We start from the raw sequence: 144,179 nt of genomic DNA on the forward strand, positions 1-144,179 counted from the left end.
ACTCTGTGACCCAGGCTGGAGTGCAGTGGCAGTGATCCTGGGTCACTGTAACCTCCTCCTCCCGAGTTCAAGCAATTCTTGTCCCTCAGCCTTCCCAGTAGCTGGGATTACAGGCACCTGCCACCAAGCCCAGCTAATTTTGTATTTTTAGTAGGGACAAGGTTTTACTATGTTGGCCAGGCTGCTCTTGAACTCCTAACCTCGAATGATCTGCCCACCTTGGCCTCCCACAGTTCTGGGGTTTCAGGCATGAGCCACTGTGGCCAGCTGATAAATTTTTTGAAAAGAAAGTTGTACTTATATAGAAGATTTTTATAAAATATGAATTCATATTTACATTATTTCTATTATCCAATATGATAGAAATGTCACTACTACATACTATACTGTACCTAATTCTTTTTATTATGATGATTTTATAAATTTTGCCATATTTTTAATTCTGCATATTTTTACTTGAGGGACACCAGTTATTATAAACGAGTTGGTATAATTATCATCTTGCTATTTCTATGGAGAATTGAATGCTACTCAAAAATTTTTGTCTATGTTGACTCATATTTTAGGTAGGGACTTTTGGTAAACCCTTTTCTCTTGTTTGTTTTAATTTTCTCAACTCAGAGAAAAGGATGTCATTTGTTCAGGTCTATAAAATTAAAGTCTCAAGACCATTTGATGTAGACTATTCATTGCGTGGGAGTCAGGGTTATCTAGTCGTATGACTTTGGATACTTGATCTTAGCCATATGGCCTCAATTTTTTCCAGCATAAAATTTGCTCTTTGGAGATTTCGTTCAGTTTTCAAGGTTTGAAATTCTACTTAAATATGAATAACAAGACCTTAAATGTGTGTTTGGTACTTATGCATCTATGAGACATCTACAAATTATTCATCATCTGTCCAAGCAGCCATTTACTATTTAATCAACAAATATTATTGAGCATCTGCTTTATACTTGACTATGTACAATACAGTATTATTAAAAAAATAGTAATCAATTTTTTCCTTTAGGGGATTCAGTTCAATTAATGATCAATAGTTAATTATTTACAAATATTTTAAGTATCTATTACATAATAACTGTTACGTGTTAGGCACTGGAAAAAACATTAAAAATTAAAGAATAAGACAATTCCTTGAACTGGAACAGATAAAGACTGTATTCTAATAGGATAAATACTATGAATTTACAATGTACTGTGGGGGCACAATAGGGAGTGTAACTAACTCTGAAAATGTCCTGGAAGTTTTGGAAAAAGTGACATTTGAGATGAGCATTACAAGTACCCTAGCTGGAATTTTCAGTATTCGTGTACTTGCAGGGCAATGAGAGCTATTAAAGGCTTTTCGTCTGTGGGCTGTTGTAATCATACGTGCCCTCCAAGAACAGAGGTCCTAGAGCACTCTCTCTCCCTTCCTTACACTTCAAGGGACTTTGGGAATCAATTTTGATTTTTCTGTTTAAAACTATGATTTCCCTGGGTATTCTTCTTTGATTCCCATAACCAGTAGTGTCCTCTGAGAGTAAATGAAAGCAAAATAAAAAATGAGGCATTGTCTTGTGTGGGTAATTTGAATTTCAACACATCGAATTTCAACCACACCAAGAGATATGGAAGTCCATAGATCTCTGCTCCAAAAAATTTCTCTGTGGTATGTAATCATTTCTTCATATCAGAAGCTTTGTCCAAGTGAATGGAACTTAAAACATTGTGGTTAGATGAGATTCATTCAAGATAATTTTTTAGCTAATGGAGCTTGTGTGAATTTACATTTGGGGCAGACTTTGAGTTTCTTCATTGATGCTATATTTCACATCTTGATTTACTCAGCTTTCCTCTCCTGTCTGTTAATCATTTACTAGAAAGAATGTGACAGTTGGTTTCTTTCAGATCATACTTGCACTGCATATTTGGGCTGTTTTCTTAATTTACAAGGCATCTGTCTTTATCTTATTTCCTGGGTGATTATTCTAGTATGTTCAAGTTGCTGGTCTGCTCTGTCTTCATACATCTGTGTTTCTTTATTTTAATTAATGTGATTTTTTTCCTGGTTGTGGACTTACAACTTTTGTATTGTCTTTTATTTCTGATGTCAAAAGTTTCTATATATATATATAGTAATATAAGGAGAACATTAAAACGTGTCCCCCTCTTTATGTGTCTATTCTGTGAGAGTTCAAAGCTTGCTTGCTCTCACTTTAACAGACTACAAATTTGATTATATAACATTTATTAAGAAGTTACCATGCTAAAGGCTACTAAGGACTATAAAAAAGGAAACCGTGTAAAGTCATTGCATTTGTTTTTTAAGGGTTAGCATACCCAGGAAACAAAACTTTATTTGAATATAAAATGAGAACATGTATAATTCTAAGCATATCAAGAGCTACTTAACCTTATATAACAATAAAAGATAATGTTTGGAGATATACATTGTTATAAAAGACATAAGTATTTTGGTTTTAATTGACACAGAAATAAGAGTTGAAATAATTTTGTAAAGTTAGGGTAGTAAGGTATTTTTTTCAACAAGGGTTATCTCTTATCTACTCTTCTGAAATGTATTTTAAAAATCTAATATTAAGTGGAGTTTAAAGATAGCTTCATAGATTTTTGATCCAATTGATTATATACTGATATGTTCAATTCTTTTTTCAGTCATGAGAACTTTCCACTAAGACTAACATTATTGGAAGGACAATAAAAATGAAAATACATATTGTAATAAAATTGTCAGCAATAATGTAATATAGAAAACTTACACCAATTGCATGATTAAGTACAAAAATGGCCAGATCAATAACATCATTTCTGTTTTTATTTCTCTGGGATGCCTAGAAATTGGAAGATGATTCTCATTGTGGACATTTGCTAATAAGTCTTTGTGAAGAATCCATAGGTTAAATTCTTTGTGATGAAGATTTTCATTCTTTTAATACAGACTAAGGCAGCCCTGTCTAAATTATTATTGTAATGCATGCAGGTGTAGACACTCAGGTTTGATTTCCTGAAGTAGAGCTTTTGTGTATGTGTCGGATTTAAAAAATCTGGTGGCATGCAGTCTCCCAAGTCTCCATGTTCATCTGTTTGTGATGTCATATGCAAAAGCAACAAATCAGTGGATGCATCTACTAAAGCAGACTTTTTTTTAAAAAATCACCCAAGCTTCTCCTGAACTATAATTCTTGCCTAGTAAACCATAAATATATGAAAAATGCATAAAAATCAAATCAAAAATTAAGATACTAATAAACACTTCAGACAGATTTCACACACCTAAGTCAAATGGTAGTTCTAACACAGGCGTTTATATGGGCCAATTATATAAAGTCATTTTGAAAGGCTGTTTTTCACCATGTTTCTTCAATTCTTCAGAGTCTGTGGTGATGACCAACATCAGATACTATTAAGGAGTCTTCAAGCGTGTAAAATAATATGATTTCACAATGATTACATATTCATTCTACAGCTGGCTGAGTTTTTACATCTCCATTTGTCATTGACGATTGTGTCCAATTAAATGATTAGCTTTTAAAAACTGCTGCACATTATGAGTGTGAACTTGTGTTCCATTGCACTGAGTGATGCAGAAACAAACTCATTACAGCATGTAATTCACCCATATTAAATAACAAACAGATGGCTGCTGTAAATGAGAGCTCCTTTTTCTCTTCAAAAGTGCCAGGAAAAAGGTGTTTTTATTTATCTTTGTTTCCAGCTTCTTTCTGTTTTCTTGACAAGTGGGCAGCTGGTTGCTGAGGTTTTCAATTGGTGCAGAAGAATGAAAAGCCTGTTTCCATTAATTTCCCCATAAAATAAGTCTTTGAATCATTTCTGTTATAAATGCAAGTGCAGTAGCAAGCTGCTGCTTGATTAATTCACTTATTATGAAGATTTCATCTTTTATAAGAGGGCCTGCAGGTAATTTATCTTGTTTAGTAAGATTAGAAAAATGTAATTATCTTGATACCTTTGGACCCCTCTCATTTTAATTGTGTTCCCATAAATTTCAAACATAAAGATGGGAATTTTTTGTGCACAAATGTTCCAACATGTGGTCGAAAAATGTGCTGTAAGCCCTGCATAAAAATTTATCAAGTAAAATACATTAGGACTGTACTAATACAGGAATGCATACAAATAAAGCTAGCACAGAATTATAGCCGTGTGTACAAACAAATATCTGCATTTCTGGTTCCCTAGTCACCTAACAGCTGGAGTGAGGTAAAGGGATTTGGGATTTGTTAGAATTTTTTGTATGTTACTGGGGAAATGAAATCTGTCTTATGTATACTAATAAAATTAAAATTGTGTTTGTCTTCAAATGTTCCAAACTCAAGTCAATTTCTATTGAGTATATAGTTCATGGACTCTCCCCATCACTTCCATTATGTCTTTTAGCATCTGTGGATAATTGGATACATCTCTAATTTTACAATGATAATACCATTTATTTAAAAAAACACTAAGTGTATGAAGAAAGTGAAGAACCCCAATCTTCTATGTAACTTCAGATATTCTGTCTTGCAGGGATCATGCTGTCAGGCTGGGTAGAAATACCTCCTTTTCTCCAGTCTTTCCTTCAGTTCTGCTGAAATTGGCGTTTTAATATCTTTAATTTCATTTGATTTATAGTATTTAATTTTCCTTTACTAGATTTGTAAAATATGTCAGGATTTTCTACTTAATTACTTCTTATTAATCAAAGTGTATATTTCTTTCAGCCTATACTCATTGTCCAGGAAGAAGGAAATCACTAATACTGTATTATACAACTATATTATTTCAGAGTTGTCTAGTCTTTTTCTATGGCTCCATACAAGAAAGCATTTCATTCTTTGTGTTCACTTGAATGGCATTAAATGGTCTAGTTATTGTTTTTGATAAATTCTATAGATCTGTGCTTAGGCACATCACAGAATGCAATCAGGGTACACTGAGATTTGCTACATAAAGACGAGCCTCTGTAATTAAAACAATGTGTAGTTAGATCTCTAAATATAATGGTTTCTACTTATAAAACACTTTTCTATATACCTCAATAAAATTGTAGAGCTTATAAAATTGAATTAATATAATATGATAGAAACACAGATGTTATTGAAATAAAATGATTGTATGTTTGTGTATTCTTGTTTTACCTCTGTGATTTACTCACTTTATTGGATAGTTACAGTTGCTGCCTTTAAATGTGTCTGTCCTTAGGTCTCTGTGTACAAAAATACAAATTGAGGATATTTTTATAGCATTATTGGATCAATTTTATAAACATATGCCAAATCTGGTTTATGTGTAAGACTCAGTGTCAGGAATAGGAAGTTCCTCAATGTATTAAGCTGTGCTGTAGCCCCACTTTATTCTCTGGGGGTCTCTGTTACCTTAGCTGTAGTGCTGCATGCTGTACACTGAATCACGTTCCCTAAAATTCACAGATTAAAGCCCTAACCACCAATTATTGGAAGTGGGATGTTGGGAGGTAACTAGGTTGAGACGAGGTTAGGAAGTTCGGGTCCCCTTAGTGGGATGAGTGTTCTTACAAGAAGAGGAAGAAGGTCTAAGAGACTGGAGCACTCTTTCTCCCTCTACCATGTCAGGACATGGTGAGAGGGCAGTCATCTCTAAACTAGGAAGAGGCTCCTCATTAGGCACTGAATTAGCCAGCACCTTGCTCTGGAACGTCCAGTCTTAAGGGTGCTAAGAAAATTGAATTCTGTGGTTTAAGCCACCTAGTGTATGACATTTTGCTGTGGCAGCCTGAACTTGAGCAAGACACTGTTGCTGCCCTGCCTCCACAGCAGACTGTTTGCGAGGATTAAATAAATCACTTTGAAGAATGAATTGGTTTCATTAGTTATCTTTTTTTATGCTTAAGTCTCTCAAAACTCTCTATCAAATATTTAGTGTTAAATAAAATTGTAAAATGTTTATCATTGTTATTCCATTCATTATTATTCACAAAATTGATAACAAGACAAAGGAACCAGGCATTTTCTAAAGGGTACATATGTCAGGGTAAATATACATCTGCTATAATTCATTAGTCTGTTGCAATATTAATGGAAGAAATTACAATTTTAATAAGTATTTTATCTCACTTTTTGATCATTGGCAAAGATGAAGTGGTAGCTTAGCATTTTCCTCTAATTTCTTCCTCTAGTACTGGGGCCTAGCTATGTCTCCCTTCATCTGTCTGTCTTCTTATATTATTACCTAATGCTGGTTAATATCTTCTTTATGTCTTAATTTAGAAATTTCTGTGGGGGCAGATGAAATATTTGTCCTCAAGACTTTCAGAGCTTCTTTTTGATTAAGATAGAAATAAGTAAAAGAACACTTCTGAGATTAAATCTTAGAGCAGGCAAATCTGAGGGAAAAAAAATGCCAAAATGATTCGTTATCTAAAATGCAAATTTGATCATGACCCTCCTCTATCCTTAGGCTGTTGCATAAAATGAAATCTGATATTGAGGAGAGTGGAGGAGAAAGTTACAGCATTGAGGAAAGGAACTGAAAAAGGCTGTCCACTGGCTCAGGGACTGCTTCAGGGATATTTCTCATATCTTGTTGAAACAAAATTTCAAATTGTCAGTATAAAAACTGGTTCTGAATTTGAGCCAATGGGTTTGAGATAAGTTTCTGCCAGATTTAAAAAAAAAAAAAAAAAAAAAAAAGTAAGTACAGGAGAAAAGCAAAACAAACAACCACAAAACAAGTCTGCTAAAATGAATCCAGAATGCTTAATGTACCTTATTCCTAAGAAGGCTGTCTGTTGACAGACGTTCATTTCCAGTTGGAACATGGTATCATAAAGACAGTGTTTCGTTGTGCTCATGAAAAACATCTACAAGCAACAAAGAAAACAGTATATAAAAACACAACTTCATTTCTTTAGAATCCCAGGCTATGAAGTAGGTGTAAGGGCTGCTAAAATTAACAGAGAAACAATGGGGATAGAAAGATGCCATGCAGGGAGAAATGACAAGAAAATGCCACGAAAAGAGAAACAAACAATGAAAGGAGCTAGCAGTTGCAGCTATCAGATGTAAAAAATTGTACTGCTTAAGGGTAAATTTCAACACCAAGATCCAAATCTATACTTACAGCTTCTAATAGCAGGAATAGAAGTGACAATAGTAGTGTCCCTCCAGTTAAGTGGTCATTTCAATTTTCCATTACAATGCAACAAGCCACCCTAAAAGCTAGGGGCTTAAATCAACAACACTTTATTATTGCTCATGATTACAGGATGAGGGCAGATAGGCATCTCTTCTTTACAAGTGGTGTCAACTGAACTGCTGAATGACAGAGAGGGAAAAAATGGCCTCATCACATGGCTGTCAATTGTTGCTCCCAGGGCCTTGATTCCATTGATCCTCTTCCCATGGGCATTTGAGATTCCTCATAGAATGATGGCCTCAACATAGAGAGGCCTCTGACATGGGGGCTAGATGCTACTGAAAGGTGGAAGCTGCCAGGCTTTCTTGAGTCTTAAGCCTACAATTTTCACATTGTCATGAGCATGAATAATGGGATGTATGATACATTGGGGCCCCCAAGTAAAATCTATCACACAAAGCTGTTCAAAGAATTTCATTGACAAGCCATACTCACAGGAAGCAGTCTGACTATGACGCAATGGATAAAAAGAGACTCTCTTAATAAAAAAATAATAATAATCAGGGAAATGAAAATCAAAACCACTATAAGACATTACCTACGTCAGTTAAAATAGCTAGTATAATGGAGCCAAGATAAAACCAGTGTTGATGAGTTTGTGGAGAAAAGGAAACCCTTGTACACTGTCATTGAGAATGTAAATTAGGGTAGCCGTTATGGAAAAAAACATGGAGATTCCTAAAAAAATTAAAAGTGTAATTACCATATGATGCAGCAATCTGTCTCCTGGGTATATATCCATAGGAAATGAAATCTCCACCTCATAAATACATCTGTGCCCCTGTGTTTATCACAGGAGTATTAGCAATAACCAAGATAAAGAAACAACCTAAGGGTCCACCAATAGATGAATAAATAATGTGTGATATCTATATCTATATCTATATCTGTGTGTGTGTGTGTTTATATAACACATACAGGAATATTATTCAGCCTTAAAAAGGAGATTCTGCCATTTTCAACAACATGGATGAATCTAGAGGACATTATTCTAAGTGAAATAAGCCAAACACAGAAGAAAATTATTGCATAATCTCATTTATATGTGAAACCTAAACAAGAAAAAAAAAAGCCGAGAAAAACGTGAATATATAGAAACAGATACTACACTGTTGGTTATCATAGGTAGAGTGTGGGAGTCAATGGGAAAATGAAAATCTAAGAGTACAAAGGTTGAGTTACGGAGGATAAATAAATCTGGAGAGTTAATGAACAGCACGAGAACAATTGTTATTGTATACTGGAAATTTGTTAAGAGTAGATTTTAGTTACTTTTACCACCACAACAAAAAGGGAACTATGTTAGATGATGGATGTTCATTTGTTTGACAGTAGTAATCATCTTACTATGTATATGTACATCAAAACATCATGTTGTATACCTTAAACGTGAACTATTAAGAAACAATAAAAAAGCATCTTCTCTGTATCCATTGGCTAAGGAAGAACAAAGACTTTAAAAAGACACACTAAATCACTTATCATAAGGAAAGTTTCAAGAACTTTGGAGTAAAGCCCTGTTCAACTCCACCACCATCAATAAACCACACTGAATACAAACTACAGCAAATGGTTAGAGAATTCTACTTCTTTTAATGGTGAATATGATTTTTAAAGCAAATGCAGTATCTCTACAAAGATGTTACATGTAAAAGAGGGAAAGGATTAAGATAAAAAATAATAATAATAAAGGATCCTTACCAGAAAGAAAAATAGCATGGAGTGAGTAAAATCTGTGAGCAAATTTAAATCATGAATCATTACAACAAAATAAAACACATAAATATTCCTAATAATGCAATCATTTCTATACAGCAAGTTCACAAAAATAAATATAAGATCTGAGAGAACCGATGGTGAATTAATAAGAGGAATGCAACATGAAATGCACATGAAAGTATTCAAAGCATCCATCTGAAAAATAAAGGAAAAAAGAAAAAGAAACAGAGAATAGACATTGTAACATTCTTAATAAAGGATATAGAAGATAGAGGTGACAGAAATGTGCAAATAAAAAATAAAATAATAAAAGTAGATCAGATGAAAAACGACAGCCTAAGGAAACAAAGCATGACTACTTAGAGGATGCAAAAAAGAAAACTGAAACAAGGGGAAAACCTTAAGAGTAAAATTCAATTTATTTGTCAAAGTGCTACACAAGGAAAATATGGAGGCTCACATTGTATACTAGGATGAATCAGATGAGCATGATAAATATTCATTCATATTCTAGGAGTTTCTGTAATTCAAATGAGAAGAAATTATTTTGGCATTAAGACAAAAATATTGTCATTTCTATGGTCAAAACTTTTATTCTGTGCTCAGACTAATACATATAGAATTCTCAAAAAAAGAAAATATAACCAATATTTGTTCCTGACAAACTGTCACTCAAATTCAATGGCAACAGTTTCAAACATGCAAGAACATAGAGAATTGCTACAAACAATTATTGAGAAAGTTGCTAAACAACAAACTTCAAACAATAGTAGTGATTGTAAAAACTACAGCAAAAGGACTGAGCGTAAGAATGAATGCATTAACAAAGCCACTAGACTGAAACTAAAGTTCTCCATAAATTTACAGAAAACAATGTAAACTTTATAAGCCCTGACAGTACAAAATAATAAACATGTTTTCCCTAATCCCACACATATATATGCAGTCCTTTCATTAAATTTTTAAAGGTAAATTAAACATTTTATTAGGGAATCACAGAATTGCAATTTGTGGAATACAAACAGATCAGAGTGGTCTTTGGTTTGTCCAAAGAACAAAGAGAAGTGTGGGATTTTGTTAGAAAGAAATTTTATATGTTATTTTGAAAGAAATTGCACTGTCACTAGAGAAGCTTTGGGGAGTGGTCAAGCTCTGATTGGTGAGTGATGGTAACAAGTAAAACTAGTTTTAGAGCCCAGGCAGGTTTTTTCAGCTGCTACTAGGTAAAAATGGTCTTATGGTTATAGCATGCTATTTCAGCACTTGAGTTTGCAAATAGTTCAATTTTTGGAGCTGGTATTATGTGTCTGGAGTGCTTTTTCCTCCAGGTCCATTCACTCTGATTCCATTGAGTATAATAAGAATGACCAAATTTGTATAATCACCTTTCACAATGCCAAACATATGTTGTATTCCTGACTGTATTTTTATCACAATTCAGAGAAATATACAGTTCTTATGGTTATACAAATATGAATTGTAAATTAAAAACAAACAGAATAACAATCCAAAAAAAGAAAAAATATATAAATCTAAGGAAATAAGGAAGAAGTGATACAGATACAAAGGATAAAATTAGCACATAGGAGAATACACTAAAACGTATACATCATTTCTGAAGGTTATTTTTGCAGAAAAACTAATAAAACAGTTAAGCCAATATATATATAAATATTTTAAACTTACATGCAAAGTGTGGAAAAGTTAAGAAAATTTTAGGAAAATATAATTTACCAAAAGTGACTGCTGAAGTTAGCAAACTTAAACAAATTTCCCAAGAAAAATTAGAAAAATATATGAGGACTATAAAGTCCTGTTTTTTCCTTTTCCTTACCTCCTCGCCTCCTCCCAAAAGCACTAAACTCAGATATTTTCACTGGAAAATTCTACCAAAAATTTAAAGTTGAGACAAATTCAATAATTTGTTCAAATGATATAAATCTTCACATACTGCATGTCATATATAAAAACGAAAATAAAAACCTTCCAAGTTCTTATTAAGCAAAAATAATCAATATTAAAACCTTACAAGTTTCAATGGAAAAAAATAGCTGCAACCCAAACCTCCAATTCCTATTATATTTACATAGAAATTCTTAGTAAAATAAGTGTAGTAAAAAAAAAAATGTAGTAAACCATGACCAAATAGGGTTTATTTAATAAATGCAATGATGTTTCCACATTAGAATATGTCTTATATTACCCATCATTATTTTCTTAGGAGAAAAAATATTATCCTCATACACCCTGGTCAGGTATTTGGGAAAGTTGAAAATCCATTCTTGATAGATAAAATCATGTTAGATAAATATCTTTTTTAAAAAAGAAGAATGTAAATGCACCTCAGTACAAGAATGAGCAACATACACAAAATACGGCATCTCTCCATTACATGTCATCCCCTCTAGAAGTCAGCACAGAGAAACAACCTCCTTCTGTGATCCTGCAATTCCATCCACAACTCACAGCATAACATGGACTGTCATAATTGACAGGTCAAGCTTCTCAAAATCAGTTATGATACCTTAGTCATCCTTTTATTACATTATCTGTCTGAGTTTCTGGCCCGTATGCCTCAAGAACTGCAAAGGGATTGGTATATCCCCCTATTTACAAGCTATCGAGTTAGCCTTCCACAGTCTCTAGGATACTGATAGAAGGCACCAGGATCCTGGGTGGAGGAGACTCCCGGCAGAGAAGGCAACATGAGATCAGGTCCTTGGTATTAGTTACCCTTGCCTCCATGTTGCTCAGCAGCAACATCAATGAGACAAGCTGGATGTCTACATACACAGTGGGTTGCATTTCAGGAAAGGAAATTTGATTTTGGGAAATGCAGACCTTTATAGTGGTATTCATCATGCCTGTTTTTTGTCCCAAAAGGAGGCGTTCTACCTCTGTCATCCAAAGCTGTTTACCGTAAAAGAAAAAATCTTTAGAAGTATATTCTGTAACAAAGAGCAGTCAATATGTTGCTTTAAGAGATGAGCAGAAATACGTGGGACCGGTGAAGATGTGTCAGATATTGTATTTAAGTTTGTCTAAAAAGGCAGAAATTCTATCAAAATGCATTCATTTAACTTAATTAAACAAGTATTTTGTTTCAGCTTCTATCATTTATTCTTATAACACAAATTGACTTTGTCTCTGTTGTCCCATTAGTGGAAATGTTACAAAAGGACTGAGGTCTGTTACTAACCCCTTGAATTTAATATATTACAAATTAGTTTTGCTGTTTTATGGAAGTTTCATAAATACAGGTGATATTTGATACAATATTATTCTAAACAAAGATTTACTGAGTGTGTCTTACTATGTAGCCCATGTTTTATAAGACATATCTTCAATATGAAATAGTATGTGGGTTAAATTGTTTATATTTATTTTTTTCCACATTTTATTTCATTGGTCAAGGGAAAATGTAACTAAAGAAAATAAGGCTTAATTTCAATGACTTGTTAATAAATATTTACTAATTTGTGTTTTAAAACTGTTATTCCAGAAAAGGCTAACCATAAATGGAAAACTTGCTTCACTAGCAGGTGTTTTCTAATTGAAAATAAATGAAAACTGTAAAATAACTGACAGTGTTTGTCAAAATAATTAGGTTATTTGAAAATATTTGTGTAGCACACAGTAGGTTTTTAAAACTGATTGAATAAATACATGAATGAATGAGTTGGTGATATATAAATCTGTACGTTGCCCCTGGTATCTTAGCTGGTAAAATAAATAGGGACTAGAGGCTCAATCATCTTCTCCCTTATATCAAAACTACACATTGTATAGGTTGAAAACACAAAGGTAAGAAAGTTGATAGCTTCAGAAGTCCTTCGAGAATAATGTGTAAATGGGGATTTGGCCCAACTACCCCACCCCAATTTAATAAAAATTTTACTGTTCAAGCTGTGAATCAGCATACCCTATAAACTGTAAGCTTCTCTTCCACGCCTTTGATTCTTGACAGCCATAATTGACATATATAAACTCTTTCAAAGTGACTTCTGGAAATTTTCTCTGGGGTAAAGATTTTAGATAATGAGGCAGAAGGCTGAGTACACACATTAGGATATTTTGCTTTTGGCCTGCTTTTTCTGAGTTTGTTATATTTTGCATTGTTTGGGGGTTGCCAGTACAATTAATACAACAATTAATAGGCCATCGCATTCTTCGTTATTTTATGTGGGACACGATGTCATTCAAGTCTGACATATATAATACATATAATCTCAGAAATAAGTTACTTTTGAGTTGTACGGGCTTTACTGTCTCCACAGAAAGAAAAAAAAAATCTAAATATCTTATAGATATTAATTGAAATCTTTCAAAATATTCAATAGAAGCAAATCATTTTTCTCAAACTTGAATGGAAATATTAACATTTGAGATCTGATATATTGAGTGTTTTACACAATTTTTATTTAATGGTGGGAATAAATTATGGCATTATTTTCCAACCATATCAGAGCTGAATCTTAATACCTATGGAATTTCTAAAGGAGATAATTTACCCTCTTATCGTCAGTGTATGACAGTACCCATTTCTCAAAGATGTGAGTAATGATTTTAAAATGGAAACATGAGCGTCTTTTTTTCCTCTAGTTTTTTGATTTTTCTGTTTTCCTTTTTTTCCCCTAATGTTTGTGTGTGTTTAATAGTGGAAATTTTCATTTCTATTTTATTTTATTTTTGAGATGGAGTCTCACTCGGTCATCCAGGCTGGAGTGCAGTGGCGCGATCTCAGCTCACTGCAAGTTCCGCCTCCCGGGTTCACACCATTCTCTTGCCTCAGCCTCCAGAGTGGCTGGGACTACAGGCGCGCACCACCACGCCTGGCTAATTTTATTGTATTTTTTTAAGTAGAAATGGGGTTTCACCGTGTTAGCCAGGATGATCTCGATCCCCTGACCTTGTTATCTGCCCGCCTCGGCCTCCCAAAGTACTGGGATTACAGGCGTGAGCCACCGCGCCCGGCCAAGAGTGGACATTTTATATTCTATGTTGTTTCAAAAGTATATTTCAAATTTTATTTTAACTTTTCATTGGATTTTAATGTTTTGTGTTGTCATTTATGTTTCCAACTTCGAATTTACATTAATCATGGTTGAGCAATTTGAAGTAACCTCTGAACGAAAACAACAAAAAACATTACTAACTCCCCTGAGACCATATGACCATAGAAATTTCTCAGTAATCTTTTTGCCACCTGCTAGTATTTTAAGGCACATCTTTGAAATTCAAGAGGTGTATTTTATCTTAAGTTCCAGGTTAATGTAATGATGGCCTGCCCCTTTACAATACCTTTTTAGTTTAAATTATGTGTTTGTTAGAAAATTCAGTTTATTTAGAATGGAATTGAACAATGTCAATTTTACTATTTTCTTAAAAATATAAATTATTACAGTTTGGATATCTCTTTCCTATTTTTTTGTAATTAAATGTAATAGGCAGTAAAAGACCTTAATTCATTTAGTACTGAATACATTTATATGACTGAATATTACCGTCCATCATTGGGTGAGAATGTTATCATACTCTCCCAGCCTGTTTTTAAAAGTTGTATTCTGAGAGGAGTGGGATTAGAGAATATAAAGTTATTATTATAGTAACATATGATGTATGTAACTCTTTCCCATCAATGCTGTCAGTACCTGCTTTCTTAGTTGAAGTGTTTCACAATTTTTATAATTTTACAATAATTTTACCAAAAAAGTGCATATATCTATCATCTGTTTACAGAAGGAAAATATATATGCATAAATGTCTCTCTCTCTCTTTCCCTTTTCTTCATTGGCATAAATACTTGAATGTTTCTGACTATTTCACTGCAAAAAGACAAATATATTGGCATTTGTACTCAGAATGCCTACGTTAGCTAACCTAGATGACCTTTTATGTATATCACCACCAGAGGGACTTGGACTTTTCATAGTGATAGTATTTTGCCCCATACAAATTACTGTATTCACTTTGTAATACAGCTATACCAGCAGGCTTTAGTAGTTATACTGTTTCTTATCCTCCTACTGAAAAAAAAATGTTTTAATACTTATTCTTAATGCTCTTATTGCTATTTATGTCTCATCTGGCCACCAGATGCACACAGAACTGCACTTCCTATGCAAGAGGTTGTTTAGGCATTTGGTATGTTGGCTATTAGGTTTGTTCATATAACTACTCAGCATGGTTCACCTTTATAATGCGGTGCTTTGTGACGTTTGAAATTCACAAACATGAATTAATTGTCTCTTTTGATCATCTCCATAACTCTGTGAGTTGGAAAAACTGATACCAGGATCCACGTATTTTTTCAGATGCTAAAACTGTGATCCAGAATGATTAAGTAATTTATTAAAGAGGCAACACTTATGCAGTTGAGCTGAGATTAAGAACTTATGTGTCATGAGTCTTAGTCTAATGCTCTTTTGACTAAAATCATTCTTGAGAACTCATTGCAGCTACCTTCTCTCATTCCGTAGTCACTTGAATTCAAGGCCCTAATAAAATTATAAAAGCCATCCTTTTTACTTAAGCTTGATTCTAACTCTGGACACAGTAACTGAATGCAGGTGTATAACTAAAAACCATACAACCGACCAAATGAATGAATGAATGAAAATAAATAAATAAATATTATCATCAGGTCACAGTGTATACGATCCTAATATCTACAGGTCACCAACCATTTATTATGCACCTTGCACTGTACTAAGTATTTAAAACATTGCATTATTCATTCTATATAAAATTAGTTAGATGTCATGATTCTTAATTTACAGATGATACCAGTATGTTCAAAGTTTAAGCAACTTGTCCAAGGGTATGCAATGAAATGGTAAAGTCTGGATTTTAATCCACTTTTACCAGCTTCCTAGGTTATAATTCTTACTAAATTTATGTTTATTAGTGTGATAAGTAATTATATGTGTACAACACTGTTCTAAAAAAAGTTATCAATATCACTAATTTAATACTCATAATACTCCTTTGACTGCAGTATTCCAAGTGCTAGCATTTTTTATTGTATGTAGGAAGTTTGGACTCCATTCCAGTTCATTTCTTTTCTTGTTTTTTTTTGAGACAGAATCTTGCTTTGTCACCAGGTTGGAGTGCAATGGGGCGATCTTGGCTCACTGTAATCTCCACCTCCCAGGTTCCAGCGATTTTCCTGCCTTGGCCTCCTGAGTAACTAGGACTATAGGTGCATGCGAACACGCCCAGCTAAGTTTCTGTTTTTTTAAAATTATATGTTTTGTTTTGTTTTAATTAAGTACAGACACGGTTTCACCATGTTGGTCAGGCTGATCTCGAACTCCTGACCTCAGGTGCTCCACCCACCTCAGTCTCCCAAAGTGTTGGGATTACAGGCATGAGCCACTGCACCTGGCCCATCCCATGCTTGTTTTGTTCTCAGGCACATACAAAATGCAGTTAAAAAAACACAATACCGTAGGCCGGGCGCGGTGGCTCAAGCCTGTAATCCCAGCACTTTGGGAGGCCGAGACGGGCGGATCACGAGCTCAGGAGATCAAGACCATCTTGCCTAACACGGTGAAACCCCGTCTCTACTAAAAAAATACAAAAACTAGCCGGGCGAGGTGGCGGGCGCCTGTAGTCCCAGCTACTCGGGAGGCTGAGGCAGGAGAATAGCGTGAACCCGGGAGGCGGAGCTTGCAGTGAGCTGAGATGGGGCCACTGCACTCCAGCCTGGGCGACAGAGCGGACTCCGTCTCAAACAAACAAACAAACAAACAAAAAAACACAATACCAGTCTGGCCAACACGGTAAAACCCCATCTCTAATAAAAGTACAAAAAAATTAGCAAGGTTTGGTAGCATATGCCTGTAATTTCCAGCTACTTGAGAGGCTGAGGCAGGAGAATCGCTTGAACCTGGCAGACAGTGGTAGCAGTGAGTCAAGATTGCGCCACTGCACCCCAGCCTGAGTGATACAGCGAGACTCTGTCTCAAAAATAAATTTAAAAATTAAAAAAAGACCTTAAAATAGCCTTTTCCTACAGAATTTTAAACATTGTATTTCTCTTTATAATATGTTATTGCTAACTTTTAAAGTTTCAACATGAAGTGAATAAATAACATAATTGTCTTTACTGGTCTACTCACATCTCTGTGATTCTAGTGGAGTTTTTCCATGCTACCTCACTTCATAGTTCAAAACTGGACATTCCATAAAATTCTTTTGTGTGAGTGATTTTTGTTGATTACTTACTGAGATAACTGTAGCTAATACAATTATCCTCCTGTTGTGCTATAAATAACAAAATGTGATAACTCAGGTAAAATATGCCCATTTGATACTATCAACAGCAGAATGTGATAAGCATAGCAGACAAAACAGTGCCTGTATTATAACAGTACATGAAGAAAATTTGAGTTTAAAGATCTCATTTGAGGTTTTTATGAATTCATTAGCTTTTAGCACAGTTGCAGTACTTTGTAAAATTTCTTTATTATTAAAATCGGAGTTGTTCCATATACATATTAGAATAAGCTTGTCTACATTGGCAATAAATGTTGCTAGCATTCTGATAGGAATTGCTTTAAACTTACAGCTCAATTTGAGGAGAACTGACATATTTTCTATTTTGTAACTTCCAATCCATAAACACATTTTTAGGTATTCCTTAATTTCTTTCATCTTCATTTTGTTTTATATATATATATATATATATATATATATATATATATTTGAGACACAGTCCTGCCCTATCGCCTAGGTTGGAGTGAAGTGGAGTGATCTCTGCATTTTGTAGTTTTTCACAAATAGATCCTATACATGTGTTTCTACTTGTATACTTTGGCATTCAATTTTCTTCGAAGTGAATCTAAATGGTCTTTTATTTATTAATTTGTTTTCCATACTGTTAGTATATAAAAACGTGACTTTTTGTGTGTTACAATACTGTACTGTGCAGCTTTGCTGAACTCATTTATTAGTTGTAGGACATTTTTGTAGATAATTCCTTAGGATATTCTATGTAGACCATAAAATAGGAATGGCTTTAGTTCTTCCTGTGCAATTTGTATGACTTTTATTTGTTCTTCATGCCTGATTTCACTGACTAGAACTTCTATTACTAAGATGAAAAAGGGTGGTGAGAACAGGCATCCTGGCCTTGTCCCAGTCTTAAGATGAAATGATTGAGTTTTTCATCATGAGTATGCTGTTAGCTATAGGTTTTTTAAAAACATGCTTTATGAAGTTAATGTAATTCTCCTTTATTTTTAACTTGTCAAAAAATTTTATAATGAACTAGTGTTACCAGAGATTGAAAATAATTGAGAATGGGGAGGAAAAAAGAATGGGGAGGGAAAAAGGAAGGGAAAAAAAAAAAGGGCAAAATAAGGAATTATTTTATTGGACTGTTTTAGTTTTTGACTATGGTATTGGATACACAAATATATACTGGTTATAAAATTTTGAGGAAATTAACACACACACACACATAAATGGGTACAGGTAAAATGTCATTAATATGGAAAAGGTGGGTGTATCATGTCACTGTCAATGTCATGGTTGTGGTCTTATAGTTTTGCAAAATGTTACTTTTGGGAGGAAATTGGCAAACTATACAAAGATATCTCTGTATTATTTCTTATAACTATCTGTAAATTTACAGTTATCTGAATACAGCTTTCAGTTTAAAAATTGGAATTTAAACTACTGTTTGATAGAACTTTGATCCTTTGCAACAGAATTACCAAGGCAATTAAATTCGGATACAGACATTTTATATGTGTTTTGTTTAGATTCAGTTGCTTCATTAATTAAAAGTTAAAATTGGGCTGGGCGTGGGAGCTCACCCCTCCCGGCACTTTGGGAGGCGCGACAGGTGGATTACTTGAGGTCAGGAGTTCAAAACCAGCCTGACAAACATGGTGAAATCCTGTCTCTACTAAAAATACAAAAATTAGCCTGGCATGGTGGCAGGCACCTGTAATCCCAGCTACTCCAGAGGCTGAGGCAGGAGAATTGCTTGAACCTGGGAGGCAGAGGTTTCAGTGAGCCAAGATCATGCCATTGCACTCCTACCTGGGCTATGGAGTGAAATGCCATCTCAAAAAAAAAAAAGTTAAAATTTCCAGAATGCAAATTATTTCAAACATATACAAAAATTCATCAATTAAAATTTTGAGTCTATTTATAATGTTTAAAATGATTAACCTTTAAACATAAATTTGATGTGGATAATACAGCCTTACCGGCCGGGCGCGGTGGCTCACGCCTGTAATCCCAGCACTTTGGGAGGCTGAGGCGGGCGGATCACGAGGTCAGGAGATCGAGACCATCCTGGCGAACACGATGAAACCCCGTCTCTACTAAAAATACAAAAAAAAAAAAAAAAAAAAAATTAGCCGGGCGTGGTGGCGGGCACCTGTAGTCCCAGCTTCTAGGGAGGCTGAGGCAGGAGAATGGCGTGAACCTGGGAGGCAGCGGAGCTTGCAGTGAGCGGAGATCGCGCTACTGCCCTCCAACCTGGGCGACAGAGCGAGATTCCGTCTCAAAAAAAAAAAAAAAAAATACAGCCTTACCTAGCAACTTCAGTAAGGTGCCTTCGTGGATAATAAAACCAACTTAAAAATAAACTCATTAGCAACTAAAATATTCATATGTATATGTATTTTGTGAATTTATATGTCTACTAGGTGACTGCAATATAGTTTGAGAATGAAGTTATTTCATTCTTTTTTGGTATATCAATTGCAAGACACACATCAACCAGTTTATAAAACCAATTTCAATTTAGAAAAGAACTTCAAGCTATCATCTTCACCCCTTTCTGGGAAAAAGTCAAACATAATGCCAATCTTCTCAAAAGAACATCTCCCAGCAAAAAAATGTCATACTTAGGCACACCCCTCAGATAAGATACTCACTAATGACCAATGACTGGAGGAAACACTGAACTTTTTTCTGGAGAAATAGAATTACGCCATTGCTGATTTTTTAGCTCTGCCTAGTTAATCTAGAGAAACTAAATAACGCAGTTCCCTCTAATGACTCAATTAACAGGTAGTTTACTATGACCGACTTAATTTAAAGCTGATAGTTCATATTTCTATACAAATCTTTAGTCTGACCGAGTAATAGGCACAAATCAGATGGAATCTAGAATTTATTGAACAATGTCTTCCAATCATAACACTAATTATTGTGAATATGAGCTATATACAAATAAATCATTTATAGTAAGAAAAAATAGAGAATAAAATAATAAATTTAACTGATACATGCTTCCTCTTTCACAGCTACATAGTAAAACAAGGGGCTAAAATTTAACTGATAACATTAAGTGAAAGCTAGACTTGTATAGCTTGTATCACTTCAGCATGAGAAAATATGTGGGGACGCTAATTTGAAGAACACTATTAATGTAGTACCCATGGAAATGGACAAGGAAGGAAGAAGGAGAGAAATAAGAAAAATGAATTTGGCCTTTAAAAAAGTCACTTATAAAATTACATACCTTTACTAATACATTTAAAAAGTTTCAAATAATTGAGAGTGATGGAAAAGAAAAATATATATGTTAAGAAAATATGACCAAACACAGTGGTTCATGCCTGTAAACACAGCCCTTTGGCAGGCCAAGTTGGGAGGATCACTTGATCTCAGGAGTTTGAGACCAGTCCGGGCAACATTGGGAGACCCCCATCTCTACAAAAAAAAAAATATATATATATATATATATATATATATATATATATATATATAGTTAAAAATAAAGCAATAGCTGGGCTTAGTGGTGCACACCTGTGATCCCAGCCACTAGAGAGGCTGAGGTGGAAGGACTGCTTGAGCCTAGGAGGTCAAGTCTGAAGTGAACCATGAGCATGCTGCACTCCAGTCTGGGCTACAGAGCAAAACACAGTCTCAAAACAAAAACCAAACCAAACCAAACAAAATATGAATATATTTGTGCATAGATATGGTCACATTGAGGATTTTTTTAAAGGGAATCCCTACTTCTCAATGGGTGGTGCAAATATTTGGAGTCCTTGGGGTATCACTAGTTTTATATTTTCATATAAAATAGGGAAGGAAATATACTACATATGAAATTAAAGCCATTTAACCCATATAACATTTGACCTAATGACAATTCTCAGATATACAATGAGAATGTCAATAAAAAAAAGAATGTCAACTAAACATTGTAAAAACAAATAGATTTGATTTATACAAAATGCATGATACAGTACATGTAAGGAAAGCAAGAGAAATTCTTGAAGTAAACAGTAAGTAAATTGTAGTCTTTGACATAAATGAAATTCATTTTGACCCTTTACTATCTAATTATGTGGTTATGAACAGCTGCTTGTTATTAATAGTATTAGACAATTTTACAAACCACTCAATAAGTCTAACTTTGCTATTTCACTTTCAAAAATGTATTTTTGAGATAATGGATTTTTAAGTCAAAGAAATAATATGTGAAATATGGAACAAAAATGTCATTCCAATAAAAAAATAAGAAAAGAATACGGAAGCAAAAATATTTGTTTTACTTCAAAGGAGACATACTCTTCAAAGTTATCTCAGTGTATTCTAGCACTTGCCATTATAGAGATTTCAATAAATTGAGCAATATTTGATTACTCAGAGATTGGTCAGAGATTTCAACAAATTGACCAATATTTGATTAATTTTGGTTTTGTTTATAATATCCCACATAGCATTGAAAAATTTGAAAAAGTACACATTTAACATATTTTATAGATCTAGATATTGTTTTAAATAAGTGTAAAAATAATGATAAAATATATCACGATCATATAATAATAGTAAAGTGTTCAGTAATTTTTGATTGATTATCTTCAGCTACCTAATTACAATGTTTAAACATAATATGTCAAACTCACAGTTCATTTCTCAATATAAATATTGTTTTAAGAAATGATATTGACAATTTAATTGCTACTGCTTCAGCAGAATGAAATCTCTCCAAATTCAACAAATCAGAATAGTTTATCTAAATTGGCATTTCTGTCAATAGGACACAAAATACATGAAGATCTTGATTAAAATAACATAATTAGTGATTTTGCTGAAAAGAAGGCAAAATTTTATGAAATAATATGTAATAATGGGAGAATTATGTGTCTTTATTTGATTACTCACCTAAAAATCACACCCCAACCCATAAGTAAATATCCACACATCCAATCATCTCTGAGGTTTTACCAAATTTCCATTATGAGAAAAGACATAGCTTTATACACAAAGTCATAATACAGTAATATTTATCAACTTAGGAAGCTGAAACACATTCTCAAACATTTTGATTTGTAACTGGTGTGATGCCACACTGAAAGCCTAGGAAAGTAATCTGTATTTCGAAACTGCCTCAAAGTTGAAGGTGTGAAAGTTGGTTCTACTTCCTATGCTGTACCTCCTTGTTCACTATAAAGCCCTTCTGTTTTCTTAATTATCAAAAATATCTTGTATATATTCACAGTACTAATTCAGTAGGTTAGTCCTGTATTGGCTGGTGTGATTTTTCAGACCAAGAAGCGACCGCACTTCCAAATCTCATGTGCATTTTTTGACCCAGGAAGAGAAAACAGCCAAGGGAGTTAAGCTTTTCTCACTTTTTATACCAGTACAAAAATTTACCAATTACCATGAGCAGCAATTAGATAGAAGAAGGGCCCAAGATTCACAATACCCTAGATAAGGTAGTAATGTTCAGCAGGGTTAAACTTATTAAACTTTTTGACTGCTACATAAGTTACCAAAGATTACCTTTGAAGATTTCAATAACTAATTGAAACAATTAGATAATAGCGTATTGAATTAAAGGATAAGTATCAAAATAGAAATACTATAAATGTTAGTTGAATATTAGGAACTAGATGCATACCTAAGAGGTTATCAGGGCTTTTCTGAACAAAACCTTTATGACTGCAAAAATTATTTTCTGTAAGTTAAACAAATCTCTATAGTGCAGAGAAGTCAGATGACAGGCACAATTTGTGAGATGGTATTAGATCTATACTCTTGACCTCATTTCTCCAACTGATTTATTCATATAAGTCTCTTCGTACTTTGGCAGAACCTGAAGCAATGCAACTTGGCCAAAAACAAATGTTTATTTTACCTAAATAATACTGCTTATTGGTTAATTAATTATTACATCAATGTTACTAATTTATTAGTGCAAGTTATTATAAAATTCCTTGATTATAGTCTTTTTTTAAAAATTTAAGTTCTAGGGTACATGTGCACAACGTGCAGGTTTCCTACATATGTATACATGTGCCATGTTGGTGCGCTGCACCCATTAACTTGTCATTTATATATTAGGTATATCTCCTAATGCTATCCCTCCCCCTTCCCCCTCCCTACAATAGGCCCCAGTGTGTGATGTTCTCCTTCCTGTGTCCAAGTGATTTCATTATTCAATTCCCACCTATGAGTGAGAACATGCAGTGTTTGGTTTTCTGTTCTTGTGATAGTTTGCTGAGAATGATGGTTTCTGGCTGCATCCATGTCCCTACAAAGGACACAAACTCATCCTTTTTTATGGCTGCATAGTATTCCATGGTGTATATGTGCCACATTTTCTTAATCCAGTCTGTCACTGATGGACATTTGGGTTGATTCCAAGTCTTTGCTATTGTGAATAGTGCCACGATAAACATACGTGTGCATGTCTCTTTAGAGCAGCATGACTTATAATCCTTTGGGTATATTCCCAGGAATGGGATGGCTGGGTCAAATGGTATTTCTAGTTCTAGATCCTCGAGGAATCGCCACACTGTTTTCCACAATGGTTGAACTACAGTCCCACCAACAGTGTAAAAGTGTTCCTATTTCTCCACATCCTCTCCAGCACTTGTTGTTTCCAATTTTTTAATGATTGCCATTCTAACTGGTGTGAGATGGTATCTCATTGTGGTTTTGATTTGCATTTCTCTGATGGCCAGTGATGATGAGCATTTTTTCATGTGTCTATTGGCTGTATGCATGTCTTCTTTTGAGAAGTATCTATTCATATGCTTTGCCCACTTTTGATGGTGTTGTTTGTTCTTTTCTCATAAATTTGTTTGAGTTCTTTGTAGGTTCTGGATATTAGCCCTTTGTCAGATGAGTAGACTGCAAACATTTTCTCCCATTCTGTAGGTTGCCTGTTCACTCTGATAGTAGTTCCTTTTGCTATGCAGAAGCTCTTTCGTTTAATTAGATCCCATTTGTCAATTTTGGCTTTTGTTGTCGTTGCTTTTGGTGTTTTAGACATGAAGTCCTTGCCCATGCCTTGTCCTGAATGGTATTACCTAGGTTTTCTTCTAGGGTTTTTATGGTTTTAGGTCTAACATTTAAGTCTCTAATCCATCTTGAATTAATTTTCATATAAGGAGTAAGGAAAGGATCCAGTTTCAGCTTTCTACTTACGGCTAGCCAATTTTCCCAGCACCAAAAACTGCTATCATAGCTCCTTATACATTCTTAATATTTATAATTTGAGTCACTATTTTGTTTAGTTAGCATTTCTTGTGGTTTATCAATGTTACCAATGGTTTCAGGTTCTTACTATTTAATCTGTTTCTTTCCCTTATATGTTTTCACTCATTAATTTTCTTTTTTTTTTTTTTTTTCTTTTTTGAGACGGAATCTTGCTCTGTTGCCCCAGCTGGAGTGCAGTGGCATAATCTCAGCTCACTGCAAGCTCCACCTCCTGGGTTCACACCATTCTCCTGCCTCAGCCTCCCAAGTAGCTGGGACTACAGGTGCCTGCCACCGTGCCTGGCTAATTTTTTGTATTTTTAGTAGAGACGGGGTTTCACTGTGTTAGCCAGGATGGTCTCGATCTCCTGACCTCGTGATCCACCCGCCTCAGCCTCCCAAAGTGCTGGGATTACAGGCGTGAGCCACTGCGCTTGGCTTCACTCATTAATTTTCAGTTTTACTTTTATTATTGCCTTCATTTAAGTAATATTATATTCCATTTATGTTCCTTTTACTAGTTTCTTAAGATGGATGTTCAGGTCATTGGTTTTCAGTTTTTCTTCTCTCAATATTAGAATGTAGATTTATTAATTGCTTTAACAGCTGTCCAAAAATTTTGTTATTTTTGTTTTCCTTATTATCCAGTTGAAAATATTTATTTGGTCTTGGTATTTCCTACCTAAAGGATTATTTGGAAGTGTGTTAGCTAATTTCCAAGAATATGGAGGTGTAAAAGGGAAACAGCATAAAAGTTCTGAAAATTTGCAGCCTGACAATGCAAGAGAAATGAAAATCCCATTTTCTGAGGAGGAATTCAAGCTGGCTGCAGAAATTTGCATATGTAACAAGGAGCCATAAGTTAATCCCCATGACAATGGGGAAAATGTCTGCCGGACATATCAGAGGTCTTCATGGCAGCCATTCCCATCACAGGCTGGGAAGCCTAACAAGCAATGATGGTTTCATGTGTAGGCCCAGGATCCCCTGTTCTGTGCAGCCTAGAGACTTTGTACCCTGTGTTTCAACTGCCCCAGCCATGGCTAAAAGAGACCAAGGTAAAGCTCGGGCTGTTGCTTCAGAGGGTGGAAGCCCCAAGCCTTGGCAGCTTTAACATGGTGTTGAGCCTGTGGGTACACAGAAGTCAAGAATTGAGGTTTGGGAACCTCTGCCTAGATTTCATATAATATATGGAAATGCCTGGATTCACAAGCAGACGTTTGCTGCATGGGAGGGGCCCTCATGGAGAACCTCTGCTATGGCAGTGCAGAAAGGAAATGTGGGATCAGAGCCCCCACACAGAGTCCCTACTGGGGCACCACTTAGTGGAGTTGCAAGAAGAGGGACACCATCTTCCAGACCCCAGAATGGTAGATCCACCAACAGCTTGCACCATGCACCTAGAAAAGCCACAGATACTCAATACCAGCCCGTGAAAGTAGACAAGAGTGGGGCTATATCCTGCAAAGCCACAGAGGCAGAACTGCCCACGGCCATTGGACTCCACCTCGTACATCAATATGACCTGGATGTGAAACATGGTGTCAAAGGAGGTCATTTTGGAGCTTTAAGATTTGACTGCCCTGCTGGATTTCAGATTTGCATGGGACCTGTAGCCCCTTTGTTTTGGTCAATTTCTGTCATTTGGAATTGTTGTATTTGTCCAATGGCTATACCTTCATTGCACCTAGTAAGTTATTTGTTTTTGATTTTATAGGCTCATAGGTAAAAGGGACTTGCCTGTCTCAGATGAGACTTTGGACCATGGACTTAATGCTGAAATGAGTTGGGACTCTTGGGGACTGTTGGGAAGGCATGGCTGGTTTTGAAGTGTGAGGACCTGAGACTTGGGAGGGGCCAGGAGCAGAATGATATGGTTTGGCTGTGTTCCCACCCAACTCTCATCTTGAATTTCCACTTCTTGTGAAAGGGACCTGGTAGGAGGTAATTGAATCATGAGGGCAGGTCTTTCCCATGCTCTTCTTGTGCTAATGAGTAAGTCTCAAAAGATCTGATGGTTTAAAAAGTGGAGCTTCCCTGCATGAGCTCTCTTCTCTTGTTTGCTCCACGTGAGACATGACTTTCACCTTCCACCATGATTGTGAGGCCTCTTCAGCCATGTGGAACTATAAATCCAAAAAGCCTCTTTCTTTTATCAATTGCCCAGTCTGGAGTATGTCTTTATCAGCAGCATGAAAATGGACTAACACATAAAATATAAATTATTCATCCATTCCTCTACCTGAGCATTTCCATAAATTTGATGTTTATTCTTGCTTCAATTTTAGCAGAATTCATGTTGTTCTCACAGGGACTCTTTTTCAAGCTGATGTTTTAGTCTTATCAGTGTCACAAACTTGATCTTGTTTGGGCATGTTATAACAAGTTAGTACAAGTTTATTTAGTGCAAAAAACTTTGAAATTCACGCATAGTTTTTTTGTAATATGTATTTTCCATGAACCCATTGTACATCTGCACCCAGATATGGAAGATGCCATGTCTATATGCTCACCTATGAAATGTCCTTTCTCTCTGGATTTTAATAAATAACATCTTTATGGCAGCCACCCTTTTTTGCTGGCCTCAGGGAAAAGTATGATTTTATTAATTCCATGTTTATCTTGTTTTTCCATAGAAGAGTAGGACTTAACTTCAATATATTTCTAAATTTTAGTAGGAAAAAAGAATTTCCTCAATAGTTTTTTCACTTACATGTTTTCTTCAATACTTGCCACTCAAACTATTTTGTGACAAAGTTATATCTTAAAATATGAATTTTATTATCTTTATTAATCCTCTGCTCTTTGATATTTGCCTTGAAATTCAGAGAAAAGATCTTCAGGGAGTGGTTCTCAATCATAGGACCAATGCCATACACAGATCAGACAAGGAGAAGACTGGCAAAAGTTAGAATAATCTGTCCACAGGTCATGTTTGTTGACCTCCAAAAAAAAAGTTGAAAGGTGAGGATGGATATTAGGTTGCAGAGGCTTTAAGAATTAGTAGAAGGTAAAATCTTTATAAAGAGTGTTTGCAATGGCTTATATTAGACAAATCAATAATAAAATCTACCCCTTCTGCAGGAAACAGCTTTGCTCTTAGCTCTCATGAATCACTCAGCTTTTAGAAAGCCTTGTTATATGACTAACCAGATTTAAGGTTAGCCTATTCATATGGTTTTGCTCTGTGTCCCCACCCAACTCTCATGTTGAACTGTAATTCCTAACATTATGGAGGGACCTGGTGGGAGGTCATTGAATCATGGGGGTGGATTTTCCTCTTGCTGTTCTCATGATAGTGAGTGAGTTCTCACAAGATCTGGTTGTTTTAAAGTGTGTGGCACTTTCCCCTTTATCCTCTTCCTTATGCTCTGGCCGTGTGAATACACGTCTTTCTTCCCATTCACCTTCTGCCATGGTTGTAAGATTCCTGAGGCCTCCCCAACCAGGCAGAAGTGTGAGTCAATTACACCACCTTTCTTTATAGATTATCCAGTCTCAAGTATGTCTTTATAGCAGTGCAAGAACAAATTAATACAGAAAACTAGTACCAGATAAGTGGGCTATTGCTGTAAAAATACCTGAAAATGTAGAAGTGTCTTTGGAACTGGGTGATGGGCAGAGTTGAAACAGTTTCAGAAGTTTCAGAGGGCTCAGAAGAAGACAGAAACATGAGAGGAAGTTTGGAACTTCCTAGACTTCCTCAAGGGTATCTGGCAGAAGAAACTTCTAAGCAGCAAATTGTTCAAGAGGTGACCTGGCTGCTTCTAACTGTATATGCTAATATGCATTCACAAAAAAGATAGTCTGAAACTGAAACATATTTAAAAGGGAAGTGGAGCATAAAGGTTTGAAAAATTTATAACCTTGTCATGTGGTAGAAAAGAAAAACCCATTTTCTGGGAGAAATTCAAGCTGACTGCAGAAATTTGCTTAAGTAAAGAGGGGCCAAATGCTAACATCAGAGACAATGGGAAAAATGTCTCCAGGACAAAATGCCTCCAGGACATTTCAGAGACCTTCATGGCAGCCCCTCCATCAGAGGCTTGGAGCCCTAGGAGGGAAAAATGATTTCATGGGACAGGTCCAGGATCTCACAGGTCTGTACAGCTTCAGGACATGGTGTCCTGTATCCCAGCTGCTCCAGCTCCAGCCATGAATAAAAGGGGTCAAGGCACAGCACAGGACACTGTGTCAGAGAGCATATGCCCCAATACTTGATGGCTTCTGCATGGTGTTGGGTCTGTGGATGCAAAGAAGCCTCTGCCTAGATTTCAGCAGATGTATAGAAATACCTGCAGGTCCAAGCAGAAGTCTGCTGCTGGGGTAGAGTCCTTGTGGAGAACCTCTACTGGAGGGCAAATGTGGGGTTAGAGTCTTGTAGTAGTCTGTTTTCATGCTGCTGATAAAGCATGAGACATACCTGAGACTAGGTAATTTATAAAGAAAAAGAGGTTTAATGGATTAACAGTTCCATGTGGCTGGGGTGGCCTCTCTGTTATGCTGGAAGATGAAAGGCACATCTTACATGACAGCTGGCAAGAGAGAATGAGAGCCAAGTGAAGGGAGTTTTCCATTATAAAACCATCAGCTCTCATGAGACTTATTCACTACCATGAGAACAATATGGAGGAAATCCTCCCCCATGATTTATTTAACTCCCACCAGGCCTCTCCCACAACACGTGGGAATTATGGAAGCTACAATTCAAGATGAGATTTGGGTTGGGACACAGCCGAATCATACCAAGTCCCCACACAGAGTCCCTACTGTGGCCTCAGTTACTCAATGCCAGTCTGTGAAAGAAGCTTCAGGGGCTATTCACTGCACTACCATAGGGGCAGAGTTGCCCAAGGCCTTGGGAGCCCACTTCTTGCATCAGCATGCTCTGGATGGGAGTAATAGAGTCAAAGGAGATAATTTTGGAGCTTTAAGATTTAATGAGTGCCCTGTTGGGTTTCAGACTTGCATGATGCCTGTGTTCCCTTTGTTTTGATAAATTTTTCCCACTTGGCATTTGCCTAATGCCTGTACATTTATTGTATCTTGGAAATAACTAAACTGTTTTCTATTTTACAGGCTGACAGGCAGAAAGGACTTTCCTTGTCTCAGATAAGACTTTGGACTTGAACTTTTGAGTTAATTCTGGAATGACTTAAGACTTTGGGGGACTGTTGATGAGGCAAAATTGTGTTTTGAAATTTGAGAAGGATATGAGATTCTGGAAGGGCCAGGGGTAGAGTGATATGGTTTGGCTGTTTCCCACCAATCTCATGTCAAATTGTAATTCCCGATGTTGGGGGAGGGACCTGTTATGAGGTGATTAGATCATGGGGGTGGATTTCCCCATTGTTGTTCTTCTAGTGAACTCATGCTCATGAAAACTGGTTGTTTAAAAGCGTGCAGCACTTCCTCCTTTGCTGTCTTCCTCCTGCTCTGGCTATGTGAAGACATATCTTGCTTCCCCTTCACCTTCCGCTATGATTGTAAACTTCCTGAGGCCTCTCCAGCCATGTGGAACTGTGAGTCGATTACACCTCTTCTCTTTATATATTATCCAGTCTCAGGTATGTCTTTATAGCAGTGTGAGAATTAACTAATACATCTATATACCAGTTATCCTTTGTTCTGTGAGTTGGCTTTTCATGATGGATATGGTCAAGGGAGAAGATGATACCAAAATGGAACAAATTTGACTTTCCCCATCCCCAGATTTTGTGTTTTAAAGAAATTCACAGTAAGTGCCGGGAAGAGAAGCTGAAAAGACATGCAAGTAGAGACCAAGAAACCATGGGTAATTTGAAGTCTTCAATGTGAGCCAAAGATGTGAACAGTTTGAAGCTAAGATTTTAGCAGGGCCTATGATAATTCAAAGCAAAAAAGAAAAAGGATTTACAGAGCAGTCAGGAGTACTGTGGTAACCAACAGCAGAAACTCAAATCAAATCAGTGCAATGAAAGAGGAAGGAAATGTATTAATTCATTTAACAAAACATTAAATTTGTCATTAAAGTGGAAAAAGTAGAACAGGTAATTTAAAGGACAGATTATTTCCAATGGGGGAATCATCAAGTCTGCAAAATGAGAAAGAAGGGTATTTTCTGTATACCATGGCATAGTAGAGTCATCAAAGTTATGACGTTGAGGTACTTCTAACAAAGTCATTTTGGTTATTAATAGAATACTATTTAACTGATTAAAAAAAAAGAAGTAGATATCAAGGAGCAAATGTTTACCATGAGACCAGCATTTATTTTTGATAAATAAGAAGTACCCAAGCAGCAAGTCCCAAGCGCCTATTTGTCTAGTTGGGTCTTACAGTAGAAGGTCAGTACTGTGTTCCAAAAGTTGCAATAAGTGCTGCCTTTAAATGGAACTGTAATAGTCCATCCTGACAAAGGTATCAGTTATGAAGTTCATTTGATTTTCATTGTGTTCCTATCTCTTCTTATTTAGTAACAGCTAAATAAATCAATTATTATAAAATGTTAATAAAACAGGGTGAGAAAAAGATTTAGTTTCTCCTACATACAAGTAAAAAAAAAAAAAAACTGTGTGTGTATACATATACATAATCTACCTCCGTAATATGGTTTGAAATATTTCTCATTTTTAACATTTATTAAATATTTCTTTTTATTTTTGTGAATTTCATTAATCTGCATGTTATATTTTGATTTTATAGCTAAATATTATAATGTTAAGCATACTCAAGAAGAAAAATAAATATTAATACTTATTTTTACTTATATATTTTTTGTTTTTAATTACTCTTCTAGATTTTTCATTTTTAATAGTCTATTCAGTAATTGTCCAATTGTTTCTTCCTTGTTATATCTAAACAGAATTACCTAATATTAGTCTTATAAATGCAGTTACTTTTACTAAGGATTTATGCATTTAATTAGTCACAGGATTCATTACAGAGATGTTTGAAATCAACTGTGACAGAAAGATTGTCAATTAGTTTAACTGGTTACTATACATGAATAATTGAGGTTATTTTACGAACAACTGTTAAAATAACTTCTCCAATTAGGAAAAGTTACCAGAGAGTAACTTAAAATAAATATGTTATAAACAAAGAAAAACACATTTACTGCCCAAGTGAATCACAGACAGCAGAATTTCAAATTATAGTAAAATGTTTTAATGTGGAATATAAACTGAAACACTTAAAGAAACAGCATGTACTATTAAAAATAAGCTTATTATATTGTGATCCTGTTTGGCTAGTAAAATCGCTGTCAATGACTCCCTTTTCTTACAGTGCTTCTGCATAACTAGTTTGTTCTTCTCTGTCTACATTATACCAAGTCTTCATTTCTTGACCAGTTTTTTAATAGTATAGGGCTATTTTTTAATAGTTTAGGGCTATTTTTAGCAACACCCATGGAAATAGAGATAAAATATTTATTTTATTTCTGAGATAACTGCCCTCTATAAATGCTGCAGTTTACAAATAAGCAAATAAAGAAAGCAGCAGAATGAATTTTTTAAGGTATGGCCATCCTTTTTCCAGGAGGTACCTTCATTCCCTGGCTTAGCAATAACTAATTCACACACTCGTTACTACCAACACTCCTCTCAAAACTGCCATGTTTATAAAGGATGAATCATAACTTATCATTTACTTTTCCAAGTTCTTCTGCACAGTGGTTAAGAACAAGAATTCCAGAGTCGGATGGCTGGAGTTTGAATTCTGGCTCCATCACTTGCTGAAATTTAACAAGAACAAGTGTTTCATCTCCTGTGCCATACTTTCCTTCTTTGAGAGAATATTTGATGTGGCTTATTGCTAAGGTTAAATAAGTTAGCTCTAAAATAGTACTTGACACATAGTAATCATTTCACAAGTGTGAGCAAAGTGTGTCATGCGTTCTATTTGTGTAGTAGTGCTTTTATGTTTTATTGTAAGCGGTTTGTTTTTTCCGGATTATTCTCACTCTTTCTAAAATCATTCACAACCTCATCGATGTTTGCTGATTCCATGTAAACAAAAAGACCTTTCTCATTTATTTTTGTCTGTGGGCATGTGCATATATACCTATTCTTAGTTCTATGGGACTTTTTCTCTGACATGCAAACCAGATTACTTATAAGTAATTGAATAAAAGTATACTATATACATTACTTTTCAGATTTATGGTAACCTTTTCTAAACATACCTGATATCTGAAAATAATCCATTTCCCTGTATGCAATTCTGAGTTAGCTGAGGCTTTCTGGTCACATGGAGACTACTACAAATTTGACTTAATCCTTAAATTCATAATTTGAGAGACCAAATCCCACTGTTTAACTTCTGTGGTTTCATGACAGCTATTTCCTCATAGCCTACTAGTTTCTTGTTTCACATTCTCATTGGATGGGTCAGTTCTGTCCCACATTGACCTGGATTTAGAGCTCATCCCCTTTAGGGGTTTCTAAAAAAATATCTACTCACATTAAATGTCCAGTGGGTTTTGGAATTTATTGGAGACTTAGATGTTGTGAGAAAAGATTTGACATTGTTTTCAGTCTTCCACTATCCTGTAGCTTTAAGTGTTGTTTTTCCCCTTCTCTTTTCTCTAATGAAAGAAACAAAAAAATCCTCCCTGGGCTCATGCACAGCAGTTCCAGACCCTCTTAAGATCTGATATTCTATCTTATTAGATTTGCAAGAAAGATTTTCAACTAAGATAGGACTTCCCCTTGTGAGATTCTCATAACCTCTGCTATGAGAAAAAAAACAAAAAACAAAACTTTTTTTTTAAACAAAACTTTCTTTTTTTCTTTTTCTGACCTCTTCAATAAGCGAACACTATACTTTGGTTTCAGAATTATTATTTGTCTTTTACAACTACATAATATCTTTGGAAGTGGCCAGCCTCACGGGGTACACTGCATGACTTTGTATCTTAGCTAAGGAAGTACAGGGATTTTAAGGTTTGACAGACTTCAGTAGAGGGATTTGAAGATTTTTCAGAATCAATTAGAATGTCTTGCCAACTCTATGCTTGAAGAAAACTCAGTCCTATGGCAGGAAATTTCATACAAAGAGCAGAGAGGCAGGTAGTATAGGCCAAGGGGCAGTGGATTCTACAAGGCAAAAGATAATCTTAACAAGTAGCTGAGAAAAACGATTTGCACCTTTTTGTCAGGGAATACTTGAGGGTAGTGCACTAACAATGTTAAATTTCAAAATGTTATATTAAACTTTCTCATATGTGCTCTGTCCTAAACTAGGTGTAATCCTAGAAACTGAGAGAGTTTTGAGAGCTCTAAGCCATAAGTTCATAGTCAAGATCACGGTTCTAAAATTAAGTAGACAGGAAGAGGCATCCTAGCTTTACCAGGCACTAACTGCAAGGTCTTGAGTGAGGTCATTTATCTGACTAAAAGCTCAATTTTCTCATTGGAAAAACTGGAAAAATAATATAGATATGACGGGGTTTTGTGAAGATTAAAAGATGTAGTATATGTAAATCACCCAGGAGAGCATTTGGGAAGTAGAAAGCAGCTTCTGTGTTGTGTTTTTAGTATCGCTGGGCACATGGGGGCTGAGAGAAAGGTCAACAGGTAATGTTGCTTCACCTCTAAGGATAATAAAGATTCCTATGTTAAAATTAAATAATTTTAATGCTTTTTTAGCTAGGAAAATGTGGCATGTGCCTGTAGTCCTAGCTACTTGAAAGGCTGAGGCAGGAGGATAGCTTGAGCCCAGGAGTTCAAGGCTGTAGTGAGCAATGGCCATGCCACTGTATTCCAGCCTGGGAGGCAGAGCAACACCCTATCTCAGAAACAACAACAACAACAACAAAAAAGTAAATGCTTCATAATTGAAATATAAAACTGAGTATATGACTTGGTGTCTGATTATGTATTTGATTCTTAGGCTTTAAACTTTATTTAGATTTGAATAAAATTAATCTGGTCATATGGAACTATGATAGATACCTAAATGTTCATTGTTCAGTGAACTGATATTTCTTCTGACAAATGACAAAATTATACGAAAGCATTAGCAGAAAATTGCTTCAATATATAACTTTAAGTGCAGATTTTCTATACTCATTATCAGAAATTTGGGAATGCTAGTGTATTCTGTTTATGAAGGTTTGTATATAATTTTATATTCCTTAACAACCATCTATTCAATTTTACACATTCTTGATATATTGTAATTTTTACACATTCTAAATATATTTTTCACAATTTTATACATTCTAAACATATTAAAAGAATGAGTAGATCCCTAAGTATTGGTCTAAATAAATAATACTAAATACTTGAAACATTAGTAAGAATTATTGATAAAAATGTTTAAACGTCCAAAATTTTAAGAACTGGAGTAATTTTCTGAAGTGCTAGTTTAATCCTTATTGCCCATGTGAATGATCAGATTGAATACTACAATCTATTTTATTAAATAATTTGAATACAAAATTATAATTATATTTATATCTTTTTGGAAAAAATTTTTCTTCAGCTATTAAAATAATGATTAAGGATGGGCATATGAGATTATTAATTGTACCACTGGAAAAATATCCTTTTATTGACATTATCTCTCTAAGTGACCTCCAATGACATCTTCTTCCAGTCATAAACATATTGGATTAAGGTGGATTGAAACAGACTGAGAATATGTAGAGAACTTATTATAAAAATTGGAAGCATTGAAAATCATGAGATGAGGAAAATGACAGTTGAAAGGGCATACATTCAATGCATACCAATGTAACAAAAAGATGCCCTAGTATTGCCATACTTCAACCTTGTCGTCATCTATCATTTGCTTTTTGAAACCAACTTTAATTCTTACAAAAGACATAACCAATACAAGTTTCATGGCATGGAAATTTTAAGAGAAGTTATGAATGTTATTCATGTAATGACTGTTTCATATATTTTTAATAGTTCTTTATTTATGTGACAGTGAGAATTCTCCCTAATAAACAAGAAATTATAAGCTCAAACTAAAACAAGGAGAGCAAAGCTTGAAGTGCAAAATTTTTGGCATCAATAGAAAAAATTAAAATCTGAAACAAAAATTCATGGATACTATCCTGCTCCCAAAGATTCCATGTATTTCTTTTGTTTTTAAAAAACATGCATTTTAATCCACAAATACTGATATCAATGGAGAACCACAGCATCTACATGCATATGGTTTTAAAAATGGAAAATGATACATCATAACTCTGAATTAGAGAGGTAACCCATTTAATAATGCAACTTGTTATATCTCATAAAAGCTTAAGAAAGGCAACTCCAAAACTGTGATTTGGAGGATAACACTGATATCTGATAAAATAAACACAAATTTTACTTTGTCTCCCACAGCAAGAGTATTTGACTTTTACAAACTGAGCTTGATTATAGTCTAAGCAAAGAAATAATATAATTATATTTTTGAAATGAAAAGTAAAAGGATATAGGGAATCAAGGAAGAAACGTTTACACTGGGTATTTGGAATTGTCTAAAGTAGGTGGTGTCTTAGCTCATGGGACTTACTTTTCAAGTCTCCAGGGCAAGACTATGCTTGCTGCAAACATGGACATAGAAAGTTTTTTTTTTAACTGTCAATGGGATTAGAGGTATGCATATTGTCAGGTAACTTTCTACATCTTATAAATACTTTGTATTAATTATATACTGCCTATGTACAAATTACCACAAATCTATGGTTTTAAAACAGCAGAAGTCGACTAGCAGATGTCTAACCTCAAGAAATTGGCAGGGCTTCAATCTTTCTAAAGGTTTTAGGGGAAAATCCACTTCCATACACCTTTCCCACTACAAAGGCTGCCTGCAGTCTTCGCCTCATGGTTCCCCAGTGTTCAAAGTGTATCACTCCTCACTCCAATCTCTGGTTCTGTGGTCACATCTCTTTCTTCTTTGATTGCATTATCTTCCCCTTATAAGGGCTCTTGTGATTATATTGGGCCCAATTTTAATAATTGAAAATGATCTCCTCATCTCAAGGTCCTTAACATAATCATATCTGCTAAGTCTCTTTTTAAGGTAACATATCCATAGGTTGTGATGACTAGTATGTAACCATATTGTGGGAGCCTTTATTATCACACTTTTCTTACCAAAATCATTTAATTTGGCCCTGAAAGCTTGTCTATAGGAAATGGACATGCTGATGCACATATAATTTTTTTTTTCTTTTTTTGAGATAGAGTTTCACTCTTACTGCCCAGGCTGGAGTGCAATGGCATGATATTGGTTCACTGCAACCTCCGCCTCCCGGGTTCAAGCGATTCTCCTGCCACAGCCTCCATACTAATTTTTATTTTTTTATTAATTCAACTAACACTTTAAAAATACCTATTATGCTAGGTACTGGTGAAATCAAGATTCATATGAAATGGTAACCTAAGGGGCAACAAGGAAGACCAAATAGATACATCAATAATAGAAATAAATGAGTAAGCCTATGAAAATAATTAAAGTTTTTTGTTTTTTTGTTGTTTGTAATATAGATGGCAGGCACCAAAAGGGCAAAAATCACATTTTGACTTAAGTTTTCAATGGTATGTGCAAATTATCCACAAGTAGGGAAGAAATTGCATTCAGTCCCTTAAGTCTATGTGCTAAAATAGTAAAGAATAGGAGATTCTCTCACTTTTAGCACATGCAAACAGTTACATAGACACCTACACCTATATGAAGGGTATCACTGGAGGAATTAGCACGACTCCATGCCAGAAAAATAACTCATACTTAGATTATTAATAATCTCGTAGACTAAGCCAGGAAGTTTAAATTTTATCATAAATACGCCAGAAAAATAACTCATACTTAGATTATTAATAATCTCGTAGACTAAGCCAGGAAGTTTAAATTTTATCATAAATACCACTGTGATCAATTGGGCACTTCAAAACAAATAAATGATATAATTACAGTTTTATTGGAAAGCAGTCAGAAAGGGGGGTTGATAGGAGAGTGTAATAGAAGGAAACACATGGAAAATGTGAGAAATAAAAAAATTTAGCAACCAGTGAGCTTGGAAGAGACCCCTAAGTCTCATTTGGGAGCCACAGTCCTGCCTAAAGTTTAATTTTAGTCTGATGAGAATCTGAGCAGAGAAACCAGTCACACCATTTTAGACTTCTGACCTACAGAAACCATAAGAAAATATTTAAGTGTTGTTTAAAGCACTATATTTGTAGTAATTTGTTATGACAGCAATAGAAATCTAATATAGTAATTATGTGGGTGCTCATTACTCCGGTTTCCAAAGAATATAATTTCCAATTTGATAAAGAAGAAAAAATGCCACATGTTGTTTATTCAACATCACTGAAATATTACATGACAGGTGACTTCCCATGAAGAGGACACATTTGTTTTTTCAATCTGCATTCACTTGTGACTACACTTTTTCTCTTATTTTTTGTATATTCTCTTCAGTAAAGAGAGCCACAGGGAACAGTATATGGTCCAGGCCTGGCTAATCAACAATCCAGCAGTGATAACTATTTTTTAGGCACAGTGATTGTGCCAATCAGAATTATCTCTAATATTTGTCCCTTAATGGTAATGATAGTTTTGTGAACTTGCTTTTACATGACTTTATTATTTTCTTCTTCAATATAAGTTAGCCTGAGAAGGATTCCTATATTTTGTAACTCAGAGAGTTCTAATTTACCCCTCTATTGAAGCTAATAAAAGTCTATGCTTATGGTGTGATAAAATTATAGAGTATATTAGTGGTCACTCATATTTTTAGATACATTTTCACCATAAGTTAAATAAGTATTATCACAGTCTATTTGTATGAGCCAGTGTATTTAAAAGTGTTAAGTGTGGGTCTATTACTATATACAGATTCAACTAATGAACATTATACTATGTCTCTTACTTAAAAAGTTTTCTTTGTAAGGCCTAATGGCAAATGAAGTTAAGTAAATGTTACTTTCAAGAGCATATTTTATCAGTGAGTTTGAAGAGAAACGCTAACATATATAAATACAGATATATAGAGATAAATATATTATATATACATTTATGAGTAGCTGAATGGCATTTAAAGCACAGAACCCAACAAGTTAACATTGAAAAACACATCCTGATACAAGATGAGAAGCGTCAAGAGTAGCAAGTCAAGAGCTCCACTCTAAAGGTTAAGTGAGCATTCAGAAAATACAGAGCAGCAGTCCTCTAACAGATTCGGAATCAACTAGTTTTCACTGACAGTTTGATGCAGTAAGTCATTCTACACAACAAAAAGGTGTGGTGCCTGTTATCAACCAAATTTTACAGATGAGATATTATAAAAATGTTGAAGATTTAAAATACAACCAAAGTTATCCAGGTGGTAGTAAAGAGCCCTAGAATATAAACCTGACACTTTCACCCCAAGTTTGTATTAATTTCACTGCAACATGTCACTGCCATATTATACTCTGTTTAACTGACTGGAATAGGCTGAAGAAAGTTCCAAAGTGTATATATACTTTCAATATAACTAAATAAAACTCTTAAGTATTGTATATATTAATGCCTAATATATTTTAATAATTATAAGTATACTTTAATAAGTATAATCCCATTATTATACTCAGGAATTCAAAAGTATTTTTGATAGAATTTCTTCATTTTGAATTCAAATAGTTTATATTCAAATATCTTGTTTCTTACATCATATATTTGTGTGTACATCAATTCATATACTTACATATATTTTTATAACTTTTTTTTCTGTGGAGTTCTTTATTTTCAAATTATCTTTGTTTCTTTAAAACACTGAAATAATAAGGAAGACTTTTTAGTGCAAGACAATGTTCAAACGCTCAAGCTAAATTGACACAATAAAGCTGAGATTATTACCTATCAGGTCAATAATTTGTGAACTAAGAAGGATTAATAGGATTTACAACTCTTTTCAGCTACATGTAGCATAAGTAATACTAATTATATTTTCATTAACTTTTGAAGCTAGATCATGTTATCATAATTTAGTCCTATTATGGACTAATCCATGGTTTTATTGTTAAATAAAGTATAAACAAAAATAACACCAAGCTGTATAAATACATATTCTAAAAAATCAAACCATTGTTATGATTTCAAAAACTCATAATAATACACCAAATTTGATACTTATTTTGAGTTTATCAAACTCCTTTTGAATCTAATATAAACGTCATTTCTAACTTATTATTTTCTTCAGAATGTGCAGATTTGAGCACTCCAAACCCACTGAGATAATCCTTCACTGCACAATATTCATGCTTGAAATTTATGTTATTTGTTGAACATTTTGTTCTAAAGAAAAGTGAGGTAAATACATGAGGAAGTTGTTACCTAGATAGGATCCTCTCCTTTCTCTTGTCTCCTATGTGTTCAGCATATACCCCATAGTGCTTATAACAGAAACTACTAGATTCCCTCTTCGTCACTGGTAATAGTTATAGCTAGGTGTAAGGATAATAAGAACGAGATTATATATTCTAAGCTCTCTTGCAGCTAGATTTGGTCATATAAATGTGTTCTGTGCAATGGGACAGAAGTGATTATTTCAAATTTTGGATTGGACCAGTTTTGGATTTGGAAAGGATTAGATGTTCTATTTGCTTTTTTCCCCTTTCCTTATGGCTAGAAGGTAGATGTGATGGTGGCAGCTGGCATACCTCTTAGACTTTAGAAACTGATGTTGAGGCTGGCCAAATAAAGATCTAGAAAACTTTCATCCACACCACTAAAAAACTTGTGATACCAACTGTGGACTGATTTTATTTGACACTTTCACAAAAAATTCTGTCTTATTTAACCCACTAACAGTTTGTCCATTTTTATTTTCCAGCAGTGAAAGTGGCGTGCTAATACAGATCTTTATTTGAATCACTCCTTTCACATACAGCTTTAGCTCACTTGTTTTTCTCCCCTCATTACATATCTGCCAGGAATACTATGATCTTGATGGAAGCCAAAAGATCCTCTTCTCTGTCTGATAAAATCAGAAAATTGGGAATTTTGGAAGTTTTGTACATTCATGATCATCATCCTCAAATGGACATTCAATGTTTTCCTAAAATATTAATAAAATTGTCTTGTAAGTTTCTTCTCTCATTCACTACAATATTTTATTCCCTACTTTTTAACTTCTCAGCCAAGTTCATTCTCCCTCCTTTTTCCACAATATCTCTGGTACCTTCATACTCTGCTAAGGAAAAACAAAAACAAAAACAAAAAACAGAAAACATAGACATAGAATTCAAATTTCTCATCTTCTATTAGGATTTAAGCCATTTTGGTAACTTTCCCATCATATTTTTTCTTCTAATTACAGAGAATGAACTCTTTTCAAATGTCCACATCACAACAAATCTCATCCACATTGCCCATTTCTATTCTTTTCCGCGGTTTTAAAAACTGATTTTCTCTACTGGAAAATATTAACTAATATCTAAACTGGCTACAATACCTTTCATTTTGAAAAAGAACACACACTTATCTTCCAACTTCATTTCATTTTCTTTCTTCTCTGTATATTATTTTGTTTTTACCACAGCTTCTTAAGAAAGCATTCCACGTAGTCTCTATTTCGTCTATCACTCAATTCACCAATCAACCCAATCTATACTGATTTTAGCAATTAATTGTTAGTTATTAATAACCAAGTTATATTCACACTAAACATGGAATATAATTTATGTATATCACAACTTATAATTCATAGTAATGATTAACATATTAAAGATTAATTTATTCTTCAAATAACGTCAATTCTCTTTAGTTTTCTGTAAGCATGCATTACATTTTTTGCAAAATCTACTTTTCCAACATTTTTCTTATTTCTCCCTTATGTTTCTTTTCCTTCCTAGACTCCTGTGCTAGCTACTTCTTTTACCATCTTTTAAAGTTTTCTCTGGTTTGCTCCTGAACTCTCTTTATTTCGCACTCTCTACTGACTCACTAGAAAATCTTGGCTATCCTCACGCGTGTAGACATCATTTTATACCAGTGGTGCTGAAGTTGTACTGCTAGGTCATATCTTACTTCTAAGTTTTGAGCAATATATTCAAATGCTTTTTTAACATTTCTACATTTATGTTACATTTGCATATTAGCTTACCCAAACTTAAAGTCTCTATATAATCTGCCCTTCTCCTCTGCTTTACATTCTACATTCTGTGCTTTCAATTTCCAAATAGATCTAAAGCTTTTCATGTCTCTTCCTCTGCTCTAATATAACCCTACTCTAACTTGCATAGGCTCTTTTTCCTTCTATTACTGGTCTCTTCACTTTCATTTTTGCCCCTGCACAGTTTATACTCTATCAAACATTTATATTATTTTTGTTGTCTTTTTGTTGTTTTTTGTTTTGTTGTTGTTTTGTTTTAATACAAGGAAAGGAATATTTTCCTTAGGAGCCTTCTTTCAGTGACTTGAAAACCAAGTTCTTCCCTACCTTGGTGTCTGCACATAAGCAGTTTTTTCTTTCAAATGTGCTTCTTCTAAACTTTTCACCCAATGAACTATTTTCAGATCTTAGCTTGAACATCATCTTCTCAGGACATGCTTACTTTTTGTCTCCAATCTATGTTATGTCCCCATGTTCTATGCTCTCCAAAACCTGTAAGCCTCTTTGTACTAGTAATATGACATTCATTTATCCATCTATCTCCTTGTTTATTGTTATTTGTAAAATATCTGTACTTTCCACTAGAATATAAGTTTCTTAACGGCAGCAATCATGCCTATCTTTGTTAATGTATCCCTTTCACCTGGGAAAGTATCTGGCACAAGGTGGAATTTCAATAAATAACATTTTTAATTCTTAAGTGAATTGATGTTAACTGTATGATATTCTGATAATGTGGCTTTTAATGTGTTTTGTCTATGGGGAGAAATATATGATAGCTAAACTAATTCCAAGATTTTGTGTTTCCATTTATTCCTTTACTTATTGTAAATTATAATGTTTATATTCTGTTTTATCTTTTCAGATTGAAGCATTATCCAATGTGGGGTCAACTTTGGGTCAATAACAAAATAATTTTCTCAACTTCAAGGCTCAAACAATGGACAGTGGTGAATCTCCTATGTTAAGTACAACCATATATGGACTATTCTTAGTGTCCTGCTGACCTTCTCATGGAACACTAATTCTTCTCAATGAGCATTTGTTCTAAACTACTTATGGTATATTTAGATTAGATAGAATTTTCTTTGCTAGCTTGAGCACATAAATATTACCTAAAGGACCATTTGTAAGGTAATACATATTCACAATTCAACATGGAAACTTTTAAAGTTGTTATAAAGTAAACTTTTGTAACTCCTGAAATCTAAGTATAAAGAGAATTTCTTACAGCTTCTTAAGCAGAAATAAAAACTTACTAACAAAGGAAATCGCATTAAACTTTAATGTTCTCTTCTCTTACATTAGAAGCTAAATAAGAATAAGAGTAGCATCTATCAACTAATGAGAGAAAGGGTCAGAAATGTAAAACCCTGTAACAGTCAAAGTAAAATTCACCTGCCATTGTAAAAGAAACTCATTGGAGTACGTGCAATAACTCAGACCATATTTCATTCATCCCTCTTGTCTACGGATAATGCTTGGAGAAAGATCCTGACCTGATACAAATAAATTCTTCCTAAAACTACAAATGGAGAAAAATATTATAAACAGTAAAACTTTACCTCATGGGGGGTGTGTGTGTGTGTGTGTCTATATATATATATATATATATATGTATATGTATATGTATATATGTGTCTGTGTGTATATATCCTACACATTTATGGGATGTACAAAAAATTATACTGCTATTAAAATATTCTAAAAAGAGCAGATATTTCCAGAGGTCTTGACAATGATTACACAAGTAAATTCCTTTTGGTGCTTTAATAAATGATAGCTGTCCCACTTTTAGTTTTTTGTTTTTTTGTTTTTTTTTGTTTTTTGAGACGGAGTCTCGCTCTGTCGTCCGGGCTGGAGTGCAGTGGCCGGATCTCAGCTCACTGCAAGCTCCGCCTCCCGGGTTCACGCCATTCTCCTGCCTCAGCCTCCAGAGCAGCTGGGACTACAGGTGCCTACCACCTCGCCCGGCTAGTTTTTTGTATTTTTTAGTAGAGACGGGGTTTCACCATGTTAGCCAGGATGGTCTCGATCTCCTGACCTCGTGATCTGCCTGTCTCGGCCTCCCAAAGTGCTGGGATTACAGGCTTGAGCCACCGCGCCCGGCCCTACTTTTAGTTTTGTGAGGAGCTTCAATACCACTTTTCATAATGGCCAACCAATTTACATTCCCACTGATGGTGTGCGGCCAACGTTTCTTTTTTTCCACATCCTTGCCAACATGTGCTATCTTTTAGGTTTTCATACTAGTTTTTCTAAAATTCTGAGGTGATATCTCAATGTGGTTTTGATTTGCATTTCCCTGAAAATTAGTGATGAGCACCATTTCATATATAGTGAAACTCATAACACAAGTTACCCAGAGTTGGAAAGGAAGAAATGGGGGAAATGTTAATCAAAGGGCACAATGTCTCATGTATACAAAATGAATACATGGAGATCTAAGGTATAGCAATGTGATTATAGTTAACAATACTGTATTATATATTTATATTTGCCAACACTTATCTAAGTGTTCCTAACACAAAAAAAGAAAAAAAAAATGGGGCTGGGTGCGTTGGCTCACTCCTGTAATTCCAGCACTTCGGGAGGCTGAGGTCGATGGATCACCTGAAGTCAGGAGTTCAAGACCAGTGTGGATAGCATGGCGAAACCTCATCTCTACTAAAAATACAAAAGTTAGCTGGGCATGGTGGTGGGCACCTGTAATCCCAGCTACTCAGGAGGCTGAGGCAGGAGAATTGCTTGCACTGGGAGACGGAGGTTGCAGTGAGCGGAGATAGCGCCATTGCACTCCACCCTGGGCAACAAGAGCAAAACTCCGTCTCAAAATAAAATAAAATAATAAACAAAGAAAAAAGTGGCAACCTGGTACAGTGGCTCATACTTGTAATTTCAACATTTTGGGAGGCTAAGGCAAGCGTATGACTTTAGTCCAGTATTTCAAGACTAGCCTTGGCAATATAGTGAGACCTCGTCTGTACAAAAAGTACAAAAATTAGCTGGGAGTGATGGTGCATGCTTGTGGTCCCGGATGCTTAGGAGGCTGAGGCAGGAGAATTGATTGAGTCCAGGAAGCCAAGGCTGCAGTGAGCCGTATTCTGGCCACTACACTCCAGCCTGGCCAACAGAGTGAGATGCCATCTCCAAAATAATAATGATAATAATAATAATAAAGTAAAATAAAATAAAATAAATGGAACTATGTGAGGTGATAAATGTGTTAACTAGTTTGTGGTAATTATTTCAAAATGCATATGTGTACCAAAACAACTTTGGATAACTTAAATGTATATATTTTTTTAAAAAATTGTCAAATATACTTCAAAAAGCTGAAAAAAAAATAACATTGTCCTAGATACACTAAAATAGTATATCCTGTGGTGTGGCCAGGCAAGTGTAATTTTAACTCCTCCACTATAGCATCGATCTGCTTTTTAAAAATAGACTTTCTCACCTCTTTAAATGAACATAAAATCACACTTACAAACCACAGCTCTTGGTGGTTTTCTTTATTCTTACTGATGTTAACTGGTTGGATTTTCTTTTTCGAAGTTGCTCTCTAGTGATGACCTGTGTCTTGACTGTTCTACAACTGTATGCTATGGGTCTGGTGGTCCTTGCCTTTCATTCTTATACCAAAGGTATAACTTCACAGTCCACGTGCTCAACTAAAGCTCAGCATGTCTCTGGCTGAGATCAAGTATTTTTGACATTGGCCAGGGCTATTACTCTCTGTATGATTCCTGTTTTAATTTAAGTGAATGCCATAAAAGTTATTGCTTTAGAGTTCAAATGTCTGATTTTAAGATTCAAGTTTTAAGACTAAAGTGACTTTTGAGTATACTCTCAATTACATATGCTAACATGGAAATAGAGTGGCAAGGATAGTCCAACTATCTTGGCAAACTAGAAAGCACTTACACAGCAGCTTTAACTCCACTCACGCTTTTCCACCTTGAAAAGTGAAGCCATTAATATTTATTCTGTGCTCTTTCTGTGCCAAATTAGGGTTACCAGATGCTCAGTTAAATTTGCATATGAAAAAATACCTATTTTTTGTATTAGTGTGTCCCTAATATTTCCTGGGACATAACTAAAATGTTATTTGCTGTTTTTCTGAGATGCAATTTTAACTGAGTGTTCCGTATATTTATATGCTAAATCTGGCAATCCTATGTCAAGCTCTACTCGAAGTAATGGAAGGAAGCAGAGAGAAAACAGTACCAAGTACTGGTCTAAAAGATTTATGATCATCAAACTCAATCTGCATGTCTATTGTGATTGTAATGATGGTGGGATTTTCAGAAATGTCTCTTTTATTAATGGGAGTCACACAGCTATTGTTAAAATTATTATTATTGTTATTATTAGTTATTTTATTTTTTTTTTTGAGACGCAGTCGCACCCTGTCACCCAAGCTGGAGTGCAATGGCACAGTCTCAGTTCACTGCAACCCCCGCCTCCCAGGTTCAGGCGGTTCTCCTGCTTCAGCCTCCCTAGTAGCTGGGATTACTGGCACGTACCACCATGCCTGGCTAATTTTTGTATCTTTAGTAGAGAAGGGGTTTCAAAAAGTTGGCCAGGCTGGTCTCAAACTCCTGACTTTGTGATCCACCCACCTCGGCATCCCAAAGTGCTGGAATTACAGGCATGAGCCACTGTGCCCAGCCTAAAATTATTTTAATATAAGTATTTGAAAAGTTAAAATATAGAAAGAAATTAAATGGTAAAGAAAGAATTTTTTATCATTTGGCTCTTGATAGTCAAAATTAAACCAAAATGTACTTAAGACTTTAAAGATGTTCTTGCATATATCAGAATAAGTCCATTTTGGAATCTGTATGAGGCCTGCTCCAGATGATTGGCTATGCATTTGAAGGTTTAACACTAAGACTAAAATTCTCTATATTGGGAAACGGTTTCGTGAAATGATTTCTGAGTTCGTATGGGTCAAGACATCTAACAAATATTTTGCAAAATTTTTCCATTTTTAATTATCCAACTTCTTCTTTTCAAGGGAAATGATGGTATTAAAGACTGAGACTACTCCAGTCTAATATCTTGAAGTAGGAGGCATTAGGTATCATGCTTTCATGTCCCCTATTGTGTTATTTGCATGTCAATATGTAATACTTAAAGGATTTCTTTTAAAAATATTACCCATTGGTTTATAAAAAATTGATTTACAGAGGACAAGGAGAGTCTTAAGAACTACCAGAGTACATGATAATTAGGTTCAAATTTTAAAACACATAAGCAAATATCAATTCAGCAGAATTTCTTGTATACATCCCAGTAAAGTAGTCAAAAAACAGTATAGGTTCAAAAATACCTTTATTTGTCCCAGCATAAAAATACAGGAGATAGGAAGTTCAATTTTTTTTTCCCTGATGCTAAAACTCTAAAGCTTCAGGAAATTTCTTTATTACTTAGTACTGTATGTTCTAATCAAGCATAAAGAAGGAAAGTGACTACTATCAAAGGACGCATAAAAAGAGTTTATGATGTTTCAGAATCAGACAACATAAAAAAGGACATATTCAAATTAGAAACACTATTATAAAGTGTGATTCTATAAGGAATCTCCATAACAGTCTTAATAATGTGATTAAAGAGACAAAGTAATAGCAATATACACAAGTACTAATTAGAACATTGAAACTATTACGCCTCATGTGGGAGACAAGTCATAAAATTCAAAGAATATTTGTAAGAAACACCATCAGACTGACTTTTAAGTTTTTTAGTGCCTGAGGCTAATTTTGTGAACTTGTGGTAGGAGTTGAAAATGTTTAAGACAATTCAATTGCCCTAATAACGCATACTTGTTACAGAATCTTATTATGATATAAAAATTTAGAAAAAAAAACTTTTTCTCCACTCGGCTCAATGCTACAGTTTATGTGAAGTCTAAAAGTTAAAACAATTTCCACAATATTCCAGATAATCAAACTCCACTTATAAAACCCCAAAACTACGTAACAATTATTGTGCTGTTGTGAGCTCCAGGTGGCTACAAGTAGTAATAAATAATATTAAAATATAATATTAGAATATAAAATAATAAAAAATATACATTCCGTAATTAAAGCAACATTATCAGTTCAGCATTTATTAAATTATCATTCATTTATTTTTTTATTTAGAAAAATGAATTTAAGGTGTTGAAGTACGTCATATAAAGTAAAAATAAATTGCAGTTGGGAATAATTATTTGAGAAATTCAGAGCAAAGCAACAAGAAAAATAGGAAGCCATGATTACTATGTAGCCATACACATGTTCTAATATTTGACCTAAATTATAGTCTAATATTTGAAATATTTTAGTCTGATATTTTAAAAATTATAGTCTAATATTTGACTATAATTTAGGTCAAATATTAGAACATGTGTAAGGCTACATAGTAATCATGTAGCAGTTAGGTTAAAAAATATTTTAACCTTTCTATCAAGAAAAATATGGTCAATAAAGTCAGTTTCAAAGATATTCACTGAAGCTCTAAGAAGAAAAATACTTGGGACAGGCCAACTTTTATTTTCAACACACATACTCTACTTTAGGAGATTCAAGTTTATATATAACAAAGGCTTGACAAATCTGGAGAAAAAATAACCTATATTAACTTGACTTCTTTGTTAAACCAACACATTTATTAGCAAGAAGGATAACTTGTTTTGTTTTAATCCCGAGGCACCTATTAACAGTATCTAGAACAGATTTTTTCCTTAAAAGTGTGTAGAAAGCCTGAATTGCATTATTTACAATTAGCAGAAGGAGAAATAAACTAGTTACTCAGAAAAGGGCAAACTATGATTGGAAGCAGAAATTTCTCTCATATGCTTATGAAAAGATGATAAAACAACATATAAGCAATAGTCTTAACAGCACTCATAATTATAGCAAAGAGTTTCACAGAGTTCTTTAATAAGAGATTTCAAAAAAAGTCAATAATATAAAGGCCAAGTGCAATTCATAAAAAGCAATAGTAAGAAAAGAAAAAGTAATGTAGTATAAGTCGTAAGGTTTCTGCTGGTCTTCAGCGAGATGTGAAAAAATAACTATAGCGTGCACATGGATTTAAAGAACTGAAAGAACAGTCTGCCTATCAGACAGGCCTCTATGTAACATGTTTTTCTAAACCACGAATATAAAACATAAGTTTTTTCTTCCCCCATTAGCTAGTTGGTGTGGATAGTTAATTACAGGGTTATATGCTTTTAAGGCAGTTAATCCAGAGGTAGAACTAATGCCTCATCAAAGTTGAGGAATCTCAAAAGAATATTTTTTTTTTCTGAAAAGAAAGACTGTATATTGGCATTCATACACCATGACTTAATCTCTTTTATGTGTCAGTCTTCTCACCTATAGTTTGAGAGTTTTAAAAATACCAACCACATAGGTCTGTTGTAATAATGAAATGGCATTGATAATTGTATCTGGAAGGTAGTGAATGCTATAAACGTTTATGTGATGGTGGTGGTGGTGGTGATGTATTTAGTAGTGGTTGTGGCAGTGGAGCAGAGATAAAATAACCTAAAACACAGATAAGATTTCAACCAAAAATAATCTTCTAAAGATATTGTTAATTTCATATAAAAAACAAAAAATTATTCATAGACATGTAAGCGAATATCTGCCATGGCATGGTGCCAACCTATTTGCCTCCATATAAGCCATAGAAGCAAAGCTCTACTGCACCCTCACCTAATTCTTGGTAGATGCTTTTGATTCTGCCTGAAACATGTCAAGGTAGGCAATCTTGTGAAGAACTATCATAGGAACATGTCTCAGCTACCTATTTAGTGGGAGACTGCCTCTTACAGAAGACTCCCATGAGACAATTTCTCATCCACCTCTCTGGTGCTAGTGAGGCATAGAAATTTTACTCTTGACTCACTAAGGTAGAAGAGAAGGTATGAAACCACTTCAGTGTAGTCTAGAATTGGCTCTTTAGTGATGGAACAACCCGCAGCTCATGGTGTCAATCATCTGGTCCCTCTAGGTTAGTGTCATCCTCTGTTGACACAACTGACTGACATCATGCTGATCAGGCTTATGCTGTCTGTGAATGTAATTAACTAACTAAAGACCATTGGTCATGTTATTTTTTGGTAGGCTGAATATATGCAATTTTGGCAAAGCCACTGCGAAGCTGCAGTAGTCACTGCTACTTAGGAACTGTTGATCTTATGAAAAACTAAAGATTCACTCTAACCTAGGACAAATGTCTAACAAGTTTTTGTGATAAATGACCACAAATATTTGACAGAACTACTTGAAGAGAGTAGAATAGTGGTTACCATGGACTGGATAGGGATGGAGGAGTTGGGGAGATGTTGGTCAAAGGATACTACATTTCAGTTAGACAAGAGGAATAAGTTTGAGAGAGTTAATGTACAACACAATAATTGTAATTAATAACAATATATTGCTTGCTTACAAATTGTTAATTAAGAGAGTAAACTTTATGAGTTCTTCCCATAAAACGTTATGAAGCTATGCATATGTTAATTAGTTCAATTTAATCATTCCACAATATATAACTATTTCAAAATAACATGTTGTACATGATAAATATATATAATTTTTATCAATAAATAGAACCAAAAAACTACTTGAAATACAACTGATGTCCTTGTGTGATAGAATATTAATAGTAACTATAATGATAATATAATAATAGTTAATTAATATTGGTCAAAATGTACTCTGCTATATCCTTAACATGCATTATTTTATTTAATCACCAACATATTACCAAGAGTTATTGTAAAGTGGCATTTTAAAGAATAACACAGGGTCAACAAAGATTTGGTGGGTGGAGCATATGAACCCAAGCTTTCTGATTTTGCTGTCCTCAAGATGAAACACTCTGTTGTATTGTCTACCAGAATGTGGAGAGCAGCTTTATTGAAAAATAACTGAAGAAAACAGTTACTAAAATAACTTCATAATTATGAAACAACCAAAAAAATGAGGACTAGAATACACTGCTAAGTTTAGGATTAATTGAAGCATTTACACACAATTATTAAACACTTGGACTTCATTAAAAGTGGACAGATGTATACCATATGTCCTTATTTATCATTCACTTTATCACATATTCTCATCTTCCATCAGAAGAAACATATGCCACAGAAAACAGAATAGGATCAAACTAGGATTTTCAAACAAAGTCTTTATTTAAATTATAACTTTGGTGTACTGCCAAAAGACCATCTGCCTTATATACTAATTAGACCCATACCACTTAAAATATACAACTTAAAAACATTATTTGAAACATGGATTTACAGTTTGAAATTTCAAGATCACATTAGATTTCCTAAGAAAATAATTTATCACACTGGTTTTTATTTCAAATCTTCACTATAGAAAATATTAGAATGGAAAAGAAATGATGATTTGCCAAAAGAATAATTGTATTAAAGGTAGTTTTATTTTTCAAGTGCGAATTGTAGATCAAAATAAACTAAATAGACAGATATATCTGTGGATGGGGGTTATGTGGGAATCTTTCCACTGCAAAGGGGATCTATTATTTCCAGTTTACTATGAGCACACAGGGGTCAATTATTAGAAGAGCATACTCTGGTGGAATTTGAAGAAGGCAGTAGTATCATCTAAATAATAGAGCTATTTAAATTATCTATTTCTTCATGAGTAAGCTTTGGTAGTTTGTGTCTTTCAAGGCATTTAAATATTTAATTCAATATGTTCAATGTATTGATATAAAATCATAATATTCCCTTACTATTTTTAAACATCAGTAAGATATTTATGGTAGCTCTCTTCCTTCTCTCTCTCTCTCTCCTCCTCCTCCTCTCTCCATCTCTTTTTTCTTCTCCCTCTCCCAAACTTTTTTGTTCACATCCATCCATATGCCCGTAGATTTATTGGTTGCATTGAGTTTCTTTGAAATATCAACTTTAACATCATTGATTCTTCTCTGCTGTTTTTCTATTTTCTATTTTATAAATTTTGGTCATACATTATATATTTCATTCTATTTGCCTTGGGGTTAATATCTTTTTTTTTAGGTTCTAGTTTTTAAGGTAGCTATTTATTCAACTGAGTTAAATAGTTATTTTATAATATAAACACTGAAATCTATAAATTTCACTCTGAAACACTACTTTACAACTTTAATTGCATCCCACAAAATTTGCTATGTTGTGTATTTATTTTTATTTTTATTTGATAGTAAATATTTCCTCATTTTCTTTATAATTTCTTCAGTCATGTATGGTTTACTTAAAAGTGCCTTCTTTGACTTCTACATAATTTGGGATTTTTTTCAAATATATTTTCATTATGTATTCCAATTATTTCACTTTTATTAGAGAATATACTTTAAATAATATATTCATCGGTATTGAAATTTTTACATATCCCTGAATATGTAATAAATGTTTTTAAAAATTCTTTGTGCACCTAAAAAAATGCATGTTCTGCTTTTGGAGTTCTGTTTATGGAATATTCCATAAACATCCGATAGGTAAAGCTGATTGACAATGCTCCTTGAATCTTACATATCCTTAATAATTTTCCGTCTACTTGCCCTATCACTAAGAGTGTTGAAATAGAAACTATAATTGTAGATTTATCTCTTTTTCTTTTAAGCTCTATCAACTTTTGCTTCATGTATTTTGAACTTCTTTTATTAGGTTAATATATATTTAGGATTATACTTCCTTGATGAATTGACTTTCTTATCATCATGAAACTTTGTACTTTATTTCAGATATTTCTTAATTGTGGTTTATTCTGGCTGACATTAACATAGGTACTCAAATTGTTGAAGTTATTATTTGCATGGTAGTTTTTTATCCTTCTATTTATAATGTGTCTTTATATTTTAAATGAGTTTCTTGTAAGTAGCATAGAGTTAAATCTTATACATCTACCTAATATGGTAGCACCTTTGCCTCTTAATTGGAATATTTATGGCATTTGCATTTACTGGAATTGCTGATACGGTTGGGTTTCAATACATCTTGTTCCTCGTTTTCTATTTGTCCAAATTCTTTAATGGCTTCTTTTCCCCTTTTTTTCCTGCCTTCTTGTTGATTATTTATATGATTTAATGTTGTTTTTAAAACTTCCTTTTGGCTATATACCTTGTTTTATGTTGTTACTGGTTATTACATGATTTGTGAATACATCTTTAATTTATCACTGCCTATCTTCAAATAATGTGTCACATAATCTATTCGCTAATAATCTTAAAACAGTACTCTTGCATTTTTTCTTCTTGCCACTTTTCATGTGCTTTTGTTGCCACGTTTTCCTTCTACATATGTGATAAACACCACAGCACATTATTATTGCTTTAAACAGCCAATTATCTTTAAAAGATATTTAAAAATTAGGAAAATGCATTTTCTGCTTTTCACATACTTACCATATCAGACACTCTTTAATCCTTTGCATACACTGTATTCAGATTTACATTTTCCCTCATGAAGAACTTATTTTAAATTTCCCTGTAGTACAGTTCTGCTAGTGATTAATTCTCTCAGCCTTTGCTTGTTTGGAAAGGGCTTGTTTTATCATCATTTCTATAATATATTTTTAGTTTTTTATTTTAAATTGTCAAGCTTTTGGTTTTTTTTGTTTTGTTTTTCACTACCATGAAAAATATCCTTGGACATACATAATTTCTGAAAATATATCTGCTGTAATTATTTTTCTTGTTTCTCCATATATAATGATTTCTCTTACTCTGGTTTCTTTTAAGATTTGTCTCTTTATCAGTGGGTTATCAGAAATTTGCTGTGTGCTTGAAGTGTTTTTAATTAATTAATTAGTTAATCCTACTTCAAATTTGGTGAGCTTCTTGGATGTGTAAATTTATCATTGAAAGCAAAATTGGCTATTGATATGGTTTGGCTCTGTGTCCCCATCCAAATCTCATCTTGAATTGTAGTCCCATCATTCCTGTATCTTGTAGGAGGAACCTGGTGGGAGATAATTGAATCATGGGGCCATTTTCCTCATACTGTTCTCGTGGTAATGAATAACTCTCACAAGATCTGATAGTTTTATAAGGGGTTTCCACTATTGCTTCTCTCTCTTTGCCTGCTGCGATTCATGTAAGATGTGACTTGCTCCTCCTTGCCTTCCACCATGATTGTGAGGCCTCCCCAGCCATGTGGAACTGCATGTCCATTAAACCTCTTTCTTTTGTAAACTGGTCATTCTGAGGTATGACTTTATCAGCAGTGTGAGAACAGACGAATATAGCTTTGTTTAGCCATTATTATTTCAAATATTTATTCTCCCCTTTCTTGAACTTTAATTACATTTCTATGATAACACTTAATATTGCCCCACTGGTTATTGAGGTTATTATGTTTTTCTCTGTATTTACTATAGTTTGGATAGTTTGTAATGCAATGTCTATGATTTCTCTGGCCCTTCGTTTGATAATGACTAAGCTGCTGTTAACCATCCTCAAATCAAGTGGCATTAACCAGTGATAATCATTTATTAATTTTATGTTTCATGGTTCGGTGGGTTTGCAGGTTAAATAGACTCAAGTAGCCAGTTCTCACTCAAATTTCCTAATGCAGTTGCAGTCAGACAGCAGCTGGAGCTTAAGTCATATCAAAGGTTTCCTGATTCATATTTTTTTTTTCAGTTTAAACTGGGTGCCATCTGAGACCTCGGCAGAACCCTTAATGGGACCTCACCTTATGACCTAGCTGTCTCACAGCATGGTGGCTAGGCTAAAGGGTAAATATCCCAAGATAGCCAGGACCCAGAGACATTGCTTTTTCTATCCTAGATTTGGAAGTCATGAATCATTGGTTTTGCTACTCACCAACTAGTAAGAGAAAAAGTTGTTACATAAATCCAGTTTTATCTTACATGTAAAGTTTATTAATATAAGACATCAAGATATAGTTAAAAGAAAATTTAAATATTAACATTGTTTATTTAATAATGAGATATAGTCTCTTTTAAACATAATGCATTTATCTTTGAAAATGTGTGCAATTTTGCTCCACAGAGATCAGGAAGAAATTATATGTTAAAACCATATACCAAGTTATTGTTTGCTTAATATACATCTTCAATTCCTTCCCATTATCTCATCACATGATTGATAGTATTTCTGTAATATTATAAATATGTTGTAAGATACAAGTTGTAAATATAAATTATTTAGATTATGCTAGCCATAACAATTGTTTATTTAGGATTCTTCTATTCAACAAATATCAAGAAGAGTCCCGATACAGATGTTGGACATAAAATGAAGAGCAAACCAATCATGTCTTCTTGTCTTCGTGGAGATTAAAGTTGGAAGCATATATTAATCAAATAACTCTTTAAGTATTAACTGGCTAAGAACTTTTAAAAAAATCATAAGGACATATATCAGGGGGATATGACTAAGACTGGGTAATCAGAAAAGTTTCCCTAAGAAAATGATACCTCAGCCAAAAGGCAATGGGCAAGTAAGAGACAATTGGCAAAGTGAGGAAAGAGAAACAACCTTCATGGAATCTCTGAAGTAAAATATAGGAGGGCTAAAGTAAGGTCAATGTGAGTGATCAGTCAAGAGGGAAAGAAAAACTGATTAGCAAGGAGTCTGTAGAAACAGACAGAAAGCAGATCAAGTAAAGTCTTATGAAAGAAGTAAAATATTAATATTTTGGTTTTTACATAAGCATAGTGAAGGGTAGGATAAAGAGAAACAACTTTATCCTACCCATCTTTATCCTATCCTTCTTTATCCTACCCAAGAGAAACAACTTGAACAGATTTGCATTGAATAGGTTCCAGTTCATGATGGCTGACTAGAAGCAGCTAGAGGGTGCCTGTCTCACAGAGAGGAGTTAAAATAGCAAATAAATGCTAACACTTCAAGGGAATCCTTGACAAAAGCACTCTGAAATTCACCAGAGAAGCAACAGGAACCATGAGGAGCGGAAGAGAGTGAAACTGGGCAGACTGCACAGCTGGGAGCTACATGAAGCCAGGAGAGCCTTCCTAATAAGGGGAAAGGATGAGTGAGTGAGAGATTCCCATGTCAGAGGCGTTTGAACCAGAGCAACTCCACCGTAAATACACGCTGAGAAGAATAAGACTGAGACCTGCTGGCCTGCATTCCCAGATGGGTTAGGCATTCTAAGTCACAGGATGAGATAGGAGGTCGGCACAAGATACAGGTCATGAAATCCTTGCTAACAAAGTAGTTTGCAATAAAGAGGCCAGCCAAGACCCACCAAAACCAACAAGGCACAGAGAATGACTTCTGGTCGTTCTCACTTCTACACTACCATTAGTGCCATGGCAGCTTACAAATGCCATGGCAACGTCAGGAAGTTACCCTATACGGTCTAAAAAGGGGAGGCATGAATAATCCACTACTTGTTTAGCATGTAATCAATAAATAAACACAAAAATGGGCAACCAGCAGCCCTCAGGCTGCTTTGTCTATAAAGTAGCCATTTTGTTATTCCTTTACTTTCTAAATAAACTTACTTTAACTTCAGGGATTTTCCCTGAGTTCTTTGTTACATGAGATCCAAGAACCGTCTCTTGGGGTTTGGATCTCGACCCCTTTCCGGTAACACCAGGGGTTCTGCAACTCCAACATGGACCTTTACAATCCTAGTCACAGGACAGCGTCCCCGATTCCCCAGTTTCTCCGAACTGAAAGAGGGAGGTCCATCAGACTGAGGAGAGGTACTGCTCCAGCCCACGTGGAATCCAGCAGGCTTTTGATCCCCTGGCAACCTGGCACCAGCTGCTGCTTGGGGATCAAAAAGAATGAAAGCTGGACACCTTCGTCCACCTGGCCATGGTATAAAGGAGCAGGCAAACAACGCAAGGCAGAATCCCCTGCCCCCACTGTGTCCAGCCAAATGGGTACCCACCCCCACAACACAGGTCCCCCACCGCAGCAGCCCTTCACTACCTGAACATGGCAGCTTCAGATCAACATCCAGAGGCCACAGATAGCCCTTCTGTTGCTTCTACCACTGCTGCCTCTGCCTCCACCACCTGCAGGCCAGGGAAGGAACAGGGAGGTGGGCCACTTCCAGGCACCCCCGAAGGCCGACACGGCAATCCTGGCATGGAGGAGCGGGAAGGCAAGGCTTCTGCTGTGCTCTCTCAGGCAGGATTTGACTGCTTCAGCGACAGGCCCCCCGGTGCAGCGCAGTCACTCTGCCCCCACCTGAAAATGCAGCCATGCTTGGCATTGCTCTGAGAGCACAACTCCCAGAGGTTGCTTTTAGGCCCTTCCCAGTAGCTGTCACCATGGCTTCTGCCCCTGCCTTTGCGCTTGCTACCTGTTGGGCAGGAATCTAGACCCAACATGGCGGCGTTACCCCACCTAGCAGGCCTTTTGTTACAGACTCCTTTCACCCTTGCACACACTGGCAGACTTACATGCATCAGAGTTCTGGCTGGGCAACCACACTTCCCCATGACCTGCAGCTCACCTGCATTCCACAAGTTCCTAAACAGCAGTTTCCATTGACAGTTTCCAAAGACCCCTTCCTCATGACCCTCACTCAACTCCTGCCCTAGTAGTTTCAAGACCCCCCCAGGCCCTGTTTGCACAACCAGCTTCCCTACCTCTCAGGCTATAAAAAGCCCCTACCCTCAGGGCCACTGCCTCGGCCCACGCATTTGGACCGAGGAACCTCACCCGCAAGCCCTAATAAAAGGCTATTCTCACTGCCATTTGCCTTGTGTCTTCGTTCCCGGTTCGGCCGCAGCCTCAGTTTACCTTTACACTACCCAAAAGCCAGGAGGACATGAGGAGCCAGGACACTTTCATGCTGCCTAACACAGAACCTGCAGCCGTGGTGCAATGCACAGGGAGCAGACTGACTACACAGCACTGGATCCAGATTCCTGCCCCTATGGGGCTTGCCTGCTTTGGCCATGAGTCCGCAAGTGCACCCACAGTGCACTTGCCCTGCCCTTGCCTAAGCACTGCAGCTGCAGTTTAACTTCCAGAGGCTGCCAATACGCCCTGGGCAGCATCTGACACTGCTGCCTCTGCCCCTGCTGCCCGTGGGCCAAGAAGGGCATAGGGACACCAGGCAACTTTGTGCACCCTCAACAGTGAAGGCCAGTACCACTTCTGTGGGAGGGAAGTGTGAGTGAGCCACGGGCCCCACAGCTGCCACTCTCCACTGCCCCAGACGAGGCCCATCACCTGAGCCTCTGCCCATCCCTCCCTGAGAATTCTGCTGGTGACTTGGGAACCAGCCCAGCCGTCCCTACCACAGTCAGTGCCCCAAATCTAGGCTGCCACGATCCTGGTCCAGCCCATTTCAGACTTGTACACACCATCCAGTGAGCCACCTAGTGGCATGGGAATTGGGAAAGTATCTCAGCCCAGCCCGCCACTGCTGGCACCTGACCACCACCAACAGGGGCCAGAGGTTGGGCAGCCCACCATCACAACTCACATCAGCCTAAAAGTGGAGCCCCTCCCTTTCCCAAAGCAGCAGCATTCCCCCTTGGCAGAATAGGTGAGCCATAAAGCTGTCTGTATTAGGAGGATTGAAGAGGTTCCATCTGGAAACCACTCACTCCAATAGAGAGCCATGAAACAGACATTTTCCTTGGTGCTCAGCTACACAGTGGCCTGGAGAGAGACAAGAGTGTGCATCTAAACACTGCAATGGGCACCGCAATAGGGATGTGATAGAGAAACAGATCTCATTCCTGCTTAACTAGGACATACAGCTGGTGTAGCCCTTCAATCCCCTGCAGAGACCTTGGTGCATCTCACCAGGGTTCCCTTAGCCGGACCAGTTCAGAGTTGGTTCTGTACTAGTCATTGAGGTATCCGTGGGCAAGCCGGGAATCCAGCTCTGCTCATTTGTGTCCCCCTCAACTGTTGACAAGGAAGTTCAGGGCACTGGGCACTCCAATGACCAGCCCATCACCTGAAACAAAGACAGCATCTCACAGTAAACAAAAATCGAATACATATCTAGCTGCTTGTGCCTCAACTGGTTTTACCCATATAGCCACCTACTGGCGTGCGGGTCAAACTGCACAGGCCAATATAAAACATGCTGATGGAAGTGCATGGGGCTGTAGAAGCAAAGCCAAAAGACTCTACCCAACATACTCTATCCTCACACCTCCTGGAGGAGGAGATATATATGAGAGAGAGAAAAAAAATTACCTGAAGAAAAAAAAGACATCTTCCTAGATGAGAAGGAACCAGCATAAGAATTCTGACATCATGAAAAATATAAATCCAAGAGAAGGTTGAAAATCAACACAAAGAAATCATGAAAGGACCCCAAGAAAGGAAGGAAAAAATAAATATTTTTAAGCAAAAAAAGAGAAAGAGCTTCTGAAAATGAAAAGCTCACTGAAGGAATTTCCAAATACAGATGAAAGCCTTAGCACTCATCTAGACCGAATGGAAGAAAGAATTTCAAAACCTGAAAGTTGGTATTTAAAATTAACCCAATCAAACAAAAATAAAGAAAAAAAAATCTTTCAAAATGAACGAAGCCTTCAAGAAATGTGGGATTATAAAAAACAAGACAAAACAAAGCAAACAAAACAAAACAAAACAAAAAAATGACAATATATAGGCGTTCCTGATAGAGAAGAAAACAAAGTAAGCCACCTGGAAAACATATTTAAGAAAATAATTGAAGAAAACTTCTCTAATATCTCTAGAGAGGTAGACATCCATATACAAGGAGTTCAGAGAACAACTGCTAGATACTATACAAGACAAACATTCCCAAGGTATATAGTCATCAGATTATCCAAAGTCAACACTAAATAAAAAATCTTCAATGCATCTGGAGAAAAGGGTCAAATTACCTATAAATAAATTACCTACTTATGTAAAATCCATTTCCCTATAAAGTAAATGTGTGTATTTTTATATGCATCTAATTTGTCATAAGAAGCTTTAATTAACTGTGTAGCTACCCAATAATCCAAACGACAGCCAAAGGAAATAAGAAAACTCTTAAACGGTCCAAAGCCATTCCTAACATTTCTGCAAATTTTTAGAAAACTTGCATTATCTCAATAACCTCTGTCTTCATTCAGTACCATGGTGATCCATATAAATGAAACTGCTTTTTATGTCTTCCTATCCCAAATAAATCCATGTACATAATTAATGAGTGCAACAGAATGATTTTCAATTTTTAAAAATTTGTTTTAATTGACAAATAATAATGTCACAGCATCCTTAGGGTGTCACTTTACCAGCCAGAAACTTCTGTGGCTGGAGGCACCTCTGCTTGAGTTTTGCTCGGGCCACTGGGCTAATTCACCCACTCAGCCGAGCAGGCTGAGCTGGACTTGCACTACTGGCCCAGATCCCATGCTTGCCAAGGGTGAGCTAGGCACAGAGTGGCAAAGGGCGTGTGAGTGAGTGAGCTCTGGTTTCAGCCACTACACACAGCCAGGCACAACGGCTGCTGCAGCAGTGCGGGAAGGTCCAGGCACAAGCACAGGTACCAGCTCTGTGCAAGGCTGCAGCTGGTTCAGACATACCACAAGTGTCTTCCACTGTGGGCACCAGTGTCTGGATAAGGGGAACGTGTTGGTTCCCAAAAGCTCAGAGACACCAAGAACCACAGATACCCAAAGAGGGTGTTACAGCATGTCAGAGCCCTGGCTCAGGAATCCCCAAAGTATCGGTTCCCAGAAGGGCCACAGCTCTTCTCTCTTTCTCCTCACCTGCTGCCTTCATCTCTTGGGCTGGCCTAGCCCTGCCTCTGCTTTGCCTCGTGTGTAGTAGTCACGTGGCACCAGCACAGATGGAGGGCTTTGGTGTTATAACCCCTTTGGCTCCTGCCAGCACGGAGAGCTGGCCATGGATGCGTTACAGCTCCTCGTCTGGGGGAGTCTCAAGTTCTTACCTCACGTCCAGGGAAAATGAGGTTATGCGGACAACTGGAGGGTGAGCAAAGCAGAAATGAGCTTTACTGACTGACCAAACAGTTCTCAGCCTAGAAGAAACCTGAAGTAGATAGCTCCCACTGGCAGGCAGGTCGTCCGGACAAGTGTCTGAATTTGGGGTTTTTAACAGGGTCAGAGGAAGTGCATGCCGATTGGTCCATGAGCAGGAGGAAGTGTGTGCTGATTGGTTCATGGGAGGACCCGGAAGAAGCCCCACTTGATTGTCCGAAAGGCATCAAGGAAATTCTCACTATCGGTGCTGGACTTCACCTGGAAGGGGCAGCCCAGTCTCCCAGCTTCAGGCTGTCCCTGGCTTGAAGGTGGTGTTTCACTGGGGACACACACCTTTCTGCCTAGGCACCTGTCTGGCTCCCATTGCCATCAATAATTTTGATGCAATGTTTTGCTATAACATTGTGAGATGATTAAATCAAGCTAATTAACAAATCCAGGCCCTTACAAATCATTTTTTTTATGGAGAAAATATTTAAGGTCTACTATTTAATAATTTTGAAATAGAAAAGGCATTTTTATTTATTATAGTTACCATTCTGTGCAATAGATCACTACAGCTGGATTTCTCCTGTCTAACCGACATTTTGTACACTTTAATCGACATCTCTCTTTCTCTATCCATCTCCCCTCCACCCAGCCTTTGATAACCATGCAATAGAATTTTTAAAAGACTTCTGGAAGAAAGAAAAGACAAGCTTAAATCTCAAAAAAGTAAAAGAATCCTAAACTGAATATTAAGCATTAGACAATTTCATTGTTAGAACATATTCAGCCACTCCATTTGTAAGCATTCCCATTGGACGTTTTCTCAACATTTCCTAAGTCTTTTGCTTTCTCCTTTATTTCTTCTCTGCATCTTTCACATTTGGAGTCACCGTTCATTCATTCTTTGAACAAGTTCTTACTGGGGCCTCACCATGTTTAAGACCCCACAATAATACGTGAAGATTCTGCAAGAATAAAACTTAGTGCTTTAGTTCAAGAATTTCCTAAGACCAGTCCATAGGAGGACAGTGAATAAATAACTGTGGATAATAACATCCGTCCAAAAGTGTTTGTGTGTTTGTGTGTATGTATGTGTGTGTGTGTGAGAGAGAAACTAGTTAATTGACATGTATTTTATAACTTGGAAAGACTACTAAATATGAAATAATTAAATGTTTTAAATGTATGCCTTGTGCAAGAATAGTCTAGTTATGTACTATATAACATAAAGATTCCATGGAAGTATTTATTTTTAAGGCAATAAATTATAAAGTCTCCTCAGAATTGTACCCTGGATCAGAATTCCTGGATCAGGAATCAGGAAGATATGTTTCTATATTAGATACTGTTACTATGTAACTATCCTATAAAAATCAAATTCATTCACTTATTTTAAAAATTAAAAAAAAGGCAATGCCTTAATTGAGTTATAATTGACATACAATAAATAACATGTACTTAAAATGCATGCTTTGATAACTTTTTAACCGGGGTATATTCACTGCTAAACCCTCACTGCCCTTGAGATAATAAAAATATTCATTATCTCCAAAAATTTTCGTATCCTCTGTTGTAATCCCTCCCTCTGGCTTCTCTCTGTCCCCATCCCAAACAACCATTGATCTTTTCCTGCCACAGATTTGTTTGTATTTTTTAGAATTTGACATAAATGAAAATACAGAGTATGTACTCTTTTTTGTCTGGCTCCATATTTGGGGATTCATCCATATAGCATTTATCAACTGTTCATTCTTTTTGATTGCTGAGTAATATTTCATTCAATACATGGGCCTCAATTTCTTTATCCTGTCAGTTGTTAATGGAAGTGAGGATTGTTTCCCTTTCTTGGTTGTTATAAAGTGATGTACTGTAAATAATAAGCACAAGTCTTGTGTGTACATATGACTTCATTTCTCCTGGGTAAATACCTCAAAGTGGAAGAGCTGGATCATATGTCAGAATTTTCTTCCCTTTTAAGACTGAATAACTTGCTGTTTATATATATATATGCCACATTTTGATTATCCACTTATCTATCAATGGACACTTGGTTTGCTTCCATGTTTCAGCTATGTTGAATAATGCTGCTATGAACTTGGGTGTACAAATATCACTTCAAGACCCTAATATAATCCCACTCTCACTTTGATTTTGGTACTTTGAGTCTTCTCTCACTTTTTCTAAGTCCATTTAGCTACAGGTTTGTCATGTTGGCAAAGAAGCCACTTTTCATTTCACTGATTTTCTCTAATGTTTTCTGTTTTCTTATTCATTTACCTTTGCTCTCTAATATTTATTATTTCATCCCTTCTGCTAGCTTTGCACTTACTTTATTTTTCTAGGCTTATGCTATGATTTGAATGTATGTATTCTTCTAAAATTTATGTATTGGAACTTAGCTCCCAAGGAAATGTTATTAACAGGTGAGGCTATTGGGAGCTTATTAGGCCATGTGGGCTCCACCGTCATGAATGGAATAAGTTCCCTTATAAAAAAGGCTTATGCGAGTCCAGAGCTCTTTTATTCCTACTCACCATGTAAGGAAGCAGCATTCATCTCCTCTGAAGGATTCAGCAACAAGGCATAATTTTGAAGCAGAAAGCTGTTCTCACCAAATACTAACCTTACTGGTAATTTGATTTGGAACTTCACAGCCCCCAGAACTGTGTGAAATAAATTTTGGTTATTTATAAAATACCAAGTTTGGGGTATTTTATTATAGCAATACAAATAGACCAAAATAGTTTTTTAAGTTGTAAAGTTATGTTGATTGGGATCTCTGTTTTTTAATGTCCATTTATAGCCATAAATTTCCCTCTCAGCAGTGCTGTGTCTCATAAGTTCTGTTATGTGATATTGAAGTCTTCGACTATTATTGGAGAACTATCTATCTCCCCTCCATCCTACCAATTTTTAATTTATACATTTTGATGGTCTGCTATTAAGCACATACATGTTTATAATTGTTATGTCTTCTTGATGCATTGAACCTTTTAGTAATATATAATGTCCTTCTTGGCTCATAAATTTTAGTTTAAAGTCTATTTTGTCTGATATTAGTGTAACCTCCTCTGCTTTCTTTTGCATGGAATTACTCTGTTGCATGGAAAGCTCCTTGCATGTAATATCATCTTCCATCTTTTCACTTTTGATTTGTTGGGGACTTTGGATAACAATGGAGGGAAGTACAACAACTATGTCCACCTGTCTCTTTGCAGCTCTGTGACCTAAAAGCAGCAATTGGCGATTAAAGTACAGACCCCTAATATTTAGAGGGCAAGGTACTTTTTTATCCACCTTGGCTTCTAGAAGCTGTGTACAGGCTGCTCTAGGAACATGTGCACAGTCCCTTCCACAGATTTATCAATGGGAAATGGGTAGCTGCTACTTTGCAAAGAGCAGAAATTAATTGAATTTCACCCCTTTTACCATCCCAAAGGTGTGAAAGTTGCAAGCCTCTGACAGACTCCAGGGTTCCAAAACAGTTACATCAGGCAGATTCTGAAAGTGCAACTGTTTTCTAGTTAGGGAGACAGATTTCTTGTGTTCCAGGAATTTATTATCTTCCTAGAGTTTTGATTTCAAGCTAATTCACTGTTCAGAATCACCGGTTCTTTTTTCTTCTGCAGTCAGGATTAATAATGCTCTATTTAACTTATGCCACTGTTAGAGATCAAATGAGACAAAATAAGTTATATAAAAAGAATGGAATGTATTGTTAAATAAATTTATAGGAGGTCATTGATTTGGACTGATCTCCTGCACTATGATCCAATAGAGCAAACCAAACTGGAGTAATTTATGCTAAACTTCCATGTATCCAGACAGAGACTAAGCTATTTATCTGACCTTCTAAGAAATAAGGACAGAGATAGCCAAATTCTGAAACAGGCCAGTTTTTAGCTGGCACAATTAAAAAGTGCTATCTGCTTTAACCTTTACAAGGAAGGTAACCTGATGTAAACTGATACTGAGCAGTCTCCTTTTTGCTCTTTCCTTGTGCCTGATTAAGCTACCTTATAAAATCGGACAGTGTGCCATGCCCAGCATAGCCCCTCTGTTTTTTGGAATGAGATGCCCCCCAATTAGTGAATTGCAAATAAAGACCAATTAGATTGTTTAACTAAGTTTGTTGACATTTTGTCTTTTGATGTTACAATTTCTTTCCTCATATAAAGTGTTATTATTTATTTGTATTATCCAGTTGCTTATTATTTGTGAACATTGGATATTTCTGTAATTTAAAATATATTTATAAAACAAAATTTTATGTTTTTTTCATCTTGTTCTTGTTAGTTGTATTAAAAATGTTTCTTGTCCTTTCGATTGATAAGAGTTTTTAAATCAAGTTTTGTCTCTCTCACAGGAATAAAATTTATGAGATAAAACCAGGATGAGCAGAAAATGATGTCTATTAATTCAAAAGTTAAATACAAAGGTAAAAAGAAAGTAAGGGAATGGAGAAAGGGAGAAAAAGAGAAAAGGAAGGAGGAAGGAATGAAGGAAGGAAGGAAGGAAGGAAGGAAGGAAATGAAGAGAAACCACCCCTTAAATTATTTTATTGCCTCCCATCAATTTCTTCTTCTTCCTCCCTTGCCAAAACCAAAGTCTGTTTTGACCCAGTGTCTCAAAAGGATCACAAGTTTTTTGGTGTTTACTATTGTTTAATTTTCTTCCCCTACTTCTGCTTTAAACAACGAAGTTGACATTCTTAGAAATTTTAGCAGTTCTGAATTCATCAGAGAGTCTTCCTGTGTATAAAGGATCCAAGAGCTGTCATAAAGTCTATTCTGTTATGATGTGTCAGTGTGTCACTTACATGATTCACATAGGGCTGGGTGGTTGTTATTGAGGGTTTCACACTGGCAGCCTAGAGTAGGGAATCTCATTTTAGGTGAGTTACTGCTAACATGTCTAACATGTACATTTTTTATTAATGTTGGCAAAGAATAACCTGGAGGACGTGTAAGCACAAAACGAATTAGGTTATACAAAAACTCAGGGGAAAAAATGACTAATTGTCAATGTCATTGATACGCTATGATATTTCTCCCTTGGCATGGGTCTTCAGAAATTAATATAAACTAGTTTGTTTAAGAGATTAATATATTACAAATCTCAGTATTTTAGAATATTTGAATGGTTCTTATTCTCTATTGGCAAGGGAAGACTTCAATAAAGCAAGATGCAAACTCTGCTGTTGCTGAGTCAAGTACAATAACATTAGCACAGCCCAGTCTTTTTTTAGACACTTGCTGGTTTTTGAGGGAACAGGGTGAATTTGTCTAGTTCTAACCATTGCCTTTCATCATGCTTCCCCCACATTTTTCCTGATGCGTGTTTCAGAACTAGTTTTCACTGTTTGTCTCCAGATATATTATGTTAATAGCAAGTATCTGTAACTCTAAGTAATCAAATTCCATTCTTCATGTATAAAGATCATCAAAGACATTTCTCTCTCCCCTTGAGAAATATACAATGCATTTTTCCTCCATTTTGGGAAACATAGTACAAATACGTGTTAGAATCAATAATGAATTTGATGAGAAATAATAAAATGATTACAATGATGAGTTAGTTTTCACCATCTGTTGCAGACATGCCTGAGTTCATTTTCTGCTTTACCAGTCAATTTATGATGTTAATTTTTTTCTCAATTGTTAAAACTTTTTAAATTAAGTGAAGAAGCTCCATAATGACAAATATAGTCATTAGATTGTTTTAATAATATTAAAATAAAATCATAAGCCGGGATGTCATAAACTATTCTATCAGTTTTAAAATTTATGACAATATTTTCTCATTTGATTTTAGGGGATTTTATTGAACAGGATGGTGAGCCAGTCAATTGATAACTATTTACTAGGTGTCAGGCACTGTTCTATATATTGGGAGTGGGAAGTTGAAAAATGTGTGCTTTATGAGTTAATTTTAAATGTGGACAGAGACAACGCCAAATTTATGGGTTGTGGATCCATTGCTCATCTATTTCCTTCTAGAATCACAACTTCTTTCTGTGTTCCTTTCCAGCTGGTGTGTAGACAGGGGGAAATTAAACACAGGTGTCCTCTAGTTAAAGGAAATCTAGGTATAGCCTACCCTACCACTCTCAGTAAAGCCAGGGTAGCCATGTGACTTGAAGACAGCCAGCGGGATCCTTTCCCTTAATCTTGAAAATGGAAGACATAAGGCAGCTGTGATTCATTCTCCTAGTAGCTGCACCTTGACTGGCTAAACTGTTCTTTACTTCTTTGTTCTTAGCCCTCTGAAGGCTCTCTGGACACTTGTCTTACCCAAGCCTGCTGTATTCCACCTCTCCATCTATTTCTTCTGTTCCTAATTTCTTTTCAATAAGTTCATTTTGGATTTGGTATTCTTATTGCTTGCAATTAAAACAGCAAAATTCATATAAAATTTCTACATTGTTTTTCTACTGAAGAACACAAAATACATAGACATATGAGAAATTAGAATGTTCTAAACTCCCTCATCACTAATGGGCGAAGATTTTACAACTTCTCCCTCTCTAGTTCCTAATCACTCTTGCACTAGAAGCATTATCTTTCTGACCATGTTCCCATACACTTTCATGCAAAACATTTCTCAGTTCCTGGTTATATCAGGGTGCTTTGAGTTTTCATGGTGTAGAATGGAAAAATATCATTGCTTCAAAGTAGTATGCCTTGAACAGGCTTTAGCAATTCAGAAGAAAATAAAGAGCTTGTTACTATACAACATGTTTAACTTTTTCAGAAACAGCCAAACTGTTTTCCAAAGTGGCTTCACTTATTTACATTCCCACCTGTTTCTCCACACTATTGCTAACACCTGGTACCATCAGTCTTCTTGACTATAGCCATTCTATAAGGAGAATAATGATAGCTCACTGTGGTTGTAATTTGCATTTCCCTAATGACTAATGATGTTGAGATTTTCCACGTGCTTACTAGCTACTCATGTATATATAGATAAAATGTCTATGTATTAGCAACAAATAATATGAACATAAAATCAATACAACATTCCATTTATAATAGCCTCAAAAATAGAATTCTTGGGAATGAATTTAATGAATGAAGTGCAAGATGTACCTTGAAAACAAGAAAAGATTGCTGAGAGAGAGTAAATAATATCTGAAGAAATAGAGAGACATGCGACATTCATGGAAATAATCTGTGTTATTAAGATGACGATTGTCTCCTAAATTGATGTGTAAATTCAACATAACACATATCAAATTACAGCAGAATTTTTGTAGAATTTGACAAACTTATCCTAAAATTTTATGGAGTGCAAAGAAGGAAGAATAGCCAGTACAATTTTTTCCAGTCCTTGGAAACTATAAATTAAATGCCCATCAACTGCTTAATAGATAAGCAAAATGTGGCACATAATTATAAATGCAAGTCAGAGAAGTTACAGTACTTGATTCAAAATTCATTATCAATCTACAGTAGTGAAGACATTGTAGTATTAGTATAACAACAGAGATATATTATGGATTCAAATCATTTATCAGACATTTGATTTGCAAATTATTTTATTTGATGGTTTATTTTGTATTTTCATTTTGATAGATATATAGATATAATTAATGTGTACTAAGTTTATATTGAATATCTATGAAGAGAACACACATTGTTGAATTGTTCCAGATCACAGGAGTAAATTATTTATTTCCACAATTAAGTATAATTTACCATAAGTTTTCCATACATATTATTGATCAGAAAGAGGAAGTTTTCTTCTATTCCTAATTTATTGAAATTCTTGTCATGAATGGATATTTGATGTTATCAAAACAATTTTTTGTGCATCAGTCGAGATGATCAGATGTTTTTTCCCTCTTTATACTACTTATATGAATAATGACATTAATTGATATTTAGATGCTAAAACACATTTAAATTTTTAGGGTATTTGCTAATTTTGATTAGAATTTGATAATGTTTTAAAAGTTTTTTGTTTTTGTTTTTGTTTTTTTTGAGACGGAGTCTCGCTCTGTCGCCCAGGCTGGAGTGCAGTGGCCGGATCTCAGCTCACTGCAAGCTCCGTCTCCCGGGTTTACTCCATTCTCCTGCCTCAACCTCCCGAGTAGCTGGGATCACAGGCGCCTGCCACCACGCCTGGCTAATTTTTTGTATTTTTTACTAGAGACGGGGGTTTCACCGTGTTAGACAGGATGGTTTCAATCTCCTGGCCTTATGATCTGCCCGCCTTGGCCTCCCAAAGTGCTAGGATTACAGGCATGAGCCACCGTGCCCGGCTGGCTCTTGAGAGTTTTTATCTTCCATCTTCTTTCTACCTATTCAGCTGTCTTAATGTCCTCCAAGCCTCAGGTCAAATATTAATTTCTTAAGAAGCACTCCTTTACCCCAAATAACAGTACATTTACTTCCAATTAAATAATTGTATGTGTATTTCTCTGCTTAATGTTATTTACCCTTCTATATTGTATATACAAACTAGCAGGTCAAGAAGTGTTTGTGTATTGTCCCCTGCTTCACTGAACATGCTTTCCTTTTTAAAGTTCTTTGCACAGTGGAGGCCTCTAACGAGGTGTTAATATATTGACCTATCATCGGTTGAATGTAATGAAATTTGGAAGATAAGAAAATTATGTCAACCATATTTAAAGAAAAGACTGATAGAATAGTGATGGTTAGAAAGATTTCATGTATATATATTTTACGTATATATATGTTTTATATATGTTATATTATATATATTTTTGTTGTTGTTGAGACGGAATTTCACTCCTGTTGCTCAGGATGGAGTGCAAAGGTGCTATCTCAGCTCATTACAACCTCTACCTCCCAGGTTCAAATGATTCTCCTGCCTCATCCTCCCAAGTAGCTGGGTTTACAGGCGCCTGCCATCACACCCGGCTAAGTTTTGAATTTTTAGTAGAGGCGGGGTTTCACCACGTTGGCCAGGCTGGTCTTGAACTCCCGACCTCAGGTGATGCGCCCTCCTTGGCCTCTCAAAGTGCTTGGATTACAGGCGTGAGTCACCGCGCCCAGCCTAGAATATATTTTATGACCAAAATAAAAAGTTCCATGTCAATCCAGTCTGTCCAAATGGTTATCACTTGCTGGTCTCGATATTATGTTTTCACTTTGACACCAAAACTCAACCTCAGGGATGAATTTATGACTCTGGACCCAACCAAAGTCCTTCGATTAAGACTCGCAAAACTAGTATAAGACAGAGTCATAATAGAACAGTGATCTGTTAAATGGCATCTCATTATACACCAAGATTTGTGGGACTTGGCATTTAAATCTTAATTACACAGTAATATCAGCACTTTGGGAGGCCGAGATGGGCAGATCACTTGAGGCCAGAAGGTTGAGACCAGGCTGGCCAACATGGTGAAACCCTGTCTCTACTACAAATGCAAAAATTAACCAGTCGTGGTGGCATGCTACTGTAATCCCAGCTACTCAGTAGGGTGAGGTGGAAGAATAGCTTGAGACTGAGAGGTGAACATTGCAGTGAGCCGAGATCACCCCTCTGCACTATATCTAGCCTGGGCAACAGAGTGAGACACAGGCTCAAAAAAACAAAAACAAAAACAAAAACAAAAACAAAACCAAAAAACCAAAAAAACAAAAAAAAACCACCTTAATTACACACACACAAAAAATGTAAGATATTAAATCTCTACAGGAAAACTGCATGAATCACAAAAGATAGAATCTCAGTACTAGAGATGCATTTCACATAAATTTAATTGGCTGATGTAGTATACAAAATCCAGATATATTACAAAAGACATATCTGTAGGAGATTTCTGCCATTCATCTGAAAGAAAAGGACTCTTCTCCTAAAAAAGGGAATTATATTATAGATTATGCCAAATGTTCAGTGAATAATAGATCACCTTGACTAAGAAGCTAAATTTGCCAAAGCACTAGTTGTTTAGAACTTCTTCAGTGCTGTGAATGTTTAAGGCCTAAGACCAACTCTGTTTCTCCATGAAATATTATTTCAAATTTGCAAGTCATACATGTTTTGTAAAAGAAAACAAATAGGATGTGGGAGAAATACTCAGCTAAGGAAGTTGCAGAGGATTATTACCAAATGAGGAGTTGGTGATAATTTTCCTTTCAGGAGTGTATCCACCTATCTGTCAGTGACAGACATTATGGTTGCAGTGAGTAGAAACGTCAAGGAGAAGCCAATTTATAGGAAAGCATCTCCTAGTTAAATAGAGACCAGTTGCAGATTTGGGGGAACAACAAAATAGTTCTGTCACACATGACTTAGGACATTACAAGTAGTGACAGTTTTCCTTTGATACTTGCAAAGTGTCCTAGCTGTACAGTGCATGACAGATTTACTCTAGATAGAGAATATCAGTGAAAGTGGTCAGAGACAAAAGAAGAAAAGAGAAATATTTTGAAGCCCCTGAGGAAAGTACCTGTATCTATTGCAGACTCATATGACCATTGGGAAGAATAATACATTATTCTAGAACATGTGTTTGTGGGGATATATCCACCCACCTCCTTCCACTCAAGACCCAAGAAGAAAAATAATCTGTTTTGCTTTATTTATCCCAAAGTTAGCTGCTTCCTTAAGAGACAAGGATTAACAATTAGAGTGTTCTTGTTTGATTTGTCAACATAGACTTGCAATGCTAATAAACCTAAATCAATAAAATGTGTCAAAAGGTTTTGTACAATGTACACGTATGAAAGCAGAGAGTATGCTACTTGAATATCACAAAGCCTTTTTTCCTGCTTCCTGGTATCACCTTTCCATTCAATAGGTAATTTAGATGACTCAAATGCTTATCTATAGGAGAGTGATGCCTTTCTCCATAATCCCTCTATTACCTTGTCGGTGGTCACCTGTGGTACTGAGTAGTGGTTGGTAAATGCTTCCTCCTTTTCTCTGCAGCTCATTCAATCACTTTGCAGAACCCCTAATCACAGCACCAGCTCTGCTCCATGCCTGTGCTCTCTGGACCTGGAACACCAGGATATTTGTCCTTTGTTCTTCATTTATCAAAAGACTAGGCACACGGAGTTAATGTGCAGTAGACTTTTACTGCTGTTTTAATGTGTAAAAAGGGGAACTTATCAAACAAGAAATAATTTTGAATGTAATCCAATATGATATTGTTCCAAGAAATATATTAACCTTCCTCTCCATATAGAATTCCTCACTATTTTGAACTGCTGTACCAAGCTTCCTACCTTTTTGTCTGCTTCTTAGAGAATCTGTTTTCTAAAATAAATCAAGCAAGCAAACCACACAAAACAAAACCAAACAAAACCCCTGTTAAGCCATCAAAATTGCAAATACGTGTTACTTTATTAGGTAGCAATTTAAACCTATCCTTAAAATAGCTCCAATTTATGTTATACACGGCGGGCCTTATCTTTTATTAAAATTTACAATTGATCAAACTTTTCTCCCTAAAACAAAATACAACTTTTTCAAATGGGAATTCAGTCATTTCTTTCTAGGCCAGCCAGTTCATATAGCAGGCAGATTTTAATATATAATTTCTCCCAAAATAGATGTAAAATAGAAAATGAAAATTTTGGAATAAAAAACTTAGACTACATTAATAAAATATATTAATGCTAAGGCTATAAAACTGAAATCATAATTCAGAAAAAATTGTGTTTGACAGTTATAATAATTTAATATTTATCAAACAAGTGTCTTGGGATATTCAGATAATTCCCTATGGAGGAAATATTATAAACAAGGTACAAAGAAGTAATTTGGAATCATTCTTGATTTTTTTTTAGCAATATCAACTAACTTCTTAAGAAATACCTTGAAATATGTTGGTCTTCATAGATCAGGCATAGCTCTTCTTTTCTTGAAAGAAAATCATAGTTAGAATAATTAATATTCTTATAAGCAATCTTGAAGAATCAAAGAAATTCATAAGTAAATATGCATGTATAATAAATCACAGAATTTTTCTCAATGTTTGACTGAAATACATGAAATACATTGATATATATATATATTCTAATTATAGATATTTTCCAATTACATATACGTATATAATCAGTGTGTTTTCAATATTTTTATTCTGTTATATAAATTCATTTATCACTTATACTCAGCAGAATAGCATTTTTAAGGAGATAAAGAGGAATAAAGATTTTACTACTAGCTCTTATTTTGTGATATTGTGTAATTTCTACATTCCATAATAAGGTTGAATGCATTTTCTTCTATTTCTTATAATTTGTACACATTGCCAGTTTCAATACATTCCTGTAAATCTATGTATACAGTAGATACAATAGACTTTCACACCTGGAAGTGTTCTGCAACAGCTGGATAGCTGGATTTCAGCCTATCTACACACAAGCATGCTCAAGGGCCAGAGAATTATCACCACCATACCCTTCCCAGCACATGCCAGAACAGCATTCATCTGTTGGATGAGTGGCTAGTGGGACTTGCTCTATCAAAACACAGCTACTTTTTTATTAACTATAGTCATCAAATTGTTTTCTTGAAACGGGTGAAAAAATAGATTTTAAGCATTCTTACCACAAAAATGATTTGTGAGATAATACACATCATAGTTAGCTCAACTTAGCCATTTCACTATATTACAAAACATGTTGTACAACAAATATATGTATATTTGTCATTTAAATATAATTAAATACAGAGCTACCTTGCCCTTTAGGCAGTATAACTCCAAGAAACATATTCTACACTTATGCCCAGATATTCCCAATATTATCCTAGTTAACCACAGTGGTCACTGCCTTGACAATGCACAATGTTCTAAGCTCTGATGCTCCACTATGATTCCCCTTCAGAACTGAAGAACTTGTTCCTCCACTTGCTAGGAACGTTGTCACTTAAAGCCCTGAGCAGTCAGCCATCTGAATAAATTGTCCTTAGGTGGAAACAATGATTCTTCAATGTCACACCCCTTCTCTGGGGCCACCTGCATCCACTGATAGAAAATACAGATAAATATAGACTTAGCTCCCTTCCTCTAGCTCAGAACAAACCTAAAGGATGCTTACATTACTCTATAATTTCCCATAAATTAATCTCCATCCTAAGTTCTCCTTTCCAGGAAGATCAATCAGTAAGCTTGAGCAAAGAGTAATCTCAGAGAGGAGATGCCAAAATGGGATTCTACAGCTAATTAACTGTCAGCCACCTGGCAATGAGGACTTCATTGCTTGTAGTAGGAGGGACATGTATGGGAATGTAAATGTGCCCTAGAACTTTCACTGGTGGTGAATGAGAGTAGTATACCAGTGGAAAGAGGTGTGCTAGTTAGAGCAAAGTACCAGGACTCTGACACAAGGGAGGGATAATAAATATAAGGGCAATAAAATTGGATAGTTACTGCCATTTATGCTTTGGTAGAAGATAGCAAAAGACTAGAAGTGATTAATTGACAGCCCAAAGGTGAGTGACAGAAGGCCTCCTTGGCAGCATATAAAAAGATACTCATTGTCAGCAGACAAGGAAAGAGGAAGCTGAAGCTCATGCCCTGGACATAATCATAGGTCTGAAACTCCAAAGGAAACTTAAATCTCAATAGAGACAGATCTATATTCCAAATAACTTAAATCTCAGTATAGACAGATCTGTATACACAACTCAGGTCTCGTTGCAGGAAGAATGAGACCATGGAATCGGATGAGGATATCTAGGTATATATGCCCCAAAATCTTAAATTCCCAGATTCTCTTGAATTATTTGAGCCTATAGAAGTGGTCCACCCATCCCTAATAATATGACACATACTGCTTGCTTGAATATGATACAGATGTCTCTTTTGTGTAAAACAACATGTGACTCACAGAGTCTGGCTACATCTTCCCTTTTTGTCACAAGGTTAATAACTGGAACTAAGTCACAATTGAATCCACCTGGGGCAGTGCTGGATCTGCTAAGGAAGGAAACGGACTATGTCCAGAAGAAGCTTCAGGTCATAGCCAATAAGTACCAGCGAAAGCTAGGAGAGTATTCATGAGGCTGGCTTCTGGGGATGCTGGATTAAGGGAAGTTACATTAGGGAGCATTTACTAGTCTGGGAACATAGAGATATCAACACCCAACCAAATCTTCAAAGCTCCAAAATCACCTCCTTTGAATCCATTTCTCACATCCAGGTCATGCTGATGCAAGTTCCCATGGTCTTGGGCCGTTCCACCCCTGTGACTTTGCAGGGTACGTCCTCCCTCCTGGCTGCTTTCACAGGCTGGCATAGAGTGTCTGTGTCTTTTCCAGGCGCACAATGCATGCTGTTGGTGGATCTACCAGTCTGCGGGCTGGAGGACGGTGGCCCTCTTCTCACAACTTCACTTGGCAGTGTTCCAGTGGGGACTCTGTGTTGGGGCTCTAACCCCACATTTTCCTTCTGCAGTTCCCTAACAGAGGTTCTTCATGAGGGTTCTGCCCCTGCAGCAGTCTTCTGCCTGGACATCCAGGCATTGCCTTACATCCTCTCAAATCTAGGCAGAGGTTCCCAAACCTCAATTCTTGCTTTCTGTGCACCTGCAGGCTCAACACTACATGGAAGTTGCCAAGGCTTGGGGCTTGCATCCTCTGAAGTTATGGCCTCAGCTTTACTTTGGCCCCTATAGCAATGGGTGGAGCAGCTAGGATACAGGGCACCAAGTCTCTAGACAGCACAGAGCTGGGAGACCATAGTCACAGTTCACAAAACGATTTTTCCCTACTAGGCCTCTAGACCTGCGTGATGGGAAGGGCTGCTGTGAAGGTCTCTGATGTATCCTGGAGACATTTTCCCCATTTTCTTGGTGATTAACATTTGGCTCCTAGTGACTTATGCAAATTTCTGCAGTGAGCTTGAATTTTTCCTCAGAAAGTGGGTTTTGCTTTTCTATCGCATCATCAGGCTGCAAATTTTGTGAACTTTTATGCTCTCTTTTTTAAATTTTTTGAAATAAGATCCAATTTCAAACCATATCTTTGTGAATACATAAAACTGAATGCTTTTAACAGCATCCAATTCACATCTTGAATACTTTATTGCTCAGAAATTCCTTCTGCCAGATGCCATAAATCATCTATCTTAAGTTTAAAGTTTCACAGAACTGTAGGGTAGGGGCAAAATGCCACTAGTCTCATTGCTAAAACATAAAAAGAATCACCTTTGCTCCAGTACCAAACAGGTTCCTCATCTCCATCTGAGACCACCCCAACCTGGACTTCACTGTCCATATCACTATCAGCATTTTGGTCAACCATTCAGCAGTTATCTACAAAGTTCCAAACTTTCTCACATTTTCCTGTCTTCTTCTGAGCCCTCCAATGTGTTCCAACCTCTGACTGTTAATCAGTTCCAAAGTTGGTTCCACATTTTTGGATATCTTTACATCAGCAACCCAGTCTACTGGCACCAATTTACTGTATTAGTCCATTCTGATGTTGTTACTAAAGACATATCCGAGTCTGGGTAATTTACAAGGAAGGAGGTTTAATGGACTCATATTCCACATGACTGTGGAGGCCACACAATCATGGTGGAAGGCAAAGGAAGAGCAAAGGCACACCTTACATGGCAGCAGGCAAGAAGGCACGTGCTGAGGAACTCCCCTTTGTAAAACCATCAGATCTCCTGAGACTTATCCACTGTCAAAGGAACAGCATGGGTAAAACCCCCATAATACAATTACCTCCCACAAGGTTCCTCCCACAACACATGGGGATTATTACAATTCAAGGTGAGATTTGGGTGGGGACACAGAGAAAAACCATATCATATCTGTCTCTTTTTTGTTATCTTTATATTTTTTATATTTATGGTATTTTCTAAATTATAATTCTAGTAATAAGCTCATATAGATACTGATTTTAAAATTCCCTATGTCCTTCCTATGGGAAATAATGAAACTTACTATTCACTCATATTATTTACACATTTATTTTAAATTAATATTTTAATACCAAGTTAATACCTATGACGTAATCAGTAATCTTCTCCTTTCACCATATTTTTAAAAATTGTATTTTACATTTATATTGTTAAAACATTTAAGTCATTTTATCCGTGTAATTTAGTCTTAATTACATATGTTTCAAAAATTTCACGAGATATTTTTCTGAAGTTTGTGCTAGTTTTTTTTTTTTCTGAAGTTCTGAATCTGAAGGTCATCTTCTAGATTATTTAAAAATAAATCAAGGAAACAATTCTTTAGATCTGACATGTTGATAATTTAGCTGATGGTATCTAGGCTTCATATTTAACGTCAGTTTAGCCAAAATTAAAATCTTAATGTTTTCATTCTTGACTACCTTAAATTTGTTACTCTCTTGTGTTTTGGATAGTCGATCATATATAAAGTGTCATACAGGGCTTTTCCTTTATAAGACACTAATATTTTGCTTTTATATTTATATATTTAATATATAATAAATATATATATGTATGCACACACACACACATATATATATATATATAAAAAACATAAAGTCTCAGTTGCTTAGGTAGAATAGGGGTTTGGACCATTCTAGAATTATTTCCCCATAAACACTGTGCACTATCAATATGATGTTTCTATTATTGTTATTTCTACTACTAACACTACTACTGTTCTTTTAGGAAACATATATCAATATACACAGACAGACACACACAAACATATGTATATATACAGTATATGTGTTTGTATATGTATGTTTATTTTGAATTGCTTTGCTTTTTCCTCCATTATACACACTCTATATGTTTTCATTCTAAGTACTTTTCTTAATTTATCTATTTCTTTTGTTGAATTTTTAATTTTTTGTTTTGCCTGTGTTATCTTTTCTTTGCTATACCTGCCATGGTGTCTATTTACTTTTATCTTTCTTCTAGTATAATATTGATTTATTAGTGTTATTTTCCTTTCATTGTACACTTGCCCTTTGCTCATTATCTTGTTTTTGAGCTTTATACTTTCTGATTCATCAATTTTCTTGTACTTCCATATTTTCTTAATTTTTAAGCTCATTTTGAGTTTATCTGATTTATACTCACATTTTCTCTCATGCGTTTATTATTTAGACAGAATTCAGCTCATTTACATATTTTCCTTAAAATATTTTTGCATCAATTTAATCATAGTATTTTTAGTTGTTCATCTTGAAATTAGATAGATTTTTCTGTGCTTTTAACTTTTTTTTTTTTTTTGAGACGAAGTCTCGCTCTGTCGCCCAGGCTGGGTGCAGTGGCCGGATCTCAGCTCACTGCAAGCTCCGCCTCCCGGGTTTACGCCATTCTCCTGCCTCAGCCTCCGAAGTAGCTGGGACTGCAGGAGCCCACCACCACACTCGGCTATTTTTTTTTTTTTTTTTTTAGTAGAGATGGGGTTTCACCGTGTTAGCCAGGATGGTCTCGATCTCCTGACCTCGTGATCCGCCCATCTCGGGCTCCAAAGTGCTGGGATTACAGGCTTGAGCCACCGCGCCCGGCCTTTTCTGTGCTTTTAAAAGATGAGTTCTGCCTAATTTTGAATTGGGTCAGTGTAGTATTCCAAGCTATCTTCTAGAGAGCTCACTCTTATCTAACTTACTGCTAATTATTTACAATTCATATAATATGGTTCTCAGATTTACCTCCTATGGACACTCCTTCAATATCTGAGTATCTTCATAGTTTAGATCCAATATTGCTGTCTTGCTATTTTTGAATTCTATGTTCAGCAATTTTTGCTTAAGCTTAGTCTCTCTCCTTCTGTAAGGAAGTTTTTGTTGGGAATTACAGTGAACCTTAAAGTCTTAGGCCTGCTCTTCATATGAATTATAGTAAGTGCCAATGGTCTCTTATATTCACCCGCAATTTTTAAACTGTGGTATCTTAGAAGTGATAAAGTCGATTTTTATTTCCTAATTTTATGAGAACGAAAAGTGAACAAATCAACTTCATGACAAATGAACAATATTTTATAAACTTTGTAACTTTTGGTGTACAATTTTATGTTTTCTAGCTCTATGTGGATGTGTATTTCTGTGACTTAGCCTGCAATCCACATCAGGCTAGACTTGGGTCAACATGTCTTGTGGCTTCATCCAGGTCTGTGACAGTGATATGAAGAGTTATTTTTAATGAAATGTTACCAGTGTATTCTCAGAATCACTCTCAGGGTAAACTGTAACAGATATATGTTAGTATACACAGAACTCGGCTCCAGTTCATCCAACAACCCATCCATCTAGTGGACTAAAAAAAGTCCTCTTTTCTCCACTTTTGATAGTAAGATACTCTAAGGTTATTATATTCATTTGCTGTAAACAGCAATTACAGAGTAATGCAATCATTTAGGCATGATGCTTTAAATATTAGTGGTATAAAAGTTGTCTTCAAAGAGAGATGTAAAGTGTGTATATTTAAGTATCCTTTTTTTTTTTTTTTTTTTTTTTTTTGAGACGCAGTCTCGCTCTGTCGCCCAGGCTGGAGTGCAGTGGCCGGATCTCAGCTCACTGCAAGCTCCGCCTCCCAGGTTTACGCCATTTTCCTGCCTCAGCCTCCCGAGTAGCTGGGACTACAGGCGCCCGCCACCTCGCCTGGCTGGTTTTTTTGTATTTTTTTAGTAGAGACGGGGTTTCACCATGTTCGCCAGGATGGTCTCGATCTCCTAACCTCGTGATCCACCCGTCTCGGCCTCCCAAAGTGCTGGGATTACAGGCTTGAGCCACCACGCCCAGCCATACAAAATATTTTAATACAAATGTATGTATCAAAAAGCCACATTTTAAAGGGGCATAGTAAACACTTAACAACAAAAACCAAAAAGCATGCAATTCCTCAGAGTTAATTTCCAACATACTATGCATTCATAAAAATGTGACATACTATAGAAAAAGAAAACCTTTAATATTGAAACCAATCAACCATATGAAACCAAGGAAGTTTATATTTAGTGAAGTTCTTTTAATACTTCAGAGTTTTAAAAAGTTAGAGTAATGAAAATTATATTTTCATATGAATTAAAATATTTGATACGAATTAGGATTAGGCTATCTTTTGTTGTTCGATTTTTTTCCCTAAAATTGCTAACTTACAACTAATTTTCAATTGGGTTCTGGCCAAATTGTCAAGAAAATTCATTAAAAATAAAAGCTTTACTGTTCATAATACCATATCAAGAAGATTGATTTGTACAACATTTATTATAGGCCAAACAAATGTTAAAGGTGCATAGTCCATATAACTGCCTCAGGTAAAACACTGCAAGAATCATTCATCCAACCAGCAATAAATTTAGTCAGCATATGTGAAAAAATTATATTGTTAATTTCCCATGATTCTGTAAGTGAATCTGAGTCATTGATTTTAACTAAGAAATAGAACAATGTATTTGGGACATTAACTTGCATGCAGTTTTAATGTGCAACCTTTTTGTTTTAGAAAAAAAATAAAATAGTACATATTTTTAAATTCCAGTTGTGGTAAACTACACATCATGTGCAATTTACCTTTGTAGCCATGTTTAAGTGCGTAATTTGCAGGCGTTAAGTATATTCATAATGTTGTGCAACCATCACCATTATCCATCTCCAGAAATGTTTCATAATCCCAAACTGAAACTCTGAACCAATTGAAAAATAATTCCCCATTATCACCTCCCCCTGGCTCTGGTAACCACTATATTGCATCATGTCTCTATAAAATTACCTATTTTAGAAACCTTATATAAATGAACTCTTATTTGCCCTTTTGTGTACGTCATATTTTACTTAGAATAACGTTTTCAAGGCTCAAGCATGTTGTAGCATTTGTCTGTATTTTTTTTTTCTTTTTAAAGCTCAATACCATTCTATTGTATGTGCACCCACATTTTATCAGTTAATCTATTAACGAACATTTGGGTTGTTTCCACCTTTTGGCTATTGTGATTAATGCTCCTATGAACATTGGTGTACAAGTATCTGTCCCTATCACTGCCTTCAATTACTTTGAGTACATGCCTAGATGTCAAATTACTGAATCATATGAAATTCCATGCTGAACATTTTGAGCAACTATTATGCCGCTTTTTATATATTGTATTTTAAGTAAAGTGACAGCATTTTAAAACTTACTGGTTAGAATATATCATCAGTAAGCTGATAAAATAAAAATAATTTTGGATAAAAGTTGTTCTTTGTAGAAAAACAGACACATTGAGTATTTTAATGTTGAAAATTATATTGTTTTTCCTAATTTGGTGTGGCCAAGTTACTTCTAAAGTCTGAAAGCAGGCATGCTTTCATATATAAATCATTATAAACAAAGCAAAAGAAAATCTGTTATTTCATTCAAAATATACAATTACTATTCTATTAAAGACTGTTTTCCAGACTGTTTTCTATGTATGCACCAAAAAACAGAAAAAAGATACTATTATGTACATATTGATGTATGTATTTTATTTACTTAACAGGAAAACTTTGTATCTTTCCATATAAACATGGTAGCTGTATTGTTCATCATTATGTGGACAGATCATAATTTATATTACAAAATTTCTCAAGGTGACCTACGGTGTTTTCTAGATTTTGCTATTACAAATAACACTGCATTTTACAAACATAAAGACATATATTTGTCAAGTTGTGTGATTATTTTTCTGAATAAAAAAAGGATTAAAAGAATTCATAGGTAATGAGTTTATACATTCCAAGTATTACTAGTTTCATAAAGAGGTATTTTACCACTAAAAAATATTTTTCTATATAGCATCACACTAAGAAAAGTATTTAACAATCTAAGATTATAAACACATCTCACAATATTTAAGTTATATTTTAATATACATAATGTGTTATTTTCATGTTGATAAGTAGAAATCAATCTTAATTTATATTTTCCAAGAACTTCAAATATATTTTATGAATAATTTAGACTATATTATAAAAGAAATATTTCTTTACTAGCTTCAATTAGTCCAAATGTACATGTAGCAAGGCTTATTGGAAATCTGCTTTATGTGAGTTTTAATTTCTTATTCTGGATACACTTGAAATCTGTGGTTGTTTCTTAATACCCGAGTATGGTAAAGTAAACTGAACTTAAATATAGCTTAAGAGAAGCATGATAAAGGTTAATGTGTTTGGAATTATTGAAAGTCATAGAATCACAACATAAATTTCGTGCAAAAATGCAAAATGAATGGAATTCATTTGGAAAAATTTTAAAGTCTAACTAGCAATGCCAACTACTTTCATGGACCAGAAGAGAATATTATTAATTTCTGCCTTCAAAGATGTTAAAATATAATTTGAAGTCATAGTTCCCTAAACTCCCCCCCAAAAATGGTTAATATATATTTGTGAAATTAATCTACACTAACATTTGTTGATATCTACAAAAATTAACAAAGGAAATGTAACTTAATCCAATAATACTATTTTAATGTTTATGGTAGAAGTTTAAATGACAAGACTGACTATTGAAGTTGCTTACTGTTCTTCCATAGTATAGGCTAGAACAGGGTTTAAACCCATGTATTTTTTCATTCTTTTTTTCATTTCATAAAAACTTTTTAATACATACATCTATATAAGACAAATGACATTTAAGAGGATAAAAAGCTGAATATTAATCAATATACTACTTTAAGTGGATTGGAATTTATTTTAAATAGCTTAACATATTTCCATAGTTTAATAATCAAATAACAGCTATTAAATTTATATGAAAGAAAAAGATCATACTCCCCAAAGTATAGTATACTTACTTACATTATGAATAATTGGGGAAATAGAATTATAAATTTTTATTTTCATTTTTTTCTTCGAGAATAATTTTCTCATACTTATAAAATTAATTTCTGCATTGTAGAGCCTATGATCTAGGATGTTTCCCCAAATTTGTCTCCTACTGATGGAACTTTATTTCCTGGATGATTAATTACTTTAGAATGAAAGCACATTTACAAGACTATCATTCTTCATATGCACAAATAAAAGCAGGCCTTGGATTTCCATTAACAAAAGGAAGTTTTCTCTTTTCTTTGTCTTATCCCTTTTTTAGTGTAGAAAAAAATGATGGTATAATGGAGTTTATCATCAGCCTGAATCAACTTACGGATGGATATTAATGATGGAAAAGTAATGTATCACAGAGTTCTTTGTGTTATATTACTTTAATGCACAAAATAAATTGCATTTTAGGTTTCAGTTTCAATGGTGTTTGTTATGATTTCTGCAAGTAAGCATAACTTTGTTTAGTAACCTGAATTCACAGCAGAAGCCAGGCAATCGCTGTCAACTTAAAGCAGCCACTGAATCTTTCTATTTGCTACTAATATCATAGCCATCCTTATGTTGATTCTTACATCTCAGCTTTCAGAAAATGAGTGATTACATTTTCACACCCTTTCTCTTTGTCTTTATAGAATGAACTGAATTACTTAATAGGTCTTATTCTGCCCTTTAGATTCCAGGTCTGAATTCTCTGCGGAACTGTCTTAAAGTCTCAAAAATAAATTTTCATTGAAGTCATAGCATACATTCCTCTTTCACCATTTATACAAATGTCACAATGTCCTATTATATAAAGTTAATTCAGAGCATTATATTACATATTCTGTTACCCTTTAGTTAGCTTTCAACTTCAGTGATTCCTCCTCATCTTTACTATGAATTTCAGAGACATGGGCAAATGAATACAAGGGAATTAACTAATAGAAAAACAATATTTAACTTTATATAGTTTGAATCATGAGAAATATACCATTTTGAAAAAAAGAACAGGTTTTGATTATGGTTTTATCCTTCCAATGGTATTATTTCAAAGATAATTAGTCCAGCTTCGTGATAGAAAGCATATAATCAAGTAATAAAGCAAAATCTGACACCAAGTAATGGAGTTCTGGAAATAAAATGGTGGCAAGATGAAATCCATAATATTTAACTGCATTACCAAATTATATGTGTCAAGCCATATTTGTATTTCTTAAGTGCTGGTTATATATCTTTGAAATTATGTGGACAAACTGTTATCTAAATGACCTGAAACAAATAATGATAAAAATAGGTTGTTATAATGGAAAAAGGAGAAAAACAAAAGAATCATAGACCCTTAGTTGTGGATGTGAACTCAGAAATAATTTCAGCCAGGTGCATGACTTTAAAATGGGTAAAATATATCCCAGAAATAGAAATGAAATTGCATAAGTTATAATGTGTACAAACTAGATACAAGAACGCATGTTCTTTATTATGTCAGTGAACTAATAAGCCAGTATCATGCAAGAGAAAGGATCATTTAGTTTTAATTTCTCAGTGCTCTCATATAAGAAAAATACATAAATGGATGGGCAATTTCATATATGAAAGTTATGTATATATAGACTCCCAAGGAGCTGAAACTACAGGCACGTGCCACTGTGTCCAACTAATTTTTAAATTTTAAAAATATTTTTTGTAGAGGCAAGGTCTTGCTATGTTGTCCAGGCTGGTCACGAACTTGTGGACTCAAGCAATCTTTCCTCCTAGGCCTCCCAAGAAAACAGTATTTGCGTCTATAAATCTTGAAGCAAATTTTCTGTTCTGTGTTTTATATCGTATGAATATTATTGAGATTAGGCTCAGACTTAGTTTGGATATTTCCATATAAAAGTTGCACATGCACAAATAAAATTCAAAGGAAAAAGAAGGAAAAGTAAATAGAAATGAGAATAAAATTTGGCAGTGGCAATATTTTATTTTGGTACAACTAGAAGAATTAAAGAATATATAAAGTGTGTAGTAAAGAAAGATGAGTGATTGCACTTCCAATTGAAACTATACCATTTTACAATATTTACACAATTAAATGTTTCCGAGTATCACTGTGTTTTCATGGTAAAACAGCATCTTTGTGAATTAGATAATTTGTAAATATATTCATTCTTCAAAGTACTAGTATGGAATTATCTTAATAATGTCCACCTGGTTGGAATATCAGCTGAAAGCCTCTTTTCATCAGTGATCTCCTACACTGTTATGTTGTATTGTTCTCCACTCTGCAACTTCTACACACAGATTGAAGAGAAAATCCTTGCTAACTTAAAGGGAGAAAGTAACGGCAATGTCTCATTTTCTAACTTTCTCCACAACCTCATTTTTTACATAAAGAAAGTGCTGAAATATCATCTGATTTAAAAAATAAAACAAAACAAGCCAGGGCCTTATTTAAACTAGAAAAATAAACGGACTATAGCACCGAAAAACAATAGTGAATTATATTATCTGTGGACTAGCCATTTGTAAGGAGATTCTAGAAAGTAATTCAGATGGCAAAGGTAGAAGATATTAATTCTACACATATTTATTGAGTAGTTATTATGTACACCTCTTTGTTCTAGACCCCAGACTTACAGAGCAAAACAGATAATGGTCTCTCTTCTCCCTCAGTTGGAGAGATCATTCCAAATAAAACTATGTCATCATTAATTTCACACCGGTAATAAGTGTTCTGAAAGACTGATAATGCTATAAGATTGTCCAAGAGGGAAAAGTGGACACTTTGGGGAAGTCAGAACCAGTATCGACATCTGTTAAGGTGAAGGTGAATTCACAATAAGGGGATAAAAAGGAAAAAAAGTATGAGAGAGTAAGAGGATGAGGAGAGAGGATTTTAGAACAAATAATGAAAAATTTTGCTAGACTTACTTATGAGTATAAATGATGTCTCATTTAGTACTGTTAAATAAAATAATTAAATATTTAATTTGTGTCCAACCCCAAGCTAGATACCATGTCAAAATCCAGTTTTTCAGGTCTAGTTCGGTCACTATATACCTAGCCAACTTGTGTTTGAGGTCAGTAACAAATTGCTTTAAAGTTGTTGTCCTTGTTGATGCCGGAGCTACCACAAATAACAAATCCTATTTTAAACGTGTATTTTAAAGGATCAAAATAAGTCAGCATTATTAGCTTTCAAGAAAGAGTAAAATATGAAAAGTTAACTGTCTTGTATAGTTCTTTTAGCAAGTAATGCTTTAGGTCGGATCTGTTCACTATTGACAGGTAAAAAAGGATAGTTAATCAATTTGAAGGAGAAAAAAAATCAGTTGGCCCTATTCTAGAGTGTCTTATTTCCTGCCTTATAAACTATTTGGGTAAAAGTTCAGTAGCTTGAAGTTGATGACTCTCTTTGAGAGAATTTCATGCTTCTCTGAAAGCTTCATCTGCAAAGTGTTTTAAGACAATACAATTTTATGATTTTGCACAGAAATGCCATTGAAGCCTTCCTATCTATTCCTGAAAGAATGTCTAGAAGATAGGAATTATCTTTCCCCGTCCAAGAGAGACATGGTCTTTAAGTCTTTGGATAAGACAGAAAATGTAGAATCTACATGCTTTTTTGGATATTTAGTAATCTATTTGAAGAGATGGAACAAAACAATTTTTATTTTATCCTAATGGATACTCCAAGAAAAAAAAATTTTCATATGATTTTTTTCAATTTTTTTAAGACACACAAAGCAAAGGTTTGCTGGATTCATATCTTGTTGGGCTTCTATGATTTGGATGATAATAATGTGCTTACACTTGCTTTTACTTTTTGTTATTGTTTTACTTTTATATTTATTGATATAAAACGTTGGCTAAGTTTAAATCAGGTCTAGACTTATTGATTGGAACTTGCCATTTAATTGTATATTCTGTTATATAGTAATAACAGAAAAAGCATTCTGAGATGTTTGCATGAAGGGTGTCATGCATAGCAAATATAAATGATGGATGGATTATGTACTATGTTTTTAAAAGTATTAGCTAACCTACTTACTAAACCACTTAAAAATATTTTTTAAAAATCTTGGGTTCCAGGGAGACAAGAAAGAATGGAGGGTTACAAATGCTGTATTGATTAGTTTTAAAAGTTAAAAAGAGTGATCTCAAATAACTTTAAAAAATGACATCAATACTTAATAAAATAATGCAACAGATATTCAAAGAGGAAATGTTAAATCCAGAGGCAATGAAATCAAGAACAATATGAAAGATGATTTTTCAGGTGAAAATTATGACAGGTTATCAATATTCATTCCCAATAGAATTTTATAAAAAACTAACAAGTAGAAAAAAGGAAAACAGTGTGTATGTGCATACAATACTCAGTTAATAAATGAGGTCTAAAAAGATCTATGATTTTATTAAGTTTCCTCAAAGTCACATTCAAGTACAACTACTCTTATGCTAACCAGAATTTCTTGTTTGTATTCTCAGCTTTAATTCTTATCTGTCCCAGTGTACTTGAAATTTTATGAGTAAAGCTAGAATTATTGAAAGAAAATACATAAAAGGAACATGTGCAGTACAATATTAAATTTCGCTATGGGTTTCTAAAAGCAAAATCCTGTCTACAATAAAGAGCTATGGAATGTAATGATATGACAGTAAATTTTGGAGATCTGGGTTAAATTTTGACCCCTCTAATATTCTAGAATTATAACCATAAACAACCTGGGTAATTTTTCTTAATTATTTCTTGTTTTTTAAAAATTGTTTCTTAGTGTCTTCATATATATGCTATTGTGTTCGTCCATTTTCATGATACTATAAAGAAATACTCAAGACTGGGTAACCTATGAAGAAAAAGGCTTAATGGACTCTCAGTTCCACATGTCTGGTGAGGCCTCTCAATCATGGCAGAAGACAAAGGAGAAGCAAAAGCATGTCTTACGTGGTGGCAGGCAAGAGGGCATGTGTAGGGCAACTTACCTTTGTAAAACCATCAGATTTCGAGGCTTATTCACTATCAGGAGAATAGCACAGGAAAAACCACTCCATGATTCAATTACCTCCCACTGGGTCCCTCAGTGACACGCAGGGGTTATGGGAGCTAAAATTCAAGATGAGATTTGAGTGGGGACACAGTGAAACCATATCAAAAATTCTTTTCACTTTAGCAAGCATGGCAATTATTACATATGAAATATCTAAATTAAACATTATGATTTGTAGTTTATTTAGTAGCACATTTTAGTTAATCGTAGACTTTTTATGACCTTAAATAGCCTTATATAGTAACAAATATTAGGGAAGAACCTACTTGAGTCTAGGTACTTGGTTGAGCAATAGTTAGGGAAGGAGCTTTGGGTCCTGATCTGATAGAGATATGACCAAGTTGAGTATTAAAACATAAAATTGCAGCAACAATAACATCTCAAAGCACACTAAGTATGTAATTTTAAAGAGCAATAAAGGCTATACAAAGAAAGAACAGATGCTGAGCTGAACTTTCATTGATTCTGAATATCTTTGTGTGAGTACCATTTTTAAACTTATGACCCTTTATTCACTATCAACTACTTTTCTACAGGTTCTGGCTATTTGACCTTTACAAGATAATTCAGCATTACGCTAGCCCCATCTTCCACACAATCTTGCTTCCAATAATGCTGGAACATGGATGCCCTGAGGGATAGGCTAACCATGTCCCCACTTTCTTTTTTTTTTATTTATTTTTCTTTTCTTTTTTCTTTTTTTTTTTTTTTTTTTTTGAGATGGAGTTTTGCTTTTGTTGCCCAGGTTGGAGTGCAATGGCACAATCTCGGCTCACCACAACCTCTGCCTCCCAGGTTCAAACGATTCTCCTGCCTCAGCCTCCCGAGTAGCTAGGATTACAGGTGCCCGCCACCACTCCCTGCTGATTCTGTATTTTTAGTAGAGACGGGGCTTCTCCATGTTGGTCAGGCTGGTCTCAAACTCCCGAGCTCAGGTGATCCGCCTGCCCCAGCCTCCCAAAGTGCTGGGATTACAGGCATGAGCCACCAGGCCCGGCCATCCCCACTTTCTAGTGTCACTTGAAATTGAAATTTTCCCTGATCTCCTTATTTAAAATAGAAACCCAGGACTCACCAACTCATCATTCTCAATTTTTATCTTATCACTTAACATAAGTTACTCTTTAATTTAATATGCCCCCTCTCACTAAATATAAATCTAAGGAAATTGAAGAAAGTGCAAAGGTTCTAAGGCATCTATGGAATGATTGGGAGCAATAGAGGTAAGTGGGACTCAGCATATTCAGGCCCCATAAACCACAAGAAGGAGTTTCCTTTTACCCTGAGGGAAATGGAAGCCAGAGAAGGGCTCTCTTGCGAGAATAACGTGATCATATTTGCATTTTAATGACAATATAAAATCAATTCTCAACTATCTATCAATTAATCTCATCAATGCATTGCTCTAAATTCCTTTTTAATATTATTCCTATTTTTGAGCTCCCTATGTTTTTTGCTATACTCACAGGAATCCCAGTTTAATGTAAACAAACTGTATATGGCCAACCTTCATATCATCACTTAGTGACGAGTGGGCAGCGCAACCTCACCGAAAAACAAAAAACAAAAAACAAAACAAAACAAAAAAACAACGACAACAACAGAAAAAACTCTGCTCTTAGGCATTCTCTAGTGGAGGGCTTTCTGGAACCTCAGTACCTCTGTGAAGAGCAGGGATGGTACTATCCAACCACTCCACTGCTGCTCCTGGATAATCACTCCTCTTGCCCTCAGTTAAAACACTCCTCTCTTCCTTTAAGACTTCTGCAAACTGCCACAGTGCTCCTTATCTCCATGCTGTTGTCTCTTCACGTCTAGGGGACTTCCTTGATATCTTTTTGTTAATTGGGGATATGGCACCTGTTTCATAATAAATCATCAAATCTTATTACCAATCTGTAAGGGTTCAATGTTTATGTGGAAAGCCTCTCCAACCTCATTGTCAAAGTGACTTTTATAAAATGTAAATTAGAACATGTCAAACTATTCCTTAGAATTTTTCATGGTCCTTTTTTCCCCCTTCTAGATTAAAAAATATCAGTCTTTAGTCTATAGCAGTAATTATCAACCAAGGATAATTTTGCATCGTAGAAGACATTTGGCAATACATGGGGACATTTTTGATAGTCACAATTGGAAAAGTGCTACTGATATCCAGAGAGTAAGGGCCGGGATACTGTAAAACGTCCTAAAATACACAGAGCAGTCTCTCACAAGTCATTAGCTGGCCTAACACGTCAGTAGTGCTAAGGGTGAGAATTCTTGACCTAAAAGTTTTCAATGATTTGGAAGCTTTTTATAAATTCAACAGAATCTTCTTACTACATTTGAGCCATGACAACCTCCTTTCTGGTTTTTTATATTGCCAAACTTTTTCCTATCTAAAAGACCTTACTCACTGATGTTGCCTCAAGCAGTTTCTCCTGTCCCATTTCAGAATGGAGAGAAGCGCACTATGGGGAGTACACACATGACATGAGTGGATCAGGCCTCAATTGTGAAGCTAGAGAGCTAACAAGGCCAAGCAGACTTCAAGGCATTATTAGGTATGTTTGGGAGTTGAGATTTTTCCCAAAGACCAGAAGAAGACAGTGATCAGATAGATGTAAGCAAGGGAACATTATGTAGAAATTTCTGTTTTAATATATTAATGTTAGCAAGAGGAAGTATTTATAGGTTAAATTTTAAGGGTCATGATTTAGGCATTTTCATACAGCTTTTATCTTATATAACTTCCCAATAGTTTCATGATAAAGTGAATATTGTTCACTTTATGTAATAAAATACATTGAAGTGAGTAACTCTATCTCCCAGAGTCTCACAAGTTCACAAGTAGGACAGGCAGGATTCAATTGTAAAAGTATTCTGATTCCAGATTTAGTGCTCTTACTATCTTCCTACAGAACAGAGTGGAGAAAAGTTGAGACAGGTGACAAGATAGTGATTATATGTAATGGTGAGGTCTGGAGGCAGATTAGAGGCATTGGAGATGTAATCCAGTTAGTGACTCTGGAGATAAAAAGAAATAAATGGGCTTGAGAAAGAATTGGAGCATGCAGTTAGGAATTGATAACTGGATGTGAGAATGAGGAGAAGAAGAAAAATTCATAACTTGATTTGTTCTAAGCCTGAGTAACAGGTTATATGAAGTTATCATTTTTTAATTTCTTATTGCTGTTGAAGATAACAGTGGAGGAAATGATGAATGGTTAATTCAAATAATAATTTTAGTTTTGCAATTATGGAAAAGTATAATATCTAGGTGGATATGGTTCAGGAGAGAGGAAAGTTCCCCAAGTTAGATTAGGGAGTCATTGGTATATAATTGTTGATGAATACCAGAAACTGGATGAAAGTCATCAAGGGAAATTTGTAGAGTGAGAAGAAAGGTGTTCTTAGACTATAATCCAGAGGAATGTTAGCAGCTGTGAAAGCGAAACAGGAAGACAGCTCTGGAAAAATAGTGTCAAGGAAAGAGCTATTAGAGTAGTCAAAGAAAAACTAGGCAAGTCTAATGGCATGGCTATAAAGGAAAGAGAGAGTCAAAAGGGAGAAGTAGGAAAACGGAGCTGAATGTTAGTAGAGCTCAAGAACAATAAGGACTGAAATGGAGTGATTTGATGATTGACATGGTGGTTAGTTAGAATCTAGGTGAAAGCAGTTTCTGTGGTGTAAAGAGAACAACAATGAAATTATATGAGGAACAGAAGTTTATCAAAAGAGATGTGGAAGCCACGGAGGTGGGAACACACACACACACACACACACAGACACGAGAGAGAGAGAGAATTTTCTTACTTGAGAAGGTAGCAGGTGACAGCATCTGAAGTAGAGATAGCAATGGCAGATTATGAAGAGAGTATACATTCTCCATTATATTTGGGAAGAAAAGAAGAAAGGGAGAGTGTAAATGCAGACTATGAATTTGTGCAATTAGTTATATGACCTTTAGGGTGTGTTTCTCTGTCACTATTTTTGCGGAGTGGTGAGTGTTGAAGCCACCTACTAAGACCAGTAGTCAAATGGAGAAGTCAGGCACAGGTATTTAAGAAATTGAGAAAATATATGACATAGCTAAAGATTAAGGGCGAGAGAGCAATCTAAATACAACAGTTGGAGCGTAGAATGGTTGACTATACATTGGAGAAGATGCTGATGGGTAGAGTTGTCCAATTTTCTTCAGCAATACTTAGCCCCCTGAGTAAAGACCAAGACAAGGCAGAGATTTGTATTTCTTCGAAGGTGAGAACTTGGGAAAAAGTTAGACTGAAAAAGTAATGAGACAAATGGTTGACCACACTCACAAGAAAGAGTTGAATATAAGATGGAATTCAGATTTTGTTGAAGTCAGGGTAGTTAAATGAAAAAATGTAGAAGGATAAGGGGACGTGGTCAGATATTGAAGTTTCTGAATATATTATTTCTAGATCTAAGCTAAGGTGACTGATAACTAGGTCCATGTATGGTCATGAGCAGCAGCAAAGGGCACCGGAGATAATATCAAATAAATTTAAGATGAGGTGTAGAACGATTATCCATCACAGGTTCTTAACTTCACTCAGGGTGGACAGTGGGCTCTGTCCGGAATATCAGCCAGATGCCAGTGCTTTCTGATGTCAGGGCTGCCTCTCAACCACCCCTATGTCTTTCCCTGCTCTGTCAATCATTTAATTCTTTGTACCTTAATCTTCTTTTCATATACTTCAAAAAAATATTAATTATATATATTTTATTGTTTTTCAACAAATAAGCAACTGTTTCTCTTTTTTAACTGAATTTACTGGGAACATACTCATATTACAAAAATTCTTTAAAATGATGTAAATATTTAGACAAATGTAGCATCAATACCTTAATGTACATAAACCATCATTGATTTGTAACAGCATATTTTTAAAATAGTATTGTTAAACTCACTTGGCGCTGTTGAAGTTTCTTGATGACAGGTCATGTATGCAGGAGACTGTGAGACAGAATAATGATGTTTCAGAACATATAGAATGTATAATAAAATCCTGGTTTTATTATATTTATGATAAAAATCACTCAGTATCTACTTTTGTAATCTATGAAATGAGCATTTAATGTTTACATATTGGAGATAGTATTTATTAATTGAAAATCTACATTAAAATGTCTATCCGCCTGAATAAAAAATATGATATACCTTAAACCTCCATTATCAACACTTAATATTTATTACAGACAAAAATGAGCTAAAGGGAGATAAAGTGGTCTTTAATAAACAGGTGAGTAGAAGGAGATTTGAAAATCAATGACGTAAAATTGCCTTCCCTTTAAAATGAATTAAGTTAAATCAATTTATTGCCAAACCATGAATGATAATTTATTTAACCATTGCTTCCAAGATTCAAGGGATCCAGACGTTAGCCCTGATAGATTGCAGAACTCAGTTACTTGGCAGATGTCACCAAAGACTTTGATGTACTTATTGATAGGGCAGACTTAAATCAGGGTCATCTTAGGCATCTTCATTAATGCAAACATACTATCGAAAGGTAATAGATGACGTCCTCAAGGATAGTTTGAAAGATATGGACCTTTTCTTTTCTTTTTCTCTCGTTTCAAAATATTTTTTACTCTACTTTCTAAATTCTTCTTGCTCTTCCAATTTTTATTTGGTTATACTGTTTGATAATTTCTTCTTTGAAATGACAAATCATTTCAGCAGAAGCTCTTTCAAATTTTCTTTGAGATGTTCTGAAAAACATTCCTAAGACTAGCTTTTTTTAAAGTAATATCAACCACAACTTGTCTGGGTTTACATAACTTGAATATTTTATTAATACTTTTTAGAAACTGAAAAAAGTAACTTCTTGTTTTGAATCTTCTCATAAAGCCTGGATTCATGTGTCTTTTCTGTTTTGTTGTTTTTGTTTTTATTTGTTTACGTTCCTTTGTGTGTCTCTTGCTTTTTTCTTCCTGGGTCCTCGAAAGATTCTTTGCCTTGAAGTTCATAGACATCACTAAGATATATCTCAGGAATAATCATGATATAAAAATGTTGATTGTAGCACGATATGTACCATTTTGACCTACAGTTTCATGTGTGATTTTTCAAATTCTAGAAAGTAAAATAGTTATATTCAATTTTAAACACACATTTTTTGCTCTGACTTGGAAGTAAGGTTTTCTAATGGTATGCGCTCTCATATCTGTAATCCTGTTTCTGATGTCTCTGATCTTTACCTTTTGACCTCCATTTGCTTTTTTGGTTCTTTGATTAACTCTATGGATTCATACCAAACTGAGTTTGATTTGTAGTAATCTCTCTAGAGTTGCCATTACCATTTCCCTCTAATTCAAAAAATGAACATTTATTCCAAATATACTGTTTTTGACCACCATGCTAATAGTCTTTAATACAGATTGGGAGCTTATTGGGAACATAAATATGACTTCTTACTGTAGTATTTCTTGACCATGCAATCTGTACCTTAGTCACCACATAATTTACTACCACCTACAAATTTCGCTTTGCTTCTTTATTTATTTCAAACACATTTTGTTGTGTATGTTTGAGGTAAAATAAGATATATAACAATAAGATACATACATATAGTAAAATTGTTACTGCTGTGAAACAAAAGCAAAGGTCAAATATTTTATTTTCTTCACTCACATAATATCTAAGAGGGAAGAAGTGAGTCTCATTTCCCATTCTGCTCACTGAAGCCAACACTACGTCTTAAATTTAACAGATGCATAATAAATGTACATTAAGTGATATTCTCTCACATAAATATTGATATCTATCTTTCATAGCAAAGCCTTCTATTTTCTTACAATTTTAAAGTATTGTCTGTCCCATAATGCTGCAAAATTACAAATGTGAACAATCATTCTTTGTGTTCTGATATAAATTCCCCAAGCCAGAGAAAATAAAATGCTGATCCCTGGCCTGTTTCATTCTGGTGAGTCCGTAGTATTTTTCCATGGTAGTGAGAAACTCGTTCTACTGAAGAACAAGTCATATATATTAATATGATTTCCTCCTAATCTCCCCCATTCACTCTTCTATAAATTGAGAAATACACGTAAGATTTTTAAGAAAATTTTTTTTTGTATTTACTTTCTTTCCACTCTTTCTCTACTTCCTCTTATTACTGCTTCTTAGGAGATTTGTAGGAAATGAAATTGATTCCTATAATCTTGTACTTCTGGCATATACAGTTCAGTTTCTCATATATCATATTAAATCTTCCTTAGTTTGAGAGTTGCTGCAATACTTTTTCCTGTATGTATCTTGTTTTGAACAAACTATTGGGTACTATGCTCAGTACCTGTGTGACAGGATCAATCATACCCAAAATCTCAGCATCACATAATATAGCCAAGTAACAAACTTGCACAGGTACTCTCGGAATCTAAAATAAAAGTTGAAATTATTAAAAAATAGAATACATGAAGAGCAGAGGGTTAGTTTTGTGATTTTATTTCTACTTCCCTATCCTTCCACATAAATGTTGGCTTTATAAACCAGGTAATTAAACAGTAGATTAGTTATTGTTCTATTGGTTTCAATGAAAGAAATAATTGTAATTTCAGCCAAAAGAAGAAATATTGCAAGAAAATCAAGTGAGACAGCTTATGTAATTTAAGGTCAGGTATTTTATATGAACCAAAAAATAGATTCATTGTTTCAAATGTCTCTTTATTTCTAATGCACTTCTATGCCTCCTTCGATTTTTATGTATCTCTTTCTCAGTTGGCTCACTTCCTCTGTTTTTCTATACTGCAACAAACAAATATGACTTCTTGTTACTTCAGATTTTTATATTATAACTTAGTTCAGCTAGAAAGGCTTTGTTATGTCTCACAACCTTATCTGTATGTTTCTCAACAAGGGCTAGCACATGTTCATCTCACCAATAACTATGTGGTTGGAACCTGAGTGACTAATCTTTGTTACAGATGAATGAGGGTATAGATAAATAAATACATAGATAGTCATGATCTTAGTACAATTATAGTTAGGCAGTTTATAGAATTAGTTTCAAGGAAAATTTTACCAATGCTCAGAAATTTTATTTTTTCATGTCCCTAATACTCTTAGGGTACATGTGCAGAATCCCGGAAACAAAAAAAGTTTTTGTCTACATTACAAGGTGATTTGGAATTGCCTAATATGAATATTTACCTTGGCATAATGGAAATAAATGGTTATGGATCTGAGTGTACTCACAATGCATAACATTTCATTTAAATCTTTTCTCTCTATATATATATATTAGATATTTTAAATATTTATATATATAAACACATATATATAAATAAATATTTATATATAAATCAATTAAATCTTTCTTTTAAATATATATTTAGATGGTTAGCTAAAAAATACATATATATATACACAAAATATATATATATAAATATATGTATTTTTTTAGCTAACCATCTAAATTTTCATGGAATTTTGGTATATGTGAAAGGAATAGTTTTTGACCTACCATCTCTCCTCTTGAAGGGACAAAGTATAGCTCACAGAAGTACACACTTTTGCCATCTTTTTGTATTTTTATTTTCATTCTTTCAACCAGAGATAGTCTAATGCTTAATATTTTTTGGTCTCTTCCCAATATCTCTCTTGCTAACTTTCAAGAATCAGTTTAAATAATATTAGCATATCTAAGTTTGTTTGCAAAAATATAATCACTTTTAAGAAGAATTTACGTGTTCTTAATTTTAAAAATGCAACACAAATAAACATATTATAAATATTTAGGGTGCATAAAGCTTTGAAAATATGACAAAAAAATTGCTTACCCTGACACCACAAAAATAATAGGCAACAAACTTCACACTGTTTCAGTTCACAGATTCCTAAAGGTAATCTCTGGATCCTAGAAATCTATGTAACCTGCCCGGGCGCGGTGGCTCAAGCCTGTAATCCCAGCACTTTGGGAGGCCGAGACGGGCGGATCACGAGGTCAGCAGATCGAGACCATCCTGGCTAACACGGTGAAATCCCGTCTGTACTACAAAAATACAAAAAAAATAGCCGGCGAGGTGGCGGGCGCCTGTAGTCCCAGCTACTCAGGAGGCTGAGGCAGGAGAATGGCGTAAACCCTGGAGGCGGAGCTTGCAGTGAGCTGAGATCCGGCCACTGCACTCCAGCCTGGGCGACAGAGCGAGACTCCGTCTCAAAAAAAAAAAGAAAAAAAAGAGATCTATGTAACCTAAATTAAGGTCTCTCATATGTGTTTGTTGCACATAAGGGATCTGGAATCATTTTCTAGAATTATCTAGAATCTTTTCAGATATATCCTTCTTCCTGTTATACTAGAAGTTATGCTAGAAGTATAACAGGAAGAAGGATATCTCTGGAAAGCTAATTATTATATTCTATATATTATAAAACTAATATTGTTCACTTTCTCTTGGAATGAAGATAAAATATGTACAAAAAGGTAAAAATCATTTCAATATCCGGTTATTTTAGCCAGTGAGTTTTGGTGTTAAGTGGCCTTATTATACCTTTATGAAATAAAATGTATGCTGCATCAAGACATATTTAATAAATTAGATTTAAAAATTATCTTTTTTGAGAAGGCAAAATGGTACATTCAAGACATTGCTTAGAGACACCTGCTGCTCTGGAGATCACAGTAATGCAGAATTGTTGGTTTATTGTAACAGAATAGTGCTTTAAATAAATACAGATCATTTTTAAATGCTTTTTAATCTCTTAAAGCAAAATGAGCTTTCCTCATAAAATAAAAATAGATTACTTAATTCATTAATAGATAAGTGGCTTTACCAAGTAAAACAGAAGAGAAAAGAAACAAGATACACATTCAGGGGAAAATACTTCAATACTTTTATTTTCTTCTTTACCATAAATTCTTTAAAAACTTGCATCATATATGGAGTTATTTGGAAATGAGTGAAGGACTCATATATCAGTTTGATTTACAATGTGGGCAACCTAAGAAGAATTTTGAACTATTTCAAACTACAAGGAAACTGTGTATTAATGTAGGTAACAATTTGTTTCTAATCATATATCTTAAAAAATGAACTCATTTGTTTCTGAGAAAATACATAACTTATACCTAAGAAGCACGTCATTTAATTTGAAGAATTTGGTCAAATTAACTGTTTTCAATTAGCGGTATTAGCCAGTTTATTTTGACCTTTCTATCTTGTTTGGATATCTTGTGGAAGAATTCTGTCCAGTCAATTATGCAACATTTGGTCATGCAAAGAAAAAACCCTATAAAATAACAAGCCATGCAAGTAAAATACTGATGAGCTGCTACTTTATTGCTTTTCCCCATTGATGTTATTCTAGTAATTTTGTCTCTGTGTTTAAGATGGTTAACCTGGCACTTATTATGATAACAGCATATGTGAATAAAAGAATAAATTACCAAGTGCATGATTCCTATTGATGTAAGCATTTGTTCTCTATCAGGAAAGTTCCTGGTAACAACATTCAAACAATGCTCTTTACCTTCCAAATTGAACACTGCACACTGCCTGACTTTAGATATAATTACTTCACATAATTGTTTCTGTCAAGAATAAATGAAGCCTTAAAAGAACAATACAATCATTACAAGTGGAGCATCTTAAGATATATATTATACTGGGCCTTTTACTGGTGGTGTTTTCTCGGTTAATAGTAACGACTAAAGATGGTTAAATTGTGCATCCTCAGTCACTAAAAACACATCTGAGTACCTGAGCTGCTCATGGATAATTTTAAATAAACTCTTTTTGCTCGATGAAAACTTAGAAAAATCAGTATTAGTTTTTAGTTAATTTGTTCAGGCAAATAAAACTATTCTGAAGATGCAGGGCTAGAAAAAGATGTGGAAACTGCATCCACATTTTTATACACCAAACAATGAATATTTTGCATTGATAAAAAAGTGGTTTTCTTTGCATCATTGGGCTTTACCTTATTATTAATGGTTTATCTTAGAATTCTTAATTCTCAAAGTATGTTTGTAAGTATTGTATCTTCAAATTTGAATGTATTGAGCAGAAAAAATCATAAAGCAGATTATGTGTGTATATTAATCTGAGATGATTATAACCGCAAAACCCAGTAATGCATGCCACTCTTCCTACAGTGGTGAAATATAGAGATCATCAAATTTGTTGTGCTGGGTAACATTTTATAACTTACTTTACTCTAAAACAGGAAAAGAACCAAACAAATAATGTTGGTTCTCCAACACAAGGAACTTCTATATCATGTATTTTATTATATATATATATAGATAGATAGATAGATATGGTTTGGCTGTGTCCCCATTGAAACCTCAGCTTGAATTTTATCTCCCGGAATTCCCAGGTGTTGTGGGAGAGACCCAGGGTGAGGTAATTGAATCATAGGGGCCTGTGCTATTTCCTGTGCTATTCTCATGCTAGTGATTAAGTCTTATGAAATCTGATGGGTTTATCAGTTGTTTCTGTTTTTGCTTCTTCTCTCATTTTTCTCTTGCTACCACAATGTAAGAAGACTGCCCTGTGCTGTAGCTCAGTAACTAAAATTTTGGCCTTTCACACTGGTGGTCCAAGTTTTATTTTCTGCTTAGGAGGTAAGTCCTTTTTGGTTTAATATCTGCATAACCTTGTTTATTCTCTTCTCCCCCGTGGACTATCTTAAATTTTCCTTTCTCTGAGCGCCTGGGAAGTTACCTTTGGTAAAGTTTGAAAGCCAGAAATATCAGCCATTTGGCCTGGCTGAAATTGGGTAATAAGAAATTTTAAAAGGACTTTATTAAAGAGTGTTATGGTTAAAAGTCAACATAATTAAAGGTGGATATTCAAGCTCTAATAGCCTGATTCCTTGGTAAAAATAGGAGTGTCAGAAACCCTTTTCCTGGCCCTGTTCTTCCAAGGACTCCAACCTAAAGCCAATAACCAATTAAGAAATTTAAAAACTAGCAAATGGGAAATCTTGCAACTACTATAGTAATCTTCTGTCTGTCTATCTGTGTAACTATATATGTGCAATGTTTATATAAAAGAGCTCTAATTAAATAATTGGCTTAAAAATAAGCACTTAAATAAAATATTTTGAAAGCAAAGTATAAACTGTAATGCCTTTTACTTCATGTAACTTTAGTAATCTTTGGGAAATAAAAACAGCTTTAGAGGTTATTGATAAATTTAGACATTTTGTCTAAATTATGCAGGTCAGATATTAGGTTTGCTAAATGCTTTAAAGTCATAAAATGCTTTGACTTTTGAAAATCATTCAATTTATTTTGGGGACATTAAATTCTAAATAAGGCCTGGGATATATGGAATTAGCTATGTCACCCAGCTATGCAAAGAAGGTTATAAACAAAAGAGATTTTATATAAGAAAGGATGTTGCATGGTAAATTCTTATTCTAAAGTAAAATGACTGGTTGTTTAAAAAGAAGAATGTTTAGGGCACATCAGAAAGTCTAAACATGTTGTACATGGTCTATGTAAGTTGTGAAAGAATTTATGAAAAGAGATGTATGCCAGAAATGTTGTACAATTTAAAGGTGATTAGGCCTCCTAAATGCTTACTAAAATCTCACTATGACCCTTAACTGTACAGCTTAACTATTTTACAGCTAGGTAAGACCTGGGACAGGTGGAGTTAGATGCTGGAAAGAATCAGACCTTATCTGCATTTCTGTCTGGGTCCTAGGCTCCACACCTAGTACATAATTAAAATCCCTTACCAAAGTTTTCACCAAAAATAAAAGCTGCTAAGAGTTAACATTGTAATATGTAATTGAGACTACCAAAAACATAGGTTTACATGCAAGGTGTGTAAAGAGAAAGAAATGGGTTTTTTGTAAGAGATTATAAGAAAGCATGGGAATGTAAATTTTGCCTAGGTTAGAAGGTTAAAGTATCTTTTTAAATTAAATTAAATGAAGTTGAACAAGCTGTGAAAATTTTATAAAAATTAATTAAAAGAGATTCTGACCAGGCATGGTGGCTCACACCTGTAATCCCAGCACTTTGGGAGGCTGAGGCGGGTGGATCATGAGGTCAGGAGATCAAGACCATCTGGGCTAACATGGTGAAACCTTGTCTCTATTAAAAATACAAAAAATTAGCCAGGCGTGGTGTTGGGTGCCTGTGGTCCTAGCTACTCAGGAGGCTGAGATAGGAGAATGGTGTGAACCCAGGAGGCAGAGGTTGCAGTGAGCTGAGATTACACCACTGCACTCCAGTCTGGTGGACAGAGTGAGTGTCTCAAGGAAAAAAAAAAAAAAGAGAGAGAGATTCCATGTATGAACATATTGGCTAAAGTTAAAAAGTTAAAATGGTATTATTCATGTTTTTTTTTTCCATATATTGGACACTGGAATAGAAGCACAACAGAGTTATCTTAGAATGTTGTTCTGCTCTGAGAAAAAAAATTGAAAACAGTTTAAAAATGTTTATCAAACTCTTACCTTATGGTCAAACTAATTAAAACTGAATAGATTTATAAAATGTTTTTAAAAAGCTAGTTTTAACATTAAAAATGGAATGGAATACTACTGGAAATATGAAATTTGGTTTTCTTTTATAAATATGATTTTCACGTAGTATTAAAAGATAACGAAGGGTTTGTGTTTACCCTTTAAGTAAACTTACAAAAGAAAAAGGGAGGGAAGGGAAAGAAAGGAGACAGAGTCAGTTGGCCTCATGCTGTCCCCATTGGGTCTTGTATGGCAAGCTAAGTCTTCTATCAGAAAAATGTTTTTTCGTTTAGAAAATTTTTGAGTTATCATTTTGGCTAAATGAATGACTTTTGGTAGCCTAAGTTTCTATTTTGTAATATTCAATGTTTTAAATCCTTGGTATTTAAAAAACCTTTTGAAATCAAGCTCTAGGTTATCATGATAAATCAGCCAACACTAAACTTGTTTAAATATATAATTTGAATGAACTTCATGGTCTAAGTGAAATTACCTATAATAACCCATTAGTTATCTGTGCTATTATACTATTATACTAATTTTTAATGATACCCCACTAGTTATCAGTTCATAAATTGGAAAAACAGCTGTATTCAAGAGGACATAAGTCCAATGCTAAGTATGGACTCATGAAGTACCAGGACAGCTGTCTTGTCCTTCTTGAGTCCTTAAAGCTTTTGTAATTAAAGATTCTGCATTCCATTACTTGTCACGGAAAAGATAAAATAATTCAAATTGAATATGTTAGTGTGGTGACTTATAAATTGCAGAAATAGTTTAAAACCAATGTTTTGTTCTAGATTCCTGGGAAGACAATCAAAGCTTCAGGTACATTTGGCTACCTGATAGATCATTTAAAGATTGATGAAGGGATTTCATTCAATTTTCATTTTCATTGCATGTCTTCTGGTTGTATAAAAGCTTTCCTGTGCAAGAGGGCTGATGTTGTGACAGTAGGTTATTATGCTACAGTGTATTTTCACCAGGGAAAGAAAGCTTTTTATGGTTCACTGAGGAGAATCCCTTCACAACCTACAACCCGAATATTAGATCTTCTGAGAACATTAGAGAAAAATTCTCCTTTCTATCCACGCTGTAGCAAAAGTTTGTGGCCTTGAACCTTGGGTTCATAATCTCACAATTGAGAAGGGTACCTCCACACTCCTGGAACTGTACACCCATTGGAACTCTTAAGGTAAAACTAACCAGGAAAGTTTATCCCCAGAAAAAGATGGCATCATTGATGTGAACAACTTTTCCCTAGATCACAGATCAAGACTCCTACTATTATGAGACTCTTATCTTTTAATATTTTTTTCCTTGTTTATACCTCTATAAACAATAGAAATGAAAAGTGGTTATACTATGAGCACTTATCAGGTATACTTTTATTTGTGAAAGATTTTGCAAGTCTTATACATGACTAAAATTATACTTTAATAGATAAAAGATGAAGGCACAATGTAGGAGAGAAATTTTAGTGTTATATATGTTGCCTTATAATCAGTCAAAACTCCTCTTAACCCACATTATGGATTAAAGAGAACATTGCCAGGAGGCCTTCATTCTATTAAAAGGACATCATTTGTTTTGTCCTTTTTCCATTTGGTTTACAATAAAAGAGGCAATAATTAGAACTGTCATCCTCATAATAGGTTCTACAGCAAATTCTACTTTAAAGGCTATCGTTACACAACAGACTTTAAATTCTCTTGTGAAAGTTATGCTAAATAACAGAATTGGTTAAACAGAAAAGTACCTGTGCAACTGTTGACACTTGTGGCCTATGGAGAAATACATCAAATGTAGATTATAAAAATTCAGTTTAGGGGATAAATGAAAAGACAACTTAGTCAAGTGAGTAGACTCTTCGTCTAGCTTATTCTTTAATCTATTTAATTTTACGTGGTGTGGTTTATGGGGACCCTGGGTAAGGAGCATACTCCAAACTCTTGTTATTATCCTCCCAATAGTCATAATAGTCTCCCTGCTGTAGTGTATTCTCTCAAAATGTTTGCAGGTAGCCATCTCCAGAACATCAAATGGTTTCTCTTCAACTGGAATGACAAAAGCTGAAAGAAATGTGCTACCATGAGTACACCATAACTTATGAATGACGTTCTGAGACCGGAAACCCAAAATGATGGTAACTGAGAGTGGCACTAAGACCCTAAGTTTTGGTCACACTCTCACCTAAGTGAGAACTTGGCCAAAAGGGGGGAATTTTCTTTTTTAAACAAAATTATGGGAAGCCATTATTTTGGACTGAATTCGTGGACTAGGGCCCCAAAAAACCAAATCAAACTAAAATGGAATTACTCATGCTAAATGTAACATAATCAAACTAAGAGTTTTTAAAAAAAACACATGCATCCTAGAACAGACTAGCTTTTGTTTTTTCCTGTAAACAAGATGTTCCAGCATAAGGAGGTATCCTCTACTCAATCCTTCTTCTCTCTTTGCAAAACCCACTCTTCTGTTTCCCAGTGAGTTTCAAAAGCGTAAGTACATTTACAATGACTAAGGTTTTGATCAATCCCTCAAAATTGAGATAATGACCAAAAGGGGGAAATTGTTAAAACCAAGTATGGCCTAAGTAGGACTCTCTAATTCTATATTTGAGTCCTTGTGGATAAGCTGTAACCTAGCTTAATAGTCAAGCAAAATTGAAAACCTAACTTAATGGTATGCACCTGTAACAATGGCTGAGTGTAGGCCAAACCCAGCGGCCATACTTCAACCTGTCATAAATTGCTGAATGTTCAAAATGCATTCAAATAAGGCAAACACCAAGCTGTAAGCATTCTCACTTTTTCTGTACCTCACTTCCGATTCCTGTACATAACTTTACCATTTTGTTTATAAATGTGTTCTGACCACAAGGCACTCCTGGAGTCTCTGTGAATCTGTTGTGATTCTGGGGATTTCCCACTTTGCAAGTTGCTCATTGCTCAACTAAAGTCCTTTAAATTGTTTTAAATTGACGTTTTTCTTGTATCACTGTAAATGCAGTTGCCTTTTTGACATCTTCATCTGGATAAAAATACAAATTATAAATTATTACCTTTCCTCAAACTCTCTTTTATTTCCCCATCCTTGTCTCACCTAATTGCACCTTATTCCCCAATTCTCTTGCAGTTGCCTAAACCAGAATCCATAAATATTTCTTCAAATTATCTCATTGGTCATACCCAAATCTAATCAGTCTTCTTCTTATTATCAAGTCAATGCTCACATGTACTTCCAAACCAATTAAATTCACGTGATGCTTATTGCACCCTCAAGATCCTCCTCAGTTAGGCTTTGTTTAATCAGTCTCCTGGCTGGTTTGCTTCCAGGAATATTCTCCTACAATCTACCCTACTGTATTCTGCCAGAATCCTATTCCTGAAACACTAAATCAGCTATGAATCACTTAACAGAAAAGTTATGCTGCTCCTTAACAGGAGTGTGCTATGTCCTTTGAAGTCTTAGTTCTTGTCTAACTTTAGAACTTTATTTCTCCAAACCCTAATGTTATCTCTAGGCACACTGAAATAGGCACAGTTTTCAAATCACAGTCTAGACTTGTAAGCCTTTATTTTTTTCTGCCCAGGTTATTCACCCCTCATCCTCACTTTACTTTCACCCCTTAATAGCAAATAAAATGTTACATTTTCTGACTCATCCTCATCCTGGTTAAGGTCCAACCCGTGGTGTTTTGTTAACAAATTATTGTATTCCGCACTGCTAATATTTGCCTAAAGGTTTTTCCACCACTTGCCTATGTTGCCCTTAATGTTTCCATCTTGAGTTATTTTTACTGCTCTTTGAACGTACTAGATGTCAAAACTATACTTTTAATAAATTAAGAAAGAATGTTTTATTTTTTCCATAAAATTAAAATACTCTTACTGCAATTGTATTTTCTCATGATGTTGAGTGTTTTTCCTTTTATTACTTTATTTTTACCAATTCAGAATGCTGGCCTTGGAGCCAGAACAACTGGAAGCAAACCTCAACTCTGCCATTCACAACATTTTTGACACATATCAAGCTATATAGCTTTTCTATGCCTCAACCTCTTTATCTATAGAATATGAATAACGATAAGAAGTTTACAGGTGCATTATACATTTTTTTTGAAACAGGGCCCAGCATTGTAAATATTCAATGTTTATTATTACTATTGTTATTATTATCTTTAGTGTTGTTGCTAATAGAGAAGATGCTAAAACTAATGCAGTTCCTGTAATTAACCTTCACCCAAACTTAAAGAAACAGGTCTAGCTATTTGCTAAATCTTTATCCAGAAAACAAAAATATTACATCTTTATCTAGAACCATTGTCCATATTTGTATGGTATCATCGAAAACCCTAAAATAAATAAGACTATTTTAATAACATATTATCGGGCGCTACCAAATTCCAATCTAACTATTCTGTCTCATAAAACAAGTCATGTTTCATGATGTCTTCCAATTTCTTCAGTGACAAGATGCCAGAAAACTAACCTGATGAATATACATAATGAATAAATTTAATTAAAATTTATACGTAGATTCTTATGCCCTACAAAGAGGTGCAGTGAGTTCCCAGAAAAATAGTTGACACTCGTAATCATGGTTCTTGAATTTTCAAGCCTGTAAGTGAGCAAATGATTTAATTTTACATCATTTCATCAAAATGATCTTAGATGATGAACACAATATTCTCCCTATTTATCTAGAAATACATAGCTTATTGCTCAAGAAATCCTTCTGGATATAAGTGAGTGAGTTATGTACTCAATTGATTTGAAAGGTAAACACAATTTTAGAAAGTAGAGAAAACAGGTTGCTTAACTATACACAATAGTTGGCCATTGAAATACCTGAGATATTTTACATAGCACAGAAAATAAAGGGGCCCATTGTTCAACCCTTAGGCATGATAAAATCTCCCCAAAATCTAAATTTTGAAAATATAGTTGACATATAAATTTTCATAGATTTAACTCAGAAAAAAAGCAATAGTATTTTCTTAAATTCAAAATTGGATAGGCATTATGTTTCATTTTACCCTTGGAATAAAGCCAAACAGCCATGATATGGGGGAAAATACAGAATGATAAACATTTCAGGCTGATAATCCTTGTACATGACATATTTACAAGCATTGACTTGCATACAAATGTCCGTTTCCAAATTTAATTACAGTGATTGATGTGTAGTATATAGTCTTAAAGGCAGCAACTCCTGTATATTTTTTCTTTCTGACCTCATATTAAGTGGCTGCCTTCTGTGTTTAGAATTGTCATTGTGCAAATATCATCAAGATACAACTGACCCTGACTTTTAACAAATGACACCTATGTTATAAAATTTGTAGGGTTACCAAAACTACCTATTAGATAAAGGATGAAGTGGTCTTTTAACAGTGTTGAGCTGTTAAATGTGTTAATTAGATAATATTAATGCTGATTTTTAAGGATTTCAAGAGTGAAGAGTTAGCAATCACCTTTTCATTCTAAAAACAACAGTAGTGCTACTTGGTCTTAGAATATGATTTTTTTTTAACGTCACAGGATGAGTCCCTCATAATTTAACATTTTAATCATTTCAAGGTGATTTGTTTTTACTGTGAGAAACTCTGTGTTAGCACTTTCCCCACATGTTTCCTAAGCATAATCGCATATTAGTTGCAATTTTCTCTGCAACATAAGACTTAATTATGCTGAAGAAAAAAGCTTCTTTTTTTAATAAAAGGGGTAAAATACCACAGATATCCAGTTTGAACTAATACTGAGACTGGAAACTCATTACCACTAAAAATGTCAGTTCTGATGAAGCATTAAAAAAATTCCAAGAATCAAATTCTAAATGTCTTTACTAAGCTGTTTTATGGTAGCGTGTACCATTGGAAATGTGATGAGTCTTCATGTAAAAATGCTGATTTGAATTAGATTTAGAATGTATGTCATCCTCAATTAGCCTTTCCCTCATCAAAATGATCTCACAAACACGGAGAATGAATCTTTATTTCCTCCTTTGCACATGGGAGGTCATTTGTCAGATTTAATATACTTCTACCTATGTCTTCCTACATGCTTGGAGTTCAAGATGGATGACCGTGGACTTCCAGAAACAGTTTTTAGCTTAAAACTTAAATACAATTTTAATATAATGTCAAAACTATTCATATTGAGTCAAAAAATTAGAGTAGCATTTACTCAAATAACATTGGTTTATTTCTATTTGAAGAAATAAAACATTTTTTTCAACATTTCCCTCCCCTAAGGGCAAGTTGATATACTAGTAATCACCTAGGTAATACAGGGTGAGGAACAGTATGTACTAAAACATGTATTTTCTTGAATCATGCATATATTTTTATAGATTTGAGGTGATATTAGTGGATATGATATTATATAAAGGAAATCATTTGTTTTATGTTTGTTTAAATAAAATTATCTAAGGAATTTTATAAATTAATATTCAACAGTTGGACAATTCTAGTGACCCTATAATATGGGTATCTATTTAGAGATTATGGATCCTATAAAGAGAACAACCTGCTTAGACTGGTGATATAAGATTCATATGCCGAAAGACTTCTCAAGTAACTCTCAATAAGCGGTTATGACTACTTTCTAAAGAATGTAATATCCATTTATTAAGGGGCTATTTGCAAAGCTTAGTGCTTACAATTTCCGTCCCTAAGGAATCTGGCTGTTTATGAGAACATTTGGGTTCTTGCAATTATAACTAAAACTTGACTTCTGCTGTGGAACATTTATGCCTTAGCAAACATTTGAAATTTGAAGGGAAAAGAATTATCTACTTTTTCAATGCCTTGTCAAAGACTTGAAGTATTCAGTGTAACAGTGTCTTCAAGGTGAGATAATAGAGAAGGGTAATAGGGAAATTTTGTTCCCTGCTTTGGCAATACGAATAGTGGCTGGAATGATATGGATTAGATTATAATATTGATGCTAAATGCATTTTCAGATTTCAGGTGAAATAGAAAAAAAAAAACAAACACTCTAAAACCCCTGCTCTAACAAGGAAACAAGCCATTTAAATGATTGTAATATTTAGCTCCATTTCAAGTTTCTACTTAAAGTTAATGCAACTATAAACCCTGTGCTATTATTTATATTCCAAGTCACAATATTTATCCTATAATATAATTTCCAGAGTATAGATTCGTAGTAATTCCATAATTTAAATGTTAAACTAGTTTAAAGCTCTTTAAGTTTGCATATCCTAAACTGTAATCAATTCAGATAGTCACATGCATTAACTTAATAGAAAAGCACGTGCATTTCAGCAAAATCTTTAGTAGACGATGAACATCACATTTCAGAAAAGAGAGGATATAATGCCCTGTGGTGAATGTTGCAACAGAGAATTAAAGTTAAAATATGAACATAAAATATTGTGATATTCACTGTCTCTCATATTTGAAAAAATGTATATGAGTACAGCATATAATGAAAAATAATATTTTATTAATTTGATATTAATTTAAACAGAATAATTTCATCTGAACTATATCATATAAAATAAAAAGAAAGATCTGGCTAATTATAGAAAAGAGAATTACATACTTAATTGTAAATTATGCCATCAGATTTTTAACAAAATTTCTGACTTCTAAATTTTGAAATTAAGTACTTTTCTTTCAACATAAGATCATAAAATATCAATTATTTCAAAACCTCATCATCAGGCAAAATCATTATTGACTCTGGATATTGGGAACAAAATTCTTAAGATAAAATTACACATTTTGTGAAGGTACTTGGCAGAAGGAACCCTTTAAAAGAAGAAGGAAACAAAATAATAAATCAAACTTGTGAATTTTGACTTTTTTATTCATTTGATTGTTATGGGATCAGGGACTGTCTCAATCTTGTCCAATACTGCAACCATTTTGGATAGGGTAGATGGAGAATATCTATATGGAGGTGGCCTTTATGCCGATACCCAAGAGCATTCAAAGGAGGAAGCCGTGCAAAAATTGCTGAATTCCCTTCCAGGAACAGTGAATTCAGATGCAAAGTATCTGAGAGCAAGAAACATGGTACTTGAGGGACATAGGGAAGGCTAATGTGGTCAGAGAAATCTAGAGAAAGAGGATGTGGTAAAAGACATGCAGAGATCAAATAGCAATGATGACAACAACAATGAGAATTATTCTATTATTGGATATTTACTATGTGCTACCCACAATTTTAGGACTTAACATGCAGTTTCTGTTGGGCCTTACTTCTAATGTAAGACATTTAGTTTTTATTCAAACTGAGATGAAGCAGTTAAAGGGTTTTAAATGGGAGAATGTTATGGTTAGCTGTAATTTTAAAAGATCTCTCAGATATTTTTTGGCACAATAATGTAGAGGATGAGAAAAGTATAAAGACAGGAACCAAGAGGACAATGGGGAGACTGAAACAGCACTCCAGATAAGTGTGAAGCAAAGTTAGAATTGGGGTGAAATTCCAATATCCATTCAGAGGTATAGCTGGCTTTCCCTTAGATTGGATCTATCCATCACAGGAAGGATGGAAATCAGAGATGATCCCTCATTGTTCTGTCTGAGTAACATGTGAGTTACTTGGCTGATATGGGGAAAATAAGCACTGGCGAAGAACTAGGGGTGGGCAATGATTGGGTCTGCTTTGTACTTGTAAATTATTAAATATCCAAATACATGTATCCAATAGATTTCTAGATATAACCCTTGAACTAATGGGAAAAGTCTGAATTGGAATGAACAATTTTTGAGATATCTGATTATTCATGTAATTTAGAACCATGAGACAACATAAGATTATTTTAAAAGAGAGTGAAAATAGAGAAGACAACATATGGTAAAGCCTTGGTGGCTTATCAACTGAGCAGCAACAATAGCAACTGAGAAATCTTGGAAGGGAGATTGAAAGAAAACTAATCGGGAAATGGGGTTATAGAGAAATATAGCTAATAAGCTTTTCCTACAAGGGAGCAGTCACCTGTATCAAATTGTGAAGAGAGTTGGTAAAACAATGACAGCAAATTGACTGTTTGACTTGACAAAATTAAGGATGATACTCGAAAAAATGTTAAGAGGCATTTTTTGAGTAGTGAGGATGAAGCCTGTTTGGGTTTTATTGAGGATATCATGGGAAGACAGTGAGAACAGGATTAAAGTCATCGCTTATGAGAGGAAATTTATTGTAAGGCAGAAAAAAAATGGAGGGAGACATGGTTCAAGGAAGCTTTCCTTTTTCTTTCTTTCTTTCTTTTTTTTTTTTAAGGGATCACTTATTGTAAGGTGTGCTTGCATGACGATGGGGAAAACATATAGTGAAAGAGAGTCATGATTTTGTCATTAAACTGGGGAAAATAAAATCATTATTTGCTGTGAAAACTCAATAAAATGTGTGTGTGTGTGTGTGTTTAGTACCTGGCTTATAGTAAGCAATCAAATAGTAGCTATTAAGATGATGGTATTAGTGATGACGATGATGGCAATGGCAAAGAAGAAGGCACAGGAATATTAAAGGAGAAAAAAGACAGAAATTATTTTCACAAATCTTTGGAAAAACTGAAAGTACAAGTTATTGTCAGGAAACATCTTTTGTCAAAATAGAAAGGAAGGCACATATGGCCAAAATTATCATTGACTTGTCAAATCATATGGTGTAAAGTTGAATTAGTGCTTACCTACACATATCTTCTTTAATGATAATGCAATTTTGGGATGTAAAGTCTATTAAATAAGGGAAAGAAATGTTTGAGACGTCAGAGGAAAAGATGTGCTGAACTAGTCCTGTTACTGTGTGGGAAAGTGAATGTACTAGAGAAACAAGGCAGGATTGTCTGGCAATGTTGACATTAAGAGGAAGGTATTTAAGGTCTATACTTCTCTTTAGTAACATAACTAAAGGTTAAGTGTAATTGGCTTAAGTTACATTAAATGCCTGCAAAAATGTTTCACAGGATCCTCTGTGTTAGGGTTACAAAAAGAATAAACATAGTCCATCAACCAAAATAAAAGACAACAGAACATATTGTCTCAATTAGCCAACTCATCTTAAAATTTTCTCAAGATTATTTCTCTCAAAGTGTTTGCTTTTTATTGCTAACCTACTCTCTGTAACATATCTATAGTATCAAAGTACAAGTACCTATTTTATAGCCTTAATAAAGTGTATTTATTAGATGGAAGAAAAATGACTCCATTGATTGTATGTCCTTTGGGTCTCAGAAATCCAAACTTAGACAGAACTGTACTTGTGACCACTTCAATAAGGGTATCATAAAAAAGGAACAAAAACAGAAAAAGTCAAACATCACTACATAGTGATACCATCTCTAAACTAAGCTGCAAATATGGAATGTCTGGTGTTGCTGTAAGTTTCTAAAATGACTGACCTCAAAATAAATATCATCAGAGCCTCAAAAGAAACAGGAACTGAGGCTCAAACCCATATTATACACAATTAAGAACTTGTCACTACCAGAAGATCTCCTGTTTTAAAAAATATATAAAGAATTACATATAGTAAGAAAGAAACTTTTTCTGATTGTTCTAGAAAAAGAAATAGCGTAATGTGATGTATAAGAAGTACAACGTTTTTGAAATAGTCATCGTTCACTTAAATCTGCTTTGTGGTTTGGCAATATATGCAAATATAGTTACTACTGTAAATAATATGCAGAGGGATGAGCCATTGACGAGTCAGCTTTGAAAGATCATTGTTAGAATATCAGAATGTAAGACATTTATGAAATGATTTGTTAAAGATTTCCACATTGATCAATTTACCATCACGTGGTAGGTGTTGGGTGAAGTGACCCTTAGAAGTAGGAAGTGAGAGACTGCATACGGCTTTCTTTTAAGCTTGGATACGAGAAATCACTAAAGCAAATAAGAACAGTCATTTATTCCTGTTTATCAATTGTCTTTTTGGACATTACGACTTGCTCCTCTGTTTGGGTTTTTGTTTTCTTCTGTGTTTAGGTTCTCTAATAAAGAGAAACGGAGCCAGATTTGAAGACAGAAGTAAGGCCGAGGCCTTGTTCCTGCTTGTACTTTTTGTAGAAAACGAGATCATAAAGGGGCAAATGAGGAGTGTCCGGAATCTATGTTCCAATTCTGAGGAACAGACTCTTGGTGTCAAGAAGCAGAGGTGGCAAGGACACGATTATCATAAATTGCATCATCATTGTGCGTGGTAACCAAAGCAACTCCCCGACTGCTAGTTAACTGCATAGTGCTGTATGCTTGAATGCTTTGTTCCTCTAGTCCTTCCAACATTTTTGTAAGTATCAGAATACCCTGTGTTAAACTTCCTTCTGCCCAAAACTTTCAGAGTTGTTTCAATGCCCTCCAATGAACTCTGACAGATACACTATTTTTTTTTCATTTGCAGTATGCTTTTTTTTTCAACCATCTTATTTTACCCTACAGGAGTGCTACAAATAATATTACCGATGAAAAAAAATAAGGCTCAATTTTTAAACTATAGCCCATTTAAATTCAACATAATTTTTTAAATACAAACCATGTGGAAAAAAAAACTCTGCTAAATTCTTTACATTTGTTATCCTTAATACATGTTATGATCCTGTGGTAGTTATTACTGCCATTATTATTATTCTTTTAACTTTTATTTTAGGTTCAGAAGTACACATGGTGCAGATTTGTTATATAGGTAAATTATGTATCACAGGGATTTGGTTTACAGATTATTTTGTAACTCAGGTAATAAGCATAATACTTGACAAGTGTTTTTTTGGTCCTCATCCTCCTCCTACCCTCCATTCTCAAGTAGGTCCTAGGGCCTGTTGTTCCCTTCTTTTTGTCCACGTGTACTCAATACTTAGCTCCCACTTATAAGTGAGAACACATGGTATTTGGTTTTCAGTTCCTACCTTAGTTTGCTTAGGATAATGGCCTATGGCCCCATCCATGTTACTGCAAAGAATATGATCTCATTCCTTCTTATAGATGTATAGTATTCGGTGGTGTATTTGTGCCACATTTTCTCTATGCAGTCTATTATTGATAGGCATTTAGGTTGAGTTCATGTCTTTGCTATTGTGAATAGTGCTTCAGTGAACATTCATGTGCAGGTATCTTCATGGTAGAATGATTTATATGCCTCTGGGTATATACCCAGTAATGAAATTGCTGAGTCGAATGGTAATTATGTTTTAAGGTTTCTGAGAAAAAATTCAAAATGAGTATTGAAAAGAAAAAAATGGATATGGACATCTAACTTCCTGTTTTCCCAAGGCCTGCGAGAAAGACAACAGCTTCTGGTGATCCATTCATTTGTTAGTTTATTGTTGAATTTCGGACAAGGGCAGACACACTTGGTTCCATTCTTGCCTCTCCCATATTTTAAAATCTACAGTTCTGTCTTTGTTAGAAAATAGGCAGTATCTTTCTTTATACTCTGCCCCTAACTGAAGAGGCCAAATGTAGGATTTCCTTGCTCTGTCCTTTGTCGTATACTTCAAAAACAAATGCTACTACTCATCATAGACTGATTCTCAACTGGTGCTTAATTTATATGTGAGGCTGATCCATGCTTTCAGCCACATGTATCATTCCTGGATCTCAGGCATCAAATGACAATAGCTCCCTGAGTAATAATGACAGTATCAAATACCATTACTCCCCCACCATTTCCAAAGACTCCTCGTTAAAAACCTTAGTATTATACTTTGGTTATTTTTGGCAAGGATAAGATGAAAATTACGATAGTAAAATAAATACACTATGACACTTTTTGGTAAGTAAATACTGTTTAGGGACAGCAGAGATCAAAAAGTTTTTTTTAATCTTTGTAACAAACATGCTATCCAACTTACAATTATTAATAATAATGCTAATAATTTTATATCTGTCAGTTTTTTTGTGTATTCGTCTTTTAACTAGTTCTGAACTTGGACAGAAAAGCTTAACAATACATTTCTAGAGCAGGGTTATATTCCTCAGGATTAATATATTTTCATTAAAAATAGACATGATGAGATTTTACAAAGTACTAGTTTGAGATACAGAACTGTGTTATAGTCTCTTCACTTATAAAGTAACTGTGTGATTCTAAATAAAACTCATCTAATCTCTCTAGACATCACTTTATTTATCTATATGTTGAGTTTACATGGACTGCATTTCATATAATTTCAAAGACATAGCAAACAACACATTTAATTTTAAATGTCATATGTGTACTCACTTGATACATTTCCAAAAAAACAAATAAATCATATAGAAATATACTATATAAATAAAAAGGAAGTACTTCAGCATCCAAGAATGCTAAAATATATAAATATAGGAATGATCAAATGTTTTGTGTGTTTGAGACAGCATAAAAGTGATTAATTCTATTTAATATTTTAATAAAACTTATGTAACTAGTTCCTTTAACATATTTGCTGTTTTTCAAAACCCAGATAGTGTCATAAGCCAGTATATTCTGGAAATACGAGAAAAATAAAGAGATGAAATTTCTCTCTGACTTTAAGGGAGCTATCAGATATCTTTAATTTATGTATACCGTTCATAGTGCATCCTATTATTTGACAGTGATATATAAGTTCTAATTAATAAATGATCTTTATGAGGAAAATGTAATGAATTCAGAATGCATTTTGTTTAGCCAGTCTAAATGAAAGAGCAGTTAATTATCATGCTAAAAAAAAAAAAAAGACAAGTAAATGTAACACTTCCAATTACCAACAAGTGGAATCTCTATAAAGATCTGAAATTTTTATTTAAATAGAGTGAACAAGGTAAATATCTAGTTTTTATAAGATAATCTTTTTTCACAGATATGTTCTATGGGAAGTAAATGTTGTAAAATTACGACAAATGTTACTGCCTTAAGAGTTAATAGAGGTGAGATCCACTAGGAGAATTAATATTCAAATGGCTACATTGTCTCTAAGGGACTTGAATATCATGAAGGAAGAGGAGATTTTATTGATTGGGAAATGGTGGAAGGTTATGCTTATTGTATATAATAAAGATTATTGATTTTGTTAAGCAGAAAAATGGCACTTTTAAAAGCCCATTTCATATCAACTGAAACTGAATGGTAATTTCAACCAGTCTAAAAGTTTTAAAAAAATCATTTTTAATGAAGCAAAAGCATAATTTGTCAGGAACATCCCTTATACCAACAAAAAGAGAGTTCATTGCCATAATGAAGGTTTTCTTCTAACATCTAAATTGAAATTGCAATATATTCAACTAGGTTGAAATTGTAGGCAAAGTTACTTCTGCTATAATAGGACTTCATACTAAAGTGAAATATCTTCAGCTTACTCCTAAGAAATTTGAAGGTGAAGATATATCTTGTTGAGAAAATATGGGTATGTTCAAGCATTGATGACACTTGAACAGAAAACCGACATCCTTTATTTCAGTAAGCTGTAATTATTTCAATGAGCAATAAAATCTGAGGTGCTATATGCTTAAAGAAGCTACTGCAACCTCTTATTGAATCACTGTTTATTGGTGCTTCGTGGTGTGTTGATGGAGGTGATGGAGCTTGCTGCCATTTTATGCAATAACATGAAATAAAATTAAATTACTTTTCTGTAGCTCTACAAACTGTTGAATATAAAAGTGCTCAATCTGGTCTATCAAGTCAATATTTTTCTTTTATTTATTCGTGTTTTATAATTCAGAGAAACATTGTGAAGCAAATTTTTAGTAAACAGACTAGAATTCCAGTTTCACTTAATTCACTGGATATGTGGATACCTCTGAGACTAAACTCAAATTCTGCCAGGGAACATGGTCAGATTACATTTTGCACTCTCACTGGTGATTAAGCATGACTATGTGGTTAAGATCTATTCAATAGAATGTGAGAAGAAGTAATTTGTACCAATTCAAGGCCTGGGTCATCAATTACTATCCTTGTACATTCCAGGTTCTGTTCCCTTTCTAGCTGGTTGCAGTAGAGAAAGCCACGGTATTGCAAAAACCAGATCCTGAAGATGCCATGATATCTGACTTCTTGAATATCCAGTTCATGACAAAGAATTGCCCTGTCCTACTATCTTTTGGGCTCACTCTGAACTATTACTTAAATAAGAAATAAATTCTCTTATGTTTGAGCTATTATTTATATTTGACTTGTTATTTGTAAGGATAGCCAGCATTATTTTAACTAATAGAAAATTTAGTACCTTAAATAGGTTACTACTGCTGGGTTGATGCAAAAGTAATTTCAGTTTCTGCCATTTAAAAAAAAAAAAAAAAAAAAAAAGGCAAAAACCGCAATTACTTTTGCACCAACCTAATATTTTTAAAATCCTAAATTATGGATGTTTGCTTGTGTTTTGAAAGGCAGGCAACAACAAAGGAGGAAACCCTATAGTACATTGGAGAGCTGGGGGATCTGCCTTACTCTTGCCATGCATTTGTTAAAACTGTTACCAGCAACATTTTGAAAGGAAGACAAGTGTTTTCCAAGTGTGTGGTTCTAAATGAAAGAGTTGGAAGGAGCCATAATGCCACTATGTCGTTTTTTTTAGCCTGTTACATTAGAAACATATTACAAGAAAGTGATGATTCAAAAAGGAATTGGTTGGTTTGCAAACAAAAAATGAAAGAAAATAGAAAACGTTTACAAAGTTGGGAACTCCCAGGGTCAGAGTCAGCAGTTTCTGGATCCCGAGCATTAGGGATATAAGTGTATGAAAGTTTTAGAGCAACAAATCCCATTAAAACATTTCAGTTAGAAAACAGAAACAGACACACACACACAGGTAATTAAGGATCTAGCTCTTGAGCAAAGGTCAGATGCTTACAAGAAAGGCAGTACCTTTCCACTAACCCCTGTTATTACCCATGGTTGCAGAGAATGAGGTGAGGCAAAGAAGAAGAAATAAAACATTTAAAAACTAGGCCAAGTAAAAGGCTTTGGATGTATTCACTGGCTCTAGGACTGCCCTGAAGTAAATATCAAATAAATTCCAAAATTAAAAGAAATTCTATTTCCTTGATTCTGTCTTGAGACACTTATAAGAATAAAACAAATCTAGGATCTCCAGACTTTCCTCAGGAGAAAGCAAATCATGTAAGATGCACAGACCGCAAGCAGGGCATATACTTTATGGCTACCCAAGATGTGGTCATCAAAGATAGTAGATGAGATAGGACCTCTCAGAGCGTAGAAATAGAAAGCAACAGAGAAAAACTGGTAAGAGTTTATTCTAGAGTTAGAATCTGGGTACAATAAGGAAATTTTCTCCAGAAAATGGCAGACAGTCTACACGCCAGGATTCTGTTCTGCCTATGACCCAGGAACAGTTGTATGACCCTCCTTCTTTTTTTAATGGAACATGTGTAGTTTAGTGTGTGCATAATTTTCTGTGCCTACCTATTCCTATGTTGTATAATGGGCAGTGAAGACAAATAACTTGTGTTCTAGTTAGTAGGTCTTCAAACCTTTAGGAATTATGGAAATACTGGACTTCAAGCTCTTTTTAGCTACTGGATCCTATGGTTTGAATGTATCTCCCTATAATCATATTTTGGAAACAACTCTCTTAGTAACAGTATTAAGAGGTAAGACCTTTAAGAGGTTATCAGGTCATGAGTTTCCTGCCTCCATAAATGGATTCTTGTCATTATCTTGGGAGTGGATTTCTTATGAGAGACTAGTTTGGCCCTCCTTTGCATGCTTCTCTCTCTCTCTCTCTCTCTCTCTCTCTCTGTGTGTGTGTGTCTCCCTCTCTCTCTCTCTCATGTACTCTCTTGCCCTTTTACCTTCCACCATGGAATGATACAGCAAGAAGGCCCTCAGCAGATGCCAGTCCCTTGATCTTGGACTTCCCTGTCTCCAGAAACATGAGGGATGAATTTACTTTATTTATAAATGACTCAGTCTGTGGTATTCGGTTATAACAGCACAAAACAGACTAAGACATGAGGTAAATAACTTTGGATTGATTTCTTCAGAGAATATGTGAATGCCTTTCTTTGTCAGGTGACTTGGGCATGAGTGGTTAGTTGGTGACTCTAAGAATGGCCTCTGATAGAGAATGTTTGTTGTTACCAAAATTTGCATTCTCCTCATCAACCTGAGTACCAGCTACCGAATAGTTCTCAGTCACACATGCAGTTACATATGACAGGCCAACGACATCTAACTTAAAGAACATGAAGGGAAGTGACCTGTGCCACTCCAGAAACTTGTCCATAAACCCTCCCCCACACTCTCTTCTGTAGTCTATTTTCTGTCTGGTAGCTTGGTATGAGATGACTAGCATGATCTGGAAGTCACAGTTAGAGATGGGACAGCATCTCTTGCCCTGAGTTTCTGTATAATTTTGTGGGAGAATGCCTCTCTTCTGACCTCTGCATCATCCCAGAATGTTACAGGAGCAAGAGAAACTTCAAATATTTTTTAAGCATTCAAGATTTATGTACTGGAAATTTTAAGCACTTAACATTAATCTAATATGCGTGTGTCTTAGTTTCCCTTTGTTGAGAAATAGTTGAAAATATAAGGAAAAAACCCTTTTAAGAAGAATAACAATAGAACTCTGAATACAAAGCCAATTCGCTAACTGATTATTAAACTTCCATTTAATTATGAAAGAAATTATAAAAAAAAACAGACACAAGTACTGAAATAGCCCAAGAATGCGAAATATGTTTGTATTTAAATGTACCTATAATTCAAAATATGTGTGAAATGTTGAAATATATAGGAAATCTGTACAAAAAGGTTTATATTTTGGCTTCCTTTAGAATCCAATTTCTAGGTTTATTTATGGTATAAATTGAGTAGACTTTTTTCCCAAAAATTTTAAAATTAAAAGCATTTTAATTAGTTTGTTTTTCCTAATTATATCTGTAGTATAATACCTTTGTAATTTTATGAAAACTTCATCTAATTATCAATTTTATTGCTTTCATAGAAAGTCACAAATACTATTACTTGCTAAAATGCATTTCTTCCTATCAGCCCAGTTCAAATAGATGTGTTTCATAATCATGTTATTTAAATGATTTATGTTCTTCTGAACTTCCATGACAATTTGTAACTTTATGACTTTATTTTTTGTATCACCAATTATAGCTACTTTTAGAGATCTCTTTATTAATTAGTATTATAAAAAGCTCTTTAGACTTTTTCATTCTGTTTTTCTTTATTTGTCCTATATTCTCAAGTCTTTCTGACATATTGATATTAGAAATTTGTTCTCGATAAAACAAGCTATACTAATAAACACATTTAATTCTTTGCTAGGCTTGTTTCAGTTTCTGCACAGTCCTGAAATATGACGACCTAAATTTTTAGAATATCATAGCAGTACAAATCACAAAGTATAGCATCTACAGAAATAATGGGTGCACCACAACTATGAGAATAACTTACCTACTCCTGACTTTTCTAATGTAAAGTTTGTATTTCCGATACTGTTCATGCTTCAGATTTCCTAGATATGGCAGCCACTGGTTCCCTGTAAATCTAGTTGGTCTGAATTCCCACTTGGCCAAATATAATACATAAAATAGAAGCATATTTTAATTTACTAATGGTCGTTACCATTTATAATCAACATAAAACACTATTTTACAATATTTGTTCATATTAACAATGAGCAAAAATAATTTAATGAATTTTATTTTTCCTACTTTTAACAAATATATTATGATTTTAGACTTAATAAGTGCAATTCTCAAGGAATTACTTAACTTAAAAAACGACAAACCAAAATTATCTCTTTCCAAAAAGAAGTTCTGAAACTAAACAAAGAAACACAAGTAACTCATGTTCTTTGTTAAATGGTGCACTTAGAGTCAGGATAAGATGTACAAAAGGAAATCAACATTTTTGAGGAAACAGGATTGTATGAAATTCTATATCTGAACATCTCATGCATGGTATGTGTAGGGTAACATAAACATAATTCCTGCCTATAATCTAATCTAATATATACAGTGTCTATATAAATATTTATATGATTAAATTATAGATAAAATATATGTGAGTTAAATATATATCTCTATATTAATATTTTTCATATATGTATCAGTAAAAACTGTAAGCATATATTCATTAAAACACACAAAGAAAATAAACATACATGCTTTTTTATACTATGACATTTAACAAGAGGAAGTTTTCTAAAAGTACTTTTTTCTACAATCCTTTTTTGAAAATGAAGAAATAACCATGAATGGGTCTCTTTTTAAAGGAAAACTGGTGAGGGAAGTAGATAAAGGAAGGGAGGCAGGAGAGGAAACTGGGGGTTATGAAAGGGCATTCATCACTTTGGCATCAATGTTGGTAGATGAAAGCAGTTGATCCCTTTCTAGGTTGCAGGAGAAAGAACATATTGTGCAATTATGTCCTGTGCTGAATATACTGTTGGCATTCAACCAATTAATAATAACAAGAATGAAAACAACTCTGTCTGCGATAAGAATGAGGCTTCCAATATTAGTCACAGTCTGCTTAGCTTTAGGTTGGCTTAGATAAATGTAGTAAAGACAAGGAAAACATCCCACTCCACACTTTTTGGCTAATTTAATGTCTTTGCTAAGTGCTTAGGTAGTACGGTGACAGACACAAAGACAAATGCATGGATTGATTGCACTGATAGATAAATAGAGTCTATTTCAGCACACAGAAAAACCCTTATAACTGGATGTGAATACTTGGTTTCTTGCCATCCATCACATATGCACGTTTAGGAAAGTATGTTTGTAATGAATTAGAAATGAGTAATATTTCATAATACTCGCGATGTATTATACACATCTTGCGATAGATGGCTAGACCTATACTGACAATCATAAGATTCAGAAATGGTTCACTTCTTTAATGAGATCTCTTTAATGAGATCTTTCCACACACTTGTCTGTCAAAATGTTTGAACAACCAAGCATTTTTAAAACACTAGAGTCATCCAAATTTTACAAACGTGTTGTAAAACTTTTCTTAAGCAACTACTGAAATCCTGTAAAAGCTCTTTGAGAATAGAAATCCAATGATAGGTATTAGGTCTGTAAATTGAGGAGCTGTGTTCCACATGCAAATATTGTATGGCTTTATTTTAACCAAATAAAAGTAATAAACATAAGCTAATACTACAAAATATGCACTTTAAATAATACTTTGTTTGGTTAATAAAACAATATGTGTTTTAGTTTATAGTCTGACCCTAGCATTGAAACAAGAGCAGCATCAAAATAATTATACAAGGTAGTCTGTAACTTTACAAGAAAGAAAGAAACAAATGCAAGGAGAAACATATGAGAGACAGAGACACAGAGACAGAGAGAAACTACAAATATACTGAGATGTTTGATTAATTCTACCCACAGTTGATCACAATAAAAAAGATTGATCAGACATACCAAGTATAGCAGAGAGTACAGTGATGACCAGAATAAATATGTGCCAAGCTAATAGACTACAGCAAGCTTCAGATTTTATTATTATTCTGGATTAGGGTGTGAATAACGTTGGAACTGTGGAATAAAAATAATTGTCTCTAATCTTATATAAAGGTTGATAACAGGATTGGCAATCCTTTTTGGATTAGGCTGTGGTTCCTTAAGTTTACCCTGCATAATTAGAGAAAGCAAACAGTAATCTTACCAGGGAAAGTTGTGTTTGTTCCTTAAATGTTCTCACCCAAAGTTCTAAAGTTAATGAAACTAAATGCCAATGACTATGACATTGAAATATAAAAAACAGATATAGCATGTTATCTCTGAGAAAATATACTGATATAAATAAAACAATTTACTTTCTCCCTTTCCCTCTTAGCCTCTAATACTATCAAGACAATGAGATAGGATTCTTGAACTCTTACTTTAAAATGTTGATTTCTTAGAATAAACAAGGGCAATTTGGTTACTTTTATTCAACAATTTCACAAAGATTCGAAAAAATATTTAAAAGATTATTTGTAAAAGATATTTACTTATACATATCTCTGATTTTTAGAAACTAATCACTAAAATGACAATAGAAATAACTAATTAACCAGGTGCATAAAATTATTCATCCGATTTGTTTCATATCCTTAACTCCTTGCCTCAGGTAAACCTGTCTTTGACAATAAAAATGAATAAAATACATTTGGACAATTAGAAAATAATGAAAAGCATTCAAGAACGACATTTGACAAAGTCATATAAGGGAATATTGTACTTGAAAAAATGAGCATTTATAGATCAGCTGCCCATGGTGTAATACATCATGTATTATTAAGAAAATTGTGCACCAGTATATTGAATCACTTGAAATTAGTTGGGAGCAAAAGGAAAATGGGCTATACTTAATTAATGATGACAATGAAAGATGTTTGATTCTATGGATAATATTTATAAACTATAAGTGAGATAAAACATAACAAACCAAGAAAATAACTATATGTATGATGCCTATATAAATGTAGCAAAAAGCAATTGTAGGAAAACTATTATTGAAAGTAAAACGAAGACTACTATTGAACAAAGATAATAAAAGGAAAAAAATTGTATAACATAAAATGAGCCATGAAGAAAATATGAAAATGTTGTGTCATGGAGTTGGAGAGGATACTAGGTATGTTGTAGTGATGAATTTTGAAATCACATATTGCTGAGTTTAGAATAAGACTTTGGGAAAGCTGCTTAACTTCGAGTTTCTTTCCTCTCCTGAAAACTACACCAAGAACTGTGTTAAGGATGAATATTACAAAGTAGTAAGAAGGCCTACCTCAAGTATATATTATCAAAGAAAAATTGATGTATAGAATCATTTGGATCCTAAAACCAGTTAGACTAATTCACATTTTATTCATATTCACCTTTTTCCCAAGTTCCACATATCTGCCTAGAATAAATAATGCACACTTATTATAAAGGAGATATAGAAGACAGCCCAATAACTATTTCATTATAATTAATTAACTATAATTATGATAATCATTTAAGTGTTGTTTACAGTTGTACAATATAAATAAGAAAATGATTTAAAAGCTGAAGAGAAAATGTACTTTACATACAATGTAATTTTAAAAATCCCTAAAATATTTTTAATACATATATCCTTATGTTTATACCTTAAAGCTCGTTTCTTACAACGAAGTTAGGATTTATTTTTAATTTTCTTTTTTAATGTTGAAAAAAAACTTCCAACTCAATGGATAACTTAATCTTTCTTTAACCTTTTATATGCACTAAAATTGTCCTTTATCAAATGATTATTTTGCATTCTTTGCAATATACACTTTCCGGTTTCAAAAATTTGTTTTATTATATGCTTTAGGATATGTGATAAGAATATTTTTTAAAATCCTGTTTTGTTGGAAATTGACAGAGGAATCAAAAAAGCAAGGATGTGTTATATCTATTTTGTTTTGCTCCTAATAACGTATTGCATTAATAAAGACTTCCTTCAGATAAACAGAAACTTGTCAAGTAGAATAGTGTAAATGTTGTACAAATGTATAATTGATTTTGTGACTCATACAGGGGGATTTGTTGTAGAGATAATTTATCAACCCTGATGAAAGTGGTAAAGGAGTATTTCTTTGGAATTTGGAAAATGTTCTCTTGGAAATGTTGAATGTATAAATGTTCAATATTACAATGATCAAATGTTTTTTCACAAAATATGTTCCTTGAAGCCTTCGTCATATTTAAATTTTTTAGCTCAGTTTAATTCTTCAAGTCTATCTATCTCAATATTTGCAATTTTTTCATTAAAAATAAACTATGACTAGAGGAGATTGTTATAGATATAATAAATAGAGAAAATGTTATTAATAAGCAGTTAAACTTTCCTATTAGTCTTCCAAAATCTCTTCTCCATTCTGGTTCAAGGTTAAACATCCTTTAAAAAAATAATAGTAGGAAACTGAAATAAATAATGTTGAATTTTCTTTTAAGGTCACATTCTTTATTACAATAATATATTAATCAAATTTATTCTGGTTTATTACCCTATTTTGTTGCTACATATAGTTTCACTCTGTCTATAATAACAATATTGGGAAAATAATAACCTTCAAGGCATCAGATGAAGTCTCTGGTGATGTCACATTCACTCTGACATTTATACTGACTTCATTTATGACAGACGGAAGGTGATGAACAGGTCCAAGCAAGAGGTCACCTTGTGTCAAGACTGGTATACAATCTGTCAAATGCAGTGACTGTGAGTTGGCTAATGAGGAATTAACTAGACAGAATGTTGCTATTTGACTGTTTTCATGCACTCCAAACCTGTTAAACAATGCTAATCAGGTGTTTATTAAGTGAAACCATTATGCCAAACTTGCTGCAAACCTCACCATATGTCAGAGAGGTTGTAACATATTATTCATCCTTTTTAAACGTAGATTAATAAGAGACATTCGCTGAGCTTTTCTTTTCTTAGTCTTCTGCTATGCCTTGGAATCAAGGTTACTGTTAGTAGTTTAAATGTATATCATTTTTTCTTTAAATGAACACAGGTAATTGCACAAAACTATTTTAAGTATGATAGCACCTCTCGGTGAACTAACTCTTCATTTACTTTTATATGGAAAATCTACCTTTTAAATAAGAGGACTAGAGAAAAAATACATTTCAGTTTGGGCAAAATTGATAAAACCAATACTATTTCTGATAATTGAGTAACTTAACTTTTCTAAATAGAATTATACTTTCTAGGCTAGAGGTAGGCACACTCTTTTTTAGTATCTTTACTTTACAACCCAAGACTAGAACAAGCAGGCAGTTACAAATAATTCCTGAATTGGGTATAACTATACTTGAAGTTATATAAGCACCTCTCCTAATCTACTAGTCCATCATATGACACCTCCTTTACATAAAAGAACATTAATTAAGAGCTTCCCTGGAAATGGATACAAAATACATGTAAACAGTTCCTACCTAACTAGATCTTTTTTCCAAGATCAATATCAATATTTCTTATTCCATACAAATCTTCCTAGATCTTGCAGCAGTTATTTCTGTACTTTCTGTATTTACAGTGTTATATTTTCATTCTATGGATGAAAATTAAGTCAGAAGACCCAAGTTTATCTGTAGAAGCATAAACCTATGAGCCACATGATTTTGCACAAATCACAAATCACATAACCTAATTATCTAGTTATATAATTTGAATAAGAAATATTTTTCCTGCATGATTTTTGAAAAAAACAAATTGAATTAATATAAAAGTGCAGAATTTAATTTAAAAGCATTTTATTTATTTATTGAAATGAGTCTTGATCTGTTGCCCAAGTAGGAGTGTGCAGAGGTACGATCTCTGCTCACTGCAACTTCCACCTCCTGGGTTCAAGCGATTCTCCTGTCTCAGCCTCCTGAGTAGCTGGGATTACAGGCACCCGCCACCATGCCTGGCTAAAGTGTGTGTGTGTGTGTGTGTGTGTGTGTGTGTGTGTTTGGTAGAGATGGGGTTTCACCATGTTGTCCAGGCTGGTCTCGAATTCCTAACCTCAGGTGATCCACCTGCCGCAGCCTCCCAAAGTGCTGGGATTACAGGTGTGGCCCCCGTGCCTGGCCTTTAAGAATTTTTAAATTAAAGCTAAAATAAAAGATTGCATTAGTATTTAAAGTAATTATTTTAAGCTTATACTAAAGCATCTTATAATATCTTATGTGTCAGCAGTATCATTTTTACTATTAACATCATTATTTACATCTTTAACAACTTTAAAAAGACATCTCTCCATGAAAAAATGCCTCAACTAATAATTCATTATTTACAGAAGGCAGTAAAAATAACTATATCAATTGTCTAAATATGTAGGAGATTTAGGGTCCAGTTTAGCACCTCAGCTTCATTTTCTTAGGCTGCCAAAATTTCCTGAAGAAAAATTACAACTTTTTGGAAATTTGCAAAGATTTTCTCAGCTTCAATATTGGAATTATATTTCTTTTTTTGTGGGTTGCCATAATACTGTATTTCTTTTATCTGAGCACTTTCAATATTTCACTAAATACAAGTTCTTTGAGAGTAGGAACTATGATTACACACAGATGAGACTTAAAGCAACAGCTGGCACATGTTCATCTATTTTTTGTTTATAATTTGCTGACTAAAAGTGTAGATGAATGCCCAGTTTTATAGCTGTTGGAAGAAACACTCATTAAACAATATTTAGACTGAATAAACCAAGATAAGAACATAGACAATGATTTTCCTTTGGTTTACCTATTACTTATCATACTGCAGCCTAAATTAGGAATAACAAACGAGTTGCAATTTTATGGAAACTTTACTGAAGAATTAATTTTATTGCTTTCATAGAAAGTTACAAATATTATTACTTGATAAAATGCATTTTTTTCCATTATCCCAGTTCAAATAGGTGAATTTCATGATCACTATAAGTGATTTATGTTCTCCTGAACTTCCACAACAATTTGTACTTTTTATCACTTTATACTCTCTGCCACATATTACAGCTACTTTTACAGATCCCTTTATTAATATTATAGCAAGCTCTTTAAGCATGTTATTCTTTGTTTATTCTTTTGTCCTATATCTTCAAGTCTTTATGACTCATTGAAATTAGCATTTTTTGCTTGATAGAATAATACCTATTAGCGAATACAATTATTTATTTATTATGTATTTTTTAGGTCCTGCAGTGTACTGGAATTTGACTTGAGACTGAGTATAGTAGTCAGAGGTATTCCCTTCTCATGTTTTTACCCTCTTTAATAATTTGGACATTGGAACAAATCATAGCTTATGTATATAATTATAGACATGAAAGAATAACGTCAAATATATTTGAATTTTAGAATGGATATTTTCAGAGAAAGGTAGTATTTTAAAGGGCAAATGAAATACTGATGCTTATCTAGTCTAGCCTCCAAATTATATTCTAATTATTCATTCAATAAAAACTACTACAATTGGATGTCCATTGCTTATTTGCATGCTACTAGTACTGATATATTCATTCTTTGGCAAATTGTGTATATTTAATTTTTAGTATTTTATTTTGAACTTAAATATACTGCAATAAGTTTTATCTGTAAGTACCTCTTCTGCCCTACCAACCGTTGTTCTTGATAGCACACCAACAACTGATCACAGCCGGCGCTGCCAAGGTATTTTACCAAACACTTAGCTTTTCCAGTCACTCCACACATGATACATTTTTAAACCATTTCAGCATCTTTATATCACATATCCTAAGCAACAGTCCTATTTCTTTCCTGTTGTCTATCTTGATGTATTTAAAAATGTAGTTACTGTTGACTTTAGAATTATAATATTTCTGCTACTATATTAATCTGCTATAATTTTATGAGCTTCATGGTATTTTCTTGAATTCATGAAAATTCTATGCTCCCACTTTATCTTTAGAATACCTCATTTCAAGATCTAATTTTATTATATGGAAGAACACTTCAATATTTAATAAGCCTCCATGATGTGTCAGCTTCTTTGCTTTAAAAATCTCATTTATTGGGCCAGGCCTGGGGGCTCACATCTGTAATCCGAGCACTTTGGGAGGCTGAGGCGGGCAGATCATGAGGTCAGATGATCAAGACCAGCCTGGTCACCATGGTGAAACTCCATCTCTACTAAAAATAAGAAAATTAGCCGGGTGTGGTGGCGTGTGCCTGTAATCCCAGCTACTCGGGCAGGTGAGGCAGGAGAATCGCTTGAACCCTGGAGGCAGAGGTCCACTGCACTCCAGCCTGGGCGTCAGAGCAAGACTCTGTTTCAAACAAACGAAAAAATCTAATTTATTTCTTTGTTTAAGCCTTTTAATAAGATAATGTTTTCTTTTTTGAGCACTATATGAGGTAGTGGGTTAGAAGGCAGGTTATACCCAAATAAACAAATCAACAACACACACACACACACACACAAAATGCTAACAAATAGTACTAAAACCTAAAAATAAACTCAACAATATTGACTCTCAGTATGATTTCCATCAGCAACAGAGTCACGTGGAATGTTAGACTCTGTAAGAGGGGAAAGGAAAGAACTTCTCTTACCTCATCTTTGTTGCAAGACATTTGCTCATGAAAATTGTTTTTCCTTGGGTATTCTTCTTTGCTTTGTTAATGTGACTTTTACTAAATAGATTCAGTTAAAATTGTTGGGACAAATGTACCTACAAGAGAAAGTAATTGCATCGTTGCCCCCGCCCCCATTTTATAAATAGGATAAATGCAGAAGACTAAATCTCATGTGGTTAAAATTGCACTAATGAAGCAACTACAACCAGTGTGTGGACTTCTTGCAGGCAAGAAGTCTGAGTCATTCACCTTTGTGAATGAACATTCACCTACATAAATTGACTTCAGTGAATGAAGACATACATGAATTTGGGAAAACAATAAATTAGTGGAGTGATAGTTCAGGTTTGAAAATTAAATGAACACCTGAATAGAATAATAATAGTTTCCATTTATTAATGGACTTCAACTTGCCAGGCTATTTTCATACACATTATGTAAGCCATTTAAAAAACCAAATCTAGGGAATTAGTACATTAGTTTGTCTACTTTGGTTCAGGAAATTCAGAGACACAAATTTATTGAGATAAATTTAAAGCTAATAGTCTTTGATTCTAAAATCTGATCATTTTATCTGTGTTCCAATATCTTGCTCTTACAAAAAATCAGGAAATAGTATATTTTGAAATTTGTAGAACAATAGGCCACTGCAAATGGATGTTTTAAAGTAATCTAACTGGTGATATTCTAACATTTACAAATTACATATATGCATGATGAACGCCTATAATAATCATTATATACGGCCACAAAGATTGTAGTTATGTTATCATTTCCAAGTATTTTCCATGGATTCATATTCATGAGTAATCTCTGGTCATACATGATGCTATCTGTCTGTAATAAATATTAAACATGGTTTGAAGAAAATATTTTCTTCCATTGTGATGTGGTGGTGCTGAGTTACATCAACCCCCAGGAACACCTATGAGGCCACAGGAATATTATACTTTTAAATATCTAATTTACTGGGTCGAATATCTATATTCTTGTCTTGGATTCTGGCCATTATAAACTGTAAGCATTCTCACACACCTCTTTCTTTTCTAATTTCATATAATGTCCTTTAATAATAATACCCATTGCCTTCCATTATTTTTGTTATGTTTTACCCGGACTTTGTTTCTCTATTTGATTCTAATCTCATTGTGAAGACCTCATGGCCTTGTCAGCAAGACCCATGTTCTGTTTGTTCTGCCTCTCTGTGTATGCCATACATGTATCTGCCCATATACATGTATACACATACGTATGCAAAAAGATCACAAGAAGATGAGTCTTTAAATACCTCCTAGGTTTTCTTATATAGTATTCCCTCTAACATGAAAAAAATTTTGAAACATGGCATCTGGCTGAAAATTTTCAATTACTACTCAAAATTTTAGTCACTGGTGATTAACCCTAAGTTTCTTAAAGCATATGAAGAAATCAAGCAACTTCATAAACATGCACTTACTTTTTGTAACATCGTTACAAGTTTTTTTTCTATAAGTATAGGAATTGGGATACATTCTACTTTGGGTGATTGTCATTCAAAAAATTGAAGTGGACACTAATTAGATTAACAATATCTTAGTTTCACAAATTTCAGAAAATATATGACTATTTGATCATAGGACCAATAGTATTGTTAGTAACTCAGGCAATTCAAAATTTATGATTAAGGAATTAACTCAGGCAATTCAAACTTTATAACTTTACAACAAACTGGCCTTGAGATGTATTAAAGCTTTCTCCTTTTATTAACATTGTGGCATTATGATGTAGTGGAAAATATATGGGATTTGGAGTCAGATATACTTGAACACAAATTTTAATACTCATACTCACAAATTGTGTGGTTATGACTCCCAAACCCTGTTACCTTAATAAAATCTTTTCAAAACTTACATAAAATAATAAGTCTAAATCTTGTAACTTATACTGGTTAACAAATTATTTTATTTTCTTTCCTTTTCATTTCTTGCCAACTCAGCATAATTTGTTTTTTATTAATGAAATGATAAACTATTTATTTTAAAGAAAGTTCATAGAAGCGTGGACTTTCACGTTATGGAGCATTATATCTCAGTATTGGAGTCATTTCCTATTCTCCTGTCTTCATAAGTCAAGTGAAGCAAAATCACTGATGACTAATTAACACGACCATTTTAATCTATTCACAGGTTCTTCCTTTGTTTTCTCAAATATTTCACAAAGGCAAATATGTTCCTTATACCATAGGCCTGTTTCTATTGGTTTTGCTTCTGTTTCAGTGTGAATATAGACAAAGCATTTTCTTTGAAGTTAGTGGAAACTCAGTGATTATATAGCTCCCCTCAATGTTGAACACGGAAAGAAGCTTTTGACTGTTAAAAGGAAAAAAGTAATAGAAACGTAAGCAACCCAAACTGAAATGATACTAGAGCTTTATGCTCAGAAGCTAAAGTACTGAAAAATATTTCTTTTTAAACATATTAATCAGTCCCAGAATATGGTAAAGGAGATAAACTATCTATATATTCTCTTCATCCCAAATTGCAGCTTCCATTTCTTTCCTTAATTGTTGTGTTAGTATGATGTCTAGTTACCCTTTTTGTTTCAAATGTATAGATATTATGTTGAGTATTTTTGTGGAAATCAAAATGTAGCAACTTGCTTGTCACCTAACATATCTTTCAGAGGGATTATAATTGATGTTAACACATTATAATCTGAAAGTTTCCAAAATCAATTTTTGAAACAGAAATATGACATTGTTTAGATTTTGATAAAGTTGAATATTTAATGATTTAGACATTTCAGTTTCAAATTGAATATCACTTTTTTAAACTACAATTGGAAATTTTAACAGGGTTATATTCATTTAAGCTTGTCAACCCTGAAATGGAAAAATATTCATAGCAGTTTGTTTTAGCTGTCAATATTCACAAATTTTTACTTAAATTTTTAATTGTTAATTCATCATATAGAGCAGAGATCCACACACAAAAAGATGAACATTAGCTGTTATATTATATAGTCAAGAATAACTTTAAGACATTTTAATGATTATAATTCATTTAATTTTATGTTTATATCAATATAATGAAGAAATTAGTGAGGGCTGTGTTGTTATGGAGAAAAAAAGAACATCAATTTAAAATCCTGCATTTTCTGATGAAAACATATTTGCTTGAATAGTTTTCATTTGCAATTTTCTGAAAAGTTCCTAGTAATGTAGTTATCAATGAAAATAATAAATATTTAAAAATTGGATGAAAGCCAAATCCATCAAACACTTTCTCCAAAAGATAACTTCCCATAGTCCATCCCAGATGACAGTGCCTTGAACATCCTTAACTTCTCCATCAGAACCACTTAGCATTACTATGCTTCTGTGCAGCTTGAACATCACTACCATTGTCAGAACCAGGCAAACAAATTTATGATGATGTTCCTGGGAATAGGAAACTAATGCAAAGGGGATTTCTCTGTAGTTCTTCATTAACATTTTATTCATTACAACAGGGAGTTTTAAGAGTTTCCTTTTAAGCAAATTAGGTCACTGGATAAAAACACACACACGCACACACAGCATGGAAACACTGTGTATTACTACATAGAACAAAAGATCTGGTTAATAAATTATGATAATGGGATTAGTTGTCTGCTAATGTTAAAAGGCACATTTAAATATTTTGGAATTTACTTATAGAGAATAATTTTTTAATGTATTTACATTTTCCTTCTCTATAGTTTCATGATTTTTTTCCTCTGAGTGTATGTAGATCTTTTTACATACTTTGAATTATTTAACATGAGAATAATTATGTAGGAAGGTAGAAGTTACATGTTTTAAACCTTAGTTTAGAATAACCAAGATAAAGCAGTGCAATTAAGTCAAGAGACAGAATCTAAGAGGCTGTCCCCTTCAAGAAAATTATTTGTCTTTTTCACAGTAATATTTAAAAATCTGTTAAGGATAATTTCTTTCAAAAACAAACATGCCAGTTTTTTGTATATTTTTCTTGATCTAGAAATAGTTTTACTTTTCCATTATTTCTGAAAGTGCTTTGAACCATTGAAAATCTTAGGTGAAGATGCTGACATTGTTTTTTTTTTTTTTTTCCCAAATGACCTTTGATGTGTATGTTCTGCTCTCTCCAAAGTTGTTTCAATACTTATTAAACCAGTAGTTTAAGAGTCTCAAGATAAAATAAAGGAGGAGGAGGATGCTAATTCACATAAAGCACTGCCTTAGGTTGGATTTCCAGAAGCAGATCCTGAGAAAATAATTCCAGAGTATGTGACTTATGGAGAGTGGCTCCTATAAAAAAGGAAGTGAAGGAAGCAGGATAAAGCAGGTGAGGGAGCTGAGCAAAAGCGGGGTCTTAGCTTGATCGCTAAAAAGCTCTGCAACATGAGTGACTATCTCACAGGTAGCCTAAGCTTGAGGCAAGGAGACTGCATTTTGCATCCCTTTTCCCATCATTTTGCATTCTCGCTCAGAGGAGTCAAGATGGTAGATGGTGTCTGTGGTCCCACCAAGGGCTGTTCTTGTTCAGCCTGAAGGGAAATTTGCAGAGACAGGACCAGGTGAAGGCTGCCATTAACAACCAAGACTCATAGCAACTTGGAGGTTGGTACATTGGCCCTCTGGTACACGGAGGGTGTGAACAGTACACCAGCAGTCCCGTCACATCCACCACTGAAATGTTAGCTCAAGTTATCTGGTAATATTATATTTCCATTATGCTTTATACTTTATAAAATATTTTATGTTCATTATGTTATTAGATCCTGATAACACTGTGAATGACATATATTATTGCCACATTTGATATATGAATATGTTATAATTCAGACAGAGGAAGTCACTTGCCTCAGTTTACAGGACATTAAATTTGAACTAGGACACAATCATATGTCACCATTAGTAACATATTTTATATTTGGTACAGTGATAACGTTCATGATATTAAGAATGAAAAACTGAGGCACTATGAATTTAACTAGTGCTGCAGAGCTAATAAGTAAAACTAAGACATGCATCCAGTTATTATTAAAACATGATGCTGTTTCAGTAACAAGTAACGTTTGTAAATTATTACGTATTTTATACTTGCACAAAATATTAGAAAACACATTTTAAAAAGTTTGAAATATATTCATGTATTTTAACATGTTTTGTTAGTAAAATATCTACTACTATATAAAAAAATACCAGCTATACAAACATAAAGATGCTTGTAGTACAGAGAGCACAGAAATAGTCATGATCCAGCCTGGCAGAGGGAAGATAATTTAGGAGAGCCTCTTTTGAAGAAGTGATGCCAGAAAAATAAGCATCGGCTGAGCGAAATGTTGGAAAGTGAAAAAAGAATAGTCATTTCTAGTGCCTTATATTATGTCTCAAACAAGAAGGTCTTTAACATATATTTTTGAATGAATGACTAAATAAATTAAATGTATTTTAGACAAACAGCAACAAAACCAAAACTCAGATGACAAATACCATGAAATATATAAGGTGAAGGAATAACAGTGAAGCAGGACATTGAGATGAGAATGAAGAAGTGGGCAGGGATTAAATCTTGGTGGGATTTTGGAGACTATTAAGGAGTTTCTCTGTATTTCATGGCAATAGAGAGATGGTGAAGTGCCTTAAGAGAGGGAATATCATTTTAGGGTTTTGCTCTATATAGGTTAGTCTAGTGATTTTCTGGAGGTTAGCAGATGGACGGTGAGAGAAAATGAGGAAAGTGCTACTGTAATCCTGGTACTGAAGGTCTGAATGAGGATAGTAGGTTTTGAGTTAGAAGCACATGTACATAATTGATAAGTATTTGGAATCTCAATGACAAATACATTTTAATTCAAACACAAATTGCCATTGGTGGGGCCATAATGTTGATTAGTCACATGAGTCTTCAGCAAGATGGCATCTATACATCTGTGGACCTTAATTTAGAGGTTACATCTATGTGCTTCAGTAATTAATAAGACGGGAGAATCACAGAATGGGCCGTGTCAGGGATGATGACTTAGGTGTATGAGTTGCATACTCTAGACACATAGTAGTCCACCATTATTTTTCAAAATTTATTTATTTTTTGAACTGACATATAAAACTGTATGTGTGCAAGATAATATTTTGAAGTATACATACGTTGTAGAATGGTTAAATATAGCTAATTAACACATGCATAACTTCACATAGTAATTTTTTGACATGAAAACAAAATCCACCCAGCAGTTTTGAGAATAAAATATATCATACAATAGACCTTTTAAATGTATTCTTCCTAATTGTAATTGTGTATCTTTTCACCAACATCTACACAGCCCCTGCTACCCCTGATCACCCCAGCCTCTAGTATCCACCATTCTACTCTCTACTTATGAGATTAACTTTTTTATATTCAACATATGAACAAGATAATGCAAAATTTTGTGTGTGTGTGTGTGTGTGTGTGTGTGTCTGTGTATGTTATACCATTTGAATAAAACATATATACAGCCTGGCCAACATGGTGAACCCCCATCTCTGCTAAAAATACAAAATTTAGCTGGGCGTCATGGCATACTCCTGTAATCCCAGCTACTCAGGAGGCTGAGGCAGGAGAATCGCTTGAATCTGAGAGGTGGAGGTTGCAGCGAGCCAAGATCGTGCCACTGCACTCCAGACTGGGTGACAGAGTGAGATTCCATCCACTATATATCTATATCTCTATCTATCTATATACACACACACACACACACACACACACACACACACACACACACACACTGAAAGGTTACCTTTAGGGCAACAATAGGGTAATGATTCCAGATATGAAGGTTGTAGGCATTAAATATTTGTGAGAAATATTTGTGAAAGTATAAGTATTATGGAAAAAATGGACTATGCATGTAAACTTAGGCTATGATGAGTAAAATAAAACTAACGTTTTAAATATGAAGAAATGAACAGTTGCTCAATGCTTGTTTCTCTACACATGTACAGGAAGCACATAGTTCAGTGCTGTTCACATAGCACACATTAGAGCATTAATCACAGCTGTGTCTCACTTTACCCAAACATGGCCACAGAGTTTCTTAATCCAAGCATTTGGGAAACGACTAGCAATCATTTAGAGTGGAAACATAATTTGACACTGGTTTAGCATTCCATTTGTTTGCTACATCCATCTTTTTTACAAGAAAGGGAAAAATCATGTAATACTATTATTTGAGGAAAAGTAGTAATGCATGCAGGGAGATAGAAGCAGGGAAATTTTGCCTGTGTAGAATATTGTCACACATACATGTATGTGTATGTGTATGTGTATGTATAAATCAGAAAGTATATTTCAAAAATAAAAAAGCTATGCTTAGTATACCCCACTGCAAAATCACTTCATAATGAAAGCACAGACCATGTACAACAAATAAGTGTGACAGAAATGAGTTTGGCAACTATCCAGAGTAACAATTCCATTGGGATTATGTGTTTTTTCAATAATTTTCCACTTTTCTCCCAACTTACCTGCTGTTTTATCTGACCCCAACCATTTCAAACAGCCACACTTGTAGTAGAAACCCTACAAAATCATGCAAGCATACGAAAAAGATAGCAGGGCCACAGGCTCTGTCAATTATGTTCTTCCTGTCTCTTAAATAAATCGACCTCACTTTCAGATGAACTGACTTCTGTGGAAAAAAAAAAAAAATCCCTGAACTCAGTCTATTCTTGACAACTAGAGCAAATAAAATTTAGAATATTACTAAGATAACAAAAGCTAACACTGCTGTCTTTAATCTCAATTTTCTACTCTTATGTAAATGTGCTTTTCATCTTAATTGTCTGCATTGACACGGCCAAAGACAAAGACCAACCTCCCAGGCCAGGCACCTATCAGCTTTATTAGGAAATGAACTCTATAGCCCATCAAAAAAATATATATATATATTCAAAGGACAGTGTGGAACAAACGTTCCCAACACAGTAAGATAAAGTAACATCCAAAAAAAAAAAAAGTTATATGGTCTTATCATAAATAGATTGTGCCCCATAAGAAATAGAATTACAGAAGCATTATTTGGAGAAGTTGATCATCAAAGACTAAGTACACACACTTTTCATGCAGCGCCTCCTCCTGTGTTATACGCTCAATTCAATTTTTAGCCTAGTTATTTTAATAACCTTTCCTTTGGCTTAAAAAAGATGGTCTGTGTTAAGTTTAAATAACTACCTCTTCAAATAAACTGTAGTCATATAAATTACATAGCATGCCTACTTAAGAAAACACTTTCTACTGATAATCTATAAACCAATTTGAAAGGTATAACAAAATGAGATATTGTTATTTATTTTACATAATCATCCATGTTACTAGAAAGAAAAATAACCCTGAAGTTGTTGTCTTCATATAAATGTTTAACCTTTCAAAGATGTATACATGTGTCTTTCAGTTCAAAAATTGGGGGTCTACAATACAAGTTATTAGGTACTTGCATATTTATTATGTTAATGGTTAGCAATAGAATTTCCCTCTTCATCTTTGTCTAAACCTCAACAAATTCCAACCAACTCACATTGTCTCAAGTAAAAAGGCTTAATATTTTTTAATAAATAATAATCTATGGATATACTAGATTCGAGGATTCCCCAGATCACCAGGTATCATGGATCTTTTCCCTCTCTTTCTCCTTCTACTTTTATTTCTGCTCTACCTCTGCTTGTATGCTATCTGTTTTCCTCATTCGCCATAGCTTGGTCCTGCTTTTCTCCATGTGGGCTTAACTCTGAGAGAGGCTTATCCATTTAGTGATCCATTGCAGATCTACCAGAAAATAAAGAGCTTCTTTCCTTTTACCTTCAGAAAATACTTACTATTAGCAATAATGGGACCATGTGTCCAAACCTGAACCAATCACTCTAGCAAAATAAATACAGTTGATGAATTAGCCATTCCCAAGTTTTGTGTCCACTCTTGAAACTAAGCATAGAATGAGCTCCATCCAATTTTCATCCAGCTTTCTCCGTGGCACATCTGAGAGCTATGATGAAATTAGGATACTGGGTAAGCAGACAAAGACCACAGGTCTCCCACAAGAGTCGGGAATGTAGTGAAAAGGTTTTCACTCATCCTAAAAAGCTTCAACAGAGGTTTAACAGGAATGCAAAAAATTTAGGGAAATAAAAACGGGAAAGTAGACCATATTGGATGAAGAACTGACTATAAATGGGACAACTGGGAAAGTGAGTAACTAATCAAAGAGACTTTAGTAAATTAGGCAAAGTCACAGGGGACAGTGAATGCCAGGCTGAAGACCTGGGAGAGTGTGAAACAATTTCAGGTTTGTTAAAAAGGAGATGCTTATTATACCTTCTTTTTATAAGCCCCCCACACTTTTCCTTAAAAAATATTTTTATGCTAAGTCTTTTTTTTTCCTCTCTCTTTTTTTTATTACTCTTTAAGTTCTAGGGCACATGTGCACAACATGAAGGTTTGTTACATATGTATACATGTGCCATGTTGGTGTGCTGCACCCATCAACTCGTCAGCACCCATTAACCCGTCATTTACATCAGGTATAACTCCCAATGCCATTCCTCCTCCCTCTCCCCTCCCCATAAAAGGCCCCGGTGTGTGATGCTCCCCTTCTAGAGTCCAAGTGATCTCATTGTTCAATTCCTACCTGTAAGTGAGAACATGCGGTGTTTGGTTTTCTGTTCTTGCAATAGTTTGCTGAGAATGATGGTTTCCAGCTGCATCCATGTCCCTCCAAAGACACGAATCCACCCTTTTTTATGGCTGCATAGTATTCCATGGTGTATATGTGCCACATTTTCTTAATCCAGTCTGTCACTGATGGACATTTGGGTTGATCCCAAGTCTTTGCTATTGTGAATAGTGCCGCAATAAACATACATGTGCATGTGTCTTTATGGCAGCATGATTTATAATCCTTTGGGTATATACCCAGTAATGGGATGGCTGGGTCATATGGTACTTCTAGGTCTAGATCCTTGAGGAATCGCCATACTGTTTTCCACAATGGTTGAAACAGTTTACAATCCCACCAACAGTGTAAAACTGTTCCTATTTCTCCACATCCTCTCCAGCACCTGTTGTTTCCTGACTTTTTAATGATTGCCATTCTAACTGGTGTGAGATGGTATCTCACTGTGGTTTTGATTTGCGTTTCTCTGATGGCCAGTGATGACGAGCATTTTTTCATGTGTCTGTTGGCTGCATAAATGTTTCTTTTGAGAAGTGTCTGTTTATATCCTTTGCCCACTTTTTGATGGGGTTGTTTTTTTCTTGTAAATTTGTCTGAGTTCTTTGTAGGTTCTGGATATTAGCCCTTTGTCAGATGAGTAGATGGCAAAAATTTTCTCCCATTCTGTAGGTTGCCTGTTCACTCTGATGGTAGTTTCTTTTGCTATGCAGAAGCTCTTTAGTTTAATTAGATCCCGTTTGTCAATTTTGGCTTTTGTTGCCATTGCTTTTGGTGTTTTAGACATGAAGTCCTTGCCCATGCCTTGTCCTGTATGGTATTACTTAGGTTAATAACATTTCATAGGATTGCTAGAGAGGTAAATGTGAACATATGAAAAGCATCTAACATAGTCTCAGCTACATGTTTGATGCTTAATACAAATTCTTCTTTTTAGTGACACTTTATAGAGCATGATATGGTATTTACTCTGCAAATTAAACAAAAGTCAGAATAGAGTATCAAATCCAGTTTTCTCCAGAAACTATTGATCTTGCTGTTTAAAACCTTATTCTAATCTATTTAAAACTAAAAGTAAAAATTAAATCCTAGTACAGATTAAATTTGTAGTTGGAAACACAACAGGTAATAAAAACATCTTCTTGTGTGTTACATTTATAATGCAAGCTAAATAAAATACCTATGAGTAGTTAAAAAAAAAAAAAAAAGGAGATGCTTGACCTGAACTTCCCCTTAGGGGGATTAATCCTCAGTAGTGACCAGCATGGGCTGTAGTGTGGAAATTCTAGAGCAAAAGACATCAATTAAATGACATTGAGCTAAAATAACTGGAGACTTAAGATTCTGGTTGTAGTAGACTGTGAGTAATGCAGTAAAGGTAAATGTTTCTAGTAACAGAATAATTACAGGGCTGGGAAAGCAATGGAAATAAGTGGCTCAAAAGTGAGCATATATTTAAAACTTGGGTAACTAGGAAAATAGTGGAAAATTGTGTCTAAACTCAGAAACACATGAGGAGAACCTATTTGAGGGTGAGAAATGATTATATTAAATATATATAACCAAATGGACATTCCCAGTAGATAAAATTTTGAGGACAAGATTTTGGTATCCTGTTTACAACTGGACTTATATTTCACCACACCATAAAATTTTGAGGTGGCAAGATTTATGAAATCATCGTGTTACTTGATGAAATTACTTACAAAAATACAAGCCGAAAGAATGTGAGAGCCCGAATAGGGAGGGAATATTTTCAGAAATAATAATAATATAATAATAATTGCCAATAGTGCCTGACACTGTACCATCAATAAAAGTGAAATAATACATTTGATAATAGCAACACGTAGTAATTACTGAGTTTTGTCATTTTAAAAATTAGAAAACTGAGGCATGGAGTAGTAAATTTAATAGCTGAAGTTCAAGCATTTGAGAAATATTGGGATTCAGATTGAAATACACTCTGTCTCTAGAGCCCAAACTCTGAAATATTACCAATATAAGTGATTAAGAAATGATTACATTTAAAATCTGGACAACTAAGGCAGTCACAATAGAAAAGAAATAAGATGTGAGAGACAGCGATACATCAGTGTCTCTTCATAGAAGTTAGCACTTTCAAGGTGGTGGTGACCACAGTATAAAAGAGAAGTTATGGACGATGGGGACCCAGACTATTCAGACCATCAGTGTAGGCCTGCAGACTGAAACCCTGCGTGGCAGGGGTGTCACCAGCAGTCCCCACAAGTGTCTCACGCCAAAGGCTGGGGGTGGTGCTACACCTGTATCATCTCCTTCTGGAAGCCTTAGGAGCTGACAGGTGGCCCTCCCATCGAGAAGGTGCAGGCCAAGTTTGAACGCACATGCTGCTCCCCCAAGTACGGTTCTCTCAAGCTGCAGAGGAAGCCCCTCCCCAAAGCTGACCAGCCAAATAACAGGTCCTCACCAGGGATAGCCCGGCTTTCTGGTACAGTGAGTCAGCCTGGGCCCGCTCCACCACCACCAGAGAGAGCCCCGTGCACACCACCATCAATGAAGGCGTCTCCAGCCTCTTCAGCATCATCGACCACAGCCCCGTGGTGCAGGACCTCTTCCAGAAGGGGCTGCGGCCGGCAGTGTGTCTCGCTCAGCAGAACCCAGACCAGAGCTGGGCCCAGGCCAGGAAAAGGCACCAATTTCCGAGGAAGGTCGCCTAGCCCAATTGGGGTGGGCTCAGAGATGTGCAAGAGGGAGAGGGCGTACCAGTGAGGTAGGACTTACCTGCTCCCCCTGGCTACACACTCACTGAGAACGTGGCCCGGATCCTCAACAAGAAGCTGCTGGAGCATGCCTTAAAGGAGGAGAGGAGGCAGGCTGCCCACGGGCCCCGGGGCCCCGTAGAGACAGCCACTCGTTGAAGGACACAGCCGAGCCCGGGGCCATGGAGGAACTACCTTATTCTGCACTAGCTCTATCCCTAGTGCCCTGCTTCTCCAGGCACCAGAGACCAGCAAACGGTCACCCTCCGTCCCGTTGGGTCCCACATTCCCCCACTGCCTCACAACCTCAGTCAACCGGAGGTCCGACGCCCTTGGAGGAGCACAGTGGTGAGGAGCCGCCCGAGGAGAAGCCACACCGTGATGCAAGCTTGCATGGATTATCACGGTGTAATTCACTACTTTTTGCACAACCACACCATCGCCATGAACGAAACAATGCCCAAAAGGAGAGATCAAGTTTTCTCAAAGTCAAAGAATGTTTTTAGAAAAACACATAGCTGCCGAATGTTCAACCTGGGAAACTGAGATGTTTCTAAAATGACACAGTAAATGTGACTCAGAAATAAATAAATAAATAGCTCAGAAAACTATTTTTGTCTCCATTTTTTTACACACAGTATATTAAGCAAAACGGTAGATAAGGTATAAATGGATTTTAAAGATAAAAGTTTTAAAAAATGTACACTTTAAGAGAATCTGCACACCATTGCTGTCAATACCTGACTGCCTCTCTGTTACATTTGCACCTTCACATTTTGGTTCGGTTTATTTCTATGTTCAATTAGAGTGGATTAACTTATTTTTATTTTGTCAGTGTTACTGTTTTTTAAGAACTTTTTAGTGTTTCAGACTAACTGCTTCAGTGAATTTTGCAGTGAAAAAGCCATGAAGCCAGTAGACAAGGCATATTCTGTATACTGGAGGGGATACAGGACATCTTTGAAAAAGTACAAAGTCTTCAGTGGGCTTAGAAAATTCACTGTATGATCCACGTATTATCCTACTTAGCTTGCACGTCTTCCGGTGCATGTATATTCTGCTACTGTGTCCTCGTCATTACTTAAATGTGACTCAGTCTGTTCCACTGTAATACCTTATGAATTTCCTTGTACTGTACTTTTATTGTTGGTCTTTTCGCATCGACGATATAACAGCAACAACATTTTTAAATTATTGAGAGAAAATTAACTGGCAATGTACAGAGTTTACTCAAAATGTTCTTGTTTAAGAGAAAACACTATGAAAAGCCACATGGATACCAAATGGAAACACATGATGGTGTCTCTGAGTATGTATGAGATTGTGATGAAGTAGAAATAAAGCCTTTCCGAGATGGTGAAGAAAAAAAAAAAAGAGAGAGAGAGGTGAAACAAGCCATTCTCTGAATCAATGATATCAATTAGCATCCTACTAAGTGCATGATAAGATGTAGATTTTATTTTTCAAAAGTACTTTAAACCAAAATGCTGAGTTGACACTGTTATCTAAACCTAAATGATTAACTGTTAATATTAGTTTAAATTAAATATTTAGGGTACTAAGCCCAAGAATATTTATCTATGTTGTTAAGACATACAAGTTACACTTTTTTAGTAACCAAAATGTATTAAAATATGAAAAATGTTATACTATGTTCAGGAATCTCTGAGTATATTGGTATTTACTCATTAAATGGGCCTTCCCATTGTGTTTTACATAATCATCAATAATAATGGATTTAAACAGCGAGGGAAAATAAAAATCCTAGTCAAGATCAATAGAGTAAGTAATTATGTATATAAGAGAATATGGAGCATGTTAGCCCTCAAAGCTAAGTTCCCTGAAAGGAACTTACTCTTCTTAGTTAACGAAGAAAAATATAATATACAAAATTTATAGACACTAGTAACTCTAATGTTAACATTTTAAATATATGAACTTAATTTCACCAAGGCAAAATGCTAAAGCCATAATCTACCTTCAAGGTTGAATTACAGTCTCTGCAGCTTATTGAAACAATCTACATTTTAATTTATTATGTATGAGTACAATTACATCAAAAGCTTAATGTTACTTTTCAAATTCACATTTAGATGAAAATAAGAGATTCAAAAAGCAGACATCGTGCTTTCTTCTTCTCCCTTGAAATCTACTAAAAACCACAAAAAAATACATAACACAAAAATAGCCAATTGTACAAATATATTCCATATATGATATCAGTAACATTAATAAAGAACCTAAAAATAAACTAAATATGAAATGTATAAGCCTTCATTGCAAAAACTATATACATCTTTACTGTCAAAGAGGACCGAAGCCCTGATTGCACATAAGAATATTAAAAACTTGGAAACAACCCAAATGCTCATTAATGATAGACTGGATAAAGAAAATGTGGCACATATACACCATGGAATACTATGCAGCCATAAAAAGGATGAGATTGTGTCCTTCACAGGGACATGGATGAAGCTGGAAACCGTCATTCTCAGCAAACTAACATAGGAATAGAAAACCAAACACCTTATGTTCTCACTCATAAGTGAGAGTTGAACAATGAGAACATATGGACACAGGGAGGGGAGCATCACACAATGGGGCCTTTGGGGGGCGGGGGACTGGGGTAGGGATAGCATTAGGAAAAATAGACGTAGATGACGGGTTGATAGGTGTAGCAAACCACCATGGCACGTGTATACCTATGTAACAAACCTGCACATTCTGCACATGTATCCCAGAACTTACAGTACAATTTTTAAGAAAGAATATTAAAAATTATAGAAATGAGAATTGACTAATTAATCAATTAAATCAATGTCTTTCCAAACTAAATCTAGGAATTTTTTTATATCAATTGACAGTATGCTTCTTAAAATTTTATTACTTTAAAATTTTAAAAAACAAAGCATCAAATAAAAACATGCATATTGTATTTCAGGCAAATTATAGATATATGGTATTTAAAATACAATAATTATGTAATGGGCATCATTATAATAAGTAAAGCATAGACATTGATATATGAGTAAACTGGAATTTGGTATGTGATAAAGATATTATTTCAAACCAAATGTGAAAGAATGGACAATGCGTGAGGTTAGATTAGTTGGATATTACTTTAACAAAATACATACTAATCACAAAATCTACTTCATAACTCACTCAGTAATGAACTCTAAAAGTTTAAAAAATTAAATATGTAAAACTATAATTTTAAAAAATATATATAGTAGAATATATGTATAACCATAGGTTGAGGGATGCCTTTTTAAGTCTTCTCAACCCCTTAAAAAAGCAAAAAACATAAACAAACAAAAGCAAAAAAAATTATCAACATGAGAACATTAACATAGAAACAGATAAATAGACAAATAAGTAAGAAAGAACAAATGAACCAATAGAGGCAAAAAAAAAAAAAAAATGTAGGGACAACACCCCGCTCTTTGTCTTACTGATGTTTCTTCCATTACCCATGCTCTAGCCAGGACATCTGTGCTACTGGACCCTAATTCTAGAACTCTGTTCACTCAGATATTCTCGTGAATATGTATGTATTTCATTATTTTTTCTGTTCTAAGTTCGTATTCAAAGAGAGATCTTCCCCGATTACCCCATCTAAAATATCATTCTTGATTTTTCTTTTTAATCCCCGACCCAACTTTCTTATATTGAATGGAACTTTACTTGTGTTGTTATATAATTATTCATTTATAATTGTCTTCCATATTAGAATATGGGACTCACCAAAGCATGGTTCTAATGTTGTTCTCCACCATATCTCAGAATCCTAGAATTCCTGGCATATAGTAGGCACTTTGCATATTTGTTGAATGAATGAATAAAAGAGAAATAACTAAAAAATGACATATAAGAATATTTGACAAAATGGCATGCATAATTTGTGCTTAATAATATTTCCCTTCTCTTTCGCTCCCATTTCTTGCTCTTCAGGAAGTTTTGATCTAGTAGGTGAATAAGACAAATATACAAATAACCAAAAAGTATATCCATCATTGTATCACATTATATTTACTTCATCTTTGTAATTTTTAAGATATGTTAATAATCAATGACATAAATAAAGTGTATACTACTGTAAAGAGGGTACAATGTACCTGCAAATATATTGTTTGATCACAAGAAAAAATAAACTAACTCAGTTTGAGAACAAAGGCAAGAAAAACAACTTTTTGTAACTTTGCAAT

The sequence above is a fragment of the Theropithecus gelada genome, chromosome 17, assembly GCF_003255815.1.
Source record: "Theropithecus gelada isolate Dixy chromosome 17, Tgel_1.0, whole genome shotgun sequence".
Lineage (NCBI taxonomy): Eukaryota > Metazoa > Chordata > Mammalia > Primates > Cercopithecidae > Theropithecus > Theropithecus gelada.